The following is a 134,574-nucleotide window of genomic DNA, read 5'->3' as shown; positions in this document are numbered from 1 at the left end:
TGCACCAGAAGCTGGAAGGCCGGATCGAGGCTGCAACTGCTCGAAAAAGACGAGGTATCCGATGAAGACGTGAGGACTCTGGATGACTCCCTGTGAAATTAAATGTTGGAATGCAAGCTATTCAAGATCTCACTTCCACGATGAGAACAACGTCAAAGTGCAGACAAATTCCAACCTGAACACGAGCGAAACCATGCGTGTTTTTTGTTTAGCTCTATAAAGCGAACTTCCACGAACTTGCTGCTGAAAGTATAAGCACCGCACTGGCTCTGCTGCAGTAAGTTTAATCCCCCTCCAAACGGCAGGACAATGACAAGAACTAATTAAAAGCAGAAAGAAAGTCCCTTTTTTCGACTCACCCCTAGAAGTGAAGTTGCCATCACACAAAAACACTGCCCTCCTCAGAGGATCTTTTTATATTTATGAATCAGGAGCGCTGCTTTTTTCCCCCCTTCTTCTTCTAATTTTTTTTTTTTTTTTTTTTTTTTTTTTTTTTTTTAGAGGTGTGCAATACAATGATGCGTTCCCGCATTCTTCCCACAATGCAACGTCAAAGTGGCGCTGTGTGACACGGGCGACCAATCAGCTGCCCACTTGCTGCTGAGTCATCGATAAGAGCCCCTCCTCCCTTAAGACAGCTCTCCACCCTCCAACCCACCCCCGCCATAATAAAAGACAGCGGAAGGAAGGTAAAGTTAAATGAGAGTGAATTAGGAAGGAGGAATTAAGGGAGGGGGAACCGCACTTATTGAAAATTTACAGAACAGATCTCATAACATAAATTTGAAAAAGAAGGAGGAGTGATCGTGATATGGGGTCAATCAAACATGCCTGCGGAGTTAGGCAACAGGCCACACTGAAGCCATACTGAAGCCAGCATGCAAAAAAAAGTGACAGTTTACACTATAAAAATGAACTCTGTATTACATTTGATTTTACAGATTAAATCAAACTATTTGTGATGTTCAATAGCTTAAATTCTAACATTTCTGAAAAACATAGAAATATGTCATTTGGAATTGACTTATTTATTCTGTTCTTTAGTCTGACTTAGAGGAATAACAGGAATATTTAAACCAGTGGAAATAAATAACTGTCAACACGAGCTTAAAAACCACACTTTAAAAATGAATTTTGGAATGTCTAAAACTTTAGTCTTTAATGTAATTACATTGTTAACCAAAAATAATAATTTGTAAAGTTAATATTCAATATTGGCTAAATTCTAACAAGATGAAACACTTTATTTTGGTGACAAATATATTAAACAAATATTTTCATATGATTATAACTGAAGATGTTGGATTATTCAGTTCAGTAAGTCCAGCCAGAAGGTAGTAAAATGATGACGTCGTTCTAGTTTTTGCACAGTGAACGAATATATTATTGTAGTAAAAATTACAAACTTTCATAAGGTTTGAGATTCAGAGAGCTTTGGTGTTGGAGTAACAATTCAGATTTGTTTCCCAGCTTTAGCTAGTTTAATGACAGTGATTATGTTAAAGTCAGAAATGTAAACTAAACACCTTGAGGTAGTTTTTTGTCAATGACATCTAAGTTGTAGTTTTCATAAGTAAAGATTATATGCTACGTTTTCAAAGCAGGTTCCAAAAGTGCATTCTGTTTCAAAGACATTTCATTCATTAGTTTATTAACAGTGCTAATTCTAAAGCCAAACCTGCTAGTGACATCAGTTACCTGGAAGCAGTTCCCTTCTTACACTAGGGAACATTCCATCTGAAACTGTGCTTTTCATAAAAAGCGGAGTAATATTCTTAATTTTTGGAAGTGAAGTTTTAGAAGTTGTTTACATTTTTGAAACATGTTATTGCTTTAACTATTTTAGTGACAGTGCTAAGGCTAAAATCAAACTTTCTAACAAGCTAAACTTCATAAACTTCATAAACTTGATCCAATCCTTGTTACTCAGCAGGACATCTTAGTTGTGTCAGATAAGATACATGATTCATGCCTATTTGTTTGTTATTAATACATTTATATAATTCAAATTTTTTTTTTTTTTGTTCAGTTTTTTGGGAAAAAAAATAAAATAAATTTAAAAAAACTAAGCATTTTCTTTAGCTTTGTTAAATACTCAGAAAAATAAAAACTTTACATTTCTATTTTTCTTTTAATAATAAGAAAAAAATGAAAGTCTTTACATAATAAGATCATCCTGAAGAAGTTTTATCAACCAATCAGGTTGGATCTTTCATTTAAGTTCAATTGTTTTGGATCTTTTACTCTATTCAATTTTTTCATTATTGAATTAACATGCTTATTGCATTACAATATACAGACAGGAATTAATTCATAACTTATTCTGCTCTCAAACTGTCACTGCTTGTTGTGTACTTGATGAACAACTGTTAGATTCCATTTCTGGTGGGCGTGTGTGTGTGTGTGTGTGTGTGTGTGTGTGTGTGTGTGTGTGTGTGTGTGTGTGTGTGTGTGTGTGTGTGTGTGTGTGGATTATTGATCATTTCATGTTCATCTTTAGAAAAGAAATTAGACATGCTTTGAAAATTTACAACCAGTAAAAAAATATATATATATATATATATATATATATATATATATATATATATATATATATATATATATATATATATATATATATATATATATATGGTATTTTGGTTTTTTTAAGTGACTTGCCTAAAAATAGAACAATCCTGTTAAATTAAATTGGTTCATCATTTGGGAAAAAAAATAATGAAAATAAAAAAGCTAATGACATAATAAGTTGTAAGCATTATGATGTGAGCTGCATAAAATTTCATTTGAATTTCATTTAATGCATTTAAATTTTTAATTTGTTTATTTTATTTTTTTTATGCTCTGTTGACATTTGGGTCGTGCATTTAAGGAAATTAAAAAAAAATTAAAATAGGATTATTCATCACATCATCTGCCCTAACCCGTGTCGCTTCCTTTATTGCGCAGCGTGATAGATGGACAATCTGATTAATTCCTATGTTTCTAGGACTGGACAACCGCTGTTTTTTTTTGTGTTGGGTTCACCCTGAATTTCCTCTAGGTGTGAGAAAAATATGGAGTGAATAATGTAAAGATTGTGTCTGATGCGAAACCACCTGAGCGACTTGATCATTTTTGGATCATGCATCTTATTTAATTGCAAATATAATATTTATGTAAATTTTAAAAGATGGAAATAACTGATTGTCAATAACATATATGTTTATTTATATAAAAAGTAATCACTTTGACATTACAAATACTTATTATTATTATTGTTAAATAAACTGAAATAAAAAATCAAGCGGCGAATAATTTGTCCCAGCGTTAGACGCGAATAAAAAGTGATGGTGAGAAATAAAACCTACATACCGCGCTCCACCGCTCCTTTGCAGCGCATTGATTGACCCTCGCAGTTGGCTGTCAGAAAAAACACAGCACATCCTGCTCTCCGGTGTGAAACGCCAGATGATTAATTTAAATGGATATTCGCATTTTTAAATCATATTTTGAATTTTATTTACAGCTGAAATCACCAAAATTTATATTTTATTTAAGATAAAAGAGCATATTTATTTTACTGTTATATTTTGTTTTTTACATACATTATAGATTTTTCAATTTGACAAATTTTAGGCATACTTTCAACACTGTAAATAGAGTACATCATTTGTTGCTCGCAGGAGGTTAAGAACAGATGTCCGTCTGCACACGATAAGTATAAGCACAAACCCCAGACACAACTTTACATTCAAATCCTGCCTGGTGATAGGTCTCCCTTCGCCTGTTGCATCAAACTCCAGTCATCGCTGCTGCAGAGCCATGTAGCCCTTGCAGTTTTCACTTTGCGTCAGATGCACTGCAGGGCTATTGAACAGTCCTGAATCACCCATCTTTTCTCCTTTGTGTTTCTCATGAGCACGAAATCTGAACAAACTGTTCAAACATAAAAGCTGAAGAGAGAACAAGAGAGATTTGGTGGTGGAACAAAGAGCCTTTGTGAGATCGAAACCATGTTCCTTGCTTTTTGGAGAACAGACTGTAATCTGATCCTGGTGAAGAACTCCATTTTTTTTCAATTTAAGTCAAATCAAAGTCACTGTTTATCCAGAGGTCAAAATGAAAAGTAATATTGTCATTTTAAATTAAATAAATTAAATAAATAAATAAATAAATAAAATAGACGGATGACAGACAGGGACAGACAACCATTTTTACTAATCACTGCTTTGAAACACAGTAGGGTTTGCTGCTTGGCATTAACGTTTCACCATGCGCTCACAGTGTTTTGTTTGCTGCTGAAAAATTGTTTCAACACAGAAGTTTAGCCATCTTTTCTTTGCTGAAAATAAAAGAGTCAGTTAAGTGTTTCTTCAGCAGTGAAAACTGATTGTAAAGCAGCAGAGATTTACAGATGTAAATGCACTGGGGAGAACAGTTTGATTTACAGTTTTATTGCTGGAGTCATTGTAAAAAAACAAAAGATTTTTTCAAAACAAAAAAATGTACATGTTTGTTTCCGCTACACTGTTATACCCTACTTTGTGTTAGTCTGTTACATACAATTCACTGAAGTCTGGGGTTGTAATCAAACAACAGACAAATTTTGGACAAATACTCTCAAGGCACTGTAAATAGTGACAGGGTGGTTTCATGTTGTGTTTTAGCTTTCATGATAAAACAAAATGACATTGGGGTGGAAGTTCACCTTCAGGCAGGAGTAACCAGCATACAGAGCTCCTGCAAGGTTTTGGCCATATTCATATAAAATGGTAGTCAAAGCCAGGCAGCCCTCCAGTCTGTTGAGTTATTTGGTGAACAGAAATGCAGATGTGCCAGATGAGACATTACGAGGAGCATGTAATGCTTTGTTGGGTCATAAAATCAAATATACACATGTGTGTACAGACAAAAGGTGGCATGCACTAGAAGGGACTGTAAATAGCTTCTTTTATACTTCCTCTTCTCTTCTTTACCACAATACTCCATTTATAGGTTATGAACAAGGATCTTTATAATGCATTGTCTCTGACTGCTTGTTTAGTTGCCTGAGGTTGTAGATAAGTACGTTTCAAGCTCAAGCTCTTTATAACAAATCAAGATAATGTATGCTTGACTGTTCATCCTGCCTGTCTTCTTGTGATCTCAGCCACTGTCAGTGTGACACTGAACAAAAGCAAATTGTCGCCAAATAAATTCTAGTTACCTCTCTTGAGTTTCATTATCCTCCCAGCTTCTTGTTGTGTTGGATAATAATGGAAGTGAGGGTGTATGCCTGTCACCACTCAAGTGTGGGTAGAAGCCAACAGCATAGAAGAAATGTGCTTGATGCTGTTATGTCATCAAAACTTTTTGCTTTTTCAGTCAAAGTCAAACAATGATGGTGCTCCTGTTTGTGCCTGCTGCCGATGTGATAATGAAACATGTTCTCTGGAAGTGATAATGTGTTCAAGCATAATTATAAAGTGTCACATGTTTGATTTTGATAAACAAATCTGTTAAAAACACATGTTTGCATCATTTGTTTAGGGCGATTTAATTTGCCTGATGCACAATCTTTACAGGATCCTTGTTCTTTCATTGCTTTCTTGTCAAGTATTCACACAGAAAGAATGTATTTGCTCTTCTTGGTGGGGTTGCCTCACATTATCACATTTTTGTTTCTGAAAATATTCACTCTGTTGCATGCAAAAATAATGGAAAAATCTCCCCGTCTTGTAGAGAAAACACAATGCTTTAATTAAGAGTCTATCCGATTTCCCTGAGGGGAGATTGTCTTCTTCCATTAACTTAGTTTATCATATAATAAAGAGGTTGCCTTGTCCTTTCCTACCCAGACAATTGGTTTTAATCAGCCAGCAGGCCTTTCATGGCTGGTAATTTATGCCAAATTGACAAGGGTGGAGGATATCATGGAAAATCATTATGACAGGCCTCGGGTCAGTCCCTGTCACTGTCTCGTTTAATCCTGTCCACTCAGCTCATAGTCAACAACAAACTTCAAAACAGGTGGAAAATGTGATGGAAATAGCGAAGGCTTCAAGGGCGATGTTTTATAAATTGCCTCGAAGTTATTTATTTATTTATTTTTTGTAACCAAGTTTGCACATGATTTGAAGTGATTCCAGCAGGTGTGGAAATGCAAGTTGTGATTTAAGATAACAAAGTTGTCAGATTAAACAGGAACCTTTTGCTGGATAGCAGAGAGCCTGCATGGGCACACTTCTCGCCTTGCAATTTAATCACTGTATACCCAGGGAAGTATTGACAGTTGTCCTGTGGAAGCTATTAAAGTTGCTGTCCAAGGTTAAATGAAATTGCAGTTTATCAGGGCAGCATTGAGAAAATAAGGGAATCTGTTCATGGCTGTTGATTAATGTGGAGCGTGATCAACACAAGGGGTTCATTAAGCTATACATCACTGGGGTAATTTAACATGTCATAGTGCCTGCTGTCGTTCTCCTTCACACGTTCTGTGCATTCGGGATGTGTGTGAGTGTTTGTGCATTAAAATCTCTAACCTCACGTTTCGAGACTGGTTTCTGCTGGCACACCTCATACTTCATGTTAAAATGGTTTATCACAGGATATCCAACAAAAGAGGAAATCTAATGAAACTTTTATTTGCCAGGTGACAATATAGAGGGATGTGAAAAAATATGTCTACGCTTGTTTTTTTTTCACAGCTAACCAACTACTCATTTCAACCTGGAAATTTAACAATATTTGCATAAATGTTTTAATTCAGCCATCTTTTAGGGTTTTACAACAAGAATAACCTACTTTAAACAAAGCTGCAGCATCCCTGTTAAATTTCTGTTCAAATCTTGACTAGGCCACAGAAAAACATTTGAGTTTGGATCTATACTGTAGGTGAACCAGTTGATTTACTTTCTATCATCAACATGTTGCAGAATCTAAATGCTCTCATTTTAAAGTCCCAAACTGAAAACTAGACAGTCAGACATTTTTGTAGAGAACTGAATTCATGTTTGTCTGCATGTATAATGTTTATTTATTTTTTGTTTTTCAAAATAATGTTGGTTTTACACCAGATGCCATAAGATAAATACCATCCAAAAACAGTCAAACTCCTGACATGTAAGGTCACAGAACATGCTCCCCTTATCTTTGGAGAATTATCAACATATAATGCACGCATTTTGTATTATTTTAGGAACTCTGCCACAGTTGTCATTGTTGCCAAATCTCTAACTATCTCTCCTCTTATTTTAAAAGAGGCAAGCAAGACAGCCTCCCATAATATTGAGAAATGTATTGCTTTTCTGGATCTTAAACCTTCTTAATGTTAACAGAGGTTCTATTAAGTGATTTCTTTCACTGCTTTGTCTTACAATGTCCTTTGATAAATAGAATCATGATGTGAAAGTGCATTTACTTAAATTATCTTTGTCAGATCTGAAAATGTGTTTCATCTGAAACCTTTAACTTTTTTGAGATTATCTTGGGAAGGCAGAGCATCTTCAGTCAGAGGCTTTTTCAGATTAAGTGCCGTACAGACACTTAATCTGTATGGCACAGATTAAGTGTCACACAGATTAAGTGTAAAGATCTTCTGCTCACAGAAGATCTTTACTGTAAACAGCCATCACAATTTTCAGTAACTCTTTGAAGAATCTAAATTAACATTTAACACAACATTTAATTTCCCATTGGAATTAATAAAGTATTTTTGAATGGAACTTGAATTGAATTAAAGCGTCAACTTCCAGACGACTAAGGTCATCTGGAAGCAGCATCATTAGAAGTCTATTTTGTCTACATTTATGCAAATCTTCCCTTGCAGAATCACATTGAAAATCTCATCCTATGTCTTCCACCCGGGTTTGATTCCCTCTCTGCGCAGCAGCTGATGAGCATACACAGAGGTATGCTAATCAGACCTGGGAGCCTATGCTCTGGTTTCCTTCGGTTCCTCTTTTTTCTCTCTCTCTCTCCTTGTGTTTTGTTTACTTGTGGGTAATTGATGGTGCTTGAGGGACAGTCGCGAGTCGGACATGAATCATGGGCGACGTGGCTTCTGATAAGGAGTTGAAAGTCGCCTGTAATTAAGCTGGGCACTAGAGACCAATTGTTTGCAGAATGATTTGGTCGGGGCTAATTGACACTAATTGTTTAATCAGATTTCTTTCATGCCCTCCCTCCATGGTGAAAGCATGTGCACTGCACTTGCCTTTCAGGCAATGGAGAGAAAAAAAATGCTCCCTACGCTCTTGATTTCAGACTGTTTGAAAATTTGTTGTAAAATATTTTAAATTTGTCTTATTATAAAACATATAAAAAAACTGACTTATAAAAAATACATATTTGAAGATAGTAAATAAAACTCCTAAATGTTGAGATGTGACAAATTATCTTTAAAGTGAACTCACAAAATAGCAACAGTTCACAATAAATGTCCCCTTGAGGCACTTTTCAAAAATGTCAATTGAATCCCACATATATCCTAATTAATCCTAGTAATCCAAAAATAATACATTGAGCTCCGTTAATTATCCAAATTAGTTCAAAAAGTACTCTATCTGTGGAAACCTTTAGCAGGCTGCATTGATTCCTTAACTTGCAGCATCCATTCTTCCTGGACAGGCATGTAGAGTGAACAATTGCTTGTGTGGTCGTTGACTTTACAGCAATCACTCTTACCGAACATGCATATGGTGACAGTGGAGAAGAAAAACTCACCTTTAACATGGAGTAACCTCCAGCAGAACCTGGCTTATCAGATGAACTGATTTTGGAGTACTTTCTAGGTTAATAAAGAGGGGGAAGAAAAGTTAGGGAATTCTGGTTTTACCTCATTTTGTATAGTAAATGTATAAAAATATTGAACGGTACATATGGACACATACAATCAAAGTTGTTACTGGAAAAAGACTGTAGCTTTAGCTAGCTAAAGAACAAGCAAGCATTATGTCAGTTTGAACCAATTACACATCTTATTTTTAGTGGATAAACAGCTAAAGCTCAACCAAAAGTGATTGTAAAAGGCCTGAGCCCCGTCCTCGCACCTTCCTCTGAAAAATATTATTAATCAGAAAAACACTCAAAGCAAAGCACTATTTACCAAACTCTTTCTGTAAGTTTCATCCACAGATAAATAATTGGAAGAACAAATAAAACATATTGAGAACTAAATGATGAACAAGTCAAAACAGAAAGGAAGCAAGTTAGCTGCAGCTATGCCCTTGCTACTCAGCATCTTTCTGAATTTAGGCATCTGAAGTTTAATTTTAGCTTAAAACATGTATTTGTGTAGTAATATAAGTTTTTAACATAAACAATGAAATCATTATATGCTATCTCTTGTCTCAGTGCTTCACAGCTTTTATAAGAAAAGATAAAAAAATCTCCTCAAAATACATGGAGCAATTTGTCATTCTATCTGAAATTTCAATAAACCGATTTTCGCATAAATAACTACATTGGTGGAGCAGTTTCTGGCCAAGCTGCTTGTTTCAGCGAAGACGTATTATGAGTCAAGGCTGCAGCACATGTGAAGAGCTTTTTCAGAAAGATTAAATGATGAAGCGGAGCAGATAATTAGAGACGAGTCTTCCTTCTCCATCTGATTAAACCCAGCAAGTCCGAGTAACGAGCTGCTGATGGGTGGAGCTGAACACATGAACATGAGATTTAGCATCATTACATTAAACGGCAATTAGACTCGTAGCTTTTTTAATTAACACAAACTATGATGGGAAATTAATGAGGATTATTGCTCAGAGGCCAGACGAAGGAAACGTTAAATATCAGCAGCTGTGAGTCACACCACAAGTAGAGCTCTGGAAGGGTTGGAGTGGCCTGACAGGCTCACACCAAAGCTCCTCAGGTTAAATCATCCTATAAAAAAGTTACTTCCTTTTTTTTTATTAACAAACAAGCTACTTCTACCTAAATGGCCTGTTCTCTTGTCTTTTCTGTGTTGAAGCGCCTAGGCCTCTCTATCACAACAAGCTTCACTCCATGAAAACAGAAATCATGGAAACTCTGTTCAACATATAAATCAAGTTTAAATAAGAGATGCTTCATGAATGAATTCATCCGGTAATTCATTTTAAATTGTAGGTGCCAATAATTGTGCTGCAGAATTTTATTTTATTTTTTTAAATAAATTGGCAATGTGGCCTTTTTTTCCCTGCTTAAAAAAATTATTCAGATGAAAAAAAAAGTAAATATAAGTGTGAACTGTGGTGTAACTGTTAGTACTGCTGCTTTAGAGCAAGAAACTCCTGCAGTTAAATCCTGGCCTGTGACCTTTCTTCATTGAGTTTGCTGATGAATAGAAAAATAGTATTTTGCTTGGCCAGGTAAAATTCTGAATAAACTGATGATTTATTCTATTTACATAAAGGTTTTTGTTTTGTTGGAAGAAGCCAAAAATTGAAGTGTTGCAAAAAAAAATTACAAAAAGTTAATCTTTCTGTAGAAAATATGCAAAATTTTTATTCTATCGGACTAGTATTGTTGACACATAACCTTTGGACAGAGAGTTGTTGATTTTAATAGTATTGTTTTAGGATTACCTATTAGTCACATTCCAATTAGCATTTGTCTCGTCGGTGTCGTTTTTCTATAAAGTTTTCTGATTTATCTTTGCAGGCTGCCTTTACTTTGTGCTAATAATTGGATGCTATTGAAAGGATGGGTTTCATTGATTTTGTGGATGACTGGGAGCATCACCGACCCAAACCATAGATTGTCCGCAAGGTCTGTGTTGAGGCGGGATCGATGCCGGTGAATCTTCCCCCTCTGGTTTTTTATTTACTTCTGTCTCCATTGATTGAAACATGCAATAGTTCAGCGGCCATTATCACACTGACGCTAAGTTTCCCTGTCTCTTCATTGAAGCAGCTCCCTGTGTTCCTCGGCAATATCTCACTCCAGCAAGTGCTCCCATCTTTCCCTTTCTAAGTAATGAGTTAAGAGCATTGCTATGACCTGTAAACATCAATCATGAACAAAGAGGGTTGGCAGTGACTAACTGCTCCGGCAAGAGGGGAGCGAAATGAAATGAAAGTGTATAATAAAAGAAACATCCAGCTTGGTGCTTGTTGGAGAACCTGAAACGATAAACAATACCGGAGCTGAATGTAGATTATCAGCAGATGATTGCTTGATTTGATTTCTTGAAAAGATTTCTAAAACAAAGTTTGGCCTTTGACTAAAAGTTTTCATTCATTGGGAATTCACCTGAGTTTTCGTCAATCCAGTTCTCTGAGCCTGGTCATGAATGTGTATCCAGCTGTTGAGATCAAACTTCTTCTGTCAAACGGATGATCTGGATGAGCTGCCTTGCTGGATTGTCTCCTCAATACAACACGGGGACGGTCCCATTCAAGCAGCCTCAACCTGCCGTTTACATATCTTATATCGCGACGAGATGTCAGAAAGGTCAGAGTCTCGTCCTAAGTGGGGGCTCTCGTGATTCAATGTAATCAGTGTGTACTTGTTATTCAGAGTGCTGGGGCCTTTCTTTTATTTGCTGGCCCCAGAAGTTAATTTCCCTGGTGACCTTTGTGTAATAAAACAGTATTATCTGTTTGTGGAGCCACAACAAGGAAAGCAAATTAGCTTCCTCACTGGTGGTTTGGTCACAGAGGAGATCTGTTATAAGTTTATTTGCCTTAATTAGATTAAGGAAGCAGTAAAGGCATGTGTCAATGTGGACATCACTCTTTGTCTCCTTGCACTGCATTATCTGATTGCCCCAGCTGATGAATTGGACTGATTATGATTTGGATTTGTCAGAAGCAAGTTTATCCAGCAGTTCTTAGATTCGGGGCTAATTGCAAACTGCTAGAGTCAATAAAAAAAGGTTAGTTTGTGATTACAGCAGCTGCTTAAAAGAACCTGATCAAGCTGTGGATTTCTCACAGCTCTGCACGAACATGAGTCACCTGATACTGAGGAATTCCTCTAATCCTTCTCTCTACTTTTAGGGGGAGTGACACTTCTCAGTCTAAACTCTCCTTTTTGTTGTTTTTCTTGTGTGCACTCAGATAAGCTTCAATCACCGCCTTACATTTCATCTTTAAAACTTATCGAGTGTGTCACTAGTTCTAGTAAATTAATCTTCCAAAGTTCTCATTAAATGTGCACTGGCTTGGAAAAGTATTCTCACAGTTTGCATTTGTTTTATTTTACATTGATGCATGGTATTTCATAAAGTGGAAATGCTATGTGGATTTTACAGTTTGTTTGCAAATAAAAATACCTTTTTTTTAATTTACCACCTTTTTACTCTAAAATAAAATCCAATATGTCCAAATGTCTTTCAGTCAGCTATTAAGAAATAGTCTGCAAGTGTTTTATTTAATCTCAACATGAATCCAGCTGTTCTGGAAAAACCTCAGAGGTTTGATAGAAAACATTAGCAAACAACAGCAACATGAAGACCAAGGAAGACAGCAGACATCAAGAATGGGCAGAACTGTCTCTCGGTAGATGAACAGAGCTGTATCCCAAAACTTTTCCTCCTGTCTTTGCAGTGGAAATAGTTTCCACCAACCTTATTAAGGGCACATGTTTACAAATCTAAACACTTTTTAGATCACAATTTGTAGAAAAAAAATCATGTCATTTTTTTCCACTTCACAATAATAGACTAATTGTGTCAGTCTATCACATAACATCATGATAAAATATATTGAAATCTGTGTGTGTTATGTGACAAATAAGGAAAGAGTTTAATGAGTGTGGATGCTTACTTTTGCTACTTAAGTTACTCAGGTCTTGCGGACATTTGTTCTTTAATCTTCATCAAAAAGGTGCCAGATATGAATACGGCTGCAGTTTTGCTGTTTTGAATATCTCCTATAGCTGTTGCAGTCTGACGATGAATGTGAGTGGAGAGGGTGCGAGCTATGGAGGCCACAGTGAATGCAATGCTTTACTGACCCGAGGAATCTCTTTTATTACGGCCTCTTTGTGGTTCTCCCTCCGCTGCTCTGTCAGGCCTTTCAGACCCAGTGGCAGCCACCTACATTATATCCTGGATAGGCAGGACATTCATGCCTTTTTAACCCATTGTCCTTCCCCCCGGGGTGAGGGCCCAGAGCGGGATGTGAGAACCCCAGGCTGGGCATTGTGTCCCTCTGCGCTCTTCACACACCCGGCGGGGGACTTCCTTTCTGGTGTCACCGAAACCTGTGTGGTGTAATCCGCAGCTCCCCGCTGAGCAGGATGGAAAGGTTATTAAAAGCGCCTCTAATGTCTCGTTAATAAATCGCTTCCATTTTCCGCTTCATTTCTAAGTAATCGTGTTGGGAGTGTGGATAGGAAGGAATGTGTACCAGTTCTCCTGTTTTCAGTATCAAAGCAGCATAAAAATTGGGATTTCTCCCCATTGTCATCTACACGTACACAAGCACAGATCCATTAGAGATGTGACCCTCGCATTAAAGATCAAGTATCCTGACTCCTGTGTGATGGGGTCAGCCTGCGAAGTGTTGATGCTGCTGTGATTGTCAGAGGAGAGATTTTTAAACGTACCGAGTCCAGGCGAGAGGTTTTGGGTTAATGGTGTCTTATACTGTGACCTGGTGGAGGCTGCTTTTAGGTCTCCTCTGGGGGTAGCTCTTTAAAGCCGCTGGAGGTCACTCCAGTTAGAGTGCTGCTGTGTTAAGAGGTTAGAGAGCAGAGGTCCCCACAGCGTGGTATCACAAGCACTCTCCATGATGCGTTAAGGATGCTGATGCCTCTGATTGCCACACTGGGACCTGGAGGTGAGGTTAGGGCTGCCTCGGGACTGCCGGGGTAATCCCATTAACTGTGACTCCTTCAGCCCTCTCTCTCCTGGTGTGTGTGCTTGTGAGCATGGGTGTTTCAGATAGAAAAACCAAGGATACAGTGTGCGTGTGTGGGGGTGTGCGTGTGTGTGTGAGAGAGAGAGCAGGTCATGAGGGGGTGGCCCAAAAGACATTAGCCAGTCCTACAGGTTAAAGGACAGAAATATTAAAATCCGTTCATCATGTCCTATGTCCACTAACTGTGGCTGAACCCAACGAAGTTAGCCAACTAAGTGCAGTTCCAGTTTTTACATTTTAGGACGTTTGGAGCTCTACTGTCACAAAGCAGAGTTAAATTGTAAAGTTAAATGACAAAACAAATAGTTTTCTAAAATGTTTTACATATAAAAATCTTACAATTATTGCATGCATTTCCGTCGTATTGTCCCTCTGAGTCTGTACTTTGCAATAATAGCTGTAAGTCTTCTGGGTTTCTATCTCCTCCGACCTTCACATCTAGAATTTGATTTTTTGTGAAAATAATCAAGCTTAGTGAGGCTTTATGGGAAGCATATGCAAACCAGTCGTCAAGATCATCCTAATGAATATGCCTTGATCTAAATTATTCTATTGTGGCAACAACCCTAAAGGTATATTGATGTCCTGCTGGAACATGAACCTGCACCCAGTCTGAAATATTACATATATTATTCATATAATATTATATTATAAATCTTTGTAATATTTCATAATTTTATACATATTCTCATTAACCTGAATTTTGCTCTGTCTATGTCCTCATCTGTTTTGTTTCTTGGTTTTATGATGCTGATTGGCAACTTTCAGAGAGCAGCTCTCTGAGGTTAGCATTATCTAACTTCAGACCCGAAGCAGGATAGCTAAAAAAAACAAACTAAAAGACAAACACATACCTAATTTCTTTTAGATATTTTTTACATGTATTAAAGTTTTCAAATATCACATATCACTTTCCTTTTACTTTATGTGCTACTCTGTCACAAGACAAAAACCCAACTTTTCAAGCAATGTTTATGCTCAGTTTTTGCTCAGTTTAATACTCTCATCTTTTCACATATAAAATCCTTACTTTAAGTTAAACCTTTTTACTCCTCAAAAGTGCAAAATCCTAATTGAAATCTTTTGCAGCTATTAAGAAATAAGCAGTGTTTTATTTAATGTGCACATCTCTGTCATTGTTCTGGAGATGCCTGACAATATGCAACAAACCTCACTTTGTTTGTAATCTTCATCAATTATGATGTGCCAGCATTAAGACTCTGAAAGCAGGTACATGCCAAGTTGCAGATGCCACTGTTGTGCTTAATTGAATTATTCTGTGCATCCAGACACAGAGAATGCTTACACTTCACTGAAATATAAGTGGGGCAGTTAAAAGCTATCAGTGATCCTGAATAGGGAGAAAGATATTGAGGGGGTCAATCGTCAATGGCAGAGAGAGGGAGAGTGTTTGCTATTGTCCATAATGGATTCAGTGTTTGAGGGTGGGCTATTCAGTGGGGGAAAAGCATTTGGTGGGCGGGATGTGGTGGGCCAGTCATTCATGCAAGAGCGCCTATATATTGTACGTGAGATAAAGCAGCAGAAACACATGATTAGGCTCAACAACAGGTGATCTTCCTATCTACTGTAAAATTTGTTTTTCTTCTTATTTTCTGCTGAGTGTTCCCTGTAAACACGAACCAATCCATACTGGGTCAGGGAAGTCACTTGTTAAATAGGTCCAATCAGTGTTTTCAACATAACTAAAGGATTTTGTTCATCACCGTGAAGTTAACACATTAATACGTAAAAAGGTTGCATTTAATTATTTTTCTGTAACCAATGATAAGATAGATTTTTACAGTTATTGGTTATTGGGAACAATATGGTGAGTGTGTGTATTGATCCGTCCAGGAGTCTCAGCACACCTGTCAATAACAGTAGATGGATCTAATTATGGTTGCTGTTTGTGTTCTCCGTTAACTGTCAGCATGGGAGCCCTTCGTCTGTATATGTCCAACATGAGCTCACAGATCCATCCAGAGCTTTCAAAGCATTAGTGCACTGGGTTTAGAGTCCCGCCTCCCACTTAACATACCACCAATAAACCATGAGACCCATGAGAGAGAGAACAAGCATCTCATACATTTCCTAACACAGCAAATTGGTGTTTCTTGCCATCAATAATATATTTTTCTTTAAAGGTGCCTTTATTATTCACAAAATGGAGCATGCATTTGTTTTGTCTTTTATTTCTTTGTCTGCCATTGACAAAAAAACTATTTAAAAAGGAAAGCAGAACTATGATAAAAAGTGTATTACACAAACAACAAATCAGACTTTGAATGAAGAAAGGACTTCACCGTATGACAATCACCATGGGAGAAGTTTATTTCCTTGATAGTGTTGCACCAAGTAACAGGAAGTGTGTCACAATGCAAAGTCTCTGAAAGGAGGACAGAAACTGACTGAAGTAAAGACATAATGACATGTCTTGCTGTTGAATGGTAGGGAATAATCTGAAACCTGCTTGCTGTGTCTGGCAGGATCAGATTAAAACTTTAACACACCTTTTGAACCTGGACCTGACAAAAGTGACTAAGTTTTTCTAATGTCCATCATAAGCCAAACAATACCTTTAAAAACACTCTAGGATAAAAAATTAAGAACTGAACCTTGAAATAGTGATAGAAACATAGGCAGCTCACCAGTGAAGGTGAAGATGGTTCTACCAAAATAACGTCTTTAGTAGTATTTACATTTATGACATTTGGTCCCACATAGTCAACTATAAGATGCTGAGTTTTTATTGATTTGGTTCTTTTCACAAATATTTAGTGGTCCACAATTGTTTTACATATCTGGTTTTATTTCTAAATAAATGCTGAGAGAGAACAAAGTTATGCTAAATTAACTTTTTGTTTTACCAAAATAAGAGATAAAATAAATATGATCAGTTTAAAATAATTTAATTAAAATTAACATTAATCCATTTTGGGGGGGTAGTTTGTTGGGCATAGTGGCCCCCAAAATTGTCTTATTTTAAAAACAGGCTGTTAGACTAAGAAAATTCTGCAAACATACAAGTGCTGCATAATTATAACAATGATTAAAAAAAAGATAAAGATGGTGTTAACCTGGATTAACTATGCATAAAAAGTCTTTTTATGGATGAGGAAATAAAGCAAAAGTTCCATATATACATAGACAGTAAAGAAAGGAGAGGAAAACAACTGTTACACATCATCAGTGGAGAAAGCTTCAAAGACCCACAGCTTGTGTCTTTGTTGGCTCAGTGTGTCACCTCAGCGATACTCCGTTCAGGGACTCCCTCCTGTCTTCGCTGCACGTTTGAGCAGGGAAAGTCATTTTAAGTTTGAAATCTTCTCTGGTGAGCGCAACACTTCATCAAGGGTGAAGACTCCCCCTCCGGCTATCAAGAGATGTATCAGTTGGTCTGATAAAGCTCTAGCTCTGGGTCCCCACACACAACATCCCATCATACATAAAAGCAGCAGAAAAGAGGCCTTTGTCACTGTTTATCTGCACCGCTTTTCTTCCTCGCCCTTGATTTCCTCTTCAGAAAATTGATGCACCCTTAAATTGAAGCGGAGGGCTTGACAGGTAATGGTTAGTGTGATAACTGCTCAGATTTCATCAGCCAGGGTTTTTTTCTCCTTTTTTTTTTCTTTTCTATGTGTGCAATTGTTGGAACTTTGAGCTAGATTACTAGATTACCTGTCATCTAGTGCATCAGATAAAAATTCAGCAGCGTTGAGGAGAGACAGCCAACACTGCAACAGACAGGAGAAGTGGGGGGATTTTGATTGAGAATGCTAGATTGGAAAGAAACAGTGGGGATACAAATTTACATTTATCTGATTTGGAGGAAAATAAAACATATTATTACCATCACAGTTTCATGTTTTTTGAGAATTGTGATGTTTTTTTATTGTACTGTCTGCATATAGATATAATTAGCAGCTCGCTCTTCAAAGAATACCTTGATTCAACTGAGACTGCAACTCGTTAAAATACCAAACACCATGAAACTATGAGGTGTGAGAACTGACACTTTACGACACTATATTATATTGTGACATAGTTGAGTTTGTCTTATTTTGTGCATTAATTCTTTGATACATTTTAGTTCTTTTTTCTTCATGTGTCTTTCTTGATTGCCAAAATGTTGCAACCTATTTGGTTCCTCTGATGAACGTTATAGAAATCAACAGAGCTGAAATCTTTGGCAGATGTGTAGCAGCATTTTTTTTTTTTTCTTAGCTATTATGGCATTAGAAACACTCGGTTAGAGTTACATAAAACATGCATATTTTTTGACTGGGAGATTCGCAGACGAGAGAAACAGCTGTGCTGGCCTTACAATGCATTAAGTATTTCATCCCTTTTAGATGGTTAAATTGTGCATGAAATGTTGCTGGCGCAGGGTTCTCCCGAGCTGGACTGATTAGGCAACATCTGTTACATTGGGAGAAATCCGTGTCGTTTCTAATTAGCTGTCAGGCTGCGGATACGTTGTGCCTGATGGTGCCGAGGATCTGCCACAGGTTCCTCTCCTCGTCCTGTCACCTGCTTGTGCAACCCCTCCACCCCCTCACCCCCATGTCTACTCTACTCCATCTTCCCCCCCGCACCCCCTCTCCCTCACATACACACTCATCAGCTGTAATTAGAGACCAGGGTCCATACAAAAGAGTGAGCAGGGAGCCAGGCTTGAACCCATCTGTGCAGCCTCATCATCAGCCGAGCTCACAAACCCCTCTAACGCTGGGGGCCGCTCCTGAGTCGGGGGCCCGTGCAAGCCCACTAATGGAAAATACACTGGCTCATGCAAGGAAAGAAAATAGGTATAAACTTTTGTAAGTAATTTCAATTTCACATCTAATAAGCTCATTTTGTTTATGTTTAAGGAAAACCAACGTCATATGAATACAATGTCCTAATTTTGCTAAGATATTGTTTCAATTGCTTTAAATTATTCGGGAAATCACAATGTGAAAATGTGCTGAATTTGTAAGCTTAGTGCATAATTTGCAGCATACAAGTAAACTGGAAACACACCTGTTGATGTATTTTAAGGCAAAATCTCAAATACAGTTTCCTGGTGTGAAATCATGGGGAAAAAAAAAATCTAAGGTAATCAGCTACCATGAGATATCAGCTAGACACCTCCATTAGTCCGGTTCATGTAATTTCCCGATGCCACTTTCATGCCAATTTCATCTGTTCAAAAAAAAAATGTATAAGAAAAACATATCTATCAATGCGAAATTTCCAAACCAACATGAGCTATACAGCCACTTAGAAAGAAAGAAGCCATAACATCAAAAGTAATGTGAAAGGACAGATTACAGTTTGCCAATGCCTTCACAGACAAAGGGCATTGGCAAACTGTAACTTATAGTTGCACATGCTTCTTTCTACATGTGCAACAAAATTTCTTTCAACTTGTACATTTGAAAATGTACAAATGTACAATGGATTGACAATGATCTCTGTCTACATCCGTGGCTTGCTTATCTTGTCCTTAATTGTGAAGACCAAGGGCGGCACCATCATTTTGTGTTTTTGCTGCAGAAGGAACTGAAGACTGAAAATGTGCCAAGAGAACATGGAAAATCTCACCCAGGAAAATACAGGCTGAACCAGATGGGTTTTACAAATAGACAACGATCGTCAGCATATGGCCAAGGTAGATACAAAGATGCTAAGTGATCAAAAAGTCCTTGTTTTGGAGTAGCCATCACAGAATCCACATCTCAACCCCCTAAAACATTTCATGGCAGACCTTAAAATGTGCATGCAAGCAAGATCACCAACAAACCTCCCTCAGTCACATCAGTTCTGTCGGAAGGAATGAGCCAAGATTTCAGCAAGTCATTATGACATATGTGACATATTTTGAGTATCTGAAAGGATACTCACAATATTTCACCCAAGTCATAAAATCGTAAGGGAATTCTTCAAAATTCTGAAGAAATGTTATGTAAACATCTAAAGTTTGTTACACTAATCTTTAAAAAGATCTATTTTTCTTAGATGAAAAAAAAAAATAAAACAAATGCTAAGGAATTACAAAAAGAAAAAGTTCAGTGGAATTTCATGACAGATGGTGAGAAAAAAGGTTGTGCATCTATAATTTTTACAATGAAGGTAAATATGTCAATCTTTCATTTTTTTCAATCTTTAAAGGGATTTAAACTTTACACAGAAACCCCTTGATTTATTTTTAAATGTAGGTCAACAACCAAAAACTTCCTCCACTGGCTTGATTTCTCTTCACTCCGCTGTTGTGCATCCTGAGCTGAAAGCAAATCCATCGGCAGCCGGCTAATTCGTCTTGCTTTAACAAGGCTTAGATGCTGGTAAATATTAAATACGCCGCAGTGAAGAATAGACAACACTGTGACCAGATATTGACAAAACACAACATTAGAGGGATGGAATGAGCTGAAATCCATATGGACAAATTAACAAACACAGGAAAGTGTCAGACAGGCAACCACAACTGATGGTGTTTTCATTCACACAGTTCCATGTTTATCCTAAATACCACATAACGTCCATATTTTCACTACACTAAGTCTTTTAATTTTGAAGAATAAATAATAATAAAAATAGAATAGAATAATATGATACTGTGGAGACAGTCTGAATTTATTTCCTTACATCTCTGACTGTGAATACTGGGCTAAATCACAAAATCTGTCAGATATTTCATTTCAGCAGCTGATCAATAATTATTAATTCAAAAGCTCCAGCGGTGAGAAAAACAAATTGGTCAGTACTTGTCATTTTTTCTTTTAAACAAAAGCATCCCGAAGTCTCTGATTAAAATTCAGTAGATATGTGTCGCTGTCGTTCTGATTTAGTTTGTGTAGCCTTATTGATTCAGTTTCATTAAGATGGATTTACAAACTGTTACACATTAATAGAGGATTTAGTCAAACTTGTTTAAAATTATTTTATTTACCTATCCAATAGTGTTATGTATTATTATTATTGTTATTATTATTATTATTATTATTATTATTATTATTATTATTATTATTATTATTATTATTATTATTATTATTATTATTATTATTATTATTATTATTAAATTTAAATGACTTTGTTTCAGCACACTAAAAACATGTCATAGAAGTTGCATAAGGGCTAATGCAATCTGGAGTGAGTTATTTATGACGCACATATGTTCTTAAAATAAAAATCATATTTACTAATGTGAGTCGGGATCAATCTATTGCTATTTTTATGCAAACTGACTGGAATATAGTGCTTTTGGTTTTGATTTTGGTTTTGTTATCTACTAATTTGACCAACTTAGACTTTTCAAGTATGTATGTGAGCTTGCAAATGTGCTTATTCTGTTTCTGAATGGAGTAGTCGAAGACTCTGGTTGTATGGTGCTCATCAGAGAGACAGCCTGGGTGAATAAACTGTCTCTGTGGTGGCAGATCACAGGAAGTGCTTCTTGAGTTGTTGATAGAAACGCCTAATAAATATTTCACTGGAGTTGTTTATTAAGACAGCAGAAATTCACTTTGAATTCAACCCTTCAGTAACTTGCCAAGGGGTAAGCAATCTGCACAATCCATACCACCATTTTTCCATCACTCCTACTAAATTAGACCGCACTGACCCTTAAACAATTGATTTCAGATTCTGTTCCAAAATGAAAACACACAAATTCAACAAAGACATTGGATGAAAACAGAAAAGTCAAGCTTTCATTTCACAGAGCTGCTGTGAAGGATCCAAAGAGTCAGATGTGACTTCAGAGCCACAGGTTGCAGAAGAATCCTTGTAAAAAAAAGAAAAAAGCACTTAAAATTTCACATATTTGAATAATTTCAGGGTTGTCAAATCCTGTAAGTTGCTCTACAGTTATTGGCAATTTGCTTATGAATACCAATAAATGTGTGTACAAAATATGGATAACTTTACATGTGCCTGGTTATTTCTCTGAAATACATACAAAATGTAACTCAGAAACAATGTATTCTTTACAAAACTCTTAGATATATTGATGTGTCCCACTATGCAAAGAAAGTTGTGAGTGGAAAAAAAACGCCTGAGCAAGGCAATCCTGGTAGCAAGCAAATCAAGGCAGAGTGGAAAAAAATAAAAAAATAAATAAACCCATCCGTGACTGAGAATGACAGGCCTGAGAGAATGTCACAGCAATTGTGGAGCCATCACTAGCAAGAGATGATGGGTGATTGCTTCGCGTTCCATGGCAAGTCCATCCTGGAGGACCCCTTGCTCATCTGTGGCACCAACCTTTGGCGCTGACATTTAAAGTGTTGATTTTGGAGCACTTATGCTAATTGTTGTAATTTTCCTGATGAAGCGCCATTCTGATACCTTGATGTGGCCAAGATAGTTTTACATTTTCTATGTGGTCCTCTTTGCCATTTGCACCGTTCAGTGTCAGCGCAGAGTGCTCCTGAAAGCGGACAAAATTGCAAGCAAATTGCATCAGATTGCCAACATTGTGAAAAGGTAAATTGCTTGCAAATCTATTTAAACCACTGGCCTATTTTCATCAGCTATGGTACTTGGTATTCATGATTGCTTAATTGGCGACCTTTTCTATTGTGTAGTGCTTTATGGTGCGACGGAAAACGATCTTTACCAAACCAATTACCCTTTTTTTTTACACAGCACTACTACATTAGACCAGTGATTGCAGCAGCTAGTCCTTTGTAAATGAACTTTCTGGTTTCGCAGAATAAAGTGTCATTTGTTTGATATGATGTTGATGTTGAGTGTGTTCTCCCTTTTTTTCTTGTGTGTGGAAAGTGCTGCTGAAAGACAGACTGTTTTAGTTATACCCTGGACACGTGTGACAGTAATAAGCGCATAATAACCTTGTCCATGTGAGAGACTTGTTAGATATAGAAATATTTTGTCACACTGTCAATCATGAGCATTTAACTACTGTTTAAGCTTTGTAAAGCATTGAATGTGGTTGTTTTTTTTTGTTTGTTTTTTTACATTTATGCCAGCTGCAAGCATGACAACTGCCTGTGGACTGAATTATTTCTGATGTTATAATTTACTTTGTATGTAAGTCTCATATTACATGCAATGTATTTTGGTGTCACAGGAATTACAGTATACATAGTCCTAACCACAGTTTGTATAATAACCTGTCGAGAAAAAAATGTAGTAAATTCAAACCTTTCAAATTTGAGTGGAATTTTTAATAAGCAAAAAAATTCTCAAGTTAGAGAAAAAGAAAATCCCCAATAGCATAGTTATTTGTATACACAACAATAATAGCTGTAGTGCCTTACAGGCACTAAAAAGACCTAGAAATAATTTCCAACCAGAAGAATAGAAAGGTGAGGAATATATCAAAACTTTGAAACATTTGCTTGGCTGAGAAATGATTACTATACTTAATATTTTGAAAACTATTAAATGTGGGGACTTACAATGCAGATTTTCACAGTCCTGACATCAAACTTGTGCAACACCTGTTACAGTTCACTGCTGCCGGGTATAATTTTGAATAAACTCACTGTTGTACCAGAGCCTATTATCTTCAACTGTGACTTTTTTCAGCGGCCAGATGGAGCTTAAACACAGCTTGTCTACATGAGTCTAGAATAGTGCTTCCCAAACCTAGTCCTAGCGTACTGCCTGGTGGACCTGTCACTTTGCTTCCACCTGACTAAACTGAAATGACAAATTTATGTTTCTTTTAAGATTTTGTTTATGTAATTGACAACTAGAAATGTCTGTTTTTATTTACTTTTCTGAGGCGTGATAATGCCAGGCATACCTGGCCTTTAGTTTGTGAATTGGCTGAATTGCTGTGAGTCTGTTCATCTCTCCTGTGCTGGACAGGCCAAGAGAATTAACTCTGGATTAACCCAATGCAAGGCAATGGTCATGGCTAATGGCTGCTGCTGCCCAGTGCCAGGTACCACTGAATCACTGGCACCATTCTTCCCATCTGAGGGGCAGTATGTCAGCACAGCTATCTCTGTACAGCTGGCGTTTGGGTACCAGTGCCAGGCCAACAGGCAGGGATAATATCCCACCATCCAACTGAGCTGGGATCACAAGGAGCAGCGGCCCCTGGCATCATTGCCATCTTCATCAGCACGTCAAAGGATCTTTTAGCAGGGTATGAAATATGAAAGTGACAGTCTGGAGGCTCCAAGATACTTTATTTTTAGTCCAGTCATGCTATCCTCTGGCAGCTGTCAGTGTGTAGTTACTCGTATATATAAACAGCTCTACCTCTGATCTCTTTTGTGCTTCGCCTGAGGTGAGGGAGTGTGATACAGACAGCATGTTATGAAAAGAACTCAAATCAGCCTGAACTCCTCTGCTGTAGATTAGCTCATTTTAAACACAGTAGGTTTCTACGCAAGGAGGGAGCGGTTTTGTGTGCATGTGTGAGTGATTGTGTGTGGTGGGGGTCTTCTACAGCCCTTCCTCTGAATGGGAATGTCGAGGTTAGGGGTGGAGGGTGGGGGTGGGGTGCGTAAATTTTCTCTGAGTCAGGCCAAGGTTGATTGATCTCTGAGTGTAAAATCGATAAGAGGACACTGTCATTTTTGTAAAGGATGAGCTGGAAAGGGAAAATAAATTAGGACTCCCCGGATCAAACGTGCACACACTGATGCTTTGGCCTCATTAATTCAGTACAGTCGGGATTTTGGTAATACGCTGTCCACAGCTTCAATCTCACAGGTGCCGATCCCCATGGCAGGCTGTGCTGCCAGCAGCGGACCCTTTATTACACTATGTATATTTCATCACACAGCCATGCAGAGCAGTCAGGCACTTGCCCTTGCACCCCCTCTCCATGTCTTGATTCCTGATTAATTTGTGTTGTTATTTCCAGAAGTACATCATGCCAGGGGTTGATTAAATCAGGAATTGAAAGCCATTGTCTTTCTTGCATGTCCCTTATCAGAACTAATGTACCGGCGGTGGTCATTTGTCTTGAGTTGTTATAAGAAATAAAGACCGGTGCACTTTTCTCTTCTGTGAGATATTGCTCCAAGATTAATTTACCACTTCTCATCTCTTTGCTCCTTAGTTTACCGTCTGCACTGTCTCCTGTGATATCTCTCGTGCTTAGATATGCTGTTTTCACTCATTCATTCCAGTTTCACCTTGATCCTCTCATCTATTACATTACACTACTTCCGAGCACTGGAGGAATATAGTCCTCATTCCTTATTGGATTGATGGCTACAGAAACCATTGCATAATATCAACTCTCAGCAGGCCATTTTTCACCATGCTCCCACCTGTGTTTCATGTGATCAGCACTCGTGATTTGCTTTGTGTTTATATCTCCAGCAGGTGTCTTTGTTCATACCCTTGTGCTCTGTGTCATGTAGGACATCCTCGTCTTTGCGCTGCGCTGCTGTTATCAGCCGCCGTCTTGTGTGTCAGATGTTGCAGGGGATCCACTCATCATGCTGCTGTCTCTGCTGTAAACCATGACTATTAATGACACATCGGGCTTTCAAGACACAGTTCACAGAGGGACTGGTAGACATTAAACACTCCCTTTGGCCTCACAGAATAATCTGCAGGTCAAAGGTGCGTGTCCTGGAGCTTTGGGCTGTAAAACAACCAGAGGCACGAGCAAATTAGAGTGCTGCTAATGGTGAGTGTGATTTCTCATGGAAGGTTAGAGTCTATTTGCAAGTGGAAAAGACCAGTTGGATTTGTTGATTGTTGTGGTGCGAACTACGTTTAGCAGTACAAAAAGATAGCAATATATTTTTCTCTTTTTAATATACTTTTCAACACCAAATCAACCAGTAATGTGTGTATATCTATTTAAGTACCAAAGGGATCAGTAATATGTGAACCACCAATTTAATGTTGTCAAAACTGGCAATAAATAGTTTTACCTGCAACATTCTCCAGGTTTCATATGCATGGCAGCAAGCATTAATGATACAACGCTCCCACAGTCTTGAGAGATGGGGTTATTTGGTCCCCACAAGTTTTTTTTCTCTGTGCGTGGTTTGTCGGGCTTGCACTGACCCTGCATGCACTTTTAAATAAGTACAAAGAACATGCAGAATTAGTCATCACATTGAGAAGAACTTAACATGTGAAATTTAGGCTTAAAATTAGGACTGTGCATATTTTGTACTTTGTATCATAAAATGTAAGGAGGTGTACCAAAGGAACCAGTAATCCAATATGCTGAAAAGAAACAGTTTACTTAGAAAATTACAAGGACAGATCTGTTAAATATGAAAGAAAGGATTTTTTTTTACCAACATATTAACTACATGAGATTCTGTTTGCAGCCCATCAGGGGAAGTCATTGGCTTTTGACTGTCAGGTGTATGCGTGGCCTCATTTGCATCGATTTTCGAAGAGTGTTTACAAGCTAAACAGAACATTTACTCAAAAGTCTGACAGCAAAGAAGTTTTACAACATCACTCTATTTAGGATCCTGGAAAGTCGTTGTCTGATCCAATGGGCAGTCGGTGTGAGGCAGAAAATCTGCCAAAACCTGACTAAAAATAAGCACACATTACATAATTGGCACAGCTGGTCCAATTTTAAAAGTTTGAACTGAAACATTTTGGTGAGGGTGTTGAGTATCATCTCATTCGTGACTACACTTGAGCGAGACAGGAATAACTAGCTCAGATTTAAGTAGCTGGAGGCAAAAAACACAGCAAATGTGAAATAAGGAAGCAGTCCGGAGACACGTGTTTTGCACACCAAAAGAGTAATTCTTTAAACCGTGGCGCTGAAAGGAGATAATTTGTATTTGAAATACTCATTTAATTCACATTCACTAAGCAGGTTATCAAATTAAATCAGGGGCTCTGTTAGGCCTGCCACTTGGGCTTTTGGGCCTGGCTTCATGTGTAAAATTGGTCAACAAGAGATTTGGGGGAACGCTTTGCACACTCCTGTCACGTCATCTCTTGGCTCCCCTCATGAGGCTGATCCCGGGGTCAGAGCTTGTGGAGAGATGCCTCTATGGACTGCCACAGGGCAACAGAGCCGCAACACCATCTCCAGCTGGGCAACTTATTACAGCCCCAGTTTCTCTCTCAGCCCCTCCTCACCTGCCCCAGCCATTCACAACATCATCAAGCCATCACATATTCATGAAGCAGTGGGGGGAGAGGAGGGTGCACCAGTGCGGTGACACTGTGCAGTGGTTGTAGCAATGCTGTGGTGGTTGGGAGAGTGCAGTTGGAGCCTGCAGGGGGGTAAATCTGCAGGTGGCTGTCACATCCGTAATTGCCTCATACTTCCCTCTGCAGCGTAAAATTGTTTTCATTATGTGTCATGCACACAGTGCCAGGCAAGGGCCCCTTGAGAGCATTCCCAAGAGCCAGAGGGAGGAGGCACTCCACTTAAACAGCCGCTTAGCCTCAAATAAGAAAGAAGAAAAGGAGCAGAGAGAGGAGGAGGAGGACAGGAGAGAGGGAAGGGGTGTGGAAAAAACAGAGGAAGCTCATCATTAACTGTGTACGAACAACAGCAGACAAGTGTGAGCTCATACACAAAACCCGGGCAGAGCTTATCCTAAACATCTCAGTTACTAGGGGGGAGCTGTGTGGCTTCAGCCATACTGTGAGCTCCTAGAGGGCTTCCGTGATCGGGGAGGTGGGGGGTGGGGGGCAGAGATCGGGAAAAGAAAAGGAGAAGAAGTTTCCACCTGACTGGAGTTCCCATGGTTTGCCATGCAGGAGAGTAAGCAGGTTTCAGCAATAAACTCAGGCATTGTCAGGAAATAATGCTCAGTCAGGTCCCTCCATTGGGATTCAAGGGTGTCTTTTTCTTTGCTCCCCGCGCTGCACTAATCACAGGCCTACTTTGTTTAATTGCAGCAAAAGGGGGAAAATGTGTTCAAGAAGTCATCCTAATCCCTCCCCTTTACCCCCTGCTCCCTCACAACAGCCCCCGGCTGGATCTGCTTCTTCATACTCTGTCGCTCCGCTTTTCTCTGCTCCCTACCCCCTTTTCCTTTTTTTAATGAATAGTGGGAGTTTACAGAGACAACAAACAACGGAACTGTGATAAATAAAGGATAGACCATAAAGGCGAGTGTTATAGGTAAAGGCCTGAGGTGTTGGCTGCTATTCCAGAAGAAAAATCACTTTTGATGGCTTTCAGCACTTGCAACAAGTGCCACTACTGTATAGTCCTCGGATGGTGCTGATCCACACGCGGGAGGTAGTGTAGTAAGAGAGGCACACAGCCTCTGAATAATTGTCAAAGCAAAAGGGCGTCGAGGCTCCCTCATTGGACACAAATTTGCTTCTTCTATTTTCCTATTGCAGATTTGGAAACCTAACGTGCAATGTATTGTACGTGATGACTCTGGGGTCACAGGCACCAGGGGGGCAAGAGAGGGGATTTATCAATCAGGATTCCTCCTCTTTCTAAAGCTGAATAAAAAACGATCCATGAAGAGACAAACCAGAACCCTTTTAACCAAAAGGCCTTTCTTATTCATTAGATTTGGCTTCTTCCTTAACTTTCTTCAGCAGAGGACGAAGCACCTCAAGCATAGAAAATCACTTAGTGGAAAGATGCAAACTGTAACACAGGGAAAGTGATTTTATTAGTTATAAAAATAACAATAAAAAAACATAATTAAACAAATTCTGCAAGCACAGCCGAGCACAACTTTTGAAGCGTATATGTTGTTTAGGAAATAATTTCTACATTTTACTTTGGAAGACAAAAAAATTCATAGGAGAGTATTTAATGGCTTTCATAATACAGTTTTATCAAAACCAGAATGCACCAGCTAAATAAGAATATGTGGTAAAACCATGGATTGTTTTTCATTCATTTTCATTTTCATCTAATTGTCCTCATATTTGGCTGGGTTTTTTCCAATGTGTGACTTTTTTCCCCAGCTTGAGTCATATTGAAAATATCCTAAACATCAGGATATATCTGAACTGTCAAAAGTAATTTTGAGATATTTTAAGGAGAAGAAAAAAGGATAAATGAACATAATTTAAAAATATATATATTTTTACACATAGCACACCATGAAAATAATTCAGTAAAGGGACCAAGCAAATGTTAAAAAAAAACTCCTCCTGGTTTAAGTGGATGAGGGTTTAGATGATAAAATCCACCATAAGTAAATGACTTCGCATGTGACCTGGGGCAAGCCACTTAACCTCGGTCTCCATGCCCACTGCTCGACTTTAAACAGGAGGATTGCTCAGTTCGCTCTTTAAGACCGCCTTCAGACCAAGTCACTTTACCCAGGGTGAAAAGCCCTCAACACAAAGCTCCCTCTGCAAACAAATGCACCATTTGTATATCAGTACTCAGCCGCTCATAGCACAGCAAACAGAAGCCACTGAACCTGCAACAGCTTCACATACATTTTAGTTTTTTTTCTGTCCAGAACTTATAAGCTTCAGCCCTTCTTTAAAAGCATTTTTTTCTATCTGCTATCAGCCTATTTACATTTATTCATTTCCTCCAATTATTCTCTAAGGTTTGCTGAATTTCTTATAGGCCAGCGAGAGCCACTGCTCCCTGTGAATGAAGCACTAAGGGCCCAAACTCTTTCTCACTGTCTGAATGACTGTTTAAATGGTTTGGTTTATTATTTCCCAAGGAAGGCTAAAGGCTTCTGTCAGCGTTTTGGGAGAGGGAATCACTGCCTCTTTACTGGACAGCTGTTCCTGCCTTACCACACTTTTCATATGGATATGTATGTTAATGACAGGCAATGGACTGGAGATGAAGAGGCCTGAGCGCTGGGCCCTCTCTTCAGCGCACTCCTAAAGACCCCACAAAAGGAGCAGTAAAAGAGGCTGCAATGGTGAAGCTCCCACTTTTGTGCTCTGAATTAGTTCTGCAAGCAATGAAAGTGATCTTTTCTGGAGGACAGGGGAAGTCTGCCGATAGCTGCACCAACTCATTAGCACAAAAGTCTGTTGGGACGTACAATTGACTGACGCAGATTCCCCGGCTGTCACAACACAGTGCAAACTGTGGAACAGAGTGCAGGCAAAGAAAAATACCTACTCTCTTTTAAAGGTACCTAACAGACCTTCTTTTTAAAAGCGTCCCTCCTCCTGCCTTTGGGTGTTGTTGTGTTTACTTTACCTCATGCAAACGTTGCATCCCACAGGCTGCCGACAGCTATGGAGTTCTGCTTCCTGTTCCTGTCAACAGTGCTGATATCACATCTATTGACTTTACACAGTAGGGAGTAAATAACAATCTGACAATCTCTCATATAAACTTACACGGACAGCATGAAGGTGTTAAATATTGGTCTTGAAATGACTTCCATCAAAATCAACAGGCCAGGTTTGCAAGTCATCACTGACAGAAATCTTGTATCTTCAAGAAATTCACTGTTCAGAAAACACCTTAAATAAAATGCGAAAACATCCTAAGTATAAGTTTGCACCATTTAATTAAAGTTAAATGCTTTTTTTAAATCAGTTTTCACTGAAAATGTATTAATGGAACCAAAGAAAAATGGGTCTAACAACAAACCAAAAAACTGAAGATGTAATGTTATTTTCCAGACAGTGGTTAAATTATGAGAAGAATCAATTCTTTGTTTTGGTAAAAAATCATACATATGATTATAAGTGAGGCCAGCTTATGATGTTGGGTAACTCAAGCATTATTCTAATTAATTCAGAGTCATGTAGCTTTTTCCTAAGAGTACTCTATGAGTACAATATTAAGAAATCACCTCAAATCTGATATGTTTCCCTGCTGGTGGGTAGAAATTTGTAGCATTTATTTCATGAAATAGTAGGGTGCAGAAACACAAAGGCACAAAGTAGTGAATGACCAGCCCCCAGTTGAAGTCAAAACATTCTTGTTCACTTATCTATTAGCTTCTTCAGCAGAGTGCTAATTTAAAAAAGGTCCAGTTGGTAAAACATATTGTGTTAATTAAAATACCTTGACAATTATAGTAATGGTATATTGTATGGGTTACCGTGTAAAAACTGTTCGCAACTTAAGATGCATAAGTTGCAATCAGTTTCACAGAGCAAAAGCATGTGTGACTATCAATTTCTAAGTAAGCTAACTGTAAGTTATTGAGTTATAAAGTTTCTGGAATAATTCATTCAATTTGCATTGCAATGGTCTGAAAGAAGCATTAAATGTAACAAACCGGACTGTTTCATAGATGTTGAAGTATTAAAAAGTATTTAGAAACTCATGCAAGTTCTATTTGATAAAGTTTCTGCTTGGAGAGAGTTTATGTTTTTGTCAAGCTTTCATTATTTAATACTACTGGTAAAGTTGAACATGTTTGCATGCTTGAAGAATTGTGATGTGTGTTTAGAGGGGTTATTCTGGACTGAGAAATGTTACATTTGTGCTATAATTCTGGTGCTAATAAACTGTGCATGGACTAATTTTCATGCTTTATTTGATTAACAATACATTTGTTCATTGGAAAAAATTGCCCTGTTTTTCAATAACATAAATAATAATAAAAAAATAAAAAATAGAATCAGAGAAATTGAATCCGTAGGTAAAATTATACACTAGAGTGAAATCAATTTGGGATAACTATATTTTGATGTGAGAGTGCAATATAGCAATTTATTTAGGTTTCTTTTTGCTATTAAAGTTACCACTTAAAATCCAACCAGATTAAATGTGTGCAAACTGTTCCCCCAGTTTTCATTTATCATTGTTTAATGAAAAACCACACCTAAACAAATGATCAACAATTCCCATTTTTCCATGGTCGCTTTTTTTAATTAGATATTTTGTTGTGTTTGTTCTTGATGTTCACATTACATAAAAAAGTAGACTGGTTCATTTACTTGAATATCAAAACTGCATTTTTTACTTTTCAGCAGGAACGATTCTCTCTATTTTTCATGTTGATAGACTGGAATAGCAAACATGCTTAGCACACCAGAAGCCCCTAATGGCTGCACCCGGTTAAATTGACTGGAAAATACTGTTTTAATTTCCATGTTAATTGAAATGGACTAATTGTTAATATATTCTCAATCCAAAGAACCCAAAATGGAATAATTTTCCTCAGATTTCTTTGGCTTTGGAAATTGTTGATGCTTCCTACTGTTTGTGTGGCCATGCATCAAAATATAAAGTTACTTCACGTTTTTGGTCACCCGACATGAACCTGTTTTGGTCTGTTTATATTCAGAGTCATGGACAGTGAGAAGAAGTCCACTAGAAAACAATTGCTATTGTTATATTTTACAATTTGAAGCAACAGAATTTTGTCATGCAGCTAAATAGGGTATTCTTCATGGTCCCCCTTCGTCACAGGCAACTATAGAAATTAGCCCTACGTTTCTCGGCTCTCACACATGGATACACACGCTTGCATGGACACAAGAAAAATTTCTTTTCTTCTGTCAGCATTCCTCGCCAACAATGGCTAGATTAGTGGACGTGAGGGCCCCCTCGGGGGGCACGCATTGTGGCACAGAATACCCTCGGCAGGAACAGCTGGTAGGGGTTAATGGCTACTGAACCTCTCAGCCGGAGCCCTTTCTCTATTGTGTGTTCCGCTCATGGGAAGGAAGGAGGCCGCTGACAGCTTCTGGGGTGTGAGGAACCCTCAGAACAGCACCCGGGTCATCCCGAATGGGGAGCAGGGCAGTGGGTGGGGGAAGGAGAGAAGGTGGGTGCATTGATGCTTACAGGGAAGTCTCTGCAGCGCATGAACCACATAAGCATGGCTGTTAGCTGAATTAGCATCAGAGCAAATTCAGCAGCAAACAGTATGTGCTGGAAGATGTGGGTGGCAACCTGTAAACTCTGAAGAAAAGGGTTAAAAATGATAGCAAGTAGGAAGGTGCTCAATAATATTACTCAACCTGTGTTGTAAGACTAATAATCACTCAGGGTGTCTGCTACATCCTAATGATTCTTTCCACAAAGTGGTCTGCTCTATAACAAACAGAGCATTAGTATTCAAAGCTCAAGACTCACAGGAGTAAAAGCGGCCCTCAAATGTTGTTCCATGGCTGTCTTGTGTGTTTCATCCTAATAGAGGCTCTCCCAAACGGATATGTGTGTGTGGTCAGTGTCCTCTGTGCCTTGACAGCACAACACAGCTCTAGCCTCAACACATCAGGAGGGACCACATCTCTAAATTTAATCCCTTAGCCACTAGCCCCCCGCTGGGCAGCGTGGAGAAGCCCTTCTCCCTGATCCATCCAAGCCTCTCACACTCATTAGAGTGCTGATTATGATAGTGCGCCGGTGTAATGTTTAATCGAGTCTGACACCTGATTTGCCATGTTACAAATCCTGTCATGCAAATTGAGCCATTTGTGTTGTTTGATATGGAGAGATGGCCTATGAAATGAAAGATTAGCCCTGGAACGAGGCACAGGGGACGTGTGCCCTCTGCTCCTCTGCGCTGTGATTACGCAGACTAGAACAACCTTTTTTTTTTTTTTTTTTTTTTTTTGAGGATGGTTTATCATTTTGCCCTGAAAACATTCAATTAACATGATGTTTTTCTTCCTGGAAGGATCAGAAAAAAATTGCCTTTCACAGAGAAAATGTCTCATCTCCCTCTACCTAACATGTGTAGTATAATTGGCGTCGGGGTGCATGTTCTTTGAAATCACACCAGGCTCTGACAACCGATGTAAATAATTCAAAAGTCCCCCTAGTCTCTCAGGTTTGCATAATAGAAGCATCCTCTGTGACTGCAGCTAAACCACTCCAGTGTAAATGTGAAAATAATCACTAACGTGCTCTCTCAGTATTTCAGTTTCTCTCTAAAGACAAAACAAATGTGGGGGATGTGAACACTGAGGTGAATAGAAAGTGTTGGGGGGGTTGGTTGACATACAAATGGCCTAAATAAAATGGGGGAGTGCACCACTTGCCATTTCTCAATGCCCCCGAAGTGACACCTGTTTTAAGAATGACCACTCCCAATCTGAAGCAAAATAGACAATCCAAACAAGTCCCCCTCCAATGTCTTGTGCGGTCTCACTTATCAGTCCCCCTCTACTGTAAACATTTCATTTCCTCCTCCTGTCAGAAATGTCTTTGTTGCCGGTTGTTGCTCGGGTTTTAATCTGAAAGACAAAGTCGGCCTCTCAGTCTCAGTGTGCCTTTTGTTTCCTCCTTTCACATCTCTGGTGACAGTCTTGTCTCTGAAGCACTTTAAGTTCATCTTCCAGCATTTCTCGACCTTTTGTGCGAGTGCAGAGATCCTTCAGGACGTGTTCTTGTAAGTGGCTCAGTGTTTGTCTCCTTGTCACTCTGAGGTTTATCTCTCATGCCACAATGGACTACATTGCAAACAAATAATTAAATAGATCTTAGTTTTTAAAAATCATAAGGTGCTCCACAGAAAAAATATATTAGATTAAAAATAATAAAGTGTTATACAATCAACAATGAAGTAACAAAAAGGAAGCCAAGTAGCATTCTTAACTGATAATTCTTTTGAGTCCACAGCACTCCCTGGAAATTTATCTCTGCCAATTTGAACCCCATTTCTTCTTTTGACTCATCATATTGCATGTGTAAGTTAACCATTGTATGTTCAAATAATATCAGTTTATTTTCTCCTGGTATGTTTAATTATGGAGAAAAGCAATAATAAAAATGCATCACAGGGGATGCATGTAGACTTTAATATAGTTACATATTACTTTTTGTTAAATTCACATTCCAACATAGTGAGTAACGATCTGCTAGAAGATAATGTTTAATGGACTGATGCAACCATGCAGTAAACTGTGGAAAACGGAAAACGCTTCACAAATGGAAGACCGATAGATTCATGTATTTAAGATATAGTCAGTCTCATTAAAACTAGGTCTATGTGGGGTGTGCTGTGGTGGCGCAAAGTGGGTAATGAGAGAAGGGGGAAGACATGCAGCAAATTTCACCAGGCCGGGAATCGAACCTGTGACAGCCGCGTCAGGGACTAAAGCCTCCTTATGTGGGTTGTGCTTTTGACCCCTGTGCCACCACAGCACCTCAGGTATATGTTATTTTACCAAATCAGCAAGCCAGGGTCGCATACCTTACAGAAAGCAATACATGACTTTGGATACAAACTTCTAAAGATGCAAAGTTAGGAAATGGAGACAGAATGAAATGACAAAAACACAATACTTGTAGCTTTAAGAAAATGGAAAAGATTTCTGTAGATTAGGGATTTCAAACAATGGATCCTGAATGACTTGGTGGTGACTTATAGCCAGTGAGGAGTCGCATTACCTTGTAGCACTTCGAAAGTCCAAATGCTAAAATGTCTTTATGTTTCTTAACAAAATGAGGTTTTTATTATGGTCATCCTTCAAAGCCCAAAGTAATGTAGGGACAATATAAAGGTAGCTCTTAACTGTTCCAAACGTATTTATTTAAATCATTCGTTTACCTCAATACAAGTTTTGTGGTGATACATATGGTGATAATACCATGCTATAATATTTTTTTAAATAAAGTGTCTGACGAGACATTAATAAGATGTTGTAAGCCTGCAATATTCTCTTTGTAGGTTTGTGACATTATAAGATATATGCTTTTAGTTTTACAATTAATTGAATTTATGCTTAAGACTCTGTATTGAAAGTCATGTCACAAGCTGCTCATTGCATTGACGTTCAGCATTTGGAAGTAATGTTTGGACATAATGTTGAAAATGCTACAACTGCCTAACATTGGGCTGCTAATGTTGTGGAAGTTGGCTTTGGAGACTTCTAACTGATCTCTATTCCAGCTATTTTTAGGTAAGCAGAATCACCATGTTCCATTCAGAAGTAAGAGTTTTCAGTAAAGCCTATTTGTGGATAATAATGCACTAGTTTATACACTGTTTGGAAGAAGAGAAGAAGAAAGGAACAGAAAAGAAAGAATAAATTAATTTCTCACATGACAATCAATGCAGTACTGACTGCAGTACTGTATTGTATTGTATTGTATTGTATTGCGATGAGAAGATGTTATCCAAACAGGGGAAATAAAAAATCTCTGCTACGTCTACTTCAAGCTTCCTTGATGATTTTCTTCTTCTGCTCCTAATCAAACACCAAATTTCTGTAATTTGCTACGTCTTTCGCCACCCTCTGACAGATTTAGTTATTGTCCCTTCCTGCACAACTTAAGCATTCACAAAGTTTTGGGCTGCACATGAAAAACTACATTGATCCTTGGCGTGAAAGTTAGAGCAAACAGGGGTTCTGATCCAGCATACAATACAATGGAGTAGGTTTTATGAAATAGCCTTAAAGGACAATTTCACTGTTTAAGATGAGATAAGAAAAGTAATTGATCCTCCTGCATTTAAAACTAAAATACTTAGACTTACCAAATCTGTACTGGATTGTTCTAAAGCACAGCTTGAGATCCATTATACTTTTGAAAATTAAAGGGGAGCAATTTAATCTTTTTTTTTTTTTTTTTTTTTTTTTTTTTGGCATAAGGACCACTTTGAAATAAAACTAAGAATTAAAAAAAACATACATGGACAGAAATATTGTACACAAATGACTCTCTTGACACACAATGACTTTTGAACTCATTACTATATTTCTTTAAATTCACTATCCAGGAGCTAATATCCAGGAGCATTAGTTTTCCCAAAAATATTGTTAAAATTGCATTACCAATTCAATTTGTAAGATGTACACCAGAACCGTGGAGTACAGTTTACAAGTCATCAGTACAGCAGTGTAAGCAAATAACACCAATACCTGAAAACTCTGAGATGCCTTTTCTTACACAGGGACTTTTTTTTTAACATATAAATTCTATCCTGTTGTGGAAATTAAACACTGCAGTGATTTCAGTGGCTTTGGGCAGACCGCCAGCACAAAGTTGTGAGTTATTACAGCAGCAGAGGCCTTTTATGTGAGTCACTTCACGTCTCAATGGAAAGCTACCTGTTTTTACAAGTCGTCTCCTCTGAGAAACACCTGTACTGAGCAACGGGCTCATTGTTTTTCTCCTAGCTACATCGTAAAAGATTGAAAGACCAGAGAGACAACACCGGGCAGGTTTGCTGAATCACTCATCCTCCTGGCGCCACTCGGCTGACTGAAGAGTTCCTGTCAGAAACACTCCATCATGACTGATGAGGGATTATGGATTACGGAACTTGTTACTCTCTTTTTATTGGATTGTTTTCCCTTCCAGGTAGCAGAGACAATTTCTGAAAGACTAAGGGTAAAATTTAAGACACTGGGTTGACTCTTTCCACAATTTCAGTATTAAAGAAAGGTAAAATAAATATTTTTGAGTTTGGTTTTGTGGCTGAACAAACATCTTTAAGTCATTGTGAAAGAACATTTCCTTTCCAGCTGGCAATACAAACACAACATGACATATTTTCAGCTCAAGTTACAGTCAAGCTCCCTTTTTTTGCTGTTTGTGTAGCACAAAAATGTGTGACCTAGTGGCTTTCGGTTAAATATAAATGTTACTGTTTTCCCAAACTGCCCGGAATATTGTAAAGTTATTGATTAGCTGTCATGTTTGGCCGACGCTTATTGATGACTTGAGAATGTGAAAGTAGCCGCAACCTGGATGTAAAGAGCGGGATTTATTGCCCAGAATCTCTCCAACAATTTTATCAAAAGCCCATTCCACTGTGACATTTTTTTTCTCCCATAAATCAACGAGGGGAAATGTATCAGTGGACAGTAGTGAGAGATAGATGAGCAGAGGGATGAGAGGGTCAGCAGAGATTTTTCACTGGTCCTTCCTGTCACAGCCGCTGCCTCACTTTTTCACCTTTATGAATTGGTCTTTTACTGACTGGCTGGGCTTTTAATTTGTCCAACACACTCTGCGATGAAAAAAAAAAAAACATCTTCAGCTTCGGTAGCCTTTGCACATAAGATAATGTATTGAATCTTAAAGCAGTGCAGCACCAAGTTTGTGAGTTATATTTAGAAAAACATACTCCTCTAAGATGGATAGGCTCAATTTTATTATTATCCAAGATATATCTAAAATTGTCTTTGATGACATGGAATATCAGGGATTTAAGCATATTTGATATAAAAATGCTCTTGTAAAAATATATAGAAAAGCATGTTTCATACAGGATTTAACATTTTTTTTACTATTTATAGAGAATGCATTACTTTACTTCAAAATAAATCCAAAACAATGCTTCACTTTCTAACTTGACATTCATTTGAAATCTCAAAAGCCTTGCTTAACCTTTAAGCAGAAATTTTACTTGGAAACAATATTTTTTTCTTTGTACTTTCTATTATTTTTTTTCCAGTTATTTGATGGATTTACTCTTTTGTCATTGCTCTTACCACAAGGTGTTGGTGCACCTACTGTCCATCCACCCAATCTTATTTGATTGAAGGCCTTCATTTGCTATGCAGCCATGTAAAGTAGAAGCTCTGAAATATCACACTGACCTTGGTGTTGAGCTCCTGATTCATTTTGCTCTGACATAATATACACACAGATGAGATTTCTCAAGAGTCGGACATCTAACCAATATACTTACGCACCTCTTATCTTGATTTTTTTAAATTCACTAATGAAATTCATGCAAAGATGTTGTGCACCATTGGAGTATTTTATTGTTTTTGTCAATTTGTGTGTGCCCCAAAGTTCAAAGCAAATGGGTTTGCTTTACTGTAAGTATGACATCGAATGTACATGAATTATTTTTTTTCTGCGTAGAAATTAGCCAGACTGAAACTTGTCGTCATTCAAATTTAGTTTTATATATCAATAATGGAAATGCTAATATCAGTCTTCTGAATTTTATTGTATAGCTCTTGAAAATCTTGCAGTCTGTTATGAAAATAATTACATATTTATTTTTTAAATACTGTTTGTAAGGTTCTTAGAAACTGATTTAATGTGAGCTAAAAATACTGTTGGAATGACATGGTTAAAAGATTCAGTTCATTCTAAGTGTGAATGTGCAATAAACACTAGCACTTCGCAAGATAATCAGAACCAATTCATTTTCAGAAACACTGAAAATTAGAGTATATAATTCATTTCAAATTATACTAATTACTCCAATCCAGTCATACTGTTTAGTCAAAAGAAGGAGGTTGCACAAAGTTTCAAGTGGTGATAGCTCAGACAATGGCTCTGTCTGGGAAATAGAAAGTGAATGCAGAAAAAGAGAGTCAAGAGTATATTTTATGAGAAAGGAAATGCAGTAAAGGACATCAACAGCTCTCTCAGTGGTTCCAACTTGGAAAGAGACACAGGTAAACACAAAAGTACCGAACCATGTTGACATTCTTTGGGAGAGGAAAATGCACAGACTCATACGAGCCACATAAGGTAATGTCAGCATTTGCTATTTCAATGCACTATTCAGAAAAGAGACAGCTTAATATGTAACCACTAAGCTGACAGTACTTCCTATTAGAGAGAAATACAAAGAAGCTAAGTCAGTTGGTTGTCAATGAAAGTAACACAACTCAACATAAGGAATACTAGTAGACTGGGAAGGAAACTAGTTACAGACAGCAATAGGTCTGTCAGCTCTTCCTACAAGAAATAAGATACCAATAAACACAGAAGCATGAAATTGTGAGTACTTTTATGATAAAGAGAACTCAGAAAATAGCAGCAATATCTCCATCTAGGAAAGAGACACAGCTAAATGCAGAAGTTCTGAGATAGAATACGTTTCTATTGGACAGACACATAAAGAGTGGACAAAAATAACCTGATTAAGGACTTTGTATGATAGCCAGTTAAATACAGAACTACTGGACCAGGTGATTTTTCTATTGAAAAAAAAAAAGAAAGAAAACAAAGTTAATGATAGCAAAAGATAGAAATAGTGTGCAAATATAAGCACACAAGTGAGTGAGAAAAGACAGTCTATTCCTATAGCAGCAAACTGTAAGTACACATACAGCTCAGGGTAACCTGCGCTACTGTAAGCTTTGTGTCAAAAACAGTGTACATAAGTGTTATGCCTCTCCAGGTTCTAAAGAATAGAGTGCAGAAGACTCTGCTTCCCATTCTACATTAAAATGCTTAGTTCACAGCAAGTTTCATGTAACTTGCTGTGAACTAAATTTCATGTAACTTGCACATGTAAGCAGCACATGATAACTTTGGTATCAGAATGTGACTCCCACTGTGTTTAAGGCACCTAATCTCACCCTGGCAGACACGTAAAACATTTTGTTGCTGAAATGGGTCTGTCATGCTGTCAGGTAACATTGTTGGAATACTTGTTTCCTGTGTCCTCTAGGGCAGAAGCAGTGAAGTCCAGTGATCGCCGAACCACCCAGTGTCTCCTACCTGTGTGATTTACTGTCCTCCTGCGTTTGAAGTCGGACAGACGGAATTCACTTCACTCTGGGTCTTTGTGATCAGTCTTCAGGTGATTACAGCCCAGGTGAGGCCCCCTCACCATCAACCACAGGATATAGGAAGTACCTGCCTCTCATTGCCTCTGGACATTGTCACTGACTTAAATATCCAAAAACATCTGTAACATGACACAAATATTTTATTGAAACACTATGTCTGAATAAACATGCAGCTTTTGCACCATCTGTAAAATGCATTAAGATGCATTAATTTAGCAATTGTGTTAAAATATGTTTATTGCTTGGGAAAAGCCTGGAGCTGTTGAGGTGGGGTGTTTTAACCTGTTTTGGACTCAGACAGCACGGCATAAGGGTGGCGTCAGTGGTGCTCTCTTAGTCAGACCTGTTCTGCACCCAGAATTGCAAGCAAATACATGTGATGTGTTTAAATGAAGTTGCCATCCACAATATGAAGAACTATTTCTGCAAACAGCAAAATAGTGCACCTGAACCTTGTAATTATTTATAAAAATCTGCTAATTATATTAATTCCTTCTCACATGGTGAATACATGTTTTTTTTTTTTTTGTTTTTTTTAAGGCATCGGGGTATTATAAATATTTATGCAATGTTCAAATTTTATGTCTTCCAACCTAATCAGTCATCAGGTTATCTATGCTTTGGGAAAACGTGATGCTGGCATTTCCTGACTGATTGGGGTCAATCAGCAAAAGGGGGTGAAATCCCAGTGTTTTCCACACACAAATGCACACTCAAAAAAAAAAAAAAAAAAGAAAATCACAGAAAGCACTCTGGAATGTTGTCCTCTCTGCACATCAGTTAATGGCGTGGCCAGATTTTCGTAGAGTAAATAACAGCCTGATTGTGAGGTGCATGAGCTCACATTGAATTGGGACACTGATTTGGTACCTGTTAGAGGCAATCCACAGAGGGGGATGGAAAAGCAGAATGCAATCAACACCTTTAAAAGTTAAACAGAAAACAGGAATCAAAGAAACTGATTGGTAAAGGAGCTGATTCTTCCCACGAACAAAAACAACATTAAATCTGAAAATTTCAACATGGACAGACACAATCATGTTGTGGGATCAGCAACACCTTAAGGCTGATATTACAAAGGATTGACCTGATAATAAAAGTAAATAATCTGATTGTATTTTGCATATTGAGGTACCTTCTTTTTTTCCCAACCTAATGTAGGAAAGAAATGAAAAGAAAAGAAAAGCAATAAAGGCACACCAAGTGAGCAACAATTCTGAATATCAGAGTCTGAATACACCTCTTCCTAAAAATGTTTCAGTCAGAATTATTTAACAAATTTGTTTGACAACAATGTCACATAATTGTATATATGTTTCATGTTTCGAAATCATACAAAGTTGTAACAGTTAAGTATCTGACACTCAGTCTACATGGATGATGGTCATGATTCACTCACCTCAACATGCTGGTTAATTGGAAAGCTTGAAGCCCTTCATCAGCAGGATTGTCTGCTCTTTTTCCAAGCAATTCAGTCATACTGGTTTCGACCACTTGGCCATACTCTGTGTAGAAGCTTGAATTTTCAGATCTAGATAGTCTAAGATGCATGTAAACATGCAATTAGGCAAAGCACTGTAGGTTGTGTAGTAAGAAAAACGTTGAGAGACCTTAAGAATATAAAATACTGACAGCAGGAGCATACAGATATGTGGATCTATTTTCTAGAATTTTAATATTTTTTCACATTTTGACTTCATAACTCTGGTTAATCTCGTTTTGACCCTTGAAATTTTGCTGTTTGTCATGTTAGTATATTCAAGTATTTTAATTTCTTACTAAATAAATGATATACGTAGCAATAACCAAGAAAAGCTTCACTATAGAGGGGAAACTTAAAAAGATGATATTTATATTAATTATAAAATAATTAAGATAGTCATTTAATAAAAAATATAATCTATTAGCAAAATTACTAACTCAACTCAATTACATATTTATGGTAGTCTTTTCTTTGTTCTATCCATTTGTTTTCACTTCACTGTCATGGTGTAACATTTAATCAAATGAAAACAAGAAAAAGTTGTAGTTTACAATATGTTTTCTTTTTGGTTTAGTATTGTTGAGGTCAACTTCACAACACAAAGCAATACTTCAGATGTTAAAGAAGTCTTTTATTTGGCAATGAAGTGAATGACTGCTGTGAAATAAACATGATTACACTGACACACATTACCATGTGGCAGATAAAAGACTTTCAAGTGTTTTTTGATGACTAAACAACTGCTGTTGATATTTTAACATCTCTATGGAGATCCTTGACTCTCAAAGCTCTTTTTGTTTTAATTTATTTGCATCAGTTGTTATCTGCTAAGGTCCCTACTGAAGTGCAAATCAGAGGAAAAACATATTTAAATGATGGATGGAAAGCTTATTGTGGATATGAACTAAAATGAAATCACTTTCTAGGAAAGCATCACTCTTTACATGTATGTTGTGAATAACATACATAAAATAAGACTTTTAAAAATTTCTTCGAGAAGAAATGCTTTTTACATTTCTTCTCAGCATAAAGTTTGAAATTGCAGTCATTCATATAGAAAACCTTAGGTTTATCTTATAATTTAAATCAAGATAGAAGCAGGATGTTCCTAACTGCATTGCTGCTCATTCAAGTCATGCAAAGAATCGAGTGGCCTGTCAATAGGAAGCACTCTAATAGTGTATAAGCTTAAAGTGAATCTCAGTGTGGGGTTCTCAAACCAGCAGTAGGTCCCAAATTGAATTACATGCACATTTCTCAGTCACAAAAGGGAGCCATCACTAATTAAAACCCTGTGATTGATGATAGTGACGCTTCATGTCAAAGGTGGATAAATCACTCTCACAGTCACTTTGCTGCATTGGCTTCCATCTCCCACACCATTGGTTACTGTACTTTCACCACTTCTTTATCTGTGGGGAGGCGAAAAAATGAAACTATTCAGTCTTGCTGAGTTAATGTTTTACTGAGCGTTTAGCCTTTAATCCTGTCCACAGCTTTATGACCTTTTGTGTGAAGTAACCTTATAGCAAACAAAGTCACTTGAGAAGGCCAACATGAGCAGATGCACTTCAGTGTCATGTATACATTAAGTGATCTTTTCATGAACATACTGTACATGCTTCTAATTATGTTAAGAGAAGTAAAACTTTGACCTTCTAAAAGCAAAACTGTCAAATGTCTTATCCAGAGACAACACTTTGTGAATAATCGCTGTCTAATGTTTTTTTTTTTTTTTTTTTTTCTACCGCCTGTATATCACCTACACATCAATTTAAATGACCCTTTTTCACACACATAGTTTTCAAGTATCTAATGGTTTTAACTTCTTCCTTTGTTTCCTGATCAGATGTCATTTTTTAAAACATAGTTACACATGGCCTTAAGATTACACTTGAACAATAATACTATGATAACATTTTAATAAGCAGCTGTTTCTGATATGGCTTTTTGCCTTAGGCAGCATGGCACATTAGGTGGGGTGTTAGCAACATTTGCATGTTAAGAAACTGAGGCAGGGCGTTCCCCCTGTGGAGTGCACTTTGTAAGCACTGCCAGAAAACACAACTAATTTTCTTCTTAAGATCTTTTTTTTTATTTTTATTTTTTATTTTCTAAGAATCTTTACCAAATTTATGTTTACGGCTTCAAATTCAAAATCATACACAGACTGGTCAGATCTCAACTGATTTATTCTTATAATGACCAGATATTATTTTAAACATATTTAAAAAAGTATGAAACAATTCTATTTGTGTGGGGGAAAATAAATAAGTTTGAAGAATTTATTTGCACTTAACCCAAATACAAATTAATAAATTAGAAGATACATCCCCAAAAGTATTTTGAACATAAAAATCATTAACTAGGTATTAAATATGCTTTTCATTAAACTCACACTCCTGTTTTTTTTTTAAGTAATAGTCTAATTTGTATTGTTGTGCTTCCATCAGTGCAACAGACTGGTGGCCTGTCCAGGGTATACACCGCCTCTCACCCGAAACTTTAGATGGAGACAGACACCAGGGACAAGGCTGTTAGAAAATGGATGGATGGTGCTTCCATTAGCTGCAGAAAAACAATGTGATTAAGAGAAAGAAAGATGTTAAAACAGTAGTTTTTGTCTAATTAATTTAATCTCTAATGGGTTTCACTTCAAGACAATGCTACTGAAATCAATTAACTTTTCAATAATATCTTGATTTATTGAATGCAACTGAAGATTGAGAAAAGCATCAATCATCCATGTAAACAATATGTAATAATTAATATAAGATTTATTATTTAGTTCTTAATGTTTCTGATAAGTTACCTAAAAAGTGTTTCACATTTTTGCTATTTTGTTTGTTTTTTAAAGTTTACTTTTGCGGAATGATTTTCATCATTTAGTTAGTGGTTGTACATTTTGGATGGGGTTGGGCCATGCCACAGGCATCAAATATATTTGTCTGAACAGCCACTAATTTTCATTTAAGAAAGTAATGTTATATTTAATTGTGATCATATAAATTAATTTTTTATCATATTAGTCTTTGAAAAACTCTGATTTTAACTCGTTTCACAACAAAATAACCTCACAGCAACTTCATTCTTATGTATTTGCTTCATTTGTACAAGAGCATCAGCTATTTGACAAATCATAAGCTACTGAAAAAGCAATATGTTTTTACAAGAGAAAATTCTTTATTTCTTTAGTGGATGTTCAACCTTCAACCCTAACGTTTTACTACTAAGCTGGGATACTCAGTTTTTTTGCTGCCTTTTGTTTGACTTTGACTAAAATATTTCAGAACCTACAAAGCAGGAGACTCTAAAATAAATGTTTAGTGAAAGTCTTGTTATGGTTAACATATCTGTACATAATTTTTTAAAAAACTGGCAGAGAACTGGAACCACTGCATGTAAAAACATGATTCCTTTTTTACAACAGTCTCTCTTCTTTGAACTGTAGGCAAATAGAAAAGCCAAACTGTAAAAAAAAAATATTTCTACCTTTGTCTACTAGATTAAATATTATTACCTACATGCTGCTGTCTTGCTGTTTCTCTGTATGTCGACCATTATACCGGACCAAGGCTGCTGTCTTCGGCCAGGAACAATTTTGTACTGTTAAGCTGCATGCAAGTCGAATCCTGTCAGTGGGTTAGTTTTGTTCAAAGGACCAATTAGTGGGTCCTACCTTAGCCTGCAGCTAAAAGGCCTAATGGTTGGGGGCATCCACCTGAGAGGTACAGAGCTCTCCCTACTGGGCTTTAATTTGAGAGAGGGCTGGGTGGAAGCTTCTGAGGCTTTTACCATTACACAAGACTTCATTGTGGCTGCTGACCGTTTGATCTTAAAATAATTTACTTAATGATCTCACCACGGGAGCAATTGGTGCTGCTCGATTAGTCTGCAAGGTCTAATGGACATGGGAAAGAAGAAGGAGGAGGAAGGAGAGTGAGGGAACAGGGGGATGGCACAGTAAGGACTAAATGAATCTGCAACGCAACCCTGAGGAGGTATATTTTAAGGCATAAAGTCAGAAATAAAATAATTTTATGGTTTAGGAAACTAGAGCCGCTTAACCATCTTAAATAACAAGGAAATAAAGGGTTTTAGCAAATTCTTAAGAATTACGTCTTGACAGTCATCAAAAACATATGATTTTAGATTGCATTAAGGCAATTAGAAGCACTTTTTCTTGGACTTCCTACTTCTAATACATATTTACAATTAAATTTTTAAAAAATCAACACAAAGATATTCTATATTTAGGACAAAAATAATCTCAGTTGAACAAAATGTTTTGCTGAAGTTTATGTGGTAAAAATGATTTGTCTTCAGAAGGGCAAATTATTATTTTTTATCATAGGTGAAAATAATTCTAGGAATGCGAATAACTTGACAAAACCTATTTTACATGAGTTGGCACTATAAAACTAACTTCTTGGTTGTTTGATAAGAAGTGTATCCTTTAATCTTTCAGGGATATGAACAATATTGGTGTTAATGGTACATACTATATTGAAAACAGTATAGTTTTCAATTCAAAACTATATTTTTCAATATAGTTTGAAAAACACAAGTGCATTTCAGTTTTTAAATCTTTACATATTTTACAAGTAAATCAGTGCTAGATGAAATGAAATCTCTTAATAGAGCAATACTTCTGAATTCAATAATTTGATTAGTGGCAATACTGGGAAAGAGCAAAAATCAAAAGTTAAAGAAGTATTTAAAACCTATCTTGCACAGTTGGGCAAAGTTCAGCAAAGATGAATGGTCTCTAAAGGAGTCTTAGATGCTCGTTTGTGGAATTGACATGCATTTTAAATTTTTAGAGTATATTTCACACGTCTTTCTCATTTGAGTGATTTTGCACAAAATAATTTGTGTTTTTACTTTCCATAGCTTGGGAGTATGAGAGAAATACATTTCATCTGGTCGTCATTATACTACCGTTTGTAGTTTTTGTTAGTAAAGTGCATTTATTAAAATAAAATGCTGGGGGGGGAAAAAAACGGTCATTCCTTGGGGATTTGTGTAGAGTTGAAATGTGAATCTACTTCCAGGAACCATTTAGACAACTTAAAGGTAACAAGCCTCAGAGTAAAGGTAAGGAGGAGGAGTCAAAAACAGCCATTAGAAGATGAGGCGGACGCATTCAGGTAAGTCTGTGCAGTCATACAGTAAACCCCTCAGGAGAAATATGAAAAGCGGAAAGGGAAGGGTGGGTGATTAACACGGATCACTGTTATTAAATCGGCAGCAGGGTTGTTAGCGCACATGAAGTTGTCTGTGTCATGTCATGACAAAATCTACCTCACTGGCAGGAAGGAATCCAAATAAATCTTTGAATGGATTTTTTTTTTCCTTCAGTTTGATTGGAAGTTATGGCATAATTAGTGTCATCACTTTTAATGATGAGCTACATCTGTTTCCCTCTTCAGTGTTATGACCCTATTGGGGGAAATGGAAGATTATAGTCATTGTCAGAGAACTTCTGCAGCCTGGTGTGTAAGAAGACTGGCAGTAATTGTAAGTTTATATTTCTAACGTATATGCCGGACAAGTGTAGCCGAAATAGGAATTCACACAACCATTAGACCATTAGCTTGCCAGGCAGACAATCTGGCTTTTTGACACTTATTTACCATTCATAATGAAGTGAATTATTGAGTTCCAATCCTTTTTCCCAAAAAGGATTTCCTAAATTTTAATCGAAACTAAATAAAGCAGAGCAAAGTGATGATTACAAAGAGAAATAAAATTGCATCTCTCGTTGAACTATGTTTTTATACTATATTACACTGTTGTCCTTATGCTCAGAATTTTAGTATGGTGCAAGGAAATGTCGATCTCCTCAAATTAAACTGTGCAATTGATCAGCCAACAATGCAATAATTAAAAAAACAATGAGCATGATGTATAGTCAGGACACTTCTAAGAATTTCATTGCAAAATAAAAATGAGCTGCTTGTTTACTACTTCTGCAGTGGAATTTCTCATATATGTGCATGTCTGTAAAATACCCATCTGACAGTAAGGCCTCAGGTGTACTTTAATCATTTATTGACTGGTTTACCCCCAGCCACCACCACCAAAACTACTGACTGGGGGTAATCGTCGATCTAGGCTCCTGCTGTGGACCATGCGGTGTGCATATTAAAAGTTTTTAGAGATTCTTCACCACACCTGGGCTCCTCTTACCATTGAGCATAAATCACAACTTGTGAGCAGAATACCTCACGAACAGAGCCAACATTCCTCCTACCGTGCAGGGATTAGGAAATCAAAAAGGGCACGCGCTTTGCAAATGCTGCTCAAGGCCCAGAGGAAGCCCCAGCCAAGGAGGCTCACTTTGCTTTGTCATTTATAATCGTGCTGGGCTGACAGAGCCCCTTGGGACATTCCCTGTTACAAACCCCAAACCACTGACTCCTTGCACCATCCAAACAGGTACAAATTATGGTCTAAGCGAAGCGGAAGAGCTACTGCAAATTGCAGGAAGCGATCTCTTGTGTCTTCATTATCTTGTTAGGAGGTTTTAGAAAAATGTGTTTTCAACAGCACAGGGCATAGACAACTAGACCAAGAGGAGTTTTTTTTCTCCCTACAGGGACAAGTGGAATTTGTTTTTGCAACTAAAGTGAGATTTGTGGTGTCATTTTCATGTCAAGCGCAACTGCATTTTAAAGTACATCAGAATATTATCAGCAAATTAGTTCATCACACTAATTCAAATGTAAAAGTTTGACTTGTATTTTATGACATGGATTCTTCCAGCCAGAGTGAAATGTTGCAAGTGTTTACTCTTTTTAATTTTTGTACTTTTGGACAAAGTCAATGGATTTTTAAAACAGAAATTTCCACCTAAACAGAAGCACAACCATGTAGTGCATAATGTGTGCACTCAGTACTTGGTTGGGATCCCCTACTGAGGTGCTGAGAAAGTCCTGGTTGCTTTAAAAGCAGCTTTCAGCATGTCTGCATTGTTGGTGTGTATCATCTTCCTCTTCACAATGCTCCACAGTCTTTTTAGGGGATATTTGCTGGCAATCAAACACATGTTTAAACAAACCAATTTTTGGTACTTTTGGATTTACACCAGCAGATGTCATGGCTTCCTAAATCTTCAGTGATTGTGGAATCTTCCCACTGAACCTCAAACAACTTGGATCCTGCCTTTCTCTGCCCTTCCTCCAGACTCATAGACCTTGACTTCAAATGAAGTGTAACATTTACTTACATCTGAATAGACAAAAAAAAAATATATTGAATCACTCAGCAACATTCCAACTCTTTTCTCCTCAACCGAGATAAGAGACTTCTCATGTAGTCTCAGGTTCAGTGGTGACTTAACAAGAGTAGCTGTAGCCCAATTTCTGGGTACGGTATCATACACACTACTTGCCTTGCAAAAACAAAAAAACAAAAAGAGAGAGCGAGAGAAACACTGCTCTTTGCATCCGTACCTAGAGTTTGTCACAACAAGAGTAATTTGCATTTATGGAGTGAATGATTACACAAGTATACTATATAGGGAATAAAGGACCCACCTCAGGTTAAGGCTGATTGACAGTAACATTGTTTGTGGGACTTCCCTCCATTTTGAGGAACCCAGAGTAGCGTTGGGCTTTATGGCATGGGGGCAGTGCCAGTCTCTCAGGATGCTGATTAAATGGGATAAACTAACCCTTAAACACAAGTGGCCAGGCCATCGTAAGTGAACTCCTTCCTAACTGGCCTCAACCAAATCCTATCTTTTATCGTGTTTCGTTTTTTTGTTTGTTTGTTTTGTTGTTGTAGGAGTTTTTCAACTTATTTACTGTAGTTGTTAAAATTTTTTATTAATTTAATTCACTGAAAAGCTTAATATAAGAATGAATCTAACACTAATGAATGCCATGTGGTGTAATACCTACCAGTTGTTAGGTAATGAGTGCCCTTAAAGCCTTTGTTTCTCAGAGGAATTCTTAAAATCAAGCCCTTCAGGATAAACGACCGGCTGTTCCACTGTTGCTCCCTCTGGTCTCCCTCAGGACACCGTATCTATCACCAGATGCCCTCGGGTATGTGGGCTAACAAATTTGTTAATTCCAGGGCTTACATAACACCCTGTAGGAGCTTTAGCACTATCTCTGAGGATTTGGCAAGATCTGCCAGCAGAGATCCCACTCTCAGTTTTGAAAACACAGTACTGTGGGTTTTAACATTCATTATGCTGCTGCATGGGTGTCAATCCACCACTTGTAGACTATTACTTGCCACCAACACACAGAGAACACAGGTGGAATACAAGCGACAAGATGTTATTATTTAGTCAATGAGATCAATTATTTTATAGACGGGAGTTCACCAAACAATAGACGCATATAGCACTCTCAATCACCAGCCAACTTTCTATCTATCTATCTATCTATCTATCTATCTATCTATCTATCTATCTATCTATCTATCTATCTATCTATCTATCTATCTATCTATCTATCTATCTATCTATCTATCTATCTATCTATCTATCTATCTATCTATCTATCTATCTATCTATCTATCTATCTATCTATCTATCTATCTATCTATCTATCTATCTATCTATCTATCTATCTATCTATCTATCTATCTATCTATCTATCTATCTATCTATCTATCTATCTATCTATCTATCTATCTATCTATCTATCTATCTATCTATCTATCTATCTATCTATCTATCTATCTATCTATCTATCTATCTATCTATCTATCTATCTATCTATCTATCTATCTATCTATCTATCTATCTATCTATCTATCTATCTATCTATCCACATAAAATCTACCTGTAAAGACACAAGTGACAAATTGCTGTGCTTTCATGCTATTTGTTCATGTCTCCTAAAAATCTGTGAAAAGAGAAAGCGGCGCCCCCTGCAGGTAGTCAACATACACTGAAAAATGACAACCTTACTTTTTTACCAATTTGAATAAGAAGCTGGACCGCATTGTTATGATCTCTTTTCCACACAAGACCAAGTAGGTATAATTTTTTTCTTCCCTTCATAATGAACACCATTTAAAAACTGCATTTTGTGTTGTCTTTCATTTTCATAAAATTTATTTGTTGTTCTGGAATACTGTAATTTACAAGCAAAATTAATTCATTTATAAATAAATAAATGAAATGAAGCAAACTCTTTTTACGCCACAAAATGTGTGAGTAAATCTGAGGTCAGATTTTATTGTTTTATGTTTGCAATGGTCGATTCAAGCTTTCTTGATTTCTTTTTTTTCTGAATGTTTTGCCACAACACACTTATTTTATTTATATATTTTGAGAATGTCACTGTTTATATTTTGTCCTTTGATTATTTATAGTTTATACTGGTGACATGCAAAAAAACCTTTTTTTGTAGGTACAAAGAAATTGTACCTACAAGTAACTTGAGGTTGCAGAGGAAATTCAACAAAACTACAATAACAAAGTTTAAATATGACTGAGTTTGGGCTATTTTACAATAGGCAAAAATTTAATTATCTAAAACATAAGACTTAATATTGTAATTTCATTGAATGAAATGGAATGTTTCAGAGGTTCTGATGACACATTACTGCACAATTTTCTAACTTGTGTTTTCTTTTCTTTTTTTTTTTAAAGTATAAAAAAGTTTTAAACTTATAACTTTTTCTCATAAGCTTTAGTCAAACAGCTTGTAAATAATGACCTAAGTTGTTAATTGGTAGTGTCTTAATATGAGCTTCTAAGGCAAACAGTCTATGAACATTTGTTGAGGATAAAATGTGATTTTGTCATGAATTATTGCATACTTGCATGTTGTCTGGTATCTTTTATGAAGAACCAAATTCACAGTCTAAATGCCTACTGTTGTTGTCACTTGCCAGTAAGAATTTGTTAAAGGTAACATTACTTCATGGTGCTTTAAAATGGCACTATGTGCTTGGAAAATATAGCAATGCCCCTTTGATTTATAGATCCAGTTCAGTCTTTTACTATAAACTGATTCATTATTTGGGAATAACTGACGAATTGATTTAAAATGTTACTACTGTCAGAAAGCTATTTACACGGACACAAATAAATAAAACACAAACGTTTCTATCTGTTTCTATCTATTCAGCCGAATAGCTGGCTGTGATTGCAGATTGTGTGTGTTGCTAGGCAACACAATGCCAAACCGACGTAAGAGCTCGTGCCATTTTCTACGTAATGACATCAACTTGCAGTTTTCTTTCGGACACTGAGTCTCTTAAATTACTGTCCCGAAACTGCCGCAAACTCGTTGATTTTCTAGATATATTGTCAGGAGGTGTGAGGCTAGGTAGAATTCAGCTTGTTATGGTCGGGGACACGACATGTCAGACGAAGAAAGTCTAATTGTGCCATCTTTTCTCGAAGATGTCAGAGTTAAGTTCGTCGGGGAGAAAGTGTGTTTTCTTTTGCAGCTGCAGAGACAAACATGGGAGCAGAGTGCTGCGGACGGAGAGTTTCAAGCACTGCTCCAGGACTTCTTCCAGAAACAGACAATTCTATATTTCTCATCAACCAACAAACGCTGTGTGCTTTCTTCAAATGAGGTAAGGTTGACTTACAATCTTCAGTTCTTGTTTTTTTTTTTTTTTTTTTTTTGTTTTAAACAACTTTTATGACAGCGTGTTCCTTAAAGTCTCACATTTATTTCATATGCAGGTCCTACCTGTTGCTGCTCAAAGCAGACAAATCTACATTCTCAAGAAGAGACCTGCTTTGATTGACACTGAGAACTACAGGAGGCTTCTGAATTTTGGTCTCCTGTCTTCATCGCCTCTGCTGCAGCTTTCAGGTGCTATACAACAGGTGATTACTCTGTTTGTGATACAATAACCAAACGAATGCTTGGCGTGTCAGTTGTCCACAAACTTGGCAAATAAAGCCGATTCTTATTTTGAGTTTTATATAAATATTGTCTTGGAAAAGTATTCAAACCTCATGTACTTTTAAACATTTTGCCACTCTACAGTCCTCAATCTGTGATATATTAAAATTTTATATGATAGATCAATACAAAATAGTCCAGAATTGATAAGACAATGGATGGGTGGTTTTATTGTTCTTATGTACAAATAAGAATCTGAAAAGAATGTAATCCATTTACATTCAGCCCGTGTCTCTTTTAGATTTACACATTTGGAGTTTTAGATTTTTGTTAAATTCTTCTCTCTAGCTCAAGCTCACTAGGTTTTGTTGGAAAGTGTACACATAAGTCCACATGTCTTGTGACAAACTCTCAATTAAATTTAGTTTTGGGAAAGCTTGTGTTGGCCTTCGGGATGCTGCTTGTTCTCCAGTGTTTCCTTGGAAATCTCTGAAGACTTCAAGGGCTTCAATATAAATGCACAGCAGTATTTTCATATTTTTATTTGCAAGAACATTAAAAGCCTGCATCATTGTCATTCCACTGTATTACTTTTGTTGGTCTATCACATAAAAGCCTTTTAAAACACATTGACATTTGTGACAAAATATATAAAGACTGAAGCGTTACGAATACCTTTGCATGGACTAAATAGAATTCCTAACAAGTTTTTCTGGAATCTGTGATTTTACACAAGGTATGTGGCCCACTACTGACCAATGGCAAAAATCATCCCATGTGGCCAACTTTGATTTCTGAAGACATCAGTCGACATGTAGAGAGCATGTGCAGTATGACATCCGTTGTACAAGGGCAGGTTTTAGGAAAAACCATCCTCCCTATTCCAACAACGACGGGCTGGATGGAAAAATCCTACAACAGATTTAAAATGTAAGGACACACTAATAAGATACTGGGTCTCTAGTTCAATCCTAGTCTCAAGTAATTTTTATTTTCCACTCAAAGGTATGAAAACTACGACAGGACTTTGGCTCATACCATTGAGACCCAGGTTATCATCTGGAGCAGTTTGATTCAGAAAATGTTAAAGCAGGACTCATCAGACCTCCTACAGTCAGGCTGCAATCCGGAGCCTAGTATAGAAATCAAGTTTTGGGCTTCCAGAAAGAGCAATCTTGAGGGTATTCATCATCAGGTATGATTATGTGTCCTACTGTTGGCTAAAATACAGTTTCATGCATCTCCTATTTAAGTGTTTGGAACTTCTACCAACAGCTACAGAGTCCCAGTGTCGAAATTATGGCGAAAGTGTTGGAGGTGATGGACAGCAGCTACCTTCCAGCTATCAACACTCTAATAGGAAATGTGTCTAATGGTATGTTGTATCTGGTATGTTTTTAAGACCATTTTAGTTTGATCACAAAAACATGTAACATTCATTCTTTTTTTTTTGTTAAAATGATTGTTTATTCTTCTCCAAAATCAAAATGAAAAGCCCTTAAAGAAGCCCAGGATGTTGACCTGTATCTACAGCCCCTAGATGCGCAGTTGTCTCAGCTGAAAAATAATGGATTTATTGATATGGAGAAATGCACCCCTGCAGTTTTTCATACACTATTCCTCATCTGGACCGACTGCCAGTATTATCAGAGACCGGCTCGCATCGTGGTGTTACTCCAGGAACTCTGCAATCTGTTCATTGAACAGGTATCAATCTTCTGAAAAACTCAAACCATGGAATTTTTCCTGGTTTGCTTGTGTGTACATTAATATACGGTATGTAAACTTTCTCATTATAGGCTTCTGCATTCCTCCCTGATGATCTGCTACACAGAGAGGATACAGAGGAAAGTCTGCTCATGATAAAGAAGGTAGTCAAAGCTTTCCGATGTGTCAGAGAGAGTTACCAGGCCCAGAAGGAGAAGCTAGCCAGGCAAAAAAGATATCCGCCTTGGGATTTCCCGTCTGCCATGGCTTTTTCACGTTACAACCAATTCATGAATCGCTTGCTTCAGCTGGAGGTAAGAGGATGTATATTTTTTTCCTTTTGTTTTTAAGTTTTGCTTTCAGCTTTCATATTTTGCTATATTGTTCGACTTTTCAAACTGTTTCTTTATAGTACTTGTTTGAAACTATGTTGGAATTTCAAATGATGGAGAAGCTAGAGCTTGGTGGCATTAGAGGAAAGTTCTACGGTGAGCAAGTAACCAAGATACACAATGAGTTCACCAACCACTGCCAGGCATTAAAGTACAGTAAATACAATCCACTTGACCTCACCTCTCAGGTAAAAACGTCTATTTATTTTTGCTGGAATTGATTTACTTAAATCCAAACAGTACAAAAATATCAGTGCATGAAAACTGTTGTAGTTCATGAATTTATTCTGTTTTCTTTCTCATTGACCTTTTGTTCTATTTATTGATGTAAGGCTTTTGAAGATGATTATGACACTTTCAAAAGACAAATTGCAGACTTTGAACTTCGCCTTGCCAACTTGCTTTGTTTGGCTTTCAAAGATTGCACCGGACTGGAATCAGCTTTAAAAGTATGTTTTTGTTTATTGTTTAAACACATGATTGTTAAGTGGCTATTGAATTAAAATAATTTAACAAGACAATGACATTTCTTTTTTAGATGCTTACAATTGTTGCACCCTTTCTGGAAAGAAGTCAAATCCGACACTTGTTTCGTCCATCCTTTATTCTACTTCAGCAGCATTTCAAAGAAGAGCTAGGGAATTGTAAATCTATGATTAAATCTCAGCTCAATCCGGTAATTTTTTCCCCTCAAAAAATTCATTAGCATTCTAAATTAAACGTGACATAAAAAGGTTTTAGTTTGTCTTTCTCCTTTTTATTTTTTTTTTTACAGGTGGACAGTGGTGTAATGAAGAATATGGCACACACATCTGGATTTTTAAAGTGGGCAAAAATGCTCAAAGAACGCATTGAAACACCATGGAAACAATTCAGATTACTGTTTAATGAGTTAGTAAAAATAAGACATTAAACCTTTGTACTGTTGTTGAAATAGACAAGACATTGTTTTTTATATAATCATTGTAGGTCTGCACAACATGTGGAGATGGTGAATGTGTACAGCACTCACAGAGACATGGTGAGTCTCTTGGACCAGTGTGAAGAGGACATTTACAGTGACTGGTGTAATGGTTTGGAACAGACTTGCCAGATCAACCTCAACCAGACTCTGATTTCAAGAAATCCCACATCTGGTCTGATCTCGGTCAACTTCAGTCCAAAGGTAAATGGCATAGGGTCCCTGTAAGACATGGTATGAGACAATAAAATGTCTGTTTCTGATTTTAAACCCTTAAACGGTTTAAAATCAGTACAATGTTTTTAGGAGGGCATTTAATTGTGACTATCTTCTTGAGGTGCTAATCTCACATAGACATTGTATCTTAACATGTTATAAGATCATTATTTTCTGTATTTTTTGTAATTATCTCTCCTCAGCTTTCTGAAATCTTGAAAGATGTCAAGTACATCCACACACTCAGTGAGAAAACCATTCCTACAGAGGCAATAGCTGTTTTCGACAAGCGTGGCATTTTCACAAAGGTGAAATGAAACATGCATTCCACTTCTTTACACATGGTCTGCTTTATTGAGTTAAATAACAAGCAATTTTTCATACTTATTAGATATTTACTGTCTTCCACAAAGTACTCACGCTCATTTTCTTGTTTCCAACATATTTATGTTTTGACACAATAAGGCCATAAACGTCAATGTATTTTATTTAGATTATTTATATGTGATTGTTCAACTCATATATAACTGTAAAGTCGAACTGCAGAGATAAAAGGTTTTACAAATAAAAATTTGTTTTTAGCGTGCATATAATAATAACTGTACACAAAGTCCAGAGCAGCAAATTGTCTCTTTAATTTAATAGAGTCCAACTTTGTGTAATTTATTTTTATGTAAGCAGACCTGGTCAGTGAATATCGCAAACATTTTTAAAGAACATTTGTAATCAAGCTGAATTATTGTTCAAATGCATGACCCATTTTTTTAATGGATTTTAATTTTTTTTTATCCATAAAAAAATAGAAAACAGTTTTCTTTGATCTCGTCTTTACAATCATTTTCTACTTTGTACTTTCACAAAATGTAAAAAAAAGGTTAAAAACATTTGTATTTTTGCAAGGTCCTCTATACATTCTAACAACTGCAGGTCTTTTCTATTGTGTTTAAGTATCTCAACAGTTTACAGCTGGTGGTACAATGTTACAACAAGCTAAAGATGACCGTGTTAGAGGTGGAACTTCCTCTCATCAGAGCTGAGCTGGTCTCTATAGACTTGCAGCTAGCAAAAGCAGAGACCACCCTGACATGGCAGGCTCAGGATTGCTGGAGCTTCATTCAAAGCACAAAGCACCTGGTCCAAGACCTTGCATATCGAGTCGGTAGAGCCAAGGAAAACTCTGATACAATTCAATCAATTATAAAGGATTGGAGCAAGAAGGCCATGTTCTGCAGAAAGGACAACAAGAAAGGCTCTCTTATCCAACTGGAGAGCAAAATGGACTATGTAAGCAGGAAGTACAACTCCATGAAGAGGGATGGGGAATTCATTCATCAGCTAATACAGGTGTGTGGGGTTTCAGTTTTCTATACTGCAAGTGAAGACAAAAACAGCCAACCATTAACAAGGTTCCACAAAAAGCAAGTTGTGGAGTCGTCTTTAATTAAAGCACATTTAAACTGATGTATATCTTCTGTTCATCATTTTACTTTGAGTCAAAAGTAAAATGTCTTGCTAAAATTTTATTTATCTTATATTTCGCAAGGAGAATATGGTCCTTTTTCATGCTGATCTTGCTTCAGAAGGATGGCCATCCTACCTGGAATATATGGACGAGTTGCTAGTCGAAGGACTCTTCAGCTACATCAACCACTCTCTTCAGTTCTTTGTGGACAATATGGAAATTTGGCCATCTCAGCCTCCTTTGTTTGAAGCCCAATTATTGCTGAATGGTTCAGTTTTAGGTTTTAATCCTTCAATTGACCGAGATGCAGGAGATGGTCTCTATGAACTGGTGGAAGGACTGATTGGAGACATATTCAAGTCTTCTATGTATATCCAGAGGGTTGCTGGTCATCTTAGCATGGAGACCTATCAGGTACTCTGCTCAAGGTTTAAATATTTACGTGTTGTACATTGTATTCTAACTGAAGAATGTTAGGTGGATCTGAAGTAACTCAAACTCTGCACCAATTAATATGCATGGTGATGCTGGCATCGTGCTGAGTGTTTCCCTGCCAGCAGTACAGCTGCAATGAAAAACCAGCTATTGTATTGTAAATGGGGTATTTTTTAAAGTTATTTCACTACAAATAAATAACAAAATGGTTTAAACTTGAACCCAACTGTGTTCCATAGCAGGGCAATGATCCCAAACATGTTTAAACTGGTTTTGGGGTGGACAAAATAGACTAATAATAATCATCTTGAAGGATGCTGATCTCAAACCTTTTGGAAATTTGTGGAACAAATGTTTATTACTCAAGACTATTGTTATATCATATTGATCCTTGTTCCACAATGAATTCATACTTCTTGTATTTGATATTAACTGAAGTTGTAATAATCATTCATCCCTAAAGAATGGTTCAAATTTACCCCTAAGAGGCCAAAAACTCAGAATTAAAATTGGCAAAAATCGTTTGTGGAAATCACATTGTGATTTTGAAATATATTAGTGTGAAGGCTTTATAAGACTATAAAGAATTTATATAGAGAAATATGTTTTGTTAATTGCAAATATGTTTATAAATGGTATATTCTTAACCATTAACCTTCTTTTCAGGGAAATTAGCACATTTTCTAAAATACAATAAAACTGTAATCTGCTATTGTTCTAGTACTTGCTTCTGATGATTACTTCTTTTTGTCATAACCCTTACAGCATATCATGGCTGACATGCCAGATTTATCAAACCTGAGGCAGAAAATAATGGCTAAAGTGGAGAGTGTTCTTAGGAAAATGGAAAATTACCAGAAATATTTTGAATGCTACACCCACCTATGGCAGGATGACAGAGCAGAGTTCCTCAGCCAGTTTCTCAGATATGGTCGTGGTCTTTCAATAGACGAGCTGGATGTCTGTAGAGCAGATGTGCTCCCCGAATCCCCCCCTACAACCGAGAACTTCAAAGAACAGGTAAACACATTCCAGTATTTATGTTTCTTCACAATATGGTGGGTTTGTGTGCTATTTGTTGTTCGATTTTTTTTCACAGATTGATTATTATGAGAAACTGCATGCTGAAGTGGATCAACTTGAAGACTTTAGAGTCTTTGATGGGTGGCTTCGAGTGGACTGCAGGTTCTTTAAAGTCAGTCTTCTAAACACAATTAAAATGTGGAGCTGGCTTTTTAAAGAGCATCTCTTGACATATCTGATGAACAGGTAACATTAATTTGTCCATATTTCTACACTTCAAGTCAAGTCAAATCATAACATCAATTGTTTTGAGTGTGCAAATTTTACCACACAGTCTTGAAGAGCTGCAGACATTTCTCCAAGTTGCTGTCAAGGGGTTGAACAGTCCCGCTGTCAAAAGAGACCACCAAGGTTTTATTGATGGTATGACCCAGCTGTTTGCTGTCAGAGACAGACAAAGTACCATAGATATGATGTTTGAACCTCTTAGAAGAACAATACTCCTCCTAGAACGCTATGGTGTGACAATACCTGAACTTTTCTACACTCAAATGGAGGTTGGCACCTATTTTATTATTTAATTTATTTAATTTATTTATTTTAATGAAGAAATCAATGTTCTATATGAGGTAATTTAAATTCAGTTGGCTATTTCACAGGAACTCCCAGAGAAATGGAATGAAGTAAAAAAACTGGCCTTAAAAGTGAAGAATGAAGTTGCTCCCATGCAAAGTGCAGAAGTGATAGTTTTGAGAACAAGATGCATGGATTTTGAGGTGACAAATCATTTTATAGCATCCACTTGTTGTTAAAATCCCATAAATTATATTAATATTCAATTCCTGATTTGCTTTCTTAAAGTACTGTGTTAGTAATAGGAAATTGTGTAAATATGAAATTTTGTTCAGGGTTCTTAACATCAAGTTTAAATGACTTCACCTTCAGAGAAATAAAATAAGTAAAATGGGAAAGTAAATGTTTGAAAAGAATACATACCACAGTGCTGTTCTTGAAAATCACTGCTTATTTTCAGGTGAAACAAGCCAAATTCAGGGAGAGATTCAAAGAAAACGCACCCTTCAGTTATAATACACTGAATCCCTATTCTAGTCTGGAGAAAGTAAGCATTACTTTCTACAGTAGACAATAGAGATTGTTGTTTTATTATACAGGGTATTTTGACTATATTTTTTTCTTCTGTATTGTTTAGTCAGAAAAAGCCATCCGAGATATGGAGAGAGAAGTAGTAGAGCTACAAGAGTCCACAAATCTGTTTGATGTAACTATTCCCGACTACAGAGACATCAAGCTCTGTCGACAGGAAATCACTGTCCTGAAAGAACTGTGGGACATTGTGATATATGTGCAGGCAAGTTATTCCACTTTCTGAAATGTCATTTTTCAAAAGAACCTGGAAATGCAGCCAAAAGATGTATTGCATCGTCAGAATATTCTAGCACCTAAATGACTTGTCTGGTCTGCCCTTTACGAGGCAGTCTTTGAATCTCTGAGTAACCTCTAACCTTTAACTGTCACCATTAAAGACCTTCATTCTGCTGACCCCTGTGCGTGTGTGTGTGTGTGTGTGTGTGTGTGTGTGTTTTATCTTTACAGAGCACTGTTGAAAACTGGACAAAGACCAAATGGAGGCAGATAAACGTGGAGCAGATGGATGCAGAATTGAGGAGGTTTGCCAGTGTAAGGTTACCAGCAGTGCTATATCACACCACCTTATCTCTCCTGCAGTTTTACAGTTATGCATCATTACCATTTGTAACAGATGTCCATAATAACTAATTATGTTTATCCACCTTCTGCTTCTGTAGGACATACGGAAGCTTGACAAAGACGCACACTTTTGGGATGTGTATGTGGGATTCGACCTGTATGTAAAAAAGCTGTTGACATCATTGCGTGTTGTGACTCAACTACAGAGCCAAGCAATACGAGAGCGCCACTGGATGCAGCTGATTAGAACAACAAAGGTCTGTAAATGCAGACTACCGGAGTTGTGCTACATTTTTTCTGACACGATGGAAACCTTGGGCTTTGAATCAATGTATTTCTTTCTGAACAGGTTGACTTCACTGTATCTGACACAACCACCTTGGAGAATCTTTTGGATCTGCAGCTTCATTTATTTGAAGATGAAGTCAGCATTATAGTGGAAAAGGCAGTCAAAGAATTGGCTATCGAAAAGGTTTTTTTCTCATTTATTTTAAATTGAATACCTGAAACTGCTACATCTGTAACCCTTAGGTAAATATCAAAATGAAGATACAAATACATAACACTACCAAAGGTTTCAAATATTTTTAGTGTTGTTTGCCGTAGATCGGTGTACAATAGAAATACACTGATTGAGAAATCTGCTGGTGACTGAAATCAGACAATTTCTGCTTAACCAGTGACTGACTAGTCATAAAGTCAAAGTCCTGAACTTTTTGCAATCTATGAACACCCCGAACCTAAGCTGCACTACTAGGTTGTAGTGACAAAAAACACCCTTTGGTAATGATATAATTACTAAACAACAAAGAGTCATTTTCTGTATCAGAAAGGTGTTTAAAACATGCCAGAGACGGCACAGCAGATATAAGAAGCAATGATAAACAAATGTATTGAGGTAAATTGGCCTTTAATTCAGACTATTTTAAGAAAAAGATTGTGGTAGATTTTGGTCATTTCATTATTTTTGCCACTTTGTATTTTCACAATTTGGGCATGAAATACCTAATTATTTCAGGTACCAAAAGGAGTTATGAGCCTCAGAGAGTCAATGTGTACCCACCTTGTTGTCACTTCATTGAACTGGTGGAGTAGGTAATTGATCCAGAGTCAACTTTATCAGAAAACGGGATGGTCCTAAGAGTTAAGGGATGTTTGCTTTTTTTCCCCCTATTCAGTCTCTGTTACGGAAATTTCTGGTTTGGACATGTTTGTTGCATTTCAGTTACAGTAAGGGCCTATGTTCTAATGGATGTACACACAGATTGGTGTTCACAGTTTGTTTACCAGTATAAGATGCTAAACAAGTTAAAAACTGTAACCAAAATCATGCTCTCTATGTTTTAAGAAATCTAAGATTTTTTTTACGACTCTCTTTCTAATATGAATAAAAAATAGTTGTTAATTATAGTCCTTAAAGAGAAATCAAACTTCAATTGGTACTGCTAAGTCAAATCTTTACAAAAAACTGCAGCTCAGAATTTGGCCACAGATCTCCTATTGGTGCATATCTACTATATGTCATTTTCATCCACAGTGCATGTAAAACAGGTAATAAAACTAGCTTAAGCATTTTGTAATTTAATAATGTCATCAATATAATAACCACTCTGTTGTTTTTCAGATTATAACAGAAATAAGCCAAGCATGGGGATCAATGGAGCTTTCATATGAGGAACATTACCAGACCTCTCTACCACTACTTAAATTTAATGAGGACCTTATTGAAATGCTTGACGATCATCAGGTAGTTGTTTAACCTTTTAAAAACCTAAATTTGTGGTTTCACAGAGGAAAAAAATAAATTATTAATTTAAGTACAAGAATTTCTGTTAAGATTATCTCTCTGTAAGGACAGGTTGTAAGTTCTTAAGCTAAGAGTGCAGAATGGCGTGCCATTTTCAATGTCTGATGGCACAGCTGAGAGCAAAGGGGTGCCTATTGAATCCTGAGATTTATTGCTGCTTGGGGGATGCAGAGCATTGTTGCTCCTTGGTGATCTTTGAACATGCACAACAGATGTGTGGGAGGGTTACAGCCAGCAATTAGAAGCCTTGCTACTTTAGTGACTAAATCTTTGTTGAAGTGGTTGGGTTGCCCTGCTGATGAGGTGGAATGTGTTCTTAAACAAAACTGACGTATGTAAAGTTCTCAATGTGACATTGTCTTGCCATAGTTTGTGTGGTAGTTGGGTGTTCTGGCCTTTTACTCTGGATTTAGTTTACATTCCCTTGCAAACATATTAGTATCACTTTGATTTTCTCACTTTTGGCCATAGTAAAAAGTGCAACCTCCTTTGTTCTGCTGCATTTAAACAAAAGAATTTGCCACAAAATATCCTCAGATGTCACAAAAGGAGTGCATAAAATAATCTTAGTGTAAGTCCAACGGTTCTGTGAAGGCATCAGAGGTTTGCCTGAGAATATTAATGAACACACCAAGCTCAAAACATTGATATTGACATATGTTCTCACTCCAAAGTGACTAAGTGCCAGCTTTTTTTTTTTTTTTTTTTTTTTTTTGCAAAGACAATATTAAGATGTCAATCTCCAAAGGACTTGCAGCTTTAAATACAATGGTTGTAAATATGGTGGTTCTGCAAAGCACTGACTAAGTTGCTTGAATAAAAATACACATCAGATAATTGAATTTTAAATTGAAAGAAAACTTCAAGAAACATTTGGTGTGGTCTATCACATAAAATATTAACAACATACATTCAAGTCTAGAATCATCCCATTACGTTGTTGTGCTTTATTGTATGATATTATATGGTATTGTATGGTTTAAGGCAGGGGTCACCAATCTCGGTCCTCGAGGGCCGGCATCCAGCACGTTTTAATTCTCTCCCTGGTGGCACCAACAACCTTTTCAGCATGTCAATGTTCTTCTTAGGCCTTCTAACGAATCATCATTTGATCCAGGTGCGTTAAACCAAGGAGAGAACTAAAACATGCAGGAGGCCGGCCTTCCAGGACCGAGATTGGGGACCCCTGGTTTAAGGGAATCTATTTAGGCTTCATGTTCATCAGCTTTGTTTCACACATTCCGTTATCTTGCCCTCCTGAAGATTCAGCTCCAGAATGTCATTCAGAGCAAGCATGTGGCTCACTTCTTAGACCGGGCACTGGAACTGCAACATCAGCTCACTGCTGCTGATTGTGTGCTAACTATTTGGATGGAGGTCCAAAGAACATGGCTCCACCTTGAAAGCATCTTCCAAAGCTGCGATGACATTCACCAACAAATTCCTGACAATGCTTTAAAATTCCAAAAAATAGATGCTGAATATCAGGTATGAATGTTATTGTGAGGATTGTTGAAGTCATGCAAATTTCATTCTTTTAAACATATTTTTCTTTCAGGAGTTAATGCTGGACAGTGCTAATACTAAAAACCTAATTGAGGCCACCAACAAGCAACATCTGTTTGAAAAATTAGAGGACTTGCAAAAAAGGTGTCTATATATCTTTCGAAACCAGTGGTGTCAAAAGTCAATCCTCAAAGGCCAGTATCCTACATGACTTAGTTATTTCCCTGACTCAACTCACCTGAATAAAATAATGGTTCATTAACAGGCCTCTGCAGAACTTTGACATGATGAGAAGGTTGTTGGACCATTTGAATCGGCTGTAGTAAGAAATATCTAAAACTAGCAAGACAATGGCCCTTGAGGACTGGAGCTGGTCACCCATGCTTTAAGCTATAATTGGAAGTATTTTGGACATTTTCCGCTTACTATCCCTGTTGATGCTTTCTGCCAGGCTGGCTCTATGTGAAAAAGCTCTTGCAGAATATCTGGAGACCAAGAGAATTGCCTTTCCCCGATTCTACTTTATTTCATCTGCAGACTTGTTGGACATCCTCTCCAAATGGAGTCGCCCAAAGGAGGTAGTGTGATGCAGAGTTTTACATCAGTTTTGTTTCACTGAATACCTATCAACTTTTACATGTAGTTACTGACTTTCACTATCATTTTGCTAAGCACGTATTTCAAATAAGGGTAATGACCTATTTCTTATTCTAGGTTACTGTTTATCTTCCAAAACTGTTTGACAGCATGTCAGATCTTGAGTTTAACACAAGTGGTGTGCTGCACAATCCTAAACATGCTTTGGGCATGTACAGCAAGGAGAGAGAGTATGTCCAGTTCCAAACTGATTGTTTCTGTAATGGACGGGTAAGATCAAATTCATTATGATGGGATGTAAAGTATGTCTCAGACATTTCTAATAAAAAACCTTCGGTAAAAATCCTAAACGTAAGGTGGAAGAGTGGCTCACCCGTCTTGAGGAATCTATGAAGAACTGTATCAAGGTTCACCTGTCTGAAGCTGTGTCTTTATATGAGGACAAATCCAGAGAGCAGTGGATTCTTGAATTCCCCGCTCAAATTGCTCTCACCGGATCGCAGATCTGGTGGAGCAATGATATGGAGCTTGTTTTTAGACGACTGGAAGAAGGATTTGAGTCGGCATTAAAAGACTACAACAAGAAACAGGTAAGATTGGCTAAGGATTTGTTTTTAATGAACATTTCTTTGCAAGAAATAAAATAAGTAGGTCCTTAGCTTAGGCACACTGTCATGATGGTTTATGAAAGAAAAAGTAGTTTTTACATTTTTATTAGATTTTTGTCTTTGGCATAGCTATAAACTGTTTGTTGCTTGCTGTTTCTTTAATGTGACTTTTGAAGTGGAGATTGTGTTCTTCATAATGATTCTTACATTGATGACATTTCCTCTTAATCATGTCAGACTCTGTGACCTGAGCAAGGCTTGAAGGAGCTTTATTATGGGCTATGCTCATAATAAGTTGTCAAGTTGCCACAGTTGCCAATTTCATCAGTAAAATCAAAGGTTAACTTGACCTTGGCTTAATGTTTGAATAATCTTCATCTAGCATATAGGCATGCACTGATCGAACCTGCTCTCCTGCAACAATGGGGACAAATAATGCTTTACCCGATACAGGGTCCACATTCATTTATGTGGATTCCATGTTTTTCTTGAAGTGCAATTTTAACTTTGTTTAAGACCTATCATTGACACAAAGAGCTTGAGCCAAGTAGTATTAAATATTGCTGTCATTTCACTCCCATGTTTTCTCTGTTCTGACGAATATTGTTTGACTCTGTTTTACCCCTGAAGGTCTTCCAACTCAACATTCTCACAGAAATGCTCCTTGGTGAGCTGAGTCCTGGTGACAGACAGAAGATCATGAGTGTCTGCACTGTTGATGTCCATGCTAGAGACATTGTTGCCAGCCTCATTGACCAAAAGGTTGATTCAGATAACTTAGAAAGTACTTTTGCTGGGACTTTTTGTTTGTCGTCATTAACCTAATATTTGCGTTTATCAAGAGGGTGTATGTAGTAACAGTGTGCTTTTTATGTCAACTCAAAGGTCACCAACTCTCAGGCATTTCAGTGGCTTTCCCAGCTTCGACACTGCTGGAATGAGAAACTGCAACAATGCTATGTCAACATCTGTGATGCTCAGTTCCTTTACTCATACGAGTATATCGGAAATACTTCTCGTCTGGTCATCACTCCCCTCACAGACCGGTATCAATATCTTTTTTGATTTTCACTCTCATAGTAAGATTACAACATGAATGATGAATAAAAAGGCCTTTTGTTTGTAGGTGCTACATCACATTGACTCAATCACTCCACCTGAACATGAGTGGAGCCCCAACAGGCCCTGCTGGAACAGGGAAAACTGAGACTACAAAGGATCTCGGCAGAGCCATGGCCGTCATGGTGTACATCTTCAACTGTTCTGAACAGATGGACTACGAGGTGAGTTGAACAACTAAATGTGTGAATTGACAATGTATTATAAAATAGAAGCAAAAGGGCTTTGTTTTGTATGCATTTGCATTTCCCTCCTTTTCTATAATTTTTCTGAATAAAATCAAGTGTCGCACATTGCCTGATTTGTAAGTAACCTTAACCTGTGGCTAATTTACAATTTGCAAAATTTCTGCTTTGTTTATCTAAAGTCTATGGGAAACATCTACAAGGGTCTTGCGCAGACTGGAGCATGGGGCTGCTTTGATGAATTCAACCGTATCCCTGCGGATGTCTTGTCAGTGGTCGCAGTTCAGGTCAAAACCATTCAAGACGCTGTTCGTTCTAAGAAGGAATCGTAAGTATCTGAGTATTAGTATGCTCAAGTTTTATCAGAGAATTGTGTACATTTCTCCATCAACTTATGTTCCTATTTAGGTTCCTGTTCCTCAATCAGAATATCGCCTTAAAAAAATCTGTTGGGATTTTTATCACAATGAACCCAGGCTATGCTGGCAGGGCTGAGCTACCCGAGAACCTAAAGGCCCTTTTTAGGTGGGAATGAACACCAGTTTCTCCTTCAAATTGTTTTTTAATCAACAAAAAAAGTTTAATATGAAAACGGTTTGTGTCCTGCATAGGCCCTGTGCCATGGTGGTGCCTGACACCGAGCTTATTTGTGAGATAATGTTGGTGGCAGAAGGCTTCCGTAGTGCTAAGCTTTTAGCCAGGAAGTTTACTACACTTTACAGTCTCTCCAAAGAGTTACTTTCTAAGCAGGTAAGAACAATCATTTGCTGAAAATTAGAGCAGAAATGATTTATTTAGCAAGGTAAAATCTAGCAGCACAACATTAAAAAAAACAGGAAAGCTGTTGATAGCATTAGGATTAGAGGTGATGTGTCTTTTTTGCTTTTTAGGACCATTATGACTGGGGTTTGCGTGCTGTCAAATCTGTTCTGGTTCTAGCTGGTTCTCTGAGAAGAAAAGACAGAACAAGACCAGAGGATCAGGTGACTTATGTGTGTCTATCCCTCCATAGTCAGCCAAGATATTAGTATGGTCTAATTTAAAATGGCATATTACTTCCAAGGTGTTGATGCGTGCACTGCGGGACTTCAATATGCCTAAAATTGTGACTGAAGATGTGACAGCCTTCCTGGGACTGCTTGGGGACTTGTTCCCAGGCCTGGAAGTTGAGAGAGAAAGAAACTTTGAACTTGAGAAGGTCATTAGAGAATCGACTGTGCAACTTGGACTGCAGCCTGAGGAAACCTTTATCCTGAAGGTAGGTCATTCAGTGAAAAAAAAAAAAAAATTCCTAAAGAGAAAATGGTTTCGTCAACATCTTTTTTGTGGTAGGCAGTACAGCTGGAAGAACTCATGGCAGTTCGTCACTCTGTTTTTGTCATTGGATGTGCTGGAACTGGAAAAAGCAAGGTGGAACTTTTGTTTCATTTTACATGACAAAATCCAATCACTTTGTAATTTAGATGTCAAATATGGGGTGTTGACATTTTCAACAGATTCTGAGAGTTCTTCATAAAACATATGTAAAGCTAAGATGGAAGCCAGTCTGGAATGACCTCAATCCAAAGGCGATTGACAGAGATGAACTTTTTGGATTCATTCATCCTGCAACTCGGGAGTGGAAAGATGGTAAAGAGGCTGGTGCTAAAAGTATAAGATAAATTCTTAGTAGATTAGAAATCATTCATCAATTTGCTGCTTCATGTTTGCATATTTCCACACAACCAGAGGAAATTGCTCAATTACTAGACATTATATTGCCCTCTACATTTATTACCTCTGGTAATGATATGCAAATAAGCTTAAAGTAAACAAATCTTTTATTGCAGTTGTGTTAATGTTGCTCTGCAAAATGTAGAAGAAAATCCAATGTTTCCCAGGGCCAATGATCGAGATACAACCCCACTGAACCTCAGAGCCTCAACATACATTAAAGTGAGATGTTGAGAAATTGACCTCTTAGCTGTCATCTTCATATCCCAAGAAAATAAGTTATACATTTCTAATTTAAACTTTTTTAACAAATTATTGTCTGAATTTAAAAATTCACCAGTTACTTTTATGTCATAGGAATTGTTATGGATTAGCAAACAAGAGATTTTGGTGGAATTAATTATCTCTTTTTTGTATATGCAATGTCTTCCCCACTAAAAATTGACAAATTGTGTAGAGTAAGAAAAATTATGAGTGAGAGTGCCATTGCAGTTGCACATTTTTAGGCTTTTTAATGATTCTTGCTATGTGTGCCAATAGTTAATGAGGATGCTGTATGTAAAAGAACTTGGTCTTTGTATTTCTGTTACACTGACATGCATCAAAGTGAGGAGTAAAAAGTAAAATGGGGACAGAGATTCGAACTTTGCATCATTTTTTTTCGACCCACGTCTTTAAAGTGGGCAACAAAATTGTGACAGAAGTGTTTTACTTATATGTGAAAACCTTCCTTACTCTTTCCATTTTTTTTTTTTGGTGCCTTCAATATCTGTACAAGGTTTGCTTTCATCACTGATGCGGCAGCAGGCAAACATCTCCCACCATGGGCCTAAGTGGATTGTGTTGGATGGAGACATTGATCCAATGTGGATTGAATCACTCAACACAGTGATGGATGATAACAAGGTACCTCCCTCCTGTTCACTCATACACTATTGTACAACTCATTGCAACCAAGGTGGTGTGTACAGAAAGAAGATGTTTCTTCCTCCTTCAGTCATCAATTCCTGGAGTTTAAGTACTTTTCAGCCTCTTGTCAGAGCGATGAATGTTTTCAGTGTTAATTTTTTATTTTTTTTTTATTTTTTTTTCCCATTGAAAAGAATACTTTAAGATAGCAATTCTAGACTGAAAAGATATGTGTGTGTTTTTTGTACACATTGATTGGGGCCTCAAATGTCACATTTTAAAGTGTAATGATTTGGAAAATCTTTTAGGTCCTGACTCTAGCCAGTAATGAGCGTGTGCCTCTCACCCTTTCCATGAGGCTTGTGTTTGAAATCAGTCATCTTAAGATGGCCACACCTGCTACAGTGTCTAGAGCAGGAATTCTTTATGTTAACCAACAGGACTTGGGCTGGAACCCGTGAGTTATACGTTTCTATTATCTTAATATCCACCTGAAATCTAATCCGTTTGTAGCATTATGTTAATTTTAGCTTACAGTGTGCAAATCACATTGTTGCTCAGGTACGTTACAAGCTGGATTGACAGACGGGAACGGCAGACAGAACGTGCTCACCTGATGATACTGTTTGATAAATATGTTCCTCGTTGTCTTGAGCAGATGAAAAAAAGTTTTAAAACCATAACTCCTATCCCAGAGAACTCCATGATACAGGTAAATATCAAACAAACAAGCAAACATATTTACTGTATAAGTGGATAGCTATATTTAACTGTATATGTATTGTTGTTTGTAAATCTTCACAGTCATAAAACTAACATGTTACTATTATTTATCTCTTCATTCAGACACTGTGCACTTTGCTCGACTGCCTTTTAACTGCAGAAAATATTTCTGCTGAGTCTCCTCGTGAAATCTATGAGACATATTTCACCTTTGCTTGCATCTGGGCTTTTGGAGGAGCCCTTTATAAAGATCAGGTGACTCATTAGTTTTGAGTTATTTAAGGAAATACTTGAGCGTTTAGAAATTTGACCCAAATTGGCCTACAATTCATGATGAAAGTGTCGTATTCAGTTAAGACTGTAATTCATAAGTCATTTGCCTTGTGAAGTAAATTAGCCAAATACAATGTTTACATTGTTTCAGGTTTTGTCAAAGAAGAGAATAGTTATAAAAAATAACTGAGGCCAATATTAACTAACCAAATTGCTGACACTGCATTAATCAAACTAAATGAAGATGAAGCAGACAAGTGTGTCTAATTATATAGAAAGCTTTTTATAAGACTTCCTATGACTTGATCTTTTCTGCAGCCTCATCATTGATTATGTCGTCCTTTTAGATGTTCACCACATTTGTGCTGCAATGGTACGCAGAATGCACAAACCCACATTTTTCTTTGCCTAATTGGAAGTACTCATACTTTAGACTACTTCAGGCTTTGGAAGATAGTACAGTTATTTACCAAGATTGCTTTGAAAGTACAGATTGGACAAAGCTGACCAATAACTAGAGGTAAACAACACCGGTAAATTCAGTGAGCTCACACTGAAAACCCCAGCAGTTTGAGCTTTTATTAAATGATTTATCTGTGTTCTTTGAATTTAAAGTAATACATTTAATTTTATTTTCCCAAAACATCAACATTTTTTTTAATACATTTGAAGAAAAAAACCTGTTTAACACAGCCATGTAATTGCTAGACAAAATTGCTATGTCAGAGAAAATATGAAATAAATCAGAGCAGTCCCTGTAAAATATCCGAACCAACCCTGGGATATTAGATTCAGTATCTTGGGTTACAACTGCTTTGTCATGAAAAAAGCTAGGTGTTGTATTTGTTACTTGTGGCAGCATGCTTGGACAAATGAAAACAGACTTAAATCAATTAATATCAACAAGTACATGAATTGCTTTAGTCCATAATGGAAAAGTTCTGAAGATGATCTAGTTCAACTGTGAGCCAATTAAGTGAGTCCAATAAATTAATGTGCATGTGTTTTTGTCTGATTTTATGCATGTTCAGCTGCATGATTACCAGGTGAAGTTCAGTCAGTGGTGGACAAAGGAAATGAGGACAGTTAAGTTCCCCACACAAGGAACAGTTTTTGATTACTACCTTGACCACCAGACCAAGCGCTTTCTGCCCTGGAGTGATATTGTACCAAGCTTTGAAGTGGAAAACCACACACCATTACAGGTAAAAACTCCTGCAAGTTGTGAGGAGAAGAATACTGAGCAATAATAGCAAACTTTTGAAAAGTGTTTGACAAATAATCACAATCACAAGAGGCAAAATAACCAAAAATGAACAATGCCAGCATATTAAAAATGTTTGTATGCTTCAATGAACATAATAAGAGAGGGTAAAGTCACATCATGGGGTTATGGCAGGGGTGCTGAAATGGAAGATAGGCTTGCCACTGAGTCTGATTACCGTCTACCACTCCCTGTACCGGAGCATGTGGGGGTGAAGGCATGAGCAACAAGACTCGAGCTATCACCCACGCTCCTTTGTGTTTCTTTATGCTCCTGCGTACAGCTGCCTGCGCTCCAAAGGCTCTTGCTGAGCCGTAATTAACGGGGTTTTGTTCTGAGCAAATGATGCTATTATGACAGAATAGTTGTGGTGTTCTGGGGAAATCCAAGAAATTATAAATCACATACAATTCACTGAACACATGTCTGTCAATAAATCACACTCAAAGAAAGCCATAATAACCATGTATGTTTCTGTTCTCCATCTTCCTGCTGTTCCTGTGATTGCAGGCTGTTGTGGTGCACACAGCAGAGACCACGCGTCTTAGCTACTTCATGGACTTGTTGCTGGAGAGGAGGCAGCCGGTGATGCTTGTGGGGAATGCTGGAGTGGGAAAGACTGCACTTGTCAGAAACAAGTTAGACACTCTGTCAGAGAGTTACACAACCTCAAAAGTACCCTTCAACTACTACACCACCTCCCTCATGTTGCAAGGTGAGTGGGTTTTTGATTTGTCGTGGCGCACAGTAGTGCATCAAGTACACTGTAGCACCATCTGGTGGCAATGATTAGATTTTGAGAGGGTGAAGGTGTGGAGAACTTCAGTCTCTACGATTTTTCCCTTACAAATCTCCTACATCTTGTGTATTGTAAAAGTGTTTGTAACCTATCACCTTTATTTGTAACATTTCTAACAGCAGCTCCAGTATATTTCATTAGGATTATATGAGAAAGACCAACAATTGTAATTGTAAAGTGTAAATTTGAGTAAAGTTGTACGTTTCTTGGGCATCATTCTAAGCTTGTGCTCTTCTAACAGCTCCTCTAAAACTCAGCTCCTCTAACAGGATTTCTTTCAGGATTGCCATGTATTCACCTCCATCCATCTTTCCATCAACTCTGACTAGCTTTCCTGGTCAGAGTGCAAAAATGTCTTTCTACGGTACGATGCCTTTATTGCCATGTTTCGCATATAGAACGGTAATGTGCAGTTTAGCTTTCTGCAATATTGATTTTATATCATATTGGCTCAAAAAGTTTAAATTTGGTGTCATCTCTGGCTGTATCTACCACATGATTTGTGCCACAGTGCAAGCAAGACTTCTTCTTGCTTTCCTTCAAAAAGCATTTTTAAGGTCACCCTTCTAGATTCATGACTAATAGTTGGCCTTTGTTAACAGATGCTACTAGTTGGATCTCTATAGCTCCTTCAGTGATACTTTTGGCCTCTTAGCTGCTTTTTCTGACTAATACTTTCTTTTCTCAGGCCTGTCAGTTTAGTTAGATGTCACTTTCATTGTAAGGTTGCGGTTGTACCAGTAACATTTCCATCTCTGGCTTGTCCAATGTATTTTATGGTCTTGATGATGCCTATAACAAACCTCAGAACCTTCACAACTAACTTTTTTAAGACAATAGTCTCTGGTGGTTTTTATTTAGCTGTGTAATATGATGTATTTATGTTTTAATATGACAGACAGAATGTCAAAGTTCAAGTAATTTCTTTGCAGTACAGTGAATGTGTTATTTCTATGCTGTGTTTTATTCCCATTGTTACTTTTTTTGTAGAGATTTTAGAACAACCATTAGAGAAAAGAGCAGGAAGAACCTACTCACCGGTAGGCAACAAGAGGCTAGTCTATTTTATAGATGACATGAACGTACCAGCTGTTGATAGCTATGGAACAGTGCAGCCTCATGCTCTTATACGTCAGCATCTGGATTTTGGACACTGGTGAGAAAACACTCCCACATCTACATGTTATTTCAGATATAACCTTGCAAAACCCATATAACAAGTCAAAGTGTTTAAGAGGTTTTTCACAAACCTTCTCTTGACAGGCTTAGTAACCTCTTGTAGTAACTTCTTGCAAAATTGACAGACCGCAGCAACATGTTATTTATAACATGGGAAGCTAGCTTTACTATATGTACTTAAATTGAAAATGTGTATAATGCACAAAATCTTTTCTTCATCCACTTTATAGGTATTGCAGACAGAAACTGACTTTAAAAGAAGTTCAAAATACTCAGTATGTTGCATGCATGAATCCAGCTGCTGGGAGCTTCATCATCAACCCCAGATTACAGGTACATTTAACAATAAAACAGCTCCTTATTGTGCACTGATCTTTATTTTAGATTTCCGTACAAATGTGTTTTGTAAAGTCCAAATAAGTCTGGCTTTTGAGAGAAAGGCTTTTGAGAGTTTGTGGATTCAGAAAGAGTAGTGAGTCAATACAAAGATGATACATGTGTTTTTATCAGAACTGTTATCAGGATTTCAATATTGTTCACAGGATAAAATTAGCAATGACTAGAGTAGAACGATTTTAAACTTATAAAATATGTGCTTAGTGAAGTATAAACATAACTTTGGCTATAATTATTCTGTGAGGTTGAGATAGCATAAAGACATCCTATATATCTTATTTTAAAGCATATATTTAAACACTACATGTTTAAATTTTGAACAAAAAATACAAAACAAAAACGAAGATAACAAGAAACTGAGAAAAAGGTGAAAGATATAAGTTCCAAGATCTGATGCTATTACAGAATCAACTGTAACAATTTAATTTAAATTAATTAGCAACATTTTTAGATTGTTTTACATATGTTCTTACTAAACATATATGTATGTAAATTTTATTTAGCATAGTAAAAGTTATTTTTAGAGTAAAATCACTTTTTTAAGAGAGATCTGTAAAGCAGTTTTCTTTTGGTAATTTGAGAATTTATTACAGTGATAATTTGACATGTATTATGTCCAGATGATGTCATGTTCATTTCTACTGTATTTTTGTTCTCAACAGAGACATTTCTCAGTGTTTGCAGTAAACTTCCCTTCGCCAGAGTCTCGGGCATCAATCTATGGTCAGATGTTGTGTGGGCATTTAAAACAAAGAGCTTTCAGTCAGTCAGTCCAGAAAACTGCTGCTGCTGTTGTTCGAGCTCTCATGACTCTTCATGACAAGATGGTTCACAGTTTTGTACCCACAGCAATCAAGTTTCACTACATATTTAATCTTCGAGACATGTCAAACATCTTTCAGGTATTGCATATAGTAAGCTGAGGTTATGCTTGACTTAAAATCTTTTGATAAAATATAGACATGATTATTCTTGTTATTTAGGGTATCCTTTTAGCTGGTCCACAGACCTTGAGGGACAGCACTGACCTGGTGGCATTGTGGCTGCACGAGTCCTGCAGAGTGTATTCAGACAGACTGGTAGACATGAAGGACATGCAGCTTTTCCAGAAGATCCAAATGGAGACGGTGCATGAATGCTTTGAGGTGCAATTCTTATGAAGATTAATATGATAAACTTCCATTCTTTACATACAGATTGCAATCATTACAGAAAAAATTACACCTCTGTCCTTCTCCAGGGACTGGAAGATAAAAAAGTGGACAAACAGAACCTACTCTATTGCCACTTTGCCAACATGGACAGAGGATGTTCCTATGCTCCTTTCCATGACTGGTCTCTGCTCAGGACCATCCTCACTGAGGCCTTGAAAAGCTACAATGAGCTCTATCCAACTATGAACCTTGTGCTGTTTGAAGATGCCATACAACATGTGTGAGCATCATTTGACTTATTATTATTATTATATTATGTGTGATTAATGAGCTTGATAAAACATGATTGGATGATAACAGAAATAATAAGTAATAGTAGTAAATAATAATAAATGTGGCATAACATGACTTAACGAAACATTATATTGTCACCAGCTGTCGCATCAGCCGTATCCTGGAGTCACCGAGGACTCATGGCTTACTGGTGGGAGTGGGGGGCAGCGGAAAGCAGAGTCTGACTCGCCTCGCTTCCTACATGTCTTCTGTGGAAGTCTTCCAAATCACACCGAGAAAGGGTTATAGCATCCAGGACCTCAATGTAAATGTTAATTATACTTTAAATGCATTTTTTTTAGCCATGGTTTTCAGATGCAACTGATAATTTAACTACTTAAATAAATAATTTTTTAAAGTCCCTGCTCTATTTTCTTTCTGCAACTTATTGATTTAACTCTTTTTGCTCAACTTCAGGCTGTTACTGCAATTCATTGTTATTCAGCGTCTTCAGTGGAGCAAGAAATGTTTGTCAGATACAATTAGGAGCCACTTTCAAGTGTTTTAATATTTCACTGATGCTTTGAATGTTTAATTTTAAGCATTAATTACTTAAAAATGGTAGATGTACGTATCCAGTGGGTTATTGAACAGCCTGAATTTTTCAGTGGACCTCTCATTTGGTTGATTGTGAAGTTTGGCTTCATTTCTCTATTTTTTTCTTTTTTCCAGATGGACCTTGCTGGGTTATTACTAAAGGCTGGAGTAAAGAATTATCGCGTGACTTTGCTTCTGACAGATGCAGAAATACTTGATGACCGGTTTCTGGTCATTGTTAATAACATACTGGCATCAGGTCAGATTCAAGATCCATGCTATTTGTGCAGTTTCATATAGCAGATATCTTTTATTTTTGTAATTTTTCTTCGCTGAAATAGGAACAAAATAATTGTAATTACCAGAACTCTTCAGTTTGTCATTAGAGGGGTTTTTTTCTATTAGGTGAAAGTCCAGACATCTTCTGTGAGGAGGAGATTGAACACATTGTGTCAAGTGTGAGAAGAGAGGTGCGCAGCCTCGGACTGCTGGATGATAAGGAGAACTGCTGGAGATTCTTTACACACCGAGTGCAACAACAACTTACGGTGAAGATATTCTGAATATAAACTGTGGTGTCTTTAATAGTGCGTTTTATTTGAAGTTAAAGAATTAAGAAAATCTTTAAGGACTTTTGGCACCAGTTAAAAGGACACTGGAAATCAAAGCAATGCATTAAAATGTCTTTTGCTTGCAAGGACTGTTTTTAGCCGGAACAATTAATAGTAAAGCTGTTGCAAAATCTAAAAAAATATATATTTTGAGAGTCTGTGTAAAACAAATACAGAAAACTTAATAAATTAGATTAAAAAGGATGAAATGGCTGTCATTTCACATGTAAGGCATCCACTAAGGCCAACCAACAGTTTGCCCGTAGTCTTTGAAACTAGGGGAGTTATCCCACTTGTACACACTTCATTTTGATTTCTGTACATACTGTAATTCACATTATGTATTTTATATATGAACTTGGTAAAACACATGCTCAGATTTTTGGATTTTTACTTGCAGGTTGTACTGTGTATGTCTCCTGTTGGCAATACCCTGCGTGTCAGGGCCCATCGGTTCCCGGCTCTCATTAACTGTACAACCATCGACTGGTTTCATCCTTGGACAACTGAGGCTCTGCAGTCGGTGAGCTACAGGTTCATCCATGAAATTGATGAAATTGAGGTAAGCCTGTTGATACACGAATCTAATATCACCATCTGTTCTTCATTTGGCCTGAATAGTTAAATTATGAATTAAATTATTTTTGAAAATACAATTTTCATTATGTAATATATTCTAAAGTATAAATTTTTACATTTGTATGATGTGTGCAGTTTTGTCATTTATTTGGATTTTATGCAATTGATGAACCCAAAGTAAAATAAAATTTAAAATGATTTTCTATTTATTTTTCAAACCAAAATCTAAAAACTAAGGGTGCATTGTTTGCAGACTCCTTAAGTAACTTCTTTGAGTTTCAGATTTTGCTGCAATTACAGCCATGAGTGTAGTGTAGCATGTTTCCATGAGCTTTTCACATCTATCACATCTTCAGCTGATATTTTTGCTAATTCGTCTTTCTAGTTCGAACTCAGCCAGGTTGGATGAATAGGTTGAGTAAACTTCAAATTGGAAGCCTAGCTAAAACTTTTGTAATAGATTTAGGTTTACTCTTTTGTCTTGTTCACTCTTATTCATAAATGTGCTTTGAAATAAGCCACTGGATTGTAATTTTGTCAGTATAGTTAGTGTCATTGTTCTGCTGGAAGGTAAATTTCCTTCCTCACACTCTCTTTGTCTTTTTCAGCAGATTCAGCAATTTTCTTAAAGAACAGATTTTCTTGAAGAAAACTGACCCTCTATTTAGCTCCATCATTTGTCTTTTATCTTGCGACAGTGTGTTCTGCAGAATTATTCTCAGGCACACATAGATTGTTGCATGTAATCTAAAATGTTCTTGACAAAATGTCCTTTGACATGTTTTGTCCCATACATGACTTAGCCTCTTGTCTTCAAGTCTGATTTGTAATCTCATTGCTGGTCATTTAAGTTTAGGCCATGCAGTGTGTGATTTGCAGTTCGGACGTGCTCATTCCTCTTTTGGATAATGCATTGAAAAGTATTTTGTGAAATCCCCACAGTTTGGGATATTGCTTGTTATCTTAATCCTATTTCAATTGTTAGTGTTAGATTTCGACCTCTATACCACACACCTCTACCTGGATTTTCATTTGTTTAATAAAAACTTGGAAGCCATGCATGTTTTTCTTTCCACTTCACAATTATCTACAATAGTACAATGTTTTTGTCCTTCAATTAAAATCCCCCAAAATATTCCAAGTTCTGTTATGGTGGTCTAACAAAATGTGAAAAAGTGTCATCATTTTTGTAAAGCACTGGAGATAGACAATATGGTATTGTGCCATGGTTTATCATGCACTTTGACACTTAGGGCTGGTTTAGACTTCAATGAACATTTTCTAATTATTGCAGCACAGCTGAATTAAGTTTTCCATAGATCTTTCATCATTAGTCCTGCAGCAAGGTACTGACAAATTGCCGAACACATGCCCAGAGACTCACAGTAAGCGTAGGAATATCATTGTTTTCCATCATAGCAGCATAACGATCACAACCCATAGTCATTTATGTTAATGAGAGAAGACTGATTAAACACATAATGACCCTCTAAGGTGGCGCAGCTGTCACAACCAGGAAGTCTCATTACATAGGAGAACATGTGCCAGACGGTGAACTTTCCCTGTTTGCGTGTACATCTGTGTGTGGATGGTCATATTCAGGAGTGATGATGATGTTTATAGGAGTTGTGGTGCTCAGTTGTGGTGCTCAGACGTTATTGCACTTTTAGGTTAAAATACATTTTTAATTGTAAACACAACAGCATCAACTTAAACATAAAACTGTCCAATGGTTGTTATTTAGACATTGAGCTGATTGGCTGAACTGATAACAAGGTTGCTTCAGCTAAAATCTAAAGGAGTTGGGTGCTTGGGGGTTTGTGTTGATATGAATGAGATTGAGTTTATTTATAATGCTGCTACAAGCCAATGTATGACACATTGAAACTAAAGTCATAAATAATTGTTTATCTTGTTTAGGAGGCAGGAGTCTAAGAAATGTATTGGTCATTTATTAAAAGTTAGAAATACATAATATTTGTTATACGAGGCCAATCAATGAGCATGCTTCGCATCTTAAAGCAACCCACCATGCTTTATCAAAACGCATTATGTCAGATCTTAATTAATAATGATTTTCTCATCTCACAGATCTATGATCATTAACAATGGCTTTTTGTGAGTTATGGTTAGGTTTGATCTTCATATTCTCTGCTCATTTGTTTTAGCTTTAATTGATTGCTAACTGTGTGATTAATAGGGGACGTGCATCATGAATACATAGTTGAAATGTGGTACCACAGCTGTTTAGAAAGTTGGAGGGGAGCAGATATAATGTAAACAGTGTGCATGTGTTACAAGCAGCATGTCAGGGCTTTAAACACATTATTTTCACAGAGGTCTCAAAGCCCAATCATTCCTGCTGGCTGCACCTAAATTTCAGATTGAGTAAGTCAGGGCCAGACAAGTAAGATTGCAGAACTTGTAGATGAATTCAAAGTTTATGAAGATAATATTTCAGTGCCTATCAGGTTGGGGATGTTAAACCCCACTTAATCCAGTTCACTCCGTTCTCCCCTCAACCCCACTTATTTTTATAGCCTGCTGTCCAGGAATCCATCAGTCTTTTCATGGCCTACGTTCACAACAGTGTCAACCAGGCAAGTGAAAAATACCTGCGAAATGAGAAGAGGTACAATTACACCACCCCCAAGAGCTTTCTCCAGCAAATCACCTTGTACAGAAACCTTCTGGAGAAAAGCCAGGCTCAGCTTCAGCACAAAATGAACCGACTTGACAATGGCCTTCAGAAACTCCAAAGCACTGCTGCACAGGTCTGGTCTCTTCAACTTGTCCTCTCATTGACTCATTTTGCCATTTACAAAGCAATATTGCTTTATTTTTCTACTCTCATACATGTCATTTCTTTTTGGTTTTAGGTTGATAATCTGAAAGCAAAATTGGCATCGCAAGAGTCTCAGCTTACGTTAAAAAATGAAAATATTGGAGCCCTTTTAACAAAAATTGGGTTGCAAACAGAGAAAGTAAGCAAGAAGAGAGAGGCAGCAGATGTGGAAGCACAAAAGGTTAGAGAACCTCTTATGTGCTGGTTTTTGCACTTTTTTGGCATCACATATGCTACTCGCCATACATACATGTTATCATTTAGTTGTAATGATTACTTTTGCACAGGTTGCTGTCATGCAGGCAGAAATTGCTGTCAAACGGAAGGATTGTGAAAATGACCTCGCTAAAGCAGAGCCCTCGCTGACAGCTGCAGTGGAAGCTCTAAACACCCTCAATAAGGTTCCACCACATCCTCAGTACTTAAAATACAATAGAATATTTTATCATTTTTTAACAGATTCTTGAATATCATTTTGTAGGTTAATCTTACTGAGCTGAAGGCCTTTCCAAACCCTCCAGTAGCAGTAACCAATGTTGCAGCCGCTGTCATGGTCTTGCTGGCCCCTCATGGCCGCGTACCTAAGGATCGGAGCTGGAAGGCGGCGCGGGCCTTCATGGGCAAGGTTATGCAGTGACAATTTCAATCGCATCATCCTGATTAATGTCAGTCTAATTCATGAAAGGTCCTTGACCCAGGTGCAGCCCAACAGCTCTCCAAAGCTCACATTGTAGCTCGATGGCTCTATTATTACGCTTACACACCCAGCAGTGGAACTAGTCTGTTAAACTGCTTCTCTGCATATGACTACAGTTTCTGCAAGTGTGGTTAAAAATTAATTATAGACACACAAACATAACACACGGTAAGCTGGTGGACACATAAATGAACAACATGGTTTCACTGGCCTTTTGCCGATTAAAATGTGTTAAAATTTTATTAAATGTGTTGTTTCTCCAATTTCTACAACTTTGGAAACTGATTTAATTCTCCTTTTTTATTCATCAGGTGGATGATTTTCTACATGCCCTGGTTTCATATGACAAAGAGCACATTCCTGAGTCCTGCCTGACTGTGGTGAAGCAACAGTATTTGAGAAAGCCAGACTTCCACCCTGATCTAGTTTGGACCAAATCTACAGCTGCAGCTGGACTTTGTGCTTGGACTATTAATATTGTCAGATACTATGAGGTTTGACATAGCCTTAGAATATTTTAAAATTATTAAGTTGGAAGCATCATTCTGGAATATATATATATTTTTTTCTGTTTAGATTTATTGTGAGGTTATCCCAAAACGCTCTGCATTATCACAAGCTAACGCAGAGTTGGAAATGGAAACAGCCAAACTAATGGTACTTCAAAAAAAACTGACAGTGAGTGTTTATGACCTACTTAATTACAAGCACTTCTCATTGAATAGGAATATCATCAAAAACTTAATTCATTTTAGTAGTTAAATTTATGTACGAGGTAAATGATAAGCTTAGATTCACATGTCAATTTATTAAGAAGTTGCAACAACAAACCTTCATACCTTTAGACTACTTAGAGACTGCCCAGCATTTCAACCTTCTTTATCAATGACCTTTTGTGGCTGATCATCTCTTTATTTTTATTGAAATGCAGATTAGTATAAAAGTACTTGTAAGTAGTATCTCATGTGCAGAATTTGCTTTTGTTCCCCTATAGGATCTTGATGCCAACCTCCAAAGTCTAACAGCTCAGTTTGAAAGAGCTACAACTGAGAAAATCAGTTGTCAGGAGGAGGTGACACAAACCACCCAGACCGTAGAGATGGCCAACCGACTTGTCAAAGGCCTAATGGTAAACAATGTGACGCTTAGGAGTTTGGTCATGCCTGTGAACCTAAAACTGGCATCAGATTAACTGAGATTTGACATGCTGGTAATCAAATTGCATTGGTAATCTGGACTGAAAGTTGCGATGTCCTGGCAGGAAACCTTGACAGTTGCATGAACAGAACAGGCAGAGGAAGATCTTACAGCCTGGTTCAGCAGCATACTGTGGACATGTGAGATAGTTAGAGTGGGTTGGTCCAGAGAAAACGCATGGTTGAACCAGCCAACTGGCTATTTGAGCATTTTCCAAAATGGAGAATGGGGGAGAAATAGCTAAAAGGCTAAACAGATAACTCTATTTCTGAACATTGAACAGATTTTGTGTGGACAGAAAATGTATTCCACAGATTTGTTTTGATAAACTGCGAATAGGAAGTTGTAAGCCACATATGACTCTACACGTTATACAAATCAAATACAAATCTTTACTTTTTCTGTTCATGTTCTTTTTCTGAAAGCCTTTGTGATAATGCGAAATAACAGATGGTGATTTTAGTGGCCATTTTACAAGTTCGACTTTCTTATTCCACAGAATAAATGTTGTTTCATGGAACATCTTGGCTTTTAAGCATATCAAGATAAATGTTTTGTCTTTATCGCATTGACCTGGAAGCAATAGTGTTCAGACTAATAAATCAGACCGTCTATATTTAATCATTAACTTACCTCAAAGCCTCAACAGCTGTTGGAAATTAACAATGTCTCACCACAGACTGAGTGATATTACAGGCGATCCATAATACATTAGAGTAAAATTATAGTGATTTTTAACTGTCTGACAATTTATTATGTGACATATTCTAGATCCTCAGCCCCTTGTAAGAAAATGCCATGCTTGATTTATTGCTGCAGGCCATCACAGTCACAGTATTGAAGGTTTAAATAAGTGCTGAATTGATGCAGAGAGAATCGCCACACAAAATTTGTAATATATTATTCAGAGATTTGCAGTTTGATGCATTCAATTCTGGATGCATTCTGAAATCGTCTTAGTTTGAGCAATAGATAAAGTCAAGTGCTGCTTTTTTCACTTTAATTTTTTATATACAAACATTAAAATAGTTTCAAAGTCATACTGCAGTTCACAATTTTTGAGGTGAGACTGAAAGGTAATAAAATATTCATTGTTCTATTAATCTGAAATGAAAATATGCAAATATTGCATCAACACACCTATGAAAACTGCAAAACAAAGTCGTTCTGTTAGATTGCATTTGTATTTTGAAACACAGTACTACAGTATTTAATATAAATCATGAACAGTTAAGGAAGTCTGGTGTGTGGCTCCAGAGCCGCAGGTGGCAGACCCCTGGAATCCAGTAGGTGCCAAGACTGAAGTATATTTCCTCCTTCGTATAACACACCACCAATCAAATAGAAAGGAAAGTGACATAGCGGCTGATGAGGTTCTACTTTAGTACATTTTAAACCTTCGTTTACATTGCACCAGGATTGTATTTGTACCGGAACTGATTATTACACTTGGAATGTAAGTTGAAGACAGAAGCCTACCATTGATCTTCGCGTATGAAAAGCACACTCAGAACGGACGTGGGTTGAGTTTCTGCTGAGATTAACTGCCAAAGAGAAAAAAAGAGTTTGTAACCAGTCATTAACATAACATGCACGTCACAGATTAAAATAATAGACATGTGGGGTGACATAACTGACCTAAATGTTTTGACAAAATAATTATTTTTTCTATTAAAGCACCTTCCCTGAGCAAATGTGACAATGGCTTATAGGTTTACAAAAATGACTTTTGGATAACCCTCTATGATGTTTTAGAAACCACATCAGTGGTTTAGAATACATCATGTCCTGTAACTATTCGATGTGTCCCAAGTCCAACATACCTTAATAATTGGCTGGATTATCTTCTCATAAAGTTGACTTTTACAGAATAATTATCTAATTAGCTGACTCAGGTGTGATGACACAAAGACTCCTCTAAAAGTTGCAGGACACAGGCCCTTGAGGACTGGAGTTTAACACCTGTTATAAGGCCTAGAAGTTTGCTTACATTTTGGTCCTTCTCAGGTTATTGTTTAGCTTCAGCCTCAAGGTTTAACTGATCTGGAGTTACAGGGAGACTTTAAGAAATTATCTACTACACTTTAGATATCAGTTGCTTATGATCTCCTAACAGAGCTCCACTTCAAAAATTCAAAACTATCTTTTTTACCTCATACAGGAAGAAAAGGAACGCTGGTCCCAAGCAATTATCCAGTACAAGAAACAGCAAAAAACTCTCTGTGGTGACGTACTCCTTGCCTCAGCTTTCATTTCGTATTTGGGTTATTTTACAAGCCAGTATCGTGTGGATCTTTTCAAAAATGCTTGGATACCTTTCCTTCAGTCACAGAAGGTAAAATCAGTTTCATATATACAATATATATAATTTTACAGTTGTTTGTGAAGAAACCTATTTGCTTTGTAAACACCTCCAGCACTGTGAAGTAGAGTACACCAAAGTGACCTCAATACCCTGATTTTGTTCCAGGTCTCTGTGCCCCTGACAGACGGCCTGGATCCAATCCTCATGCTTACAGATGATGCCACTGTGGCAGCCTGGCACAACCAGGGCTTGCCAAATGATAGGATGTCTACTGAAAATGCAGCCATCCTGACCACCAGTGAGCGTTGGCCACTCATCATTGATCCACAGCAGCAGGCCATCAAGTGGATCAAAAACCGACTGAAGCCAGAGCTCAGGATGGTGCGACTGGGACAGAAAGGGTGAAAAAAATAATAACAATAAATTCAAGAAAAAATGTACAGTGTATAAAATACAGTATATTATACATTCATGTCACTTTTGATTTGTTATTGTGGTGCAGGTATATAGAAGTTATTGAACAAGCTCTTGTCTGTGGAGAAACCATCCTGATAGAGAATCTCCCAGAAAAAGTAGACCCAGTCCTGGGGAATCTTCTGGGAAAAAGAACAATTAAAAGAGGAAGGTTAGTGCTGAAACATTTCAGTCCTGGGAAACATTAGAGATAAAGAAAGTAAAATCTGTGCATTTGATAAGTCAACATACGAGAAAGTTGAAACAATAGGACTAGAAAACATCAGCAAGACATGACTTAATGCATTATCATGGCCCCCCTTTAGATTATAAATGAATCTGCAGCTTGTGTTCTGAACCCCTGAGGTCAAGCTATTGATTGACCCCCTCAAGGTGGGTGATAGATGTATATTTGTGTGTTTACATTCTTTTAGGTGTGATGAATATTGAATACATAAGCTTCAGGGTAAACGCTGAATTGAGGATCAATATGGTTATGTATGAGGTCTTATGTTTCTCACAAAAAGCTTCATCGTAACAGACTAGAATCAGTAGTCTTCCATCATCTGGCATTTTACTGAATTCTTTCAGTGATCTCTTTATGAATATGTTAGCACTCTAATGAGTCCTCATATATAAATTTTCTTCAGGTACAGGTACAATTCATGAGCATTCTTAAAAGGAAATTGAAATTCTGTACACCGATCAAAGTAATTCAGGATTAGGCCTTTGCATACTAGAAATACAGCCAGGCGTGCCGGACAACAAAGGGTGTTTTACAGCATCGACATAAGCTCTACTCATAGAACCTGCAGTTTTAAAGACTGGCTGCTCATACAAACTCTAAGTTATCACAACATAAGTCCCTCACCCCATGAAACCTGTTCACCTCTTTAAAATTCTACCAATCTGGGCCTGTGACTGCCTACCTTGGCGAGTCCAATAGTTAGTGAAAAAGTTCCTTAATCCTTCCTTCAAGTGTTTGTGAAAGGAGTTTTAGATGGTCACAAAAAATTTGGTTAGCTTGATTTGTTAAAGCCGTAGACCATTGTGCGCTTGAAAATAGGCCAGATTTCAACAATTATGCTGCTCAGAAGAAAATTGGCAGACTTAAAATTAAGGACAGTAGAACAAAAGTGGATTGAGTTTATTATTTAGGATTACATTTATTATTACATATTGTTTCACACTATCCCAAAAGGGTTTTGTTCCAAAATTATTTGCAGAATAACCATGTGAGTTCAAATCTGACTTCAAAAGCATCTCCTGATGGTGTGGTTTGTCATCACAAATTTAAGTTAGGATGAAATTGTTGCTAGAGAAGTAAAACAGTTGCCCCTTCTCCTGAAATACAATAAATTCAATAGTGTTGACAACCACAGCATGAATAGAAAATACCACATAATAATGTTCTGCTTCTCTGAAATGCTTACACCTTCTTGCTCTCCTCCATGCCTAAGCATTAATATTGAGTTTTTTTGGTGGATATTCATTAAGCTTTTTTTGAAGTCTTGTCCGTCCAGACGTAACAATTTATCATACTAAATCTGATAATAAGTTTATTCCTTGTAGATGACCCGCACACTTGTTTCTGTCGATGATTAATACAACCTGCTGGGTCAGCCATGATGGATCTGGTAGTGCTCCACAGCTGAAGTTCATTAATAATTGGAATGTTGTAGAGTGTGAAGTAATGAATACTAATTATTCCTTTCATGGCTGACGGAAGACTACAAGCCAATCCATCAGCAAGGACTTTAATTTGGTGGAGTAATGGTTCTATCAATAGTACATTAATTCTGGCTTGTGAAGATATAGAGTTGAACCATATCTACACCATGAGGATCTTTTGCCATAAAAATTGGGGCCTTTCCTGACATTCAAGGGGCAATTAGAGATAAATGAAAAGCCACCAGGTTCGTCAAGCAACTGCTAATTTAATTGAAACACAAGAGTAGATAAGTATTGGCTGGTGTTGTTATCATATCTTGTATTTGTGCAAGGATATTTGCACATAATGCAAACAGAACTGGCATCATTTCGGACTGGCAGGCCATGAAAGCGTAAGGTTAAAATTGGCTTAGTTTAGAGGGCCATCAGTGTTATGGGTTTGAAGCAATTTGCTTTTGTGTAATTATTATTTAATTTAGTTTATTTTTGTCAGTTGAATCAGTTTATAACACAAGATTAAATGATGTACATTATTGGGTTAACAAGAATAAGATAAAATGAGATTTAAGCTGTATTGTTGGAAAACCTACAAATTCTTCCAACCTAAGGTGACCTTGAAACCAACAAAAGTGTTGAAAACCTTGCTTTGGTTAATTTGTTTGTTTACATGTTCTTGCGGTTTGGGGTGGGGCTAAGCCATAAGCAATTTAATATAGTATAGTAGAATCAAAATGTATTGTTCCAGTCTTCAAAATGTCACAGTAATGGTATGTTTTGGGATTTCTCAAAAGGACATTCTGAGTGTATTTGCATGTTATTTTGACTGACATTGGGCCAACATCAGACAATCTACATCACTGTATGTTTTTACATCACTTATTAAAGCAGTTATTTTGTATGTTTTATTCTATTTAGTGTGTACATTTAATTTACTAAGCACAATATCACAAACACCTAGACAATTATTTTCCTTTTTCATTTTTCTGTTATTCAGGTGTATTCTTATTGGGGACAAGGAATGTGAGTACAACAAGAACTTTCAACTCATTCTGCACACCAAGTTGGCCAATCCACACTTCCCTCCTGAGCTCCAGGCCGAGACCACCCTCATTAACTTCACAGTGACGCCTCAGGGCCTGGGGGACCAGCTGCTAGGACAGGTAGTCTCCAGTGAGAGACCTGACCTGGAAAGTCTAAAGGTAAACCTGGTTAGATGTTGATTGAAGCATTTTTTTATGTCTTCATGAAAGTTTTTAGTTTATAAAAACAACTTTTAAATAGAAATTTTATCTACAAAGATGGAGCTCACCATGCAACAAAACCACTTCAAAATTGAGCTCAAGAAGTTTGAAGATGACCTACTGAGTCATTTGTCTGCAGCCGATGGTAGTTTTGGGAGTGACAATTCTTTGGTAGAGCAACTTGAAAACACCAAGCACATGGCAACTCACATTCAATCCAAGGTAAAGTTAGTACACAAAAATGGTTCTGGTGGCATTTTTTTTGTTTGGTTGCTTAGGTAATATTAAATGTCATACTACAGCAAGTGGCTCATTTTATTGCATTAGCTGTAAATGATGTGCAGTTAGGCATATGTGTAATGTGAGGGTTTTGGAGCATGACTGAGAGCCTAATAGCTCATTTTGTGCAATTGGAACTCACAGGTGGTGGAGGCCAGAGAGAACGAGACAAAGATCAACGAGGCTCGAGAACTATACCGCCCAGCAGCTGAGAGAGCGGCACTCCTCTTTTTTATCATCAATGACCTCAGCAAGATTAACCCCATGTACCAGTATTCTCTCAAGGTGAAACTTTCACCCCTGGAGTGAACACATGTTTACAATACTCTCCTTTGTTTTTCTTGACCAATTTTCTGTTTTTCTTAATGTTGTCTTTTCTGTTTCAGTCATCAAAAAACCCTTTTTTAATTTTCCGTAACTGTGCCTTGCAAAAGTATTTATGTCAACTTGAAATTGTTCATATTATGTCACATTACACCCAAACTGAAACCATGTATTTCAAAAGAATATTATGTGATAGATTGACACACACTTTTTATTCATTCCACTTGAATTAATATATTTTCAATCCACATTTTACTGAAACTACAGCTGCAAAAATCTAAATTCAATACTTAAAATCTGGGTTTTTTTTGTTGTTTTTTTCATTTTACTTTTATGAGCTACTATTTGTTGGTCTTTTGTACCACAAACCATGTAAGGGACACATCTGAAATATAAAACCTGTCTAATTTAAATCCAAATCCAATTCAAATTTTGTGGAAAACTTAATAATAAGGTGTACTTATACTTTCCACCCAATTTTACTGAGCTTGAGCTATTTTGCCAAACAAATTTGGCAGGAATTCAGTTTTTAACTGTGCAAAGTTAGTAGAGACAAACCATCTCCAAACACTGCTAGCTGTAGTAGCAGCAAAAAGAGTGCTACACAAAACATTGAATCATTTGAGGTAGACAGAAACGCATATCACACTTTAAAGACTTGTATTTACAATAAAAATTTGTCAGTTTCTTTTTCCTGTGTTGCTTTTTTGGTGCTTTGTATTGGATTATCACAAAAACCTTAATGAAATTGGTGAAGTTTGTGGTGTAATGGGCAACCTGAAAAAGTTCAAGCTTTTAATTATGTGAGTGACCATAGCGAATGATAATTTTGTTTTCTTTGGTTTTATTCCAGGGCTTTAACCTGGTGTTTAACAAAGCAATGGAGCATGCACAATGGGATGAGGATGTAAGGACCAGGGTGCGCACCCTCACTGAGGCCATCACCTATTCTGTATTCCTGTATACCAGCCAGGGCCTCTTTGAGAGAGACAAGTTAACCTTCTTGTCACACACTGCCTTCCAGGTGAGGGACCGAGGTCCGCCCTCAAAGGTGGGGCCTGCTGTCACTCTCATCAATCAAAGTACTTTTCTGCCCCCACATTAACTTCAATTAAAAGCAGTCAGCAATACCATACGTTGCTATTGATTATCTCTCACACTTTGCTCTGTGGCTGCTGTTCAGAGAGTTGGTTCTGACAGGGGGTTGGATCTTATAACATAATGCAATTATCTGTCTCCACGGCAACTGTTTTCTTCGTAGGAGTTGTCCGACTTTGAAGGCTGTCCTTCACTTAGCTTTTTCACGTTTACTGACACTTATTCAGTTTGTAAATTTAAGAGCATTTGAGAATTTCTTTAATGTTTGTTAATTACTAAAAACATATCAGAATCACTTATATTGTAAATCTGACTATTAAAACTGGTTCTCCCCTTTAGATTCTCCTCTCTCAGGGTTTGATTGATCCCCAGGAATTTGAGTTCCTGCTTCATTTCCCAGTGCAAACTACAAACTTCAGTGCTGTGTCGTTCCTCTCGCCACATAGCTGGGGGGCCATTAAGGTACGGTACAGTAATTGCGTTTTGTGAGCCACATTTTACTAAATGCTGCGCTGCACTGCAGAGTGAGGTGAATATGTCATGTACTTTGATATAGACAATCTCTACAATGGAGGAATTCAGTGGACTTGACAAAGATATGGAAAACTCGGCAAAACGCTGGAAGAAGATTGTTGAATCCAGTTGTCCTGAGAATGAAAAGCTTCCTCTGGACTGGAAGAATAAGAGCTCCCTTCAGAAGCTCATCATCCTGAGAGCACTCAGACCTGATAGGCTAACCTATGCAGTGAAGTAAATAACTAACCAAAATTAAGCAACCTTACTTGGAAGAACATTGATACTGCTGAAACGTTTTCATGTTTTTATGTAAAAAGTGAAAATTTCAGTAAATTTTAATGTAGTTTTATGTAACAGACCAAAAATTGTGTGATGGAACAAAAAATATGCAACAGTTCCAATTGCTTAAAAAATTTTAAATTGTGGCATGCTATTGCTTTAGTCCTTTTTACTCTTTACTTTGATAAACTACAGTCATTTCAGTTACCTTCAAAAGTCCCTTAATTACTTTGCAGTTCACTTGTTTGTGACTCATTCTAAGCATAAAAACATTCCAGCAGGATAACAACAATCAATGCACAGCCAAAGATACAATGTAGTGATTTTAATCAAAGCAAGTTTACTGTTAGAATGTCCTAATTAATATTGAAACCTAAATCAAATGGAAAATATGTGGCACAATTTGATCAATGTTTAAAACTGTTCACTCTCCCATAAGAACTTCAGCTGTTTTTCAAAGAATGGACAACTCTTTTAGTCTATAAAAGTGTAAAAATAAGCTTTTACCGAACAGACATTCTCAAACACTTGAACACTGAAAAAGTTTAAAGGGTATGAATAATTTTGCAAAGGAATGCGGACATGTATTGTCATTGTCCGTGTATTGGTATTCATCTCTTGATGTTTTCTCATAGGAAATTTGTTGAAGAAAGCATGGGAACTAAATATGCAGAGAGCAATAGGCTGGAATTTGAAAAATTATTTGAGGATAGCACTCCTTCAACCTCCATGTTCTTCATTCTCTCACCTGGAATGGATCCACTAAGAGATGTTGAGATACTAGGTACCACACTTCTTATTTGTTACTTGCGTATCCTTTTTAATTTAGACATACACTGTAAAATATATATATATTTTTTTTTTAAATGCAGGTTTAAAGCTGGGATTTTCCATCGAGCGGGGAACTTTACACAATGTGTCTCTGGGACAGGGGCAGGAGGAGGTAGCAGAGAGAGTTCTCAGGAATGCCTCCAAACAGGGACATTGGGTCATTTTACAGGTACAAGCCCCTTTTACTCTTTGCACCAGAAGCTGTAGCAACACCAGACTGCACTATGAGCCTCCTTGTGCCACTAATGATATCATCTCATCCCCGGAACAAGGGAAATAAACTCAATTTGGTTCAATAAAATCCCTAATTGGCTAGATCAGCTCCACAAATGGCTACTTTAGAGAGAAGCTGTAAACTAAGAGAACTGGTGAGGGCTTTTAAACAAGTCTAGAGTGCAGAAAATCTTTTTCTAACTAATTTGACTAATTTTAGCAATAAAATCTCTTAATATTTTTTTTTTGTTCAGAATGTGCACCTTGTGGTGCGCTGGCTGCCTTCGCTAGATGCTCTCCTAGAGACCATCGCAGCGGATGGACATCCCAGCTACCGGGTCTTCATCACTGCAGAACCAGCACAGAACCCCAAGCAGCATGTGATCCCCAGAGGCATGCTGGAGAACGCCATCAAAATCACAAACGAACCCCCATCTGGCATGAATCCCAGTTTACACACTGCCCTCAACAACTTCAGCCAGGTGAGGTGAAAATAGTTGTACAGTCAGGTGTGTTTTGACATGCATTCCCTGACATCTATTTTTCAGTTTTTTGTTTTTTTTTGTTTGTGTTTTTTTTTTTCTTTCTCAGGACACCTTGGATATGTGCTCTAGGGAGCAAGAGTTCAACTCCATGTTGTTCTCCCTCTGTTTCTTCCATGCCTGCATAACAGAGCGCAGAAAATTTGGCTCTCAAGGGTGGAACCACAACTACCCCTTCAGCACAGGAGACCTCACCATCTCTGCCCATATTTTATATAACTACCTGGAGGGCAACTCAAAGGTATTTATTATTCTCTAATAAAATACTTTTTCTTTTTTTTTTTGTTATTTTTAAAATAAAACTTTTAATGTGTTTTTACAACTACCTAAATGATCAAATTTAGAGGGGTAATGGTATTATTATCGACAATAATGTCAGACAAGGATGCCGAATTACTCTGAAGCATCTCCAATTATTTCTTTAAAGTCTTTTGTTGCAGTGGTATTTGTAAAAAATGCTCATTACTGTCTTTTTTTTTCAAACCCACAACCTATAATTTAGCTTTATTTCACAAAGACAAAAAAATCCATTCTTTCAGATTTGCGCCCCTCACAACTCCTAATGCATTTCTCTTAGAACTCCCATTACTCCGGTCATAACCAATTACGTCTCCGAGGTATTCTGCCCTCCAAAAACGAATGTCCTTCATTACGTTAACCAAACACTAACCTGTATGTGCGTATACAGAGGATTCATTAGGAGGGCAATGAAGCGTTATCCTAAATGTAATTACACGCAGCCAATGTGACAGTTCACAACGCTACATAAGTGATCACTGCAATTAGAGCTGATGAAGGAAGCAATTTGCAAAACAATACAGGTACAAATGATACTGAACCTACAGCTTTTGTAATTTGTTATGAATTGCATGTTCTGTTCTTCCTCCTTCACGCTCAGGGATCATAATCTCCCACTGAGGCAGAGACTATGCTGTCATGCAGCGCATCAATTTGTGTAAAGAAACCTCTTTTTGTTGTATTTCCCCATGTGCGCATAAGGTACCTAGTTAGGATATTATAGGGTAGTTGACCCTTCAAATTTTAATGGAATACCTAAAAAAATATATATGCAGTCATGGTAAAAAGTACTATTACAAGGTTTTAATGTGTAAATGATCTGGGGTTAGACGGGTTCTAAGTTTATTTGAATCTCCCATAAGTGAAGTCAAACCGTAGAAAACCACACACACGCCACAGATTCCACAGAAAGCAAGCCAAAAAAGAAAAAGCGTGGTTCATTGTTGTGTACAAAATAAGTAGACCCAAAAGCCATGCACCCTAAAGAGCATGACTGCATGTATAAAGGCTTTTGCAGTAAGGTCAAAGTATTTCAGTTCTCATAATATTTAAGATGTTTGTCTTCATTTTCCTTTTGATGTCTCTTATAAAGTCCATGCAGGTGCCTTGGGAGGACTTGCGCTATCTGTTCGGAGAGATCATGTATGGAGGGCACATCACTGATGTCTGGGATAGAAGACTCTGCAAGACATATCTGCAAGAATTCATAAATCCTAATATGGTAAGCGAGCTTTGGAGTTGACCTGAGACAATAATTCTTTCCAGTAAATGAAGGGTTGTTGTTTGTAATCTACCTACCTACCTACCTACCTACCTCTAAAATCCAGAGATCTCATGTTTTAAACCCTGGACCTAACAGGGGTTTCCGTTTTTTTTAATTTTATTTAATTTTATTTTTTTACTGTAGCCGTAGATGTTCCAGTTTACACAAAACTGTTTTTAATTCCACATTTTTTGTTACTTTAATCTGGGGAATGTGCAAATATTTTATCTTATTCGTTTGAATTTCTTTTTTTTTTCTTTTTACCTTGTGATGTTGATTTCAGCAGTGCCAATGTACAAAAAGTTGAAATGTATTTCTATTGATGTTCAAGTAAAGAGTGCCCTCTTGAGATAAAAAACGGAACTGCACTTAGAGTCTCTTGTAATAATCACATTGCATTCTTCAATTTGGCAGTTGTAATCTAAACTTACTAACTTGGCAGTCCTTATTCATTATTTCTCCACTGAATGATCACTTTTTTCCAAAACAAAACAGGTTTTTAGATTTTTCCAGTCCAGTTTGTAAATCCACTCTATGTTAAGTTCTAAAAACACAATTTGATTCTCAACTCTTGTCTTTTCTTCTTTTTTTGTCCAATTCATAGTTTGAAGCAGAGCTCTTCCTGTGTCCAGGATTTCTGGCTCCTCCTGTTTTAGACTATGCAGGCTACCATGTTTATGTCGACGAAAACCTCCCCCCGGAGAACCCTGTGTTGTATGGTCTCCATCCGAACGCTGAGCTGGAGTGCCTTACTGCCACCTCAGAAAACATGTTCAGATCTCTGTGGGAACTGCAGCACCAAGACTCATTCAGAAGAGATGAAGCAACTGAGAGCACAGACGAGAAGGTGAGGAAGCACAAAACTTACTCTGATGAAAAACTGCAGAGATTGCATACATGCAAACGTAATAATGTGCTCTGCACATTTTTACATTTTGGTCATGTTACCACCACATACATCTAGGTAATTTCTATTTATGGCAGGCTAAGATAGAATGGTGCATAATAGTTAAGTGGGAGGATACTTTTTGATTGTCTTATCATTTCAGTTTCACGGCCACATCTTGGTCTGTGAAATGTTCAAGAGGTATAAGTAGGTTTGCAAGGCACCGTTGAATGTGTGCCTTCATTTTACAGATTATGGCCATAATAGAAGACATCCTGGAGAAGCTTCCTGAGGAATATAATGTTTCAGAGATGATGGGAAAGACAACAGAGCGAAGCCCCTATGTCTTAGTGTGCTTCCAGGAGTGTGAACGCATGAATCTTCTGGTAGCAGAAATAAAGAAGTCCCTCAGTGAGCTGGACGCTGGCCTGAAGGTACAACTTACTTGCCCTCTAGCACTTCAGTTTATATATAAATTGTATATTTATGTTTTAGCAAAGGGTTTTTCTTTTTCCACAGGGAGAACTCTCCATCTCCTCCAGTATGGAGAGATTACAGTCTGCATTGTTCAATGATTTTGTTCCAGATTCTTGGACTAGACTGGCTTATCCCTCAACTAAAACGCTTGCAGAATGGTATGTTTTTATCTCAATCTTTTAAAGTACAATGTTCCATCAAATGTATAATGACACTAGTGGGTATACGATTTTACTACAAAACAATTTGTTACTTTTTATAGGTTGAATGATCTAATGACCAGCTGTCATGAATTGGACTGTTGGACTCAAGACTTTGTTTTGCCTGCAGTTGTTTGGCTCTCAGGATTCTTCAACCCACAATCCTTCCTTACTGGTGAGTTTTAACTAACATGTTTACTTTGCAGCAGCAAATAGCTACAATTCAGGCCCCCGGCCTGAACTGAAGGAGATTCAAAGATTAAGCTAAACCATGTTGAAGGAAAACAGTACATACATACTAAATAAAAGAAAGTGAATGTGTGAATTGTAGTTGGAAAAAATGGAAGTCTGAGGAGATAAAAGTGAAATACATACTACCTTAGAGTAGAAGTTTGAATTATTTGAATTTAGGGTTCATGAAACCTAAACAATGATTTTAATAGTTTGAATTTTTTATTCTTCTAACTGAAAGTGGAGGGGAATAGTAGCAGGTGGTTAGAGGTCATAAACCTAGTAAATGTTTTATAAAATTCACACAAATAACATGTGGAGATGTGCTTTTTCAGCTGTACTGCAGAGTATTGCTCGCAAGAATCAATGGCCCCTGGACAAAATGACTCTAACTGTTGATGTAACAAAGAAGATGAAAGAGGACTTTGGACACCCTCCAAGAGAGGGAGCATACATCCACGGACTCTTTATGGAAGGTCAGAATCAATAAACCAAAAATATCCACCACTGTCTTCAGTTATGTTTTTATTATACTTTACTAGACCCACAGTATGTCTGTCTGTCCTCCTAGGGGCACGTTGGGACATTGAATCAAGCATCATCTCTGAGGCCTTCCTTGGTGATCTGACCCCAGCCATGCCAGTACTGTATGTTAGAGCTGTGCCTGCAGAGGAGCAGGAGCTCAGGAACACCTTTGAATGTCCAGTGTACCGCACAAAGCAGCGCGGCTCCACATATGTGTGGGCCTTCCATCTCCGAACTAAAGAGCCCCCACCCCACTGGGTGGTAGCTGGAGTTGCTTTGCTCTTGTCTGTGTGAGAATGTCATTAGGTCAGGGGGAGCATCTTAAAAAATAAGATATATATATATATATATAATGTATTATGTAAGCAGTATTAGTATCATGTGTGTGTTTCACTGACACAGTCATTCATGTTTAGTTTAATAGTTTTATTTTGATTTGTTTTAGGAATTACATAGGTATAGATTAGTGTCCAGCCGGTGTTGAACCTGTTGTGTCTGCGTCCACCGCTGCTCCTCATCTCCCTCGAGTGTGACTGGGATTTGTCGGGAGATTATGTCTCTATATTAGACCATGTAATTTTGGATGAGCAGCATATTTTATTAGAAGGTCAGGATTAAAAAAAGCTCCCCGCCTGCCCTCTGCTAACTGAATGATACACAATGCTGTCTGGAGGGATCCCGGACCAAATTCCCAGGAGATGATGTGCATGGCCGCTATTGACTTTTAAATGAGGTGCATTTGACATTGACCTTTTGTACTGCGGAGGCAGAATACTAACAGACTAGTGTAATTCATTCAGCCAAGCCTGTTGCAAAAACCTATTGAAAGGAACTGATAGCTTTGTATGAGAAAGCAACACATTAGATTACCCATCCTTTATCTGTCTTCTCCTCTCTGTCTGCATCTGATTAACCTACTCAGAACTAAATAAAACCTTTAAGTTTGAATAAGTGCATAGAGAGAATGATCTTATCAAAAAATGCTATCTTGTTCTTAACAAATTAATTGAGGTTAATTGAAAAGTGAGAAGATTTCCAGATTGTTGTTTTTTTTTTTTGTTACTTAGAAATAAATGCTTAAAACACTGTTCATTTCAGAAAAGTCAAATTTTAGACTTACAACAATACTAGAATTATTGTATAGACCAAAATGAATCATAAAACTAGAAAATTAACCTCTTAAAGAAACGGTTCACATTTATTCTGTAGTTTCTTTGAGTAAACCATTTGCTAACTTCATGATCCTAATGTCATCGGGGTTAACAGAGGCCATATTATTGAAAATGTGATTCAAATTGCAGCCCTGCATCCCACTGGTGTTTTTGGGGTGTTGGGGAGGTCAAACCAGCCCTTTTTCTCCAAAAAGATTTTCTCCAACGATAATAACTGTTGTGTTGTTCTTAATTCCTCCCTGCAGCCTCAGTGGCTCCAGACAGACAAATGGAGGATGGAAGATTGATTCTGTGTATTGTGTTCCAGGAGAGGGAAATGAAGAGCCGGTCTTCCTGCAGATTCTCCTCATCTGCCTTCTCTTCCTCTCATTAGCACGCCGCAGCAGCTAGCCAGTCATTTGGTGACAGGGAAATGATACAGTGCCTGCAGTGTTTAGGAGGAAATGGCAGGGTGCGAGGCCCCGGCACACTGGGGGGTCGTGCCATGGATAAGTCATGTTAAAGGCCAAAGAGGACACCTGGTTAAAGTCAGAGAGGGCATCTGGGTCACACCTCCGCCCCCCCATCAAAAAAGTAGGAGTTGGAAGTTATTTTTTTTTCTCTTAACTTCTTTAATTTTTTGAAACTAAATTTTTATCACTTGAAATAACAGGAAAAACCTAATTATTGGTTGACTCATGTGTTAAAGAAGTTTTGAAATGAACTGAGAAATTGTCTGGAATCCAGGAAGAGGATTTTGCATTTGAATGCAGAATTCAAAAGCTTTATCAGATGGTTCTGACTTTTCCCTTTAATGTACTAGTTGGTTCAGCACAGATTAACAACAAATGTTGTATTAAGGCATATTCAAAGCTAATTCTTCTCCCATCTAAAGAAACCAAGTTAATTGCATCAAGTCATCAAGTTGTTTTATAAGATTATTACTGTCATAATCTTGTAGTGTTTTAATGTTGTGGTTTTCTTTTGTATGTCTGATTATTTTCTATGTTCTTTAGCTTTGATGTATTCTCCTTATTGTCATTATTTTCTAAAAGATGTTGTCACATTACTTTCTCCCTCCTCCTTTGTGTCTTATCCTGCAAGACACAAACATAACATCTGCAAGTGTTCTGTTTGCAGATGATTGTTCGGTCTGTTTCTTCTTTTGGTCTTTGTTCCTTTTTTCTCTCAGTTCAGATTTCCTGCTAGCATCCTTGCCAAAGTTGTTCCACCATTTTCTGATTAGTCTATCACTCTGCCTGAGTAATTAAGCCCATTGACTTCACCTGTACTTAGCCATCACTTTCACTTGTTTCCCTGCTATTTAGGTTCTTGTTCTGTCTTTGGTCTGTGCTGGATTCTCTGTTTTTATGCCCTGTTTGCTCGTTAAGTGCTTTACTCCTTTTCATGTCACAATTTCTAAGTTTTAATTTTTATTATTAAATTCTCAATTCTGCCTCACTTAAGTGTCTATGTTTGATGGCCTGGAAGGTGTCATATGAGAGAGGGACCCCTAGCTTTCCCCCCTGGAACTATTAACTGAGTGATCGGATCTCAGGTAAACATAAGACAATGGATGGGTGAATGTATATAAAAAATATATCTTATCTGGTGCACTTCTTTAGTTTCAGGCAAGGAGAAAACTAGTTAAGACAGTAAGCTATATTCTGTTTTGTGAAGGACTAAGGAGCATGTGCTTTAATTTTATTTAGTTGTTTTTTTAACTATAAACACCTCTGTCTGATGACCAGGAGGCTTTTGCCATCTCAGTGATATAAATAGAACCAACTTTGTAATGTTTAAGCATTTTGTTCATATTTCTAGTCCTCAGAGAGATCAAAATCTACTAAAATATGTATCAGCAGGTCAGAACTTTACAAATCTGGTGATTAGAAATCAGGCACAGAATCTCGGTCAGTGCATGAAAAGGTTTTATTGCATGCACAGTTGACAGAGGTGGTCAGTTCATCATTGGACACGTAGAGCAGCAAACAAAAAGGATTAAACAAAAGCATAATCAATTTTAAATCTGGAGAACAAATGAAGAATTAAATAAATATCGATATGCAGAGTTTTAGCATGTATCCACAATATAAATACTCAACTGTACATAGTTGAATAAAAATTTAGAATTAGATAATGATAAAGCAGATTTATCTCATAATGATCACTGTTTTGAAACTTAAGATATACTAAGCAAAGGCTCTAGAAGTTGTCCTGCAAGACACATTATTATGCTTTAAACTTGTACACTGCAATTATAATGAACATTGCACACAGAAATTTTACAGTTTTAATTCAGAAGTGCTGACATTTAATTTTTGCTATTGCTTTTTATTTTCATGTAAAATTCAGTCTATTGAAACTGCAGGTTTTGTTTTCTTAGCTAAAGGAAATCTGACTAGTTTTCAATTAATTTCTTTGTTTTTTTTCTGTTATAACGAAGCTGATGCCAATTCCTGACTCCTTTGACTGTTTGTCAACAATTCAACTTTGTGGGGTATGTTTTGTTTTTTTTCCAAAGCAGTAAAATGCAACTACATGTTTAACATACTGGCAAAATACAGTAGACTTTACATGCTTGAGCTTCCTACACAGCCTGCATTGAGTAAAGCTTTCTATGATAAACAGAACTTGGCAATAACAAAAGTACTGTAAGGAAAGATGATGCACTGAAAAAAATATGCAACTGGAATATTAAAATAAAATATTCAACAGTCATTGTTGTAACACCTACAATCTCAGCCAGACATCTTCGTGAGTGTTAACGGAACAGTTTTACTCCTGTAGCAATATTTCACTACAAGAATAGATTGTTGAGTTTAAAAACACCCTATATGTGAGGAACTTGCTGTCTGTCCTAATCTTTAGCTAACAAAATCAAAATTCTGTAAGTATTAAAATCATTCATTAGGTGCTAAAAGCTTCTAAAACTCATTTAAAACAGATTCAGTGAAAAACAATTATCGCAGGAACTATTTTATTCTGTTGCATTTGAACTTTATACTGTATTTTATTTTTAATCTTGATAGACTATAAACACATCAAATTTGACCTTTGAGCTATTAGAGAGCTGCTTTTATAATTACGTCTATTGATCAATAACTGGAATATAGATTAATTTTAATCTTTACTCAAGATATTTCATAGTGAGGATTTGGATGATTTTGAAGGCATTGAAGAAAATTAAATGTTAGTTGTTCATGTTTTCATCGAGCAAAGAACCTTGAATTTCCTTTTTGCCAAAATGTGCTATACAAATTAATATCTGGTGTCCAGAGGTCACTTTAAAAGTCCTCTCTGGACTTTAGGTCTGTTCAAAATAACCTCCTATATTCCATGTAAGTTGTCTCTAAATTTTTACAATATGGAAAGTATATAACTTTTGGTATGGTCAAAAAAGCATTTCTAAATGTCTGTACATGCCAAAGTCTCTCACAGGAAAATTCTTGCCAGTTTAAAACTTACGAAGGAAATAAAAAAATAATTGTAAGCTATCATTTTAAACAATAATTGCTGTCTCTTTTTATTCAACGAATGATTACATGTGGTAGAAAAATAGTCATGTGAAAACAGCCTCAGTCTTGAGTTAATATAACAGAAGTTTTGATAATTTCGCTCTGTCAGTATAATGGACTGCTTTTTAGAAAAAAAAAGATATACTAGAATCCACTTCTTTTTTTTAAAAAATCAACCGTTCAAGTTTATTTAGCTTTCATGTTACCTCAGGAACATCTCTGATTGGTTGAGCAGTTCCTGGAGATGACTCTTCACCCTTCATGTTCTGGGTAAGTGGAGTCCCAAGACTGTCACCAAACCTCAGAGTTAATCAACGTCTTTCCCCAGCAGAGTCAGGGAGGTCTTGTATATCTTTTGGGAGATTTGGTTTTGTCAACTGCTTTTTCTTGTCATTGTTCACTATGTGAAGAAGAAAACTATGCTTTCATGTGAATGTTCTTCTATATTCTGGTTTGTCCTCACAACACTTTGGAAAGGTGGCCTTTGTGGGGACTTTTAACAAATACTGTATTTCTTGGATATGTACTTGGATTTTTTGTCAGTTAAGCCGAGAGACGATGATGAAACCGCACACCTGCAGAGGTCCAGGAAGGACCAAGTAAGGTGCTTCTTGCTGTTCTTGTGCTAACAGGAGATGAATCAAGGCTGGTTTCAAACCTTGGGTCTACCTCCTTGTTTTGTTCATCCCAAAGATTAAAATAGGTACTACAATCTAAGTTAGGCTTTGAAGCTACTGTCTGTGGGCTCCTGAGACACTGAGCAATATTGATATATTTCAATCAGCTAAGATAAAAGTTGGACCTTCAGTTCACTTGACCTAAAACCTCCCCCCTTTAGTCACAGTTTGTTGATTTAGTGTCAGCTTTTTTTCTTATCCTCTTTGATTGAGATCTCTTGATTTCACTAATTGTGAGCTCCAGGGGATTTTTCTTTTCTAAACTTTTTTCAACTTTTAATTTTAACGTTGGTTCTAAATAAATACTAAAGGGAACCTGCTATACAAAGTTTTTAGAAATTTTTGTTCTAGAAACAGTCCAAAAGCTGAAAAAAAAGCATCCAGCCTTAACCAAATCATTCTGAAAGGAGCTCATAACAGGCAGAACAGAGAAAGGGAAATCTCATTTTTCAATGATTTTGAGAAATAAATTTAACGACCATGTTATTTTACAGCCCGTAGACCCATTCTAACTCATTTTAATAGAAAACATAATAGGTTCCCTTTAATCCTGAGAAATATGTAGAAATCAGCTTTTTTGTTTTTAGCACTGTATGTAAAGTTTTAATTGATTTTGTCGGGGTATGAAAGATGAATCATGAGCATTAACGCAATTTAAAGTCACTTTAGAGCGGAACAGTATTAATCAACTGGAAGTATACATTGCAGTGTGCCATTGAAAAAGAAAAATTTCCCTTGCTAACTTCTGCCATCTGCAGGTCTTCATAAAAACAGCAGCAGCTTTGGACCCCATAAAGATGTCTTGATAAATGGCTGCCACTCAAGGCTTCTGCTGTTGTTGCAGTTCAGCCGCTGGTGCTGCAGCTTTCCTGTTGAGTAATAGTTGAACGAATCAGTCACGTGGTAGTGGATCCAAACAGTTTCTGCGGCCTTCCTCACATGTGTCTTTCACTGCTTGTTTAGGTCTCTGGTGACAGCCTCCTGATTGAGTTACTCCATCTTATGTGTTGGAGTCAGAAACGTGCATACCTCCCAGGATTGCTGACCGAGTCCTGGGCACTACGAGCTGAGACAGTGATCGGTTGATCCTTGGCAATTCCACAGGGTGGGAAGAATAGAAAAAGCTCCTGTCTACACACGAGGCTCCAGTCTATGTGACAGTTCGAACAGAGTCTGCTGATTGTCGATGACATGAAGGTAATCAGTGTAGGCTCGAACCTCTGAGCTGCTCTTCTGGGCAATTCCATTTCCTAGAAGAAGAACATTATTTTACTTCTAAGCTGTGATGGTATTAATCCACAAGTGTTCAAATGCTTTAAACACTATCCAAAAGTAATTAGAAATTGGAAAAGAGTGAATAACTAGAACCAATCTCTTTGGTATCCTTAGATATTGGAATGATAAACTGAAGTTGACTGCAGAGTTTGAAAAGATTAGGATCAGTTCAAATGCATCATTGGATTGAGTTAACTACTCTGTAATGTGCCTTGAGATCTTAAAAGCACACTCCTCTCCATGTTTATAGATGTTTCCCTGCTTTAACACACCTGATTCAGATGTCTGCAATTCAGTAAAATCCTGTTACAGTCAGTTGAAATCTGTTTTGCTGAAGTAGGAAAACATCTCAAACATGCAGGACAGTGTGACTTGAGGAAACACTGCTTTAGATCAATGGTTCTCAGTCTGTCACCACGTCTCATTGAAACTACAAACACCTTGTAGAGCCATCAGCCAGAGGTTGGAGTAGGACAGAAATTGGAATCAGATATATATTTTTTAATCAGCTCTGAGTGATCGGCAGCTCAAATGCTAAGTCAGATTTTTTTTTACTTTTAAGATCTATTCTCTCAGTTTTTGTTTTAACAATGAATCAGTGAATGTCTTGTGTATAAAATTCAGCAATAGCTGGTGTAAAAAAAAAAAAAAAAAAAAAAACATTGACAATTTAGATCTCACAGGTCTCATTGTGATTATCAGCTTAAAACATCACATCATGCATGACAAGCAATCTGAATACTGACCCACGTGGTCTTGCTGACACTCTCGGATGTGTCTCGCCATGTCTGCTATCATGTGCTGGAGGATACAGATAAAGACTTTGATAAAGCATTTTCCATACTTTACATTTCCTGTCCAGAAGGTAAAAGACACAAAAACTTACCAACTTCTCAAAATTGACCAGATTATCGTGAAATGTTTTGTTGCCTTCATGGATGAATGTGATGTCTAAAAGGGAAAAGATTTGTATTTAGTGCAAAAATTGGCTGTAAAAATGGAATCATCCAATGATTGTGACAACTCCCTGTTTTACCCCAGTGTTAACTTTTTGGGCTCCTGAAGCAGAAGAGTAAAGGAACACACCTTTTAAGAGTAAAGGAAGAAATGGGATCTTGGGGGACTTCATCTTCTTGAAGGAGTCCCTGTATGCCTTGTGGTTCAGTGAGGGATCCTGTGAAGAAATATTCAAAATGAGCAAAACTTTCCAAGGAAGGATGTGTGTGTCTGTGCATGCAGACATTGTTAGAAGTGAATTCTGGAAGGATTCAAAGCTAATGAGCACATAAACCTGACATTCTATAGCGAAGTAAAACATGTTTGGTTTTAGCCACTTGTATCCCCTGGTGCAGCATGGATTAAAATAAACACTCTGCTTTCTGCAGTGAGAGGTAATATAACAATTATCTGAGTAGACTCACTGTGACTGTCTCCAGCTCGGAAAACAGCTTCTTAAATTTACCAGGAATTTTCTGCAGGGACAGAAACATTAGTTATTACATTTTGTCCCTATAGTTCAACTGCGGCTGCAAATAATAATAAATTAATGTCAGAAGGAAAAGAGGAAATCTAACCTCCCACGTCTGACTGAGGCGGCTTACAGCACCAGCATTCAGACCCATAACAATGGCAAAGTAGCTGTTGAGGTTCCTCTGTGCTTTACAGCTAGAAAAAATAAAAATAAAACAGAATTTTAAGGGTTATATTTCAAAATAATCAAACTAAGTGCAACTTAATGGTTTGCCACAAGAGGGCAGTAATTATGATTATTTTTGTTGTGAGAAGTGACTAACTGAGCAGCAATCTTGATGAACTTCTTGATGAGCTGGACCCTTTTGCAGAGCGTTGGGCACAGCAGCACCTCAGTCATGACCCACAGCTGGACTTCATTGCATTGCTGCAGCAGCATCTCTAATGGCATTGTGTAGCTACTGCAAACATGGCGGTTGAAGGTGAAGTAGATCAGTTCCTGCTGTAAGACAAAAAGAAAAACCTTTAACCGAGCTGAAGAAAGCTATGACAAAAAGAAAGGCGACACATCCAGAGGTAACTATTTGTGCTTTAGAATGCAAATAGAGGCCAACCTCGTGCATCGAGTTGAAAATTGTCCAGTCAAAGTTGGTGAGTGCAACAGCCACATCCCATGTGTTTAAAGTCAGCATGCGAGGAGTCCTCAGTTGCAACTCTGAGTTATCTGTAAATGGGTTCTGTAGAGGAAAAACACATATAAGATGTCTTTTTAATTTTTTTTTTATTTGCCAAACTCCTTTTAAAACCTTTTTTTCATTTTAACAACCCATTTTAGACACAAGGAGTCAGATTTTACTGAAGGAGGATTTGATGTGAATTTATTATCCATTTGCTAAGATAATTAGGTTTTAATTATGAAAGCGCTTGTTTTCTTGTAGAATTACACAACAGAGTATTCAGTCAATAATTTGATTTCTGTAAACTTTCCAAATTGAGATAATGGTTTGGCAATCCTACCCAGAATGGAGGTGTTGTGTATTATAGACTGACAAAAATGGATCCCTATTATTTATCATATTAAGAACTCAAATGACCAAATGGAATGTTTTGCAGTTTTTGCATCCCATTTTTATTTTGTCTTTTTTATGTTTCTCTAATTTCAAACAATCTCGCTTCTCCTTTTCTTAGACAAAATTCTCTCCCACTAAATCTGCTCCTGAGACCCATCAAAAGTCACAAATTACAATGCCGTTCCTACCAGGACTTCACCGAGGTCCTTCCTGCACACATGAAGCCTCCCCACTGGCCGTAAAGAATTGGAGAAAACTCTGTCCTGAGGCTGCAGGAGGAGTCTACCTGCAAAGAGGAAAACGCATCATGAACAGCAGAATGCCATTAAAAATGAGTCGGGTAGCCTGCAAGCATCTATCAGTGCTCAGAGATAAGAGTCAGTGGCAGCTTCTGCTCCAAGGAAACCAGTTACTTCTGCCACAGAAAACAGATACTGGCCCCCAGTGGTTTGAACCAGGCATGCAATTAACTCATCTTATTATCCACCGTAGAATAACTGATCATAAAATCCAATCAATGAAAACAAGTTTGTAATCTTTTATTGTACCTGCATGACCTCTGTTTAGTTATTATTCATAATGTAAAAGAATTCTAGAAAGCTTCAGTTTTTGCTCTAAGAAGTTACTCTTTAGGTGAGATGTGTAGTACCATGATTCATCTGTGACAGCTGTCTGCTGCAAGAGATCTGAGTGCTGTTTACCTCCAGGATAAGTAATGGCCACCAGTATCAGTTCAGATGCAGGAACATCCATCCTTTCTGCCACTGCCTGCAACAGCTCCTGAGCAACCACCTCACCGTGGACCTTTGCACTAAGATATGAGTCCATCGTGACGTACACACGGCAGAGAACTGGAAAAGAAGATGTAGCCATTTTTTAATAAGTCTGAATATTGCTGATTGTTTTTTTATTTTTTATTTTCAGTAACTCAATTCATGAGTTGAGATTAATAACACTGACTGTCCTGCAAACCGTGGGAGTTTGATTTTGCATGGAGCATTGCTGCCATCTGTTGGATTTTTAGGGAACTGCTTTACTTTTATGTTATTTAGTCAGTACGTTCGTTTTGCTAGCATAAACAAAACAAACAAACAAACAAAAAAACCCGTTTGTTTTGCTAGCGGTAGAGCAAATGAACAGACGTGTCTATTGTGAACGACGCATTCCAGGTCAAGTTCCTTGAAGCAATGACTAAGAACCAGCTTATACGTCAACATGAGCGTTTATGTTAACAGAAGAGAAGTAACTGTCTACTGAATTTGTTTACTTTCGGTCTGGAAATATTTGCAAGCGATTGGATTGTTTTGCTATGTAATAAGCTTACTAGCAGGCTTCTAAGCTTTTCTTAGGCCGTTAGCGTTGCAGCTCAGTATTAAAATTGTTTGTCCTTTTGAGGTAGCATTGTTGTTGTACTTCTAATGTATGTAACTGAATGTAAAGCACTTCTGTTAACTGCTCTGAGCTCATCCTGAGTTGAAGGAAGAAGTAATTAATCCTGACTCGTGTGAAAGGAATTTGGCAGATGGATGGTTTTGGTACAAGACACCATAGCGAGACCATTGAACTAACTAATGTTTTCAAACCTTTTATTTATGTTAAATATAATGTTCTGCTTAAGAACCAATGGAAATGCTTTTAAAATGTTAAAATCACAGGCTAATAAAAAAGCATTTTCATTTTTATTCCAGAAATGTGGGCTTAACAAAAAGTTTAATATGTACTAATAGGTTATCAAAATGTACTTTTTACATGATTAAAAAGTAAAAACTGGTCCAAATGTGGAAAACATGGTAAGTCAGGAATTTCCAAACATGTCATTCATTCCTTGGAAAGACCCCTATTGTTTCAAGCTCCCAGCTTAACGTTTCCTTTCATTCATATTGAAAATAGCGTAATGATGGGAGGAATGTCCAAGAAACGTCACCTTGCAGGACTTACCTTCCTTGTTCTCTCTATGTGTGATTCTGGATCTGAGCCCGTTCTCTTTCAAGCTCAGTTGGTGGGAAAGAGCTCTACCCTAAAAAGCAAAATAAGTGACGATCCATTGATTATAATGCATGTTAAGAATTTTACTTTGAGCAACAAAACAAAAAAATAAATTTTTTTTATGGCCTTAACCCCAGATATTTTGTAGGGCACACAAAGTTCTGTTTTTTTATGACAACTTTTCTCTTTTGAAGATATTAAACGGGAAATTCTCACTTACATTTCTGTGTGGCGAATCATCATCCACAGTGCTACAAAAAAATAAAAGCAAAAGAGAAAAAGTCAAATGCACCAGCCTTTCATAGCCACAAAAAGACTCACTGATCTGCTAATGACAACTAAACCCTAAAGTCTATAATCAGGGTAAACAGGGTATATATTTATCCACTACATCCTCTGCAGCTTTCAGTCCATTACTGGCATTCAGTGTCAAGTAGAGATTAAAGTGCTTAGCAGATTTTAGACATTCCAAAGTGATCTCTTCATTTCATCATCCTATTCTCATCGGTTAGTTCTGGTCGGCATGATATATAGCCGTGTGCCTGTATTCATCGCTCAGCTTTCACGAGTTTTGCATCCCAATAGGCGTTCTGGCACAGAACCGGTCCTGAGGGATCCCTCCTCGGGGGCTAGCAGCAGTAGCCCTGTGCTAATGAAAAACCTGATTCCCTTTGTCACATCTAAACAGACCCCGCCTACAAAAAGAGCAGAGTCACTGTGGATATCTATGACTTCACATGTCACATGAGAATACAGAATGCCAAGCACAGATTGGGTTTTGTTCTCACTGCGAGGTTTATGAATCATATGACTTGACGTTCAATTTGCACATAAAGTCCAGATGGAAGCTGATCAGGAGGCAGGTTGGGAGGAAGGGGCCTCCGTCTATAAAAAAAAAAGACACCTTTTCACACAGCAGCAGATTGCCACAGCAGTGGGATCGGCTGAGCTTGTCCCCATCTGAGACAGGACTGATTGTGAAAAGCCCATAAATACAAGATTATGTCAGTGGGTAACACCCACACACACAGTCTAGCAGTTTGATGGGGTAGGAGATGTGGGTTTCCCAAACAAGATATAAAGATAAAAAAAGGCAGGCTGAGATACCAGCACCAAGAGAAAAAGACTGAACTACACGCACGCAGATGTTTTGGCTGAACAAAGGGGACAGAGGGAGATGGGCGGGGCAATAAGTCTGCTTACTCAGGGTTTGTTTAGAAACCAAAGTAAAACATTTTTGTTCATTTTTGACTGAAGACAAACACTTAAATGATACAACAAAACATCACTTGAGCATTTTAGTTTTTCATGCCTTTTCAACACATCAGTCATCACCACATACATTAGTTCATCAGAATCACATCCAATGCATTCACATTTTACATTTCCAACTTCTATTAGGACATCTTTAAATATTTTAACATGTATAAAGTTGGTGAATTAACATGAAATTATACATGAACTATCTAACCTTTATTGATATTTTGACAATATATATTATCAAGTTTGTGCGCACTCTTTGACATGAGCTTCTATGATGAAGGTTTTTGTTTTTTGGAAGGGGGGGGGATGTAGTACACTGGATAAAAGAAAACTGAATAACTGAAATGAAATGATTATTATCTGCACTATTTAGTCTCCAATCGATGGCGAGTCGAACACGGCAGAATTCAAAGGCACATCACTCCTAAGATTAAAATTTTATATGGCAGTGTCATGAATAAATAAATCTGGCATATTTTAATCGGTCACAGACCTGCAGCCTTTTATGTCAGACCCCTGCTAAGAGCAGCGTCTGTTGCTGTTAGTCTGCCATGATTAAAGTTTCTAAGCATTCCTTCATGCTGACCTTTCCTGTCCACCAGCAAGATGTCCGGCTCTCATACTCGGAGTCTGTAGTTGTTTCCTGGAGTTCCACAGAACATCTTCTTTTCTTCAACATTCTCTTTTTGAGGCCTGAGGGACACTCTTGTCACTGCGCTAAAGAGAATCTTTCCAATATGATTGGACACTTGCAAACACTAATTTCTTTCTTCTTGACAAAGAAAATGCTGTAAGTTACGTGCCTTGAACAGTACTTTCACCTCTCAAAAGTTTTCTTATTTTGTCACATTATAACCACAAACCCCAACGTATAGCATATACAGTGGGAGACCAACACTAAGTCATTAACTTACCCATCTACACTAACGGAAATGGCGCAAATCTGCCACCACCGTGTTTTATAGGAGGGATTATGAGTTTAAGGTGATTTTCAGAGCCCTGAATATTGATTTGCAAGTGCATCTTGCTTTTAAATTAGACATAACTTTATTCCTGATCTGTCTGCTGTGTTCCTTGATTTTCCAAATGACGAGTCGGGTGTGAGAATGTGTTACAACCATGTGTTACAACCAATGTGTTGAGAATGTGTTGTGATTTTCATGATGCTGGTTGTTCAAAAATGTTTTTTTAATAAACCACCAAGGCTTTACAGAACAGTTGGATTTATAATGAGATTCAATTCCACACAGACTTTACTGTTTATGGATTAGGTATGCTTTGGAAACATTTGTTTACTTTGGATTTTAATGTAGGTGTATTCAAGTAAAGGGAATTGCTACCTGTAACCCTCCCCTTTACAACCACGTACTATGTTGGTCTGTAACATAAATGCCCGATATTATACGTTAATGTAAACTTTCTTCAGGTCTGCATGATATAAAGACTTTTGCAAGACACAAATCTGTCATATATGCCTACTTCTTTTTCCCCCCGATGCCACACTCTAGAATAACTCAACAACTTGTGTGTTTGAGTCATGTTTGTTTTTTGGCAGCGGAGTGGAGAGACAATGTAGGCATTGCATTCTTTCTATTGCCTATTTATAGCAATACTTCTCTCTTATGTGAGTACCACTTCTAGCAGCTTGTCGTTATTGCTTAAAACCAGAATTCCCTGTCTTTCTTACATTAAAGATAAAGAGCAAGATGACCTTTAAATCTCAGAGAATAAAACCGCCGAGCACAGAAATGACTTTACAATTTCTGAATGGAGTCATTGATGAAAAGCTAAAAAGGGAGGCCTGGAGAGAAGAACTCTGTCTTTGTGTTGAAAAGTTCCTCTTAGACCACCAACATGTGTCATTCCTACTGGATGTCATAGCTACACATGAAAATAAAAAAATAAAAAAATAAATAAGCAGATACAGTTACTTACTGTCTGCGTCTTAGCTGGTAGAATTTCTGCAACTCTTTCACATCCTTCTCCAGGGCTGGGTGCTCATAAAGATCATCGATCACGTAACGGTACAAACTCTGGAAGCACAGCTGTCTGTCATCACTCTACATCTCATCTCACGTTCCACTCATTTACACAGATATTTCCTACCTTGAGGAAGACTTTCACATGTTCGTCCTCTCTCAGGAACTCCTTGCAGAGAGACATCCAATGCCACACCAGGTGCAGGACTTTCTGTTTCCTCTCCAGAACCTCTTTCAGGTCCTCCTTAATTTTGTGCCGCTTGTTGCAATAGGTGCATACTGGTTAAGGATCAGATTTCTGTACATTCAATGAGACGATTCAACGGCGAGTGGAAGCTGAGGCACTAATGCTTTTCTTTAACACCCATTTTTTCTGTTTGTAAATTGAATTTATGTGTGTTAATAGGAATAAATAATTCTAATGCTTCCGCAGAAATACCTCCATGCAAGGATATTGTCCCAGAAGAGCTTGGCATAAATCGCTGGTTGACATGAACACTGGGTATGTGAGTAGAAAGTCATCCAGAAGCATATCTGCAAAGACACATACATATTGATAAAGGTCAGAAATGTGTATGTTTCAGTAGCAAATGTTCAGAGAGAATTTCATCTTTGAAAAAAGGTACGCTATTACAGGGAAACAGGCTTAAACGCTGCAGGAACACAGCCTCATTAATGCAGCAGTACGCTGAAGGGCAGGAACACTACCGACCCCGACAGCTGCATGATTAATATCTTCAGAACTGCTTATATTGCTAGGCTGCACTTATGATTCATATGGCCTCACATTTTTTTCCATGTTCCACTTTAATACCACAAGGATAGCTCGTTCTTTACTGCCAAAAATCATTTAGAGATTGCTAAGCACAGGAAAACATGAAAAAACTTCTCTTTAGAGGAAAATTATTTGCCGTCAGTCTGAAGGAAATAAAAGTAAACAGAAATCTTCAAGCATATTTTACTCTGGCATGTTGAAAGAAGCCTTTACAGACATTATCTTCAGACTCTCATAATAGTTTATGCCATCTGCGTCAATGGAGATAAGCTAACAACGTGACGGTGTCCGACGATGTTTCTCTAGCTTATGTTTTTAATTTTTGCACTTGAAAAGAAGCAATCTGATATAAATCAGATCGGTCATCCTAATCTCCTTTAAGGTGCAGATTTTCTGCTCATTCATCTGTATATGATTCATTCCAAGTCAAGCTAATTGTTCTGCTGCTCAGTTTCTGTGTAATTAGTGCAAAGTCAATACAGTGAACTGAATCAAACTGTGTTGAACTGAAGTGAACTGAATTAAAGGAAAAATACAGCTCTTTAAAATTTCAATATTTTCATTCAATGTTAGCGCTGCAATCACAGATCAACTTCTTATGCATTTTGTTAGAAAGATTGCTCTTGTAAATATTCTTATATTGACACATGATTTCCCAACCTGGTTGTTTTTTGTACAAAAAGTCAAAAATATGGCCAGTTATTCATTTAACAACATTTTATTTCATATTGTAGGATCAGTCTTCTGGGTACAGGCCTTAGACCAAGAATTGTAAATTACTTCCTTTAGTTTCACTGCAGCTTCCAGTCTTTTGTGAATGTTCCGGTCCAGTAGACTCACCGACATCATTATGTTAATCCGTTCAGAGCAGCTGTGCATACATAACTCCCCGCTTATGAGGGGGTTACTCTCTCACATGCATGCAGCAGTCGTAAACAACACAGTGACACAACCTTAACAGAAAGTCTGAAAACAACAGCAGGGAACTCAAAACTACCTCACAAGCTGTAGCACTTTTACACACGTAAAATCCTCTGTAATAGCTGGCATATTTAGGACCATTTCTGGTATATTTACCAGCCTCCTGAAGACCAGTATGTCTTATGGAGACCCATTTGTCTTTAGAAATGAGGCAAAGTTTGGTTATAATGGCGTTCCCCCTTGTTTAGGCTCAGGGGTTATGTTTAGGATTTGAATTAGGATTTGGGATATACTAGTTGCGATTACGGAAAATGTCTGTTTTAGGCCTAAATCCAGTTACTGAAAGGAATGGAAGTCAATACATAGTCCTAATATGGATAGAAATACAAGTATTGAATTGAATATACTTTATTAATCCTAGAGGGAAATTCGCATTTCAGTAAAACCTCTCCAAAGAACAACATACAAACATAAAGTGGGAGACAGGTGCCTGAAAAGGGGGCGTCACCTTTCATTAGATGAAACGACAATAAAAGAGGGATAGGTTGAGGAAGAAAAAACTTTGTCCAAGCACATAAAGCAAAAATATAGACAACAAAATAATAAGGGGTCAGCAAAGGGTGTGAGTTGAAGAGGACAGCATATATATATATATATATATATATATATATATATATATATATATATATATATATATATATATATATATATACAGTACAGACCAAAAGTTTGGACACACTTTCTAATTGAATTCAATGAGAAGGTATGTCTAAACTTTTGGTCCTTACTGTATATACATATACATAGACTGATAAACAAAACTGCTTCTCTTGGCTCACTGGTGGTTAATTTTTGCTCGAAAATACTATGATAGTGTGTACGTTGTGCAAAAAAGGAGTGCACCTATAACCGAAACTATTCAACCCTAAAACACCATCTCAGTCTTAAACAAGCTTTCAGCAAGCACAGATGCCCAACGGAAACGTCAGTGTCCACAGTCACATTTCTGAAGAAGTTCTTCATTCTGAGAAGTTACATGAGCAATCAGTGGTTCCTGTAAAACGTGACCAATGCCAGAGGGTACGGCAGTCCGGGCCCATGCATTCAGGAAATGTTCTAACATGTACACATGCAGACTGTGCACAAGTAAAGTGTTAATTTTGTGTATATAGTTAATACTAAAAAATTATTTGAAAAGTGTTTGTTCTGTCTGAATTTATTTAGTACATATTTGTAGTCTTTTTATTTTAGTCTTTAAAATGCCAGAATTTGTCTAACTTTATATTTTGTCTGATAATATAATTTCAAAATAATTAATCAGACTACATGATCAGTTGCTCTGTGCTGATCAATGCAAGCTATACAGTAACTTTTTTTAAATTATTATTTATTTAGCGGCAAACAAGAGCCTTTATCTTTGAATGTGACAGTCATTCACCTGATGGGATTCCTTTTCGTCCTGTCTCAAAACACCACGGAAATCCTGTCATTACAGAAACGAATGATCTAGAACATGCTTCTGAGAGCTGGCTGCTCTGTGCAGCGAAGGAATCAATAACTGCATTTCAGATGAAGCCCAGGAAAAGCTGCAACTGTCCTGCATGGTGCAAAGGAAGGAAAGGAAAACATCAGCCTTTTACTCAGCTGTGGTTCATGTTTGCTTTCCCCTCAAACATGCCTCTGGTGCTTCCAGAAAGAAGAAATTCTCTGCATTCTTAATGTTGTGAGCTGAGGATTTGCAAATAGTTTCTATAGTCATTGTGCTGCCTGTGCAGGTCAGAACTTCTCAGTAAAACAAGAGTTTTATTGAAAATAGGGCTAATACCAGTAATTTTACCTAAGCAGTAAAACTCATATAATCATATATATTTATGACATAAGTGCGATAGGTTTTAACTATTATTTAATTATTATTAGTTATTTCATAATTGCTTGCAACTAAGAAAAACTCCAAATGAAGTTTCTATGAATAAGTAAATTATGCATAGAACCAATTACAAGAAGGATTTTTAATACGGAAATGTACGGTGGCCCTGAGATGCAAACCACCTCAACAAATTCAAAAACACAATATTAACGGCGCACAATTACAAATTCAAAAACACAACATTGACAAAACGGAAAGGGTATGTCCCAGTTGGAGACCTGAGAAATCGCTGATAGGACAATAGGCATGAATATGTATACGCTGAGTCCTACTTATGTTACCATCATCTTGAAAGTGGGAGTGGAGAAGACGTGCTGGCTGGACTAGTATCAACGGTTTTACAGTACAAAGTGGACCCACTGCCTTTACCTTTCACAGGTAAGAATTAAAGAAGATTATGACGTAAATTTACAAGCAGAATTTCTCGACTTTATGGGCAGTACTGTGCATTTTCCTGGTAATTGTGTAATTTGTAATTGTGCTCCATTAATGTTATTGTGTTTTTGAATTTGTGATGGTGCTCCGTTAATGTTGTGTTTATGTAATTTGTAATTAAGCTATGTTAACGTTAAAGTGGTTTGCACCTCAGGGCCACCGTAGAAATGACATGTAATGACTGACACAGTCATCAAAGACAACTGACAGTCATCGACTCCCTTCACAATAAAAAGCTTTTTGCTAAACAAGTTGGCAATAAGTATGAAAATGGAAAGTGTAGTAAGGAAAATGTATGGTAAAAAAAATATACACAAGCAAGAAGAATAACCACAGCTTTGAGAGGACTATGAAGCAAAGCGAATTCAACAGCTTGGAAAGGATTCACCAAGCATGGACTGTGATCCCAGAGTCACCACAGACGTGTGATGTGTGTACAACATGGGCTACAGCTGTAGCATTCCAGTGTTTCTAACCCTGGTCCTCAAGGCACACTGTCCTACATGATTTAGAGGTTTCCCTGCTTTAATGTGCCTGATTCAACTGATTGCAGTTCAACAAATGCCTGTTAATCAGTCATCAATTGAAATCAGCTGGACTGACGCAAGGGAATACCTCAAACAAGCAGGGCAGTGTACCTTGAGAAGATTGGGAAATCACTCCTGAACAATCCAGAGTGAAGCGCCCTACCTGGCGCGAAATCGGATGTTTTTCACATGAAAATAACATTTCAGTTGGAAATCAAAGTCCCAGAGGGCGTAGAAAGAGTAAAGAAGTACTCTTTTTTTACTCTATCCAATTTTTTTGAGGTCCAGAGTGAAGTTTCAACACTGAATGACAATTTTGAGAGTCATGTCATCTGCTGATGTTGGTCCACTGTTGTTTTATCAAGTCTATTTTGAATGCATTCATCTTCTAGGACATGTAAAGTATTTTGTGTCTCTTTTAGCCCACAAGCTCCATAGAGAAGTGGATTTCCTTTTTACACCATAGCTCAGCACTTGTCCACACTGCCAGACTATCAATACCCACTGTCCGTGACTGGTCTTTAACCTTTCCTGACCTAAACCCGATAGATAATCTATGGAGTATTGTTAAACGGAAGACAAGAAAAAACAGAGCCAGCAATGCAGATGTGCCCCAGTTGTATGCTATTTAAAATTATCAACTGAAAAATGCCTCCTGATGTGAAATGAGTCTTTACGTTATATGAGTTTCACTTTTCAAAATTGAATTATTGAAATAAATTACATTTTTGATTGTTAAGAAGCAATAGGTTTTTCTCTAACCTTAGTTCTAGAGTAATTCAATCTTTTGTGTGTGTGGTTGGAATGTTTGTTACCTTGTGGGTGTGTCTTTTGTGGCAGCCATCTTTGGACCCTGCTAAAGACGAGGCCCGCCTCACACCCAGCCCTTTCATAGAAACGGCAGTGATAAGAGCTGTAGTTTGATTGGCTGAAGCTTAAAATACTTTAGAGAATAAAATGTTTTATAATTTGTGCATTTGCGTACATAAAATGTCTCCCTGATATTTTATTATTGATAAAAAAGGGTTAGTGTTTACACTGTGTGTTACTGAAATAAATTAATTTTCTAATTGCCACCACCACCAGTCTGGAAGGCTGATGTGATTGGCTGGTGTAAAGTGAGAAGGCAGAGTTTAATCAGTATATGGGTGGGCTGCTAGATGTGGCAGGAGAGCTGATAGGATGGCTGCCATTTTTGAAATCTGCTGTGTTGAACCAGACTTAATAGACCAGCTTTGTTGCTGTGCAGCCAAGGTTGGCTGACTTATTTTTTCCACACCACAGTTCTCAGCATAATCATATCTTAATTTACTGATATGCACCTCCAAACATTAAAAATCAAGTAATTTCCCCCTCATCTAGAAGAGCAATATCAAACACAGCAACTTGGAGACTTTTCAAAGAAAAATGTATTTGAGTTTGATGACATCAGAACGCCTTAGCCTACCATGCTTCTGCAAAACTCTGGATCTGCTTAGAAGTAGCATCAAAGGAACAACAACCTTTGCAAGCAGGTACATACAGCCCAGCAGAAGTCAAATTGCTAAACATCTCTGAGTAAAGACTATCTGCTGTTCATGACTCCTCTGGTGTTTGTTTGGGATGCTGCTTGACTTTGGGATTTGATTTTTAATCCCCCTGGAGATGTATGCTTAATGATATCACAAAGCAATGGACCTATGATGAATTTAAGCTATTTATTTATGTAAGGATGTGAGCAGTTTTACTTTTAAAAAATTTAACTCCTTCCTCCATTTAAAAATGCATTCCTAGCACTACAGTGACATCAGTTTTACTCAGTTCTTCTGCTAATCATGATCTGAGCCTCCACTGATGACAGTTTCCTCTTTTAAGAGAAAATAAATCATATTATTTTACCCCTTCTTTTTACTTGTTTTCTTTCTCTCTTTGTCTGACTGTTGCACTGCTCTCAGTCATCATCTCTTGTTGAGCAAACGTCTTCAGCTTCAGCTACAGAGGGTCTCCTCTGCCTTGGCAACAGTGTCACATTATCATGTACCTGCTGTGATGAGAGGAAATGTGTTGATTTGTCGCTGCTGCTGGGCTGGAGTTCATGTGGTTGCGGTCCACTGCAGCCACGCTCAAAAGATATGAGGAAGTGTTGCATATTTCTCACTGGTTTAAAGATTTCATTCTGTGCTATTTTTTTTTTCCAACAAAAAAAAAAAATGAACTGACAGTAAAAACATAGCTGGTTAACGGTGTCTGGATTGTCAGATTTCCAAAACCACAAAGTAGGAGAAAAAAACAATGCTCTGAAGCCAAAAGAAAGATAAATTGTGTGCTGTGTTTTTTGTTTTTGTGAGTTACATCACCGGAGGCGTAATTTAGCTGATCAGTTGGTTTCAGTAAGCTTTGTGACATACAACTAAGTTTTGAGTTTTAGTATTGAGGTTCAACCTTGTGTGCTTCATCAAGAGTCATGATAACAAAGAGCAGAAATACCAAGATAAAACTTAAATTTGCTCTCATTAGTTCCCTTATGCCTTTTGTGATGTCACCGGAGGTATAGCAGCTTATTTCTAAAAAAGATAGGTTTGATCTCTAACAATTTGCATCAGAAAGGCAAAGCAAATAGGAAAACTGAATATACTGTGTTGTACCATAGTTGACAAGCTACTCTTCAGTGGGTTTGATCTAGCTTACAAAAAAACTCAAGTGAGTAGCTTTAAAAAAACAGGCTGAACATTTGGAACATTTAGGCACTCATGATCAACCCGATGATATTGCCTGGAGACAAACTGCAGCACCGGCTCATTATGGAGACCAGAAGGGGTAAAGGAAACTTCATTTCATGTAATTTTTTTTGTCCTTTTCTCAGAAATCAGTAAATTGAACTGCTAGTGTTTGCAGCAGTAGATATCAAAATGCTTTTTCATACCCTGACATGACAAAGTAAGTTTAAAAGAAGAGAGGCAAAGTGTTAAAGTAAGGATCCTGACCTGACTCTTTCCCCTGCGTGGTCCCTCGGTCATCATCCAGCGTCATGTCACCCAGCAGATGCTCCAGGATCTTCTCGGGAGTCCCTGACACCACTGCGTACCTGTCAGACACAACAGAGTCAGCGGAGGAGTCCCTGCCGATGGAGGACAGAGATCTGCTGCTGCTCCATTCCTCCTCTCCCTCTGTTCCCTCATCGTCTATATAACGAAAGTAGGGGACATCAAAGGTGGGCATCGTCTGCGGCTCTGCCCGACTGGTGCTGGTGCTGATGCTCTCGTCCGAGCCCTCCTCATCCTCCTCGTCCTTCTCCTGCTCAACCAGGGCTGCATGCGGCAGCAGAAGTCCGCCGTCCTTCTGCAGGTTCAGGGGCTGAGGACGAGATCCCATCCCTGAAGAGTTGCCTTGCCCTCACCCCGGCTGCACTTGCTGCTGCGTGACACCTTCATGCATCCACCCGGGTGCGTTCACTCCGAGGGATCCCCCTCAGTATGACTGGGGAGGCTGTCTCACAGCCCCATGCTGCTCATTTATATGTATTTAATCTAGTCATTTATGAGTGGAGAGCTGAGATGTGGGCACGCCTTAGTGAGTGTGTGAGCGACAGAGCCAGTGGAGGAGGCTGATGAGAGGAGAGCTGAGAGAGAGAGAGAAACTGAGAGAGGGAGGAAGGAGGGAGTGGAGAGGCTTACCTCCTGGTCCTCGCCTCTTCCCTCCCTCCTCCCCTCAACCATGCAGCGTGTGCTGGCTGCTCTGACAACACTCGACGGAGAACGAGCACATCGTGGTCCCGCTCCCTCACACACAAGCGGACTGCCTCGTCACTCTGTGGCTGGAGAGAGAGAAAAAAAGAGGAGGCGGCTGAGTGTGTCATAAAGGAGATTCCCTTTTCTCCCTCTCACATAAATCACCTCTGATTTCCATCATAATACACTGTCAAAAGCAGCTCTGAAATAGAAAGAAAACGTCCACATATATCATTATTTGGTCCTTATCGCAGGAGCCCATTCAGGGATTAACATAAATGAGTCACATATTTAAATTACTGATTTATGCACAGAGCCAATTAAATTATGGGGGATGTCCGGGGGTGGGTGGGGGGGGGAGTCTATTTGAAGCTGTCATTTGGTTATACTGTGCATACAAACAATGGTTTGGACTTCTGCTTAGGCTTTGATCCACACAGTAACTCCCCCAGGTGATGGATTTATCCCCATTAAGGTGCATTTCAATTCTTTTTCATCATTGCCAACAAACCACAATCTAGGTCCCAACAACTCTGGAACTCTGGCATACATAAAGTAAATGATAACCAAAGCAATCCAGTTGTTGCTTAAAGGTTTGTCTTTTTTTATTTTAGTAGTTTTAAGAATTATTTTTATTTTTTTAAATGTAGAATGCTTTTCAAAAGTGTTCTCTCCAATCTTTACAGTTTGTCATCTCACAACTACAAGCTTCAGTGTATTTTATTGGGCTGTTATGTGATAAGCAGACAGAAATTAGGGCATAATTATGGGGTGTGTTTTCTTTACAAACAAAAATGTGAAAAGTGTGGCTGGCATTTGTGTTCAGATCTGCTTCATGTGTCATCCAGAAAATGGAAAGAGTGCGGCAGTACAAACCTTCCAAGACATGATCATCCACTTAAACCTTTTGGCTACTTTGCGTCAACGCACTCATATTTTCCCAACCAGTGTAATAAATACAAGATTTTTGTTTTGACTATACAGCATTTATGAAACACTGTAGATGTTTTATCAAAAAAAGTTCAAAAACGTACAATTCCCACAACCCTGTCCGTTTAAGCACCACTTACATATTGCCGCGGAGTAGCGCCCTGACCCCCCGACCTCCTTTTTTATGTTGTATTACTTTTTATTTTATTGATTTGTTTCTGTGTGGTTCACCGTTCACTGTGTTTGTACAACTTACAAATGCGTATCTTTCCAACTGTACCAAGATCTATATTTTATATGTTTTTACAAAGACCGTTCCTTCATGTTTTATTCACATCTTTGTAACATTTCTCCTTTCTTATCATGAAGGATTCTCTTGCTAATAACAGGATGTTTCTGTAAAATTGTGATTAAAAGTTAATCATCCCCATGCAAACGCAGCCATATTGTTTTCTAATTCTTTGTCTTCCTTTCAGTCTTTCGCAGCCTCCACGCTGAGAGAGAACTGTTGTGCTTGCAGTAACACAATTCCTGATTGGATCTGGACAGTGCAGGACCCAAATCAGATACACTGGCCCTAATGAAGATTTCACTGTATACACAATCATGCATCAGCTCCTTGCTTATACACTCCCTCCTACATTCGTCATCAGTCAATGAATCACCTCTGTTCATGCAATTAGCCAGGGCTGACAGGCTGGAAGTGGCTGCAGTTTGCAGCCCTAATTGTATTTTGTGGAGACAAATACATGGTCCTTCAGTAAAGCAGAATTTCCTGGCACAGTAACACTCAACCAAAGGACACACAGAGACAAAAAGACTGACTGCTGCAAAAACAGCAGGGATGTTCCCATGTGCACAGGAAGGAATATTAACTTTAAGACATGCTGGCAGCTTCTTGTGTGATTCATGACTTTGAGCACATCTCATAAAGCTGTTCCAGCTGATCCCAATGTAACCAGCACGCAGACACAAAGAAAATGCCTCTTGTGTATTTTCGACCATGAAAGGGTGGAGCCGGAGCACTTCTGTTCACAGAATCTGAACCATGATGAAAAGATGATGTTTAGCTTCCTGGCTCCAGTGAAATATACTCTGTATTTCCAGGCAGATCCACCAGGTGCTTTGCTTTTAGCCTTAATGCACAGCTTTTCTGACTCAAATCACGACAACCAAAGCCAAAGTGTGGATGTCCCTTTCCCCCACAGAATGAATTATTGATCTGACCACAGCTTCTCTGGGATAATTGTCTGTGTGCAGTGGGAGACAGACTCATAATACAAAAGACAAGCAACCAGATCCCCTGAGCCGGTGACTAAAATGCAACACGGGTCGAAAAGATTTTGAGTCAACGTTTCCAAAGAAGTCCTTCTAATAAGTATGATCTCAGGCTTCTGCTCAAAGTCACGTTCCTCAGATGTTTTCTGTCCTCATTCATGTCTGGCATGTGTGGAGTGAGACACTTAACAAGGCCTGCAAAGTGTCAGTACTGTCAGAGTGCGGACGAGTCCAAATTCCCTCAGAAATAACAGCATGAGATGGCAAGACAGAAGAGGTGATATACATCAAAGCCTCAAACTTCACACTTTCAACTCAGACAAGCTCTAAAAAAAATACTTTTTAGACTTCAGCCCCCCTGTCAAATCCATCCATTAGTTGTCTTTAGCTTTTCCAGGAGAAATCAGAGCTCGCTCTTTTCTGAAATACTCTCCTCTTTTTTTACAGGGTTCAATCTTCTAATAGGAGCTGTATATTGTATGGAGTGAACTGATTTCTACGCTCCTTGATGTCTGATTTCACATACTTAAATGAATCACACATTATGCAGTGTACAGTATGTGTTGGATGAACTCCAGTACCTGTTTGAATCAGGATAATTTTATGTAATGCTTTGAATTCTAGATTAGTTGATATATTGAACTTGGGTTACATTTTTGTGATGTTTAATTGCATTTCAAAGGTACACCATGCAACTACTGCTGGAGATTTAGCACAGTAAATAGAATGCCGAAGTTATCTACCTTGCTGACATTTGATCATACTGTGATTGGTGGCGGCTTAACGCAGGTGGTGAACTTTACTAAATGCTTAACAGATGAGAAGATCTGGCCTTGTGAGGGAGAAAAGGTCACAAATCTGACGCACGGGAACCCACCCAGAGACCACACAATGTACTGCCAGTACAGTCCAGCCAAAGACGTCAACCTTTCCTGCAATTGTCTAAAAGTCCAGCTAGTCGACACAGCTGGCAGGAAGGGTGAAGCTAAACCCAGCAGAGCTTTGGCCAATCAGAGGGCTGTTGGGTTGATGTAATGTTTTTTTTGTTGTTGTTTTTTTTTTTTTTTTACAGAGCACAGGCGGGTGAAACTGAACAGTGTGTGTGCACTTATGCTTTCAGAAGTAGCAGATGTTGAAAATGGATTGTGCCACAATCACCACCCATGTGTTTGAGGCACTTGAACACAAGGATGGCCTCTGTGTCTAACTTCATCGTAAGTTAGACTAAATGTTCTCGTGGCAAATGTACTTATTTGACAAAAGTTATGCTTAATAAGTTAGAATGACATTAGAATATGCATTTATTTCAGTAACACTGTTCCCTATTTGAAACATAGTTTTCTTTACACACAAACTGAAATTTGCAAGTTTTTATTTTTTTTTATCCTGATAATCCTTCAACATATTTGATGTTTAACATTTAAGATTTAAATATTACATTAGATTAAGACAAAAATGTTTTGTTTTTACATAGTAATGTGGGCTCAATGAAAAGTATGCTTAAAACTTGTGCATAGGTTATGGCGTTGTTTTCCAAAAGGTACTAAAATATGCACATATATTGTGACTTACTTAACATGACTGCATGTATCAAGTAACCTCAACAGACTTCACTTTGAGTTAATGTCATAGTCATCCAGAGGAGCACACAGGATAGTTTTAGTAAATAGTTTTTGTTTCAGATATTGAAAACAGACAATATGCATATAGTCAAATTTTACTGTACAAGTTTGTTTACATTTGTGCAGTAATATTTCTCTGCTTCTGTTCAGTCCATTTCTTCCAGCAGAACTTAATATAGCTTTGTACCCCAGAATTTTTCTTTCACAAATATCTAGAAATATATCTTATAATATAGTTTTCCTTAAGTCATGTACTTAATTTGCATCAATTTAAGAATTTCCCTCACTCAGGGACAATCAATGGATTATTATGTTTTTTTTCTATCTAAATACACTAACTAAATGAAACCATACAGCATGCTGTCAGAGCTGCACAATATCATATTGATAGCTTGATTAATTATAGATGCTACAGAGAAAGTCAGTTCAGGATGCCATAGAAATGTTTGCAGTGAAAATCACAGATCAGGTCTTTGTGTATCTCACCTCAGATGTCTTTTCTGGACCCTTGCTGTGGCTTTGCAGGAACCGGCAGCCGTCCTTCGCCAATCTCTGGACCATCTCCAGTTTGGACAAGTCCTCCTTGTCATGCAGGATGCATTTGCTACCCTGCTGCAGTGCAGGGGACATAGAGAACATGTACTTGAGACCACAGTCCCACGACATTGTCAGCTAATGACCTGCTGGATTTAAAAGAAGTAAAACACCAGAGCAGCTCTGAAGTATACACTGGTTTGTGTGAAAGTAGTCCAAACAAGGAAAAGCTATGAATGTCAGAGTTGTCTAAGTAAATCCCAGGTGCTGTCCACCTTGTTCAGATCTTTCTAAAAGACTTCCTCCGTTGGACTCCTCATGTGAGTCACGGGCGGGACTACAAGTGAAAGACACAGCCCCACTCTGTCAGTGTTGCACCTTTCACTAAATGGGAAGGGAGTGGGCTTTGGAGAACAGAGGAAACATCTGGTGAGCCAGACAGCCCAGAAAAGGAAGTTTCGAAAACTCCCATGCAGGAGAGAGTCAGGATTGGGCAGGGTGACAGAAGGTCAAACGTTTTAAGGGTGGAGATGTATTGAGTATGGAATAGGTACAGCAGACAAAAGAACTTTATGATGTAGACACTATCAAATCAGGCCAGCTCATTGTGCACTGTGGGGTTGGAAAACAATCAAAGTGGATTAGCAAAAGAGAACATAATTTGTGTTGCTCCAGTAATTATCCTGTTAAAATACTGGCAAAGTTGCTTAGTAAATAAATAAAAACAAATCAAATCATAATTGAAGTCACAGTAATTTTGCTTGTTGCATTTATTTATTGTCATTTAGATTCTGAGACAGGTACAAAAATGCAAAACAAATCATTAAAGTGTTACGGTGGCTCGGGGGTTAAGATTAATTGTCTTGCAGTTGGAAAGTTGTGGATTTGACTCCAGCTTTCTCAACACCACATCAATATGTGGTGTTGAGATCTGGCAACAGACAATTCATTTAACCCCATGTTGATTACCTCTCTGCGTATTGATGGAAATGTTTTCTTCTTTCTTTCCTTTTTTTTTGTCAGTGCAGCTGGGTGAATTTGGTGTAAAAGTGATTGATAGTACCAGAAAAGTGTTAAGTAAGCTCATTTCATTTAGACATTTACTTACATTTTTTTTTGTGCAATAAAAATAGGACACATCAATAAATATGTAGTTTATTGCTGAGAAACATTCACACATTATCTCATCTTTTTTTTAAGTTTCATTTCTTTGCAAACGACAAACACTAAACAAAATAAGTAAAAAAATAAATAAGAAAAGGTTATAACACCCTACCCTTAAACGATTATTTAATTTTTGGCTGAAACAGTGAGATGTTTCTTGTCGCCATCTATGCTCTGACATCAGTCTGAGGAAGGTTCATCATGCTCTTTCCTTCAACCTGAGAGAAAACCGCGGTGCCCTTTCTTTAGCAATCTCATTGTCAGTCCATAACAACAAATTGAGGATGTTGCTCTACCGATTCTCCTCTTACTTCTCATTCCAAGGGAAACACTGACTCTTTTGCATGTCATTAAAAATAACTCATTTACTGTGCAGCTAGTTTCAGTTTCATTAAAGCTTTATGCTTTTTCTTCAAAAGCATGAAACATTTCTTTGAAAAAGCGTACCCTATACTGTCTCTTATGTGAAGGCTGTTGCTTTGATAACCCAAACATTAAAAAAGGATCAGTGTGATCCTTCAGCACAAGGACAGAACAAGATAAAGCAAGGACATTATTTCTCGATGTGAACACTTTATCCATTGTAGTTATTAATTTTTTCACCTGCATCAGCACTGTGATGCTTGACTGCATTCACGCAAAGCTATTTAACTGCATCGCTGCTTCAAGCTGGTGACAAAGCAGACTGCAGAATGAGAAAAGCTCCTCATCTCATGAGAATCAGTCTTTCTGTGCAAAGTCCAGACTCCAGATGATGGTTGATTAGCGGTTTTGGGAAGGCTGCCTTAATATCAGGTACATGAAATGTAATGAGCCTAAAATTATTTTTTTAAATGCATTTGTACAGGCTACAACCTATCATTGCAGTGTTTAGCACTGTTCTTGTACACAATTGATATCATTCCATGGAGGAAAGAAAAATAAGATGAAGCCAAAGGATGAATCTAGTAATAATGTGCTACCACTGACCTAGTTTCTCAAGTAAATGAATTAGCAAGAGAGAACGCCTGAAGTCAGACTTGTTAGTGAGCTTCCGCTGTGCAAACAGGGACTACAACTGCAACCTTGGGAGTTGTACTGCTAACGTGGGTGTGCTGCGCTGCAAAAGAATCAAAAAGTGATGAAACTTTCCTCAGCTTGTTACAGAATCCCTCTTTCTGAAACATTTCCCAGTCCTTTTTGGTTTTAACAGAGATTTTAAACCACAAAAACACAGACCGCCCTTTGCAGTCGTGTGGAAGCTGCTTATTTTTTAAAGTCTTCAAGGCACAAAACCAAACCACATATGAGACCGCTACATTATGGGAGTGCTGATTCTTTTACAATAGAGATTACCTTTTTGAGGAGACAGGAGAGGAGGTTGACGGAGGCAGCAGACTAACTTCAAAGTGGAAGTCATGCCATTCCCACTACAGGATCACTGCTGTTTTCTGCTATTCTTAGAGTCCCTAACACCTTCCTGACCATCTGGTGGGGAAGTCACTGATCTCCTACAAAATGGCACATCTTTACTTGTTTTCTATGTTTTGAAGAGGATAAAGACCTTTTTCTTCAGCACTTTTGTCTTGAGGGCTGCACAGTGGCGCAGTTGGTAGAGCTGTTGCCTTGCAGCAAGAAGGTCCTGGGTTCGATTCCCGGCCAGGGGTCTTTCTGCATGGAGTTTGCATGTTCTCCCTGTGCATGGTGGGTTCTCTCCGGGTTCTCCGGCTTCCTCCCACAGTCCAAAAAAACATGACTGTCAGGTTAATTGGTTTCTCTAAATTCTCCCTAGGTGTGAGTGTGTGTGTGAATGGTTGTTTGTCTTGTATGTCTTTGTGTTGCCGTGTGACAGACTGGCGACCTGTCCAGGGTGTACCCCGCCTCTCGCCCGGGACGCAGCTGGAGATAGACACCAGCAACCCTCCCGACCCCATTTAGGGAAGAAGGGTGTAAAGAAATTGACTTTTGTCTTGACATGTTGTGTCTTTTAATTGAGTGTTTCAGGATTTGTGATGTGTACTCTTTCATCTTGATCTTCTTGTTGTTGTGATTAGTCTTGTTATGTCCCTATGTGTTTCAGAAGGAACATTTAATTTGTCAAACAAGTTCTAGGCCATGCCCTGCGACATACTGGCGACCTGTCCAGGGTGAACCCCGCCTCTCGCCCGGAACGTAGCTGGAGATAGACACCAGCAACCCAACCGACCTCATTAGGGACAAGGGTGAACAGAAAATGGATGGATGGATGGAAGTTCTAGGCCAATTCCAGGATCTCTAGAAAACATGCGTACACAGCTGCCAAAGAAGCATTGTTTTAAGATGTTAGAACCAGCTCTGACTTCAGAGAATCAGTTCCTCAACTCAGGTGATGGGGTTTCTTCTCCTCTCTTTGGGTGAGGCCAATTGCTCTACTGAGGACATTTATGCTTGTATCTCTGATCACTTATTTCGTGTCCACAGGTGAAAATTGAAACCCAAACAGATCAATTATCACAAACATTGTCTTTTGACTGCGCTCTTTTTTTTCACCACATCTATCCACTCACCCACTCTTTCCTATTGTCATTTTTGAGCAGCCCATCTGATTCCAGTTCTGATCCATGGCCTCAATATTTGAGGAGCTGACTCTCATTCCTGCTGTTTTACACTCAGTCATGAACCCCTATAGTGCGCTCCGAATGCCATGGCTGTTAAGATGCCAACAGACCCACATCTTGACAAAAAACAAGAATGAGACCCTGATGCTATGAGTACTTGACTTGACACATGACTGATAATGTAATAGAATAATAAATGACTTCTGAAAATGATTTTATTCAGTGACCAAAAGGTGTGCCATGTGCTATTAATTAGTAGACAAACTGTATTTATGAAATTTAAATCTTTCTTGTCTTTTATTTATTTTTTTGTTGTTGTTTTAGTTTTGTTTTGTTTTCATCAGGAACACCCCCAGGTTTTCTCAAGGGGCGTTGATCAGTCAGTCAACAAAAGAAAATGTTTCATACATACATTCATCTTTATTATTACAAACATCAGGCTTTAAAACAAAGACAACATACAGAAAATGCACCAAATTAAACAAATATACTGAGATATGATACTTGTTTAACAGCTGATAGAACATGGCTGATTATTCTACTGCACATTAATGAAATATGACATTAGGTAGCTGAGAGTAAGTTGTATGATGTGTTCTTGTTCTTAGTTGAGGTAAGGTAACAGTTTAGTTAATATGAACTACAAAACAATGAAGCAAAAATTAAACAACAATATTGTTTTACCCTTGAATTTCTGTAAAGCTAATAATCTCACACCTAACAAGGGAATTATTTAAGGAAACCTTAATCTAATCTATATACACAAAGCTGTCTGGTAAAACCATCTTCATTTAAGTTTGTTTGAATTAGTGCCTTGCAAAAGTGATAATGCATCTTTAATTATTTTACAATTTTTGAAAGTTACAGCCGCAAGTTTCAGTATATTTTGTTGGGATTTTATGTTGTAGATCAACACAAAGTAGTGGATAATCATTTAGTGGGAAAAAAGTGCTACATCGTTTTTTATAAGTGAAAACAAAACAACATTTGAAAAGTGTGGAATGCATTTGCATTCATCCCATTTAACTCTGATACCTCTAAAGAAAGAAATTAATCGCTTCTTTAAGAAAGTCATTAAATCAGAAACCCGTGTGTCATTTATTTTCAGTAACTGGCAAGATTTGTGAGATAACGTTGCTGAACAAACTGCAAACAACAGAGCAGACAGATCAGGGATGAAGTTGTGGAGAATTCGAAAACAATTATAAAACAAGATCCCAAGCTGAACGTCTCACAAAGCTGTATTCAATCTATTATCCCTAAATGGAAAAGGTATATGGAACAAAAGCAAACCTATCAAGTAGTGCCCCACATACCGAATCATAGAAGGTAAGCAAGGAGTCCATTAATCAGAAAAGCAGCAAAAAGGCCCTCTGTAAATCTGGAGGAGCTGCACAGATGCACAGTTCAGGTGGGAGAATCAGTCAAGACGGCAACTATTAGCTTAGCACTTATTATGGCTTTTATGTAAGATTCTCTACTTATGTCAATGTCTGCTATAAGAACAGAAATGTGTGGCCCACAGACATGAAACTAACACCACCCTAAACACATCACTCCCACAGTGGAACACGGAGGTGTAGCGTCATGTCAGGGACAGACAAACTGAAGCTGACACTTTCCATGATAATGACTCAGCCAGAGATTTAAGCATATTCAAGTTTTAGAATGGTTCAGTCAAAGTATAGACCTAAATCTAATGGAGAATCAGTGGAAAGACTCCGGAAAATAGCTGTTAAAGCAGCCTCACTGTGGCAGAACTTAAGCTTTTAGAAAAAAAAAAAAAAAAAAAAAAAAAACATTTCTGTTTCTATGAAGCCAGAAGAAATGTACCCAAAAACACTAGCTGATGTAACAGCAGCAAAAGGTGTGTGTAAAAAGAATGCATCAGAAGGATTAATGCAACAGGACTCCATACTTTTCAAAAGTGTATTTAAAAAGAAAAAAGTAAGATACATTTGGTTCTTTCCATATTACAATTATACACTTATTTGTGGTCAGTTATCAGAAAACAAAAGTCTCTCATTGAGTAATAATAAAATATAAAAAAGAATATGAGTACTATTGCAAGGCATGATGAGATTTCTTTTGGCGTTTTAATCCATCAGCTAGTTTTATATCATTATAAAAAACAAGGCAAATGTTTGCTTGATTCATCCACAGAGAAACAAACCAGGTGAAGGAAACACTATTTTTCCATTCACTTTGTCCACTAAAAGGGGAGGCTGATTTGTATTTATTTATTTTTTCTCAAACAATCTCACATCCAGTTCCCTTTATGTTCCTTTTTGGACATCCTGGAGTATTTCCAAGTGGACGGATCAGTAACATCGATGCCACTTGTCAAAGAACCATTTTGTTGTCCCTCTAGTCATTCATGTTGATGTCTTCCTCTCATCTTTTCTTCACTGAGTGAAGGCCAGAAAAAAAAAAAAAAAACCTCACAGTTCATCCACCCCTTCATCTATAAAGCCATGTAAGGTTGCAGACCTGCTCAAAAGTCTTACAGCTGTTGCAACCCTGCAGAGTTTGCACCAAAATCCTCTGATGCCTTAGTCATCACCAATGTGTCCTCCTGTCCATCAGATTTGGACATTTCTCCTAGATGTATCGCTTCATTTGTGGCAGCCACCTTAGGATGTGGAGAATATTGGAGAACTTGTCTCCTGTTCTTCCTTCAGTTGCACACATGAAATCAAGTGTGAAGTGTTGTAATGAATGGCCAAGTCACAAACAGAGTGTTGCAGTCACAGATCAGGGGGGAGGCATTCATTTCCCAGGTGCAGAGTGGATCCAGTGCTTATATCTAAGCTGTGTCTCCTTCTTATGTTTCGAGGCGGTGTTTTCTCTTGGCTCTGTGTGCGTACAAGAAATACATACTGTGCCCGGTGGTGATGAATATTACAGATATGATAACAAGAATGCCAAAGTGCTGAGGTTGTGGAGCAGAAATCACCATGATGAAATGGAGCAGGTCCATTAGATAATTCATGGAGCTCTGCACCCCATTTACCACTCCTCGCTCTGACTCACAGATGGTCTCCTGCAGAAGCTGGGTCACAGTGAGGTCGAAGCACCACAAACCTGAAAACACATATACATTTACTCTTTAAAAGTTGATCCATGCAATTTATTTATTTATTTTTAACATTGCAACCCCAAGAAATGAAAAACAAGATGCTGCCTCTATTGTATTTCCCTGTGTATTCAGCTTTATGTGCCCTGCTCATTTTGGTCTCTGATCTAGCCAGACCAGCAAACCATTTTTGCACATTTGGTATGTTCCCTGCATGACTAAAGAAAAATGGGACTTCTGATGGTTTGATTAGCAGTTGGTTTCTTCTTGGCACTCTTCTATTAAGGACATAATTGGAAAGTACACACTAACAATTGTTTTGTTGACAGATTCCCTCACCTGAACTGCAAATCCAGGGCAAAATTACCAGGGCCTTTCTTGTTTGTTTCTCTCAATAACACTTTTCTTCCCTGGCCTGTCATTTCAGGTGGATAATCAGTTCTTCATGGTATGTTTTAAGCTTGGGATATTGTTCTATAACGTAACACTGGATGGAGTTTCTTCTCATCTTTATTCCTGAGCTGCTGTGTGCCTTGGTCTTAATGACGCTGCTTGTTCTCTAATGTTTGCTAACAAACCTCTGAGGCCTTCACAGAATAGCTTCGTTCAACTGAGACTGAATTACACTCCGGTGTACATAATGTACTAATTACGTGGCTTTTGAAGGCAGCTGGTTGAAATAGATTTCATTTAGGGCTACCAGAATGAACAACTGTGAATGATAGTGAACTTTAAACTGACTTTTTTTTTTTTTTTTTTTTTTTTTTTTACAAAACGTATTTTAAAATTATATTCTTTATCTTTGACTTCACAATTATACAGAAGTTAGTGTTGGTCATACATAAATTCCCGTAGAACGCCTCAAAGTATGGGGCTGCAAGCTGAAAATATGTGAAGACATTCAAGTAAACAAATATGTAGTTTTGAAATTATAGGTAAGAGTTAACTTAATAAAGCCTACCTGCAATTTCACAGCGCCGCGATTGAGGGAATGCTGCACTGGCATTTTAACAGAACTTTTAGTTGTGATGTCGGATGTGGTATTTCTAGATAAGTTTCACCAATTTTCACAATTCACTTTATTTTTTCAGAGGTTTCTAGACGTGAATTTGTTGAGTTTTGACTATTCTAACTATATATCACAAAAATCTTTTCCTGAACAATTTTCACCCACATTTTGAAGTTGGTGTACTCACCAATGCGTGCAGTGATAACACCCAGGAATAGCAGAATAATGGATATATAAGAGTCCGGTGCCGTTCCAGAGGGGACGTTGTCAAAAAGGACGGTGTTGTTGGTCCAGTGTATGGAGGAGCGATCTGGAAGCAGTGGTTGATTGCTCCCTCCCGAAAGAGGATAAGTGTGTTTTTGCCTTTTGCTTGCCATTCCTCCAGGCTCAGCAGAGGAACCGGAGCTAAAGTAGGGCATCAGCAGACTGAGATCTATAGGGCTGCCAGGAGCAAACACAGAGCATACACACAGCAACAAGCAACCCAGGTGGAGGCAGCTTGAGATGATTCCTGTGTTAACCAAGCCAACCGACTTTCTGAGCCTGGTGAACATTACAGTGCCCATCAACCCTGTGATAGCTGACACGCCCATCAGCAGACTTAGGAGGGAGCCGCTTATGCCCTGAGTGTAAGCATAGCCAGTAGTGATGCAGTCAAAGCCCAGGACTGTAGTGTAGAGGAAAGCCAGACCCAATCCAGCCAGGAAGACAGGTTGTCGATAATAGGCCCTCCAGCCATCCATACATGTGCTCAGCAGCCAGCGAAACCTTTGGAAACACAGCGGCAAGTTGGTGATTTCTTTAAGATGCATGTCTGTGTTGCAGTTGCTTGTTGCCAGAGGGTCAGATAGCTGATCATTGCCTTGCCCTAATGAGAACAAAGAGCAATAACAATAATTTAGTTTATGTGCTGTGAACGCTGAATCATGAGTTGATTTTTAGTAATCTTTTCTACTCTAACTTCTAATGTCTCTTCATAAATATATTAATGTCATGGTGGCCATAAACATTGTGTTTATTCTTTAAAATTATAATTATTTCTCATGAAATCTATTGCAAAAAAATGGACATTAAAATGATAATCAACCCAAAACATTAACCATCACCACCCTTTAAAAATTCCAATACAAATATCTTACAAATCTGTTGACTCGTCATATTGTTAAGGCAAACATTTCATAGTTGAAATTTAAAAGGTTAAATTTAATGGAATTAATTGAATGTCTGGCTTTTTAAAACAAATATCTCTGACTGGAAAGTTGTGGTTAAAGGAGGATTGCCCTGATACAATCCAAAGTATAGGATGGATTTTGATATGACATGTGATGTCATATGCCACAAAACAAATAAAGAATGAGGCATTTCAAAACACACCTAAATCTTTCAGATCACAAAACTCATTTTAACATAAAAGCAAACCTGCATAAATACAACAAGCTCTTTTCAATGGTTTCATGTGTTTAGGGACTGTCCAAGCAAAGCTGACCGATGTGAAAATGTAATTTCTCACCCAACAACATTTCTTGCATTACTTTCCACTGCTAAATACAGGAGGTTTTATTGCCAGACCTGTAGAATTAAGTTATCATTTAGATGAACCCATCTTATGACCTGATAGAACCTGTTTGTCAACATGACGTAACCAGCACACCACGGCTCAGGGTTGACAAACGATATTTCTCAGCTAGACAAATATTTTAAAGCTATTTTCAAGACTTTGGAAACTCCAATGGACAACATTCATTGGATTGATTGGGTGCTGCAGATCGCACATGCCACTTGTGTTTATGTTTCAACGATTAGAAACAGACTGAGAAAAATAGCATCCATTTGCATTTGAAGTGCAAAAGGTCAAAAAGAACACAATGGCTCTATCTCATTCCCCCCCCCAAAAAAAAACGTCTTGATGATTTAAATAGTTTTTAAATAATGTTCCCCAATACTGCACAGATTTTATTGAAGCTATTCCCAGCTGGCAGAGCACAACCCATTATTTGGTTTAGGGTACAGTTACTTTAAAGGACAACCATGATTTGTACAGTTTATTCCCCTTAATAAACATTCAAATTTGTTCGATGATCTGAAACTTTTAAGTGTGATACAAAGTAAAAAAGATGGACAACAGGGTGAATACTTTTTTAGGACACAGTTTCTTCAGAAATAAACTATAAAGCAATTCATGTATTGCTTTATCTATGCTTTAAGTAATTTTAGAACATTGTAGCAGTTTTTTTTTTTCTTTCTTTCACTGTAAACTCCCAAACTGAAGCTTTAGGTAGAAACATAAAACTGCATTCTACAAAAATTCTACAATTCCTGTTGGGACAAAACATGTGTTCCTGTGACGAAAAAAATGACATCTGAAATGTCATTGGTGAGTAAAGTTGGACATATGTTGGAGCATTCCATGCATGATGCACTCATTGTATTTTCTTCTGCTACTTATATTTTATTTTAAGATCTAGCATTACATTAGAAAATCAGTCATAAAAAAAATCCCATACCTTGCAACCCTCTCCTTTCTGTCCTCCCCAGGTACTCCTGATCGCCCTCAACTGTTGGGGGTTTGACTGAAAGAGCGGGAACGATTCGATAAACTCTTGACAAGAAGAAGAATTCCACAATGAGAGAAAAGAGGTTCCACGCGAGGATGAAGCCACAGCCAACCACGTTAGAAGCCAGGGTCATGACCTGTCCCACTGCCAGTGGGGCCAGGATGTTGGTCACCTGATCTATCCTCCTCATGGTTGCATTCATTCCTATTGTTGTGATCAAACACACCGAGATGAAAGCTTACCCACACACAGACTTTCAGAAAAAAAACAAAAAAAACAAGAGCTTGTTAACCTAAGACCTTTAGTGCAGACAAACTTTCTCACCAGCCAGGTGGCCTCGGTTATAGCCTGTAATAACCACTATCCAGTCCCTCTGGATGGCAATGGTCAGCGCTGTACTTGCAAGGTTTGCGACATCTGCCAGGATGATCACCACCGTATAACAAACCACCTTGTGTGAGTTTTGCGATGCAACATGTTACTATGATGGCACAGAGTAGCCACAAGCTCAGAAGTAGAGGAAACAGGGACACAGAAAAGAGGGAAGAAAAACAACAGCACTAACTTATTTATGTAATAATACTTACAAAACCTATCAATAAATCATTTACAGTACATTAGCTACATGTATTCTATGTTCATTTCTAATTATTAGCTTATATTAGCCAGTATTTAAAGATTACTTACAGTAAACCATCCATCCCAGATCAGTTCAATCTGTTCCTTATATGAGAATACCAGCATGAGCACAATGCTACATACAGTCACTGAGGTGTTCTGGATGAAAAGAGATGCATGGGCAACTAAAACAGAAGATGGAGAAAAAGACCTTCAGACTTTCACACATGACCGTATAAAAGTAAATCTAATTGACATAACATATTCATGTACACTCTCTACTCATGGAGTCCTGCTGGGAAAGTATAATGATCAAATCAAAAAGCTGATATGTTTTAGATATCAGGTCAATGAAATTCATAACCTTGGTGGAACACAAAACCAGCAGATTTCTTGGTCAAAAATTTGATTTTTCAGATCTCTATCAATACCTTTCCATCTCTGCTGCCTGATAGCGTTTCAAAAAGAAAGGGGAAATAATCGTGCATACCTTTGTTCCTAGGGTTGCGATCAACCCAGTCTCCAATTAAAGCCCCAAGCAACAGCACTGACCCAGCCAGCACCAATCCAAACACTGCTGTCAACAGCAGGTTGCGGCCGTACAACTCAATAAGGAACACAGAGATCGCAAAGTGCCACATGCGGTCACCCTGTTAAATCAAAAACACAATGTCATTAATAAATGTGTGTATAACTGCACACATTTTATATCAATAGGACAGCTTTGTTGTTTGTTCTATTGTTTGCCATGTTTTCTCTCTTCAGAAATGTCTCTTACCCACATAGATAATGCTCCACTCACATAGATGAGAAACTTGGGGCCCTTGAGGTAGATAAGAGCTGAACCTCAAAAGGAAGCACATGAAAATAAAAGTAGGTCAGTGTGCATTTGCTGCATACACAAAACACAAGCTGAACCCAGAAGGGGCACCTTACCCGGTATTTTCCTTGCTCTTCGAGTTCTTGATTCCCCGACGTTGTCAGATTCTAATTCAATCACAACCCCACCACAGTGGGACGCATTAGCTCGCTGAGACATTGCCTAGACAAGGAATGAAGGAATAATAATAATAATAATAATAATAATAATAATAATAATAATAATAATAATAATAATAATAATAATAATAATAATAATAATAATAATAATAATAATAATAATAATAATAATAATAATAATAATAATAATAAAAAACCTATTTAATAATTTTTTATAATAATAATGTCTGGTTTGCCACATTGTTAGGTGTGTGACAGGCAGATATACCCCACTGCTGGTAAAATGTGGGGACATTAATTCTTCCAGGTTTATTTAGGAGCAACTACCTTACCCAACACAGTTTGAAAGGTCCATGTGCAACAAAGATTTTCATGACCATTTGAACTGTTTCTTTTGAGTAGGATAAATTCACTGGCATCTTTGAGGCTAAAATTGAACCATGGAAAATCAAATATAAATATGTCTAAATACATGAACTGTGCATGAATGCAAAATGCATGACTTGTGCATGTGCAGAAGGCCAGTGATGCTGAGATTTGTG

At 37.6% G+C, this 134,574-nt stretch overlaps 4 protein-coding genes across 6 annotated transcripts in view; 1 reads left to right on the top strand and 3 right to left on the bottom strand.

Moving 5' to 3' along the window:
• Nucleotides 1-3,379, bottom strand: part of LOC122831104 (transcription factor Sp8-like) — a 4,432-nt gene extending 1,053 nt beyond the window's left edge. Inside the window, 2 exon segments of the mRNA XM_044117047.1 lie at nt 1-36; nt 3,352-3,379. The exon segment at nt 1-36 is cut by the window's left edge and continues 439 nt beyond it. Of these exon segments, the coding sequence (XP_043972982.1) occupies nt 1-36; nt 3,352-3,379 (64 nt within the window).
• A 48,364-nt stretch (nt 3,380-51,743) lies between these two features.
• On the top strand, nt 51,744-97,857 carry LOC122831416 (dynein axonemal heavy chain 11). 2 transcript variants are annotated; one of them, XM_044117576.1, is made up of 82 exons: nt 51,744-52,125; nt 52,238-52,384; nt 53,140-53,333; nt 53,409-53,598; nt 53,679-53,778; nt 53,899-54,110; nt 54,203-54,424; nt 54,523-54,690; nt 54,835-54,951; nt 55,041-55,178; nt 55,278-55,393; nt 55,472-55,667; nt 55,883-55,987; nt 56,628-57,023; nt 57,223-57,555; nt 58,342-58,596; nt 58,676-58,845; nt 58,934-59,156; nt 59,259-59,375; nt 59,633-59,719; nt 59,810-59,968; nt 60,214-60,297; nt 60,426-60,584; nt 60,677-60,799; nt 61,952-62,074; nt 63,398-63,622; nt 63,693-63,784; nt 64,092-64,218; nt 64,355-64,507; nt 64,594-64,827; nt 65,476-65,607; nt 65,731-65,891; nt 65,972-66,128; nt 66,332-66,477; nt 66,558-66,674; nt 66,761-66,899; nt 67,040-67,132; nt 67,213-67,407; nt 67,482-67,559; nt 67,646-67,778; nt 68,641-68,768; nt 69,080-69,228; nt 69,333-69,483; nt 69,618-69,749; nt 70,799-70,972; nt 71,542-71,746; nt 72,821-72,986; nt 73,240-73,342; nt 74,068-74,307; nt 74,389-74,550; nt 74,646-74,839; nt 74,995-75,157; nt 75,565-75,688; nt 75,835-75,977; nt 76,441-76,602; nt 79,160-79,393; nt 79,499-79,645; nt 79,752-79,865; nt 79,946-80,089; nt 80,473-80,655; nt 80,738-80,839; nt 81,156-81,290; nt 83,520-83,693; nt 83,829-84,064; nt 84,166-84,288; nt 86,782-86,986; nt 87,086-87,250; nt 87,452-87,592; nt 88,485-88,655; nt 89,069-89,191; nt 89,286-89,479; nt 90,160-90,308; nt 90,397-90,524; nt 90,823-91,050; nt 91,160-91,351; nt 92,501-92,629; nt 93,276-93,518; nt 93,809-93,991; nt 94,077-94,192; nt 94,297-94,409; nt 94,801-94,941; nt 95,037-97,857. In XM_044117576.1, exons 1-82 carry the CDS (start codon nt 51,904-51,906, stop codon nt 95,282-95,284), a joined length of 13,395 nt encoding a protein of 4,464 aa, XP_043973511.1. In that variant the 5' UTR covers nt 51,744-51,903; the 3' UTR covers nt 95,285-97,857. The 2 variants fall into 2 exon arrangements, with proteins under 2 accessions (XP_043973511.1, XP_043973512.1); XM_044117577.1 differs by lacking the exons at nt 51,744-52,125; nt 52,238-52,384; nt 53,140-53,333; ... (60 more) ...; nt 83,829-84,064; nt 84,166-84,288 and adding an exon at nt 86,103-86,179.
• A 3,591-nt stretch (nt 97,858-101,448) lies between these two features.
• On the bottom strand, nt 101,449-122,360 carry LOC122831417 (rap guanine nucleotide exchange factor 5-like). 2 transcript variants are annotated; one of them, XM_044117578.1, is made up of 18 exons: nt 121,988-122,360; nt 117,618-117,757; nt 116,928-117,028; nt 109,835-109,913; nt 109,507-109,651; nt 109,336-109,433; nt 106,358-106,388; nt 106,090-106,168; nt 104,853-105,002; nt 104,340-104,437; nt 103,696-103,818; nt 103,405-103,583; nt 103,186-103,276; nt 103,033-103,083; nt 102,698-102,785; nt 102,498-102,562; nt 102,358-102,412; nt 101,449-101,586 (listed from the first exon to the last, which is right to left on the bottom strand). In XM_044117578.1, exons 1-18 carry the CDS (start codon nt 122,165-122,167, stop codon nt 101,468-101,470), a joined length of 1,872 nt encoding a protein of 623 aa, XP_043973513.1. In that variant the 5' UTR covers nt 122,168-122,360; the 3' UTR covers nt 101,449-101,467. The 2 variants fall into 2 exon arrangements, with proteins under 2 accessions (XP_043973513.1, XP_043973514.1); XM_044117579.1 differs by lacking the exons at nt 116,928-117,028; nt 117,618-117,757; nt 121,988-122,360 and adding an exon at nt 114,780-114,808.
• A 6,162-nt stretch (nt 122,361-128,522) lies between these two features.
• On the bottom strand, nt 128,523-134,072 carry si:ch211-254p10.2 (solute carrier family 40 member 1). The gene is made up of 9 exons (XM_044117046.1): nt 133,970-134,072; nt 133,812-133,879; nt 133,524-133,683; nt 133,103-133,218; nt 132,740-132,866; nt 132,365-132,619; nt 130,048-130,728; nt 128,732-128,859; nt 128,523-128,630 (listed from the first exon to the last, which is right to left on the bottom strand). Exons 1-9 carry the CDS (start codon nt 134,070-134,072, stop codon nt 128,523-128,525), a joined length of 1,746 nt encoding a protein of 581 aa, XP_043972981.1.
• Nucleotides 134,073-134,574: the final 502 nt, after the last annotated feature.

The sequence above is a fragment of the Gambusia affinis genome, linkage group LG05 (genome assembly GCF_019740435.1).
Source record: "Gambusia affinis linkage group LG05, SWU_Gaff_1.0, whole genome shotgun sequence".
In the NCBI taxonomy this organism is placed as follows: domain Eukaryota; kingdom Metazoa; phylum Chordata; class Actinopteri; order Cyprinodontiformes; family Poeciliidae; genus Gambusia; species Gambusia affinis.
This window is presented reverse-complemented; position numbering and strand designations above follow the sequence as displayed.

Coding starts and splice junctions, on each gene's coding strand:
- LOC122831416 (XM_044117576.1), top strand. CDS start 51,904: ATGTCAGACGAAGAAAGTCTAATTGTGCCATCTTTTCTCGAAGATGTC. Junction 54,691..54,834: donor CACTTGACCTCACCTCTCAG/GTAAAAACGTCT, acceptor TATTGATGTAAG/GCTTTTGAAGATGATTATGA. Junction 66,478..66,557: donor GTTCGTTCTAAGAAGGAATC/GTAAGTATCTGA, acceptor GTTCCTATTTAG/GTTCCTGTTCCTCAATCAGA.
- LOC122831417 (XM_044117578.1), bottom strand. CDS start 122,167: ATGTCGTGGGACTGTGGTCTCAAGTACATGTTCTCTATGTCCCCTGCA. Junction 105,003..106,089: donor ACATAGAGAGAACAAGGAAG/GTAAGTCCTGCA, acceptor CTTCTTTTCCAG/TTCTCTGCCGTGTGTACGTC. Junction 102,786..103,032: donor CCGAGCTGGAGACAGTCACA/GTGAGTCTACTC, acceptor ATTTCTTCACAG/GATCCCTCACTGAACCACAA.
- si:ch211-254p10.2 (XM_044117046.1), bottom strand. CDS start 134,072: ATGTCTCAGCGAGCTAATGCGTCCCACTGTGGTGGGGTTGTGATTGAA. Junction 133,684..133,811: donor GTGGAGCATTATCTATGTGG/GTAAGAGACATT, acceptor TTGATTTAACAG/GGTGACCGCATGTGGCACTT. Junction 132,620..132,739: donor TAACCGAGGCCACCTGGCTG/GTGAGAAAGTTT, acceptor TCACAACAATAG/GAATGAATGCAACCATGAGG.